The 144179-nt window shown below is 32.2% G+C and overlaps 10 protein-coding genes and 1 long non-coding RNA gene across 16 annotated transcripts; 6 read left to right on the forward strand and 5 right to left on the reverse strand.

The window, feature by feature from the left end:
* Positions 1 to 8054: 8054 nt before the first annotated feature.
* LOC130973938 (ABC transporter G family member 26-like) lies at positions 8055 to 13535 on the forward strand. The gene is made up of 8 exons (XM_057898638.1): positions 8055 to 8255; positions 8807 to 9111; positions 9467 to 9622; positions 10201 to 10384; positions 11383 to 11661; positions 11738 to 12019; positions 12121 to 12513; positions 13269 to 13535. The coding sequence occupies exons 1-8, from the start codon at positions 8055 to 8057 to the stop codon at positions 13533 to 13535; spliced, it is 2067 nt and encodes a 688-aa protein (XP_057754621.1).
* A 3817-nt stretch (positions 13536 to 17352) lies between these two features.
* LOC130964918 (uncharacterized) lies at positions 17353 to 30250 on the forward strand. The gene is made up of 2 exons (XM_057889911.1): positions 17353 to 19396; positions 29637 to 30250. The coding sequence occupies exons 1-2, from the start codon at positions 17555 to 17557 to the stop codon at positions 29745 to 29747; spliced, it is 1953 nt and encodes a 650-aa protein (XP_057745894.1). The 5' UTR covers positions 17353 to 17554; the 3' UTR covers positions 29748 to 30250.
* Positions 30251 to 47821: 17571 nt separating this feature from the next.
* Positions 47822 to 50697, forward strand: LOC130961547 (E3 ubiquitin-protein ligase At4g11680-like). Its single transcript, XM_057887486.1, has 3 exons — positions 47822 to 48522; positions 49622 to 50018; positions 50248 to 50697. The coding sequence occupies exons 1-3, from the start codon at positions 48107 to 48109 to the stop codon at positions 50392 to 50394; spliced, it is 960 nt and encodes a 319-aa protein (XP_057743469.1). The 5' UTR covers positions 47822 to 48106; the 3' UTR covers positions 50395 to 50697.
* Positions 50698 to 55325: 4628 nt separating this feature from the next.
* LOC130938086 (SKP1-like protein 11) lies at positions 55326 to 58033 on the reverse strand. Its single transcript, XM_057867128.1, has 3 exons — positions 57774 to 58033; positions 56372 to 56670; positions 55326 to 55608 (listed from the first exon to the last, which is right to left on the reverse strand). The coding sequence occupies exons 2-3, from the start codon at positions 56666 to 56668 to the stop codon at positions 55435 to 55437; spliced, it is 471 nt and encodes a 156-aa protein (XP_057723111.1). The 5' UTR covers positions 56669 to 56670; positions 57774 to 58033; the 3' UTR covers positions 55326 to 55434.
* Positions 58034 to 59558: 1525 nt separating this feature from the next.
* Positions 59559 to 61283, reverse strand: LOC130955065 (uncharacterized). Its single transcript, XM_057881873.1, has 2 exons — positions 60997 to 61283; positions 59559 to 59738 (listed from the first exon to the last, which is right to left on the reverse strand). The coding sequence occupies exons 1-2, from the start codon at positions 61267 to 61269 to the stop codon at positions 59565 to 59567; spliced, it is 447 nt and encodes a 148-aa protein (XP_057737856.1). The 5' UTR covers positions 61270 to 61283; the 3' UTR covers positions 59559 to 59564.
* A 1952-nt stretch (positions 61284 to 63235) lies between these two features.
* LOC130961423 (uncharacterized) lies at positions 63236 to 67346 on the forward strand. Its single transcript, XR_009079538.1, has 5 exons — positions 63236 to 63592; positions 65764 to 65846; positions 65928 to 66035; positions 66615 to 67004; positions 67101 to 67346. It is a non-coding gene; the product is annotated as an uncharacterized LOC130961423 (long non-coding RNA).
* Positions 67347 to 84906: 17560 nt separating this feature from the next.
* LOC130973946 (chaperone protein ClpC1, chloroplastic-like) lies at positions 84907 to 99801 on the forward strand. Its single transcript, XM_057898644.1, has 9 exons — positions 84907 to 85171; positions 86939 to 87054; positions 87886 to 88092; positions 95291 to 95476; positions 95796 to 96005; positions 96243 to 96460; positions 97376 to 97451; positions 97565 to 97898; positions 98824 to 99801. The coding sequence occupies exons 1-9, from the start codon at positions 84907 to 84909 to the stop codon at positions 99699 to 99701; spliced, it is 2490 nt and encodes an 829-aa protein (XP_057754627.1). The 3' UTR covers positions 99702 to 99801.
* Positions 99802 to 100391: 590 nt separating this feature from the next.
* LOC130967749 (uncharacterized) lies at positions 100392 to 107164 on the reverse strand. 5 transcript variants are annotated; one of them, XM_057892755.1, is made up of 11 exons: positions 106876 to 107164; positions 105988 to 106080; positions 105331 to 105446; positions 103928 to 104658; positions 102717 to 103807; positions 102421 to 102633; positions 101833 to 101906; positions 101600 to 101692; positions 101450 to 101523; positions 101233 to 101365; positions 100392 to 100745 (listed from the first exon to the last, which is right to left on the reverse strand). In XM_057892755.1, the coding sequence occupies exons 1-11, from the start codon at positions 106958 to 106960 to the stop codon at positions 100662 to 100664; spliced, it is 2787 nt and encodes a 928-aa protein (XP_057748738.1). In that variant the 5' UTR covers positions 106961 to 107164; the 3' UTR covers positions 100392 to 100661. The 5 variants fall into 5 exon arrangements, with proteins under 5 accessions (XP_057748738.1, XP_057748731.1, XP_057748752.1 ...); XM_057892748.1 differs by having other exon boundaries at positions 101833 to 101909; positions 106876 to 107163; XM_057892769.1 differs by having other exon boundaries at positions 101833 to 101909; positions 105738 to 106080; positions 106876 to 107163.
* Positions 107165 to 113240: 6076 nt separating this feature from the next.
* LOC130960719 (protein YELLOW LEAF 1, choloroplastic-like) lies at positions 113241 to 117075 on the reverse strand. The gene is made up of 5 exons (XM_057886169.1): positions 116881 to 117075; positions 116558 to 116638; positions 115176 to 115348; positions 114408 to 114477; positions 113241 to 114089 (listed from the first exon to the last, which is right to left on the reverse strand). Exons 2-5 carry the CDS (start codon positions 116607 to 116609, stop codon positions 113890 to 113892), a joined length of 495 nt encoding a protein of 164 aa, XP_057742152.1. The 5' UTR covers positions 116610 to 116638; positions 116881 to 117075; the 3' UTR covers positions 113241 to 113889.
* Positions 117076 to 120739: 3664 nt separating this feature from the next.
* LOC130940420 (heat shock cognate protein 80-like) lies at positions 120740 to 123740 on the reverse strand. Its single transcript, XM_057868553.1, has 3 exons — positions 123499 to 123740; positions 122887 to 123028; positions 120740 to 122774 (listed from the first exon to the last, which is right to left on the reverse strand). Exons 1-3 carry the CDS (start codon positions 123619 to 123621, stop codon positions 120934 to 120936), a joined length of 2106 nt encoding a protein of 701 aa, XP_057724536.1. The 5' UTR covers positions 123622 to 123740; the 3' UTR covers positions 120740 to 120933.
* A 2466-nt stretch (positions 123741 to 126206) lies between these two features.
* LOC130940975 (peptidyl-prolyl cis-trans isomerase FKBP16-1, chloroplastic) lies at positions 126207 to 129208 on the forward strand. 2 transcript variants are annotated; one of them, XM_057869307.1, is made up of 8 exons: positions 126207 to 126358; positions 126549 to 126743; positions 126853 to 126887; positions 127166 to 127259; positions 127891 to 127951; positions 128360 to 128405; positions 128578 to 128648; positions 128842 to 129208. In XM_057869307.1, the coding sequence occupies exons 1-8, from the start codon at positions 126321 to 126323 to the stop codon at positions 128947 to 128949; spliced, it is 648 nt and encodes a 215-aa protein (XP_057725290.1). In that variant the 5' UTR covers positions 126207 to 126320; the 3' UTR covers positions 128950 to 129208. The 2 variants fall into 2 exon arrangements, with proteins under 2 accessions (XP_057725290.1, XP_057725282.1); XM_057869299.1 differs by having other exon boundaries at positions 126227 to 126358; positions 126520 to 126743.
* The last annotated feature ends 14971 nt before the right edge of the window (positions 129209 to 144179 follow it).

The raw sequence follows: 144179 nt of genomic DNA on the forward strand, positions 1-144179 counted from the left end.
ATTGACTTCTTGTGGCCAAGAATCTTCCACCATTTATTATGGTCACAAATCACTATTCTCATAAAGCAACAGAAATGTCAAATTTAATTAATGGCCCCCAACATTGGATCATTTGTTACATTATTTATTTTTTCACATGAAGTAATATTTTAGTTTTTAATGTTAGGATTAAATTTTAATTTTGTTTTTAATATTTAAAATATATTTTTTAAGCATATTATTTTACTTTATTTTAGTTGTGTGGTTAAAAATAATTTTTTTTCTTAAAAAATATTTTTTTATTATAATTTTCTTTAAATAGCGAAAAAATTTGTAATTATAATGATCATAGAGATGGTTGTAGTGATTTGAGAGTAAAAATGATGGGTGTGACGTCGTACAATTGGATTGTGGGTCTGCTTGATGGGGTTTCGATTTCTATTGAATTGGATCAGAACAATGTCTCCACTTCCTAATGCGTCACGGTGTAGAACTTACAACTGTTGCATTAACTTAGCCTGTGGTCTCGTGAGATATAATTTTTGCCCAACACATTTTCGTCAGCGAGAGCTTACACTTTTTAATGCTTTCTTCGCGCGTGGGATTTTTCCTCACCTATTGCTCGAGGATGTCACTTCGATTGCCGTGGCCAGAACATTACATATATTTTAAGTGTGATTTGAAAGCCAGCAAAAAGATTAATTTTGTCAATGACTTTTCACGCTTCTCCTACTATTATCATATTTTCTTTCTCTTTTTACATTATTATTTTTATCTCCCCTTCATTTTTCATAACCACCATTGTTATTCCCTCCTTTTTCTCCTCTATGACTGTTGCGTCCATCTCTGGATCGTTCACGAATTTCACACTATTGTTATGAGGGAGTTGCCATTACCTACTTTTTGCATCCGTCTTTATCACAAATACTGATAAGTTATCACCCTTTCGTGCTTATTTTATCTCCTTTTTTTGTCATCACTGCTATATCTCTTTATACTGTTATGGCCTCTTATTCTGACATTTGTTAGGTAGTTTTTAGGGAGTGTCATAGGTCCTTTTTGGTGGTTTAGACTGGGCGATTTAGTGTAAAACGACTTAGTTTAATGTTAGGATATTCCTTCCTCCTTACAATTAACGTAAGTGGTGCCCCGCTGTAGGTATGTTGATGCGACCTCCCGCGAATTGTTACATGTGGTGTACATCCGACATGATGGGTACCTCCTATATAGGGTGGCCACAGAGGACTTGCAAGAGTTCCGTGACTCGGAAGCGATATGCGGAGGTGGTCCCGATGAAGCTAACTACGAGCTCCTAGTCCCGGACCCCAGGAAACGTGTCTGTCATCTCAATTTCAATGCCCCCGTGTCCCAAATTGGATGTGGCCTATGTTTACCGTTCTTGGTGTTCAGTTTTTCTTTTCTCCCTTTATACTGGCTCTTTAAATTAGTGTGACATTGTTCCCTCGCAATTTTACTCGAACAACTGGGCTGCCATCCGGTACTTCGAGATGGTCTGTGAGTACTTGGAGTTTCCGGCTACCGTCAAAGTCTTTCTCTTCTTCTTCCCACTCACGAATCCTTTCTAAGAGGGCAAACATAAAAAGGGATACATCTCTTTTCGGGCTATGCAAAACCGGAAGATCTTCGACCTCTTTGAAGATTCCTTTTACGATTTTAAAGAAATTTTTTTCAAAGTAAGGCCAGCTCGAGGTCGCCATCCTTTTTGGCTTACCATCGAGGGAGAAAAGTCACATTCCGACCTACTAGAATTTTGGCACCGTCTCCAACTATCTAATCAAAGTGACCTTAATATTCGTAGATAAAGGTTTAGCATCAAGCATATCGAGTGAATTTGAAGAAATCAAATCCTCGATGAGTTTCTAAAATATAAATTAGATAGACTTCTCCTTTTTGATTGTGTAGTTTGCAGTCTCGTTATAAAATCAGCAAACTGCATCACCATAAACTCATTAATTTATGATTGGATTGTAGTTCCACTATCATATGGCCAATAACTTTACTGTAGATGGTTGGAGGGAGGCCAATCTTCAGCTAAGATATAGCTAGTACGATTTTCTATAATTAAATAGTAGGTTCCTCTCCTTTATCCTCATTTGTCAGATAGACCCTCTTGCTTAGATCCAGTCTTAGAAGTTTTTACTAGTTGTCCATATCTCGTTCGAAGAGATTGTGTCACGTAATAAACGTATTGTTGTACTGCCAGATCGTTGGTTTGCTTAGTGGACCTCCAATTATCATTAAGTTGAGTTAGAATAGAAATAGTTTTTGATAATAATTTGAATCAGATATGATTAATAAATAAATATTATTAGCTAGTATTCAAACTTAAAACATTTTTAATGGCCACATTATTTAAGGGTATAAATGCCTTAAAAAAGCGAATATTCTTTAATAGAAAATAAATAAGAAAATTTCAAAAGTACATATCTTCTTTACATTCCATGAATTTGACACTTAGTGTCGTAATATAGTTGGCCAATCAAAAGAGAGGATATATAAAATAGAAAGTTTCACATTTAACGTGATGTTAGTATGTTACTGCTGCTGCATTTCTATACCACAAATGAGAGACTTAATAACCTGATTGTTGTTTTTGCGTTTTGTTTTTAATTAGGTGAATTCTAGTGTCACGATGCTTGTCATGACAAGTGGCAAAATGTGCTTAACATTAAGTTTTAGTTCGACTAATTAAACGTCGCTAAGTTGTCTTAGTATTATGTAGGATGTAGATGGATCGGATTAAACATGTATTGGTATAAGTTGAATGAATCCAAAACCATACAGACAAATGTATGTTTATACTGATCTAATGATGTTTGTGTATACAAACGGAGGCGAAAGGAGTTATTTCATCCATAAACGTGTTTGGTCAAGTTTCCTTAGGAGAGAGTAACAAGGTTCATCTTTTTGAAATTCTTGAATCCAAAAGTACCTTTCACACAAAAAGGCTGCCCACCTGCAAAGAAATTCTTGAATCCTGCAACGTCTCATTGTGCCCTTGCGTGATAGTATTTAGATGAGAAAAATATTAGAAAATTATTAAAATTTATCATCAATTAATTATTAATATTTAAGAGTCCAGAATAAAGTATGTTATTAGATTATTAAACTAAAAGAATTACACTAAATGAATTAAGTTAATGACTAAGTAATTGTCAAAAATAATAAATTCTGATCATCTCTTAATATTTCTCTTTTTAGGAAATCCAAGCTAAATACGTAGATTTAAGGGTTAGGTACAATTTTAATCCTTAAGGTATATGCAAAAAAAAAATTTCGTTCCCAACTTTTTTTTTTGTATACAAAATTGTCTCTAAGGTTCAGCTAGGTTTTAAAACCATCATTCGGACTAAAATACCCTTCTTCTTCTTCACCAATATACTTAGTTTTATTCTTCTTTCTCTTCTCTGTCACAGCAGATCTCTTATTTTTCTTCTTCATCATCATAGAATCAGGAACAACAACAATGAAGCAGAAACAAGAAAAAAGAGAACAACAATTTATTTCAACTAACAGCAACAGCAGAAGAGAAGAAGAAAATAGAAAACATCACCATCTCTCTCAACTCCGAAGAACAACAACAAAGAAGCAGAATAAACAGAAGAAATAGAATTAGAAAAAACATAAAATTAATCATTTTCTTTTCCCATTTTCCTTTTTTATTCAGGATCAGAAGAAATAGAAGCAGAATAATAATAAAAACAAAATCAAATCAGAATCAATTTTAATTTATTATTAAATAAACAAATAAACAATGTAATTAACCAAAAAAACAGGAGCAGCGGTAACTAGCGACGAACAGCGGCGGACGAGGAGCAGCGGCGGGCGAGGAGCAACGATGACTGGCGAGAAACAGCGGCATTGGCATCATTCCCAAATTCCATCAACGTCTCTCTCAAAGCAACAGCGCGGATGCGAAGGAGCGACGACATGCGAGGAGGAGGAGGAGCAGCGGTGGCAGCTGGCGTGATGACGGCGACACTCCTCCTCTACCTTCAGCTTGCACATTCCTCCTTCTCTCTCTCCGCGGTCAGTGACGGTGGCAGATCTAGCAATGATAGAGCAGCTTAGAACAGCGATGACGACGCGGCTCAACGGCGACGACGAGCCTAGTACGACGATGGCGACCTCCCTTCCTCACCTTCCTTTCACTTTTCTTCTTCCCTCCCCCTGCGTGATTCCCTCCCCCCTTTAACCCGTTTTCTTTCTTTTTTTATTTTTTTTATTTTATAACTTTTTTTAGTTAGGAGTAGTTTAGTAATAAAAATTAAAATTTTGATAAAAAGAGCGGTTTTAAAATCATGTTAAATTTTAGAGACGATTTCATATGCAAAAAAAGGTAGGGTTGGGGATGAAAAAAATTTTTGACCTATATTTTAGAGACAAAAATCGTACTTAACCATAGATCTAATAAGATGAAAAATGATTGATGAAGTGTTAAGTGAGGTCTTGAAAAATCACAATAGAACCTATAATCAAAGAATTGAAGAAAACTAAAGAAAGGTGCTCTTTGGGCCTGCCGCTTTCTCAATCAAAAATGAAAACTGTCAAGATTAGCCTGTAAAGCTTCTGCATAATTTCCTTCAGATTGCGCCGACATCCGTTACGGTCGTCGAGGAACTTTGCCCTTTTCGATGGGGTCAAGCGCCAGTCGCTCTCCTCCGCTCGTTCCGTACTTGACTTACGAGCTCGTGTAGTACCTGAGCTATATCCCCCCGAGCCAAGTGGAGCATGCATGAAGGAGTCAGTCTTCTATTCTTTTCCTTGGCGCAGCTGGGCCATCCTGGACTTGAACCCAATCCCTATAGAGCCAATCAGGTGGGTATGGACGAAGACAACGACGAATTCTATTGATGATGAGCGGGCAAAAGCCCCCAGATACCCCTGTTTGTGAGCCAGGTTCCGAACCAAGCTAGATAGTCTCCTATCACTAGGCTCACCAACCGACATGGACTAGCCTTCCAGAAGTCCCCACAGCTGATTCACACGGGATTCTCAAAACTCGTTAGCCCTAGGGATAGGGACCTGATCACAAGTCTCCACACCTGGTCGCCAAAGAGCTGGAATTCTTGTTCCACAAGTTGGTTTGAACGGAACAAGCGAGAAATCCTCTTTCCTTAGAGACCTGAAGGTCGCATGTGAGGCAGGCACTCGATGCCAGCTTCAAATAAAGTAATAAAGTCTGGAACGGGTGGGCGCTGGCCGGTCTTTCGACCAGATCCCCCTAAAAACCGTACGTCGGACTCTCTAGACTCCTTTGGTCTCTCTCGACCGGTGAATTGCTTGCTCAATTTGAGAAAGTATTACAGTAGTAACTGGTGGATCCATATCTCGCTAAAACCCTCTCTCTATTTCTACTATCCTCGTTCTTAACTAAATGACGAATCGACTTGCATGTGAGATGGCTGAGTGGACTAAAGCGTCGGATTGCTAATCCGTTGTACGAATTTTTGTACCGAGGGTTCGAATCCCTCAACACCTTCTAAACGGGTAGAAAAATTCTACATAAAATAGGTTCAGTTGCACGATTAAAAAGCATAATGTGAAATGAAATTTGGTGATGTGACTTTGAGATCTCCAAATCATTCGTAAGGTTTCAATGTCATTGGCAAATTAAAATTTGTCAGAAGATCGAATCGCCATAATATTCGTAGATAAAGGTTTAGCATCAAGCATATCGAGCGAATTTGAAGAAATCAAATCCTTGATGAGTTTCTGAAATATGAGTTAGATGCTCAGTATAAACTTCTCCTTTTTGATTGTGTAGTTCGTAGTCTCGTTATAAAATCAACAAACTACGTCACCGTGAACTCATTAATTTATTATTGGATTATAGTTCCACTATCATATGGCCAAAGCTGGAGGGCGGCCAATCTTCAGCCAAGATATAGCTCGTCCAATTTTTTGTAATTGGATAATATTTCTGTTTTCTTTAGAAAGAATCACGTGATTTATTTTGTTAGTTGTTATTGACTCTACTTATGTTACCATGCTATAATTTGATTTGATTAGTATATAATATTTATTTTAATCAATTTAAGTTGGTCGAGCGGTTAACTCACTCGTCCGATTAAGTAAATGTCGAGTGTGATGGATTAGTTCCATTGGTCAACAACTGATCTTAAATGGAATTTAGATTCATCATGGATTATCTAGGCCAACCAAAAAAAAAGTATATAATATTTGTTTTATAATCAATTTTAGCATTTTATTACTATCCGATATTTTTGCGTAATTCCTTAAGTGTTAGTCCGAACTATGAAGTGCGAATCAATTTCAAATGAGCAATGTTAGGGAATCAAAAGGGTATTAGCCAAAAACCAGCCAAATACCTTTGGGTGAATCCAAAAACTCTACAAGTTAATATATATAGATGTTTCTTCTGTTAAGTATCAGAATGTTTCTTTTTCATACTAAATGGATGTTCTTTTATATATTTTTCGAATTTTTTTGTATTGCAAATGTGAATGTCTCTATTTCTTTAAAAATTTTATTTTTTTTAAATTTTATAGATATTTAATTATTTTTACTAAAATATAATTAGATGTTTCTTTTGTTAAGTATGAAGATGTTTTTTTTCATATTAAATGAATATTTTTTTTAAATCCTGTAATTATGTAGTTTGCAGTCTCTTTAATCATCAAAACGGCACCTAATATCCCAAAACGCAGAGAGCAACATCCTCGTATAAACAATGAAATCAGCTTTCTCCTAAACATTGCAAACAAAATTATCAACCGTCTAGCTACAGAGATCTCAGATCTGATTAATCTTTAAGCTCAATAATTTTCACAACCGATGAATCACCAACCTTCTGACAAACAACAACTCGGTCATGCGGCTTTATAATGCTGAAAGCCTTGCCATGGTCTAAAGCAACTTTTAAAATTGATTCATTTGCTCCACTTTTAGATTCAGCCTACAGATAGATTACACAATCAAAATTAGTTCACAACTCTAAAGCGCAATAACGAATCGTCCACCATGAATTCCATGAATTTTTACAATTAAATAACTTATGGGATGTTAATGATCGGCCAGCATAGGGAAAAGGCCTCGGGGTTTGAAGGAGGTGGTTGAGGAAGGAAGAGGAGAAGGTTTTGTCGGTGACAAAGTCGAAGGTGGATTTTGTGTTGAAACAGGTGTCTTGAATGCGCTTGTTGAGGGCGTCGCGGGGAGCATGGAAGTCGCCGGCGCTTCCAACAGCATTGGTGAGAGAGAGGGGTTTGTGTGTGTGATTGTTGGAGGTGGGTAGATTAATATAAGAGAGAACAGGAATGTTTTTATAGTTTTTAATTAGGTTTACCTAATTAATTTTAAATTTTTTAAATTTTAAATTTAAAAATTTAAAAATTCATTATTAATATGAATTAATATGATTTTGTTTAGTTTTTTGCCAATAACCTTTTGGTTCATATACTTTTCCATTCCAAATAGGATATAGTTATTACGCCAAGAGATTTTGTACCTCCTATGATAAATTTGTCATTATACCACAATGTCTGTTTAATTTCTTTCTAGAACCCCTTTTTCCCCCTAATGTTTCTCCTATTCAAAAAATAGGTGTTCTTTTGTCTCTTATGTTAAGTTGCAATTCACATTCTTTAAAACCATACACATTTGGAAGGAAGTGTTGGTATTATATGAAAAGTAGCAAACCAATGAATGACACACTATGAATGGAATGTTGTAATGCCGAAAGAAGTGAACTTTATAAATGCATAGTTTCTTAACCAAACAAAATTTTATTCATTTTCTTGACATGTTCAAGCGTTCTTTTATTCATACCATCATATTGGCTTAAAGGGTATGTTAATGTGAGGTTCACACCAACAACATGCCATGAAAAGTATGTGGCATACCAACCAAAATTTTGCTACCATATAATAACCTGTGAAATAGGCAAGCTCTTGGTCTGATGCAGTTGACTCATCAAAAATAAAAAAAGAAATTTTATCATTATTATTATTATTTTTTTAATTTCTATTTTTTGGGGTACTAGCTAGCTATTAGAGACTTAGCTTCAAAACTAGCTTTCAATGAGTTCCCAGGTAATGGAAACTAGAAGAGAGGATGCTGAAATTGAAGACATTTCAATAATGTCACCTCCATTAGTGGGTTCTATGAAAATTGAAGGGTGCAACAATAAAGAGTTTATGTCTCATTCATACTTTCACAACAACTGCTCTGAGATTGATATTCAAATTGATGATTCCAGTTTCAATCAAATTGGCCCTCTCCCCATTTATCTCAAGGTACTTGAGATTAATTAATGTCTTCATTTATTTTATATATATATATATATATATATATATATATGTAGTTCCAAGAATTTGGAATTTCAAGCTAACGAGTTATAGCTCAAATGACATAGTCTCCTCATACTCATTTAGAAATTCGCAGGTTGTGGGGTTAATGGCGTTTATTCATTAAACTATAGAGGCATGATCAAATTCACATTTCTTCTTCATTTCAAATATGAAATTACACCAATTTGAAATCGATTGGAATTGAATTTCTAAGTACGGATAGTTAACTAATACTTAATAAAAAAAAGACTTAAATCTTATAAGGTTTTAAATTCGATTTCTATTTACATATTATTTTAGTAGAATGATTACTGTCGAATCTATTTAAACTTTAGAGTATAACTTTTTTTTTTACTTAAAAATCTAATTATATATTGTCATATTAACAAAATAAATAACCATATCTTATATCGTTATTTAGTTGGTCATTTAACTTAATCAATCTGATTAAATAAAATACAAATACTTAATCAATCTGAATTGACATTAATTTGCAGTTTGAAGATGTAGAGTTTAAAGTGAGAAACAATACACGAGCAGCTTCGAAAAACCCTGTGAAGAGAATAGTATCAAAGGTAAGTAGAGAAAATAAGAATAATAATGGGGAAGGTGATGATAAATACAAGAAGATTTTGAAGGGTATAACAGGAAGCATTGGACCTGGTGAAATTCTAGCACTAATGGGTCCTTCTGGGAGTGGCAAAACAACCTTGTTGAGAGTCATAGGAGCAAGATTACTTGACAATGTAAAAGGAAAAATCACCTACAACGATGTTCGTTATACGCCAGCTGTCAAGAGGAGGTTAAGTGGTTATAACTTATAACAACCTTCCTACACATATATAAAAAGATTTTAAAATAAATCACCATTTGTATTCATAAAAGATAAAAACACTGACACACTAGATCTAAACTAAACTTATGTGGGTACATATGTCAACGTTTTTATTTTTTATAGATACAAATGGTCATTTATTCAAAGATTTTAATATTAGATCGTATATTTAAAGATTGTTTAGATAAATAAAGAATATTTTTGGCTCGTCTAAATAATCTTTGAAGTATATCGAATTTTTTTAATATTTTTAGATATATTTTAAAACATAAATATGTACTAATAGTGCTATTGTTGTGCCTTTTTCTCCGTTGACTTATAGGATTGGATTTGTGACACAAGAGGATATTCTTTTTCCACAATTAACTGTTGAAGAAACATTAGTTTTCTCCGCATTATTAAGGCTACCAACTAATATGAGCAAGCAGCAAAAATATGCAAAAGTGGACACCACTATCAAGCAGCTAGGCCTTGAAAGGTTTGTTTTTTAATCATATCTTTGCACACATATGAAGTGTGGAACACAAGAAATGTCTGTGTTTGCTGGTATAATTACTTGTGAAAAAATAAAAGTTCAAACAAAATTAGAAAATATGTAGGTTTTGAAATGTATATTAATTCATAGAAATATCAAATATAATCTTAAGAATTTAGATTTTCAATAATATAAAAATATTTTACAAATCCGATGTTTTTTCAAAATAAAAATAACCTACTTTCACAAAATGATCTATTATTTGTCTAAATTTATCAAACGATTCGAAATTTTAAAAATATTTTACAAATTTTTGTTCTTTTATTATTAATCAATTATGTTATGTGTATATCTAAAATTATCTACTGAATTAGTCATTCGTATAGTCAAACACACAATAAAAATAAATTAAATAATACACGTATTAATATACAAATACTTATAGATTAATTTAGTGACTAATATTTAGTGTGCAGATTCATTTTTTATTGTCAATTATATTAGTGAAATAAGCTTTAGTGAAAACTTTAACCAAAGGTTAACTATTTGTTCCTAATAATTCATGACTTGTGCAAGTATAGATGTCGCAACACAAAAATAGGAGGGGGATATCTGAAAGGCATATCAGGAGGGGAAAGGAAGAGAACAAGCATAGGTTATGAAATTCTTGTTGATCCTTCATTGCTACTGCTTGATGAACCAACTTCAGGCCTTGATTCCACCTCAGCAAACAAACTTCTTGTCACTCTTCAGGGGCTTGCCAAGGTATTTAATTAACGTTGTTGAATCTATGGGATTAATTAAAATGGGAACATATATTAGAATTTAATTTTGATAATTTGCGTAAAATATTGGTTTGATTATTTTGTTAGTCTTTATCATTTCACAAAATTTAAAATTAGATTTTTATATATTTTTTTTAATTAGGTTCATATATTACTTTTAATTTTGTAATTAGGTTCTTTCTAGTATAAAAATTATTAGAATTAACTGAATATTTCTTCACAAATTGAAAGTATCTATAATTAAAAACCTAATTAGACCTTTGACCACATATTTTTCGTTGAAATATTCGGTTAATTTTAATATTTGAAAAAATGATAAATAGGTCCTTCACCTTTTGATCTGCATACATTTAAGTCATCGAGAATTTCAAAATATATTTAAGTCACTGACTTATTCAAAACTTAGACATATGGATCCCTCATATTTACTTAGGTCTCTCAACCCAACGGAAAAATCATACGTCACTCCCGTTATACTAACCTAGTTGATACGGGTGTACACGTGAGATAGTTTTTAAAATGGAACAAATTAGACCTAGAGATCAATGTGTCCAAATTTTGAAGAAGTCATGGATTTAAATGTATTTTTAAAGTTTCAGGGTCTTAAATGTTCACGGACCAAAAAGTCAAAGATAGATTTGTCATTTGCTCTTAATATTTTTGATATGAAAAAGACCTAATTACAAAATCAAAAGTATTGTAGGGACTCAATTGAAAAAAAAATATAAAGACCTAATTAAAAATTTGGTGAAACTATAAAAACTAATAGAATAACTAAACCTAAAATATTTTATACAATCGTCTAATCATATAAGTTTTTCTATGACTATTCGCACGATTAACGTAAAAAGTAGTTATTCTATTTCGCTTAGGTAATTGGATGTACGGCAAAAGTGCTTTACAATATCGGCGTCAAAATTAAATTCTATATACTATATGATAAAACAATAAAAAGAATGTATGTAATTTTGTGTATAGGCAGGAAGGACCATAATTACAACAATACATCAGCCATCAAGCAGAATCTTTCACATGTTTGACAAACTTCTTCTGATATCAGAAGGCTATCCGGTTTACTATGGTAAGGCCAGAGAATCAATGGACTACTTCTCTTCCTTGAGGTTCATGCCGGAGATACCGATGAATCCGGCCGAGTTCTTGCTCGACTTGGCTACCGGACAAGTCAACGATATAAGTTTTCCAGCCGAAGTTTTGCAAGATCAACTAACTAATGACCCTTCTAGAGCAGTTATTAATGTAAGAATTATTCACTACAACCACATTTGTTATTTATTCATTTAGTTAGTTGTTAACTTTTTGTTGATGATGTTAGTATCTAAAAGTAAAGTATAAAGCTTTGTTGGAGCCAAAGGAAAAGGAAAACCATGGAGCAGCAACAACAGCAGAGCATCTTCAACAAGCAATTCAAGTTAAGAAGGAGTGGACATTGAGTTGGTTGGACCAATTTGTGATTCTTTCTAGGAGAACATTCAGAGCAAGATGCAAGGACTATTTTGATAAGTTAAGGCTAGTTCAAGCACTTGGCATTGCACTCTTGTTGGGATTACTTTGGTGGAAATCCTCAACCAACACTGAGGCTCAACTCAGAGATCAGGTCAGTAACTTCCATTCTATTCCTTTTTTTTTATATGACAGAACCTTGAATAGAGCTCAGATTCACGACATTTGAATATTGATGATATTGTACTTGTGCAGGTTGGTTTAATGTTCTATATATGTATATTCTGGACATCTACATGCATTTTTGGAGCAGTGTACGTGTTTCCATTCGAAAAGATATACTTGATAAAAGAAAGGAAAGCAGACATGTATAGATTAAGCGTATACTACGCATGCAGCACGCTGTGTGACATGGTGGCGCATGTTTTCTATCCCACTTTCTTCATGATCATTGTCTATTTCATGGCCGGCTTCAAGAGGACCGTCGCCTGCTTCTTCTTGACTCTCTTCTCCGTTCTGTTAATCGCCGTCACCAGTCAGGGCGCTGGAGAATTGTTTGGAGCTGCAGTTATGAGTATTAAAAGAGCAGGCATGGCTGCTTCTTTGGTGCTTATGTTGTTCCTTCTTACTGGTGGCTACTATGTCCAGGTATGCTGCCAACTGTTACAAAAATATTACGTCTACATCAAATTAGTTGCTATGTATTTGTGTATAAATATGGTGAAAACTCAGGTGAAGTCAACTTCACGTGAAATTGATACATGAGAGTCGTTGATGAAAATTTAGTCAAATCATCGCTCTTAGGTATCAATTTCACGTGAAGTCGACTTCCTGAGTTTTCACCGTATAAATATATATAGTATTTAACTTACTTTAGTTGTGTATTTTGTATTTCAACATATATTTTATACAAATGACTGAATTTAGTTACTGATTATTAGATTAGATGGCTGCAAATGTTCTGTTTTTTCATCCATAAGTTGTTATAAAGTGCAAATAATGGAGAAATTATTTCACTATCAAGTAGCAGTTGGATAACATAACTCGCTTTAAACAAGACAAAGTATGCACTAATTTTGCAAAATGATAACTAGACAAAGTTATTTGTCTTTTTATTTATGTTATTATTCATGTGTAAAATAGTAATCAATGTAAGATTAGCTAACATTACAATTTTTTTAATCTTATAATCAATGATTTTAAATTCTTCCTTGGAGTAAAAACATGAAAGAGACTAATCATTTTCCCAAATCTAAACATGTACAGAATCAGTTATGTCCCCTATAGAATTTATTATCTTTAGAAAATTAAAGTATATACAAGTCACTTCTTTGTGAGTGAACTATATAACTATGACTTTTTCATAACTTATATTGAAGGTTTTCAACTTTTCTTTGTTGCAGCACATACCAAAGTTCATGCAGTGGTTGAAGTATTTATCCTACTTATTCTACGGATTCAGGCTTCTTCTAAAAGTGCAGTATTCCGGAGACCAATTATATGACTGTGAAAGTGAGGGAGGGTGCAGACCCTTGCAAAGTTCACCAACATTTAGCACTGTTAACTTGAAAGGTGGCTTGAAAGAAGTTTGGGTTGTGCTAGCCATGGCTATGTGCTTCAGGTTCTTGGCTTACATTTGCCTCCGCAGAAGAATTGATGCCTACAAATAATTTAATCGAATTTATTTCTTATGATGAATATATGCTGATCTAGATTTATATATATATATATATATATCTATCATGGTAAATTTATTGGATTATTTGAGAAGAAGAAACTCGTTTGAAGCATGTAATTGTCACTCAATAACTGTTATATATTGCTGACAAGCCAGGCAATGATGCAAAAGAAATTACTTATTCATTCTTTATTATCAACCAAATAAAAAAAATTACATTTAAATAAAATAATTTTATAGGTACATTTAATTATATAATATCACGATGATAAAAATTATTATTTTTTATATTTATTATATAAATAATAATTCAAAAAATATATATAATTAAAAGATTCTATAAAATATTTTATATGGTCATGTATCAAAATGAAGTTCTTATTATGTACATGAAATGGAAAATGAAGTTCGTATAATGGGGAATTAAGTAATTAACACATTTTCTATTATATGGCAAAGTTTTTGAATCCATCTTCGTATTATATCTTTCTACTGGTTAATTTCTAGACTATACTAGTTTTCTTAATAAAAAAAGCAATTTCATTTCACCAATCTTAGCCCAGATTAGTTTTTTTCTTTTTTTGGAAAAACATATTGTCGATTAATGGATTCCTAATGAAATCCCAAAATAAAAGCCACTTGGCAATAATGTTATCCTCAATTCCTCATGACTGAAGTAGTTGACCAGGTTTCTCTCCCATTCCACTCCACCAAATGAAAGAAAAGGTGGTCACGCACGTGCACCTTTTTTCCGCCAAGGAAGGAACAAAGAAATAGCATAGCATACTAGTTTTTTCTAAGCTTTTTCATAATTACTTAATTGCATAATTAGTCTCATTCATTAGTCGAGCAAAGATCAAATTCAGTTCTGTCCATTTGTACGAAGGGCAAAAATAATTTCTGTCAAAAACAAAGATATTTTGGATTTTTTATTTTAGAATAATCTGATTTTTATTTAAAATTTTATTAAATAATAATGATAATTATTTTTGTGAAAATTTTATTTATAATTTATAACATTTTAAATTTTATAATTTTTTTAATAACAAGATCAATTATCATTATTACTATTATTATTTTTTTTTTTGAAACAAATAAGCTCAACACCAAGGTAGAGTAAGAAACAGAATAAAAAAGACTAACACAAACAGAAATTCATTGGCAGCTTACAAAACAAAACAACCCCATGTTATCTTCGCGATAGCCATCAATAATACAAGAAATCTTTATACTTCCACTCCTGGTAGCTAAGAAATGACATGTCAATAATGTCGTCTACGCCTTTTTCTTTATTCTGAAATATCCTCCTATTCCTTTCCAGCCAAACGTTCCAGACAATCGCAAAATAGCAAATGAACCAATTTTTAGACTCCTCATTTCTACTGGTTGCGCCTATCCAATATTAAAAATGTTCCTTCACAGTACCAGGAAAGGACCACTCCCTGCCAAGATGAACTAACCATGCACACCAAACCTGTCAAGTAAATTCACATCCAAAGAATAACTGATGTATATTCTCAACATCCTTTTTATATAGAACACACATATTATCCTCCTGAGTAATTATCCCAAGTCGACACAATCTCTCTTTCGTATGCACCCTGCCAATCAAGACAAACCAAGCAAACAGCTCCACTTTTGGAGGAACTAATCACTTCCAAATAGTCTTGATGAAGCTATAACTTGTTATGTCATCCGATAGTGTTTTCTCCTGTAACACCTGGACAAATGAGTTAGTAGTAAAAACACCTTGTCTATCAAACTTCCACACAAGCCTATCATCTCTATCCGCCGCTAGTTTAACTGGCCTCAAAGCATCATGCAACTGATTTACAATTTCCAACTCCCATTGGAACAGCTCACGCCTCCAATAGAAGTTCCAAATCCACTATATCTCATCCAAAAACTCACAATCCCCAATGACTGATCCTTTTTGGATTGAAACCGAGAAGAGCATTGAAAACCTATCCTTCAGAGCACCACAACATAGCCAAACGTCCTCCCAGAATCGGATTCTTCTACCATCACAACCTCCATGGTGAGTCCAGTGATCATCTTATCTCTTACATGTTGCTCATTGATCTGTAGTTGACAGATATCCTTTCATGAACCTCCTCTAATAGGTAATGTCTAAGTGGATAGTAGCTCATTAGGATTCAGATTATAACAAGAGCACAATGGACATTCCTCTTTTAAAATCCTCCACCACTATTTAAACAAGAGTGCTATATTTTGGATCATACATCTCCAACACCTAAATCACCTAGCTTCATTTTTATTCTTATTATTTTTATTTTTATTATTTTTATTGTGTAATCATATTTTATTATTATTATTATCTCATCTACCATACATTATTATCATCACCAATATCAATACGATTAATGTTAATATTTTCTTCTCTACATTATTATCATCACCAATATCAATACGATTAATGTTTTTTTCTTACAATATTATTTTCAGCAAAAAAATTTTTTCACTTAATTACGAGTGGAATTTTTTTTAAAAATAAATTTATTAATAATTCTCACAAATTACAAATAAAATTTTGTATAAAATTAATTTAGTTACTTTAATGAATTTTTTTTATCAGAAGAATCGCATTGGCTTCAAATAAAAAAGAGTTGAAAATTGAAGTATATTTTTTTTAGAAATTATTTTGTCTTTCGTAAAAATAGATAATAATTGATATCTACTCTTTCTTAATCAATATAATATTAGTTATAAATAATATAATATTTCTCGTGCAACGTGTGAATAAATTATTGAGCATAGAGATTAGGCACCGACCAATAGAAGGAAAACTCTCTTCTTTTATTCTGCAATTTTCCTTTTGCCTGTTTTTGTTTTGAATAACAATAACCCCGCCATGTTCATAACAGGTCCACACGTTACACGTAAAAGAAAGGCAGAAAGCAACCATTAATTAACTAAAATAAAATAATAAACCTATTCACCACCTTGAAAAAAAAAAAAAAAGAAAGAAAGACAACTTTGTTCAGAGCTTTTAAGATTCTAACGTCAAAAATTTATTTTTTTTTTATAAAATATACATTTTACTTTTAGTATTTTTAAAATTATTTAAATTTTTGGTGTAAAATTAAATCAAACTAAATGTTAAAGAATAATTTTAAAAAAGTATTCAAAATTTTGAAGTAAAATTAAATCAAATTAATCACTTATATTAAATATATAACAAAATATAAAATAAATAAATAACTAATAAATAATTAAATTCATCTTAAAAAATTATTTATTCGTTATTTAAATTAGCCTTTAAATTTTTTTTAATTAAATTTATCCATTTTAAATTAAACATGTTGATTTTTTGTCAATTTTTTTATTGACATCGTCAAATTTTGCTAACGTATTAGATTAGTTATCAATATGATAAATTTATAAAATTAGATTAAATCAAAACTTAATTAAAAAAGAATATTGAGATATTAAAATATCTCAATTTAAGATTGTTTGATATAATTTTATAAACTTATCATATTAGTCGTCAATTAAAACTAACATATGTGTGTTGTGGTATTATTTAATGTCTAAATTCGACGTAATTAGTAATAAAATGAACAGAAATACTAACATAACTAATTAAAAATTTTTAAAAAATAAATTTAAGTAAAAAAAATTTTGGAAGACCAATTAAAAAATGGTAATCTTTCAACATTGTTCCGATACTTTACTTATAAAATAACACATTTATTTTTGTTTTTAAAACAGAGGGTTTTGTACATTTAAACTCAACAAACAAATTTATAATAATTAAATCACCAGAGATTCAGAGTTCAGATTGAAAGAAAAAAGAATATGGAACAACCGAACAACCACCAAACCGAAACCATTGATTCTTCATCATCTGGGTTGTCATTGACAGTTGAAAGTTGATTAAGAGTTAAAAGTTAACACCCCTCCTGTTTTCTGACAAAGAAAAGAAATAAAAGAAAAAGAAAAGAAAGCACACTTTACATTTCACTTGTCTCTCTCTGCTGAAGCATCAGCATGGAACTCGTTCCATACTCCGAACCAAACACTTCCACTCCACCCTGGCAAGAAATGTTCCGATCCGCCTCCACCAGAAAACCCACTTCCACCCCTCAACCCCACGCGCCTCCCCAACACCCTCCCCAAAACCCCTGCCAACCACTACCAGACTCCAAACCAACTTTTTCCGGCGATCCCCAGGTCCGCCTCGCACTCTACATAGCCATGGCGCACGCTTTTCTTGCCTTCGCTATCTTCATCCTCTACGCCGTCTCGAAGCTTCTAGAAGCATACCTAAGACCCCTCCAATGGGCCGTACTATGCTCAATTCCACTAAGAGGAATTCAAGAAACCCTCGTTTCCTTCTGGTCCGAGCCGTTAAAACTCGGACTAACGGAAACCGTTCTCGCCGTTCCAGTTTCCGTTTTCAGAGTCTTCGTCGGTACACTTGTCGAGGTTCGAGAGGCTTCCTTCAGGTTCGTTTCTAGAAAGCCAAAATCCGTTAATGTTACCGCCAAGAAGCGTAGCGGTTTCTCCAATATGCTCCGTTTGCTTGTTTCCTTTGGGATTTTTATAATTGCTTATGAGAGGCTTGGTGGATTTGGGGCATTGTCGTTGTTAGGTTTAGGGTTTGTGTTCAGTTCAAAGAACGTGGATTCGACTATGTCGACTCTGAGTTCTTTTAGGAGTAACAGCTTTAGGAGGAGTGCGATTAGTGCTTTTTTCACCAGAGGGATACTGAAGAAGTTGAAGACTACTGTTGCTGTTGGGTTAATTGTTGGTATGAGTGTTGGGTTCTTGGTTGGTGTCATATTTTTCTCTTATAAGATCGGCGTTGAAGGGAAAGACGCGGTCATTTCGCTGAAAATGCATGTGGAGGAGAGCAATTATGCTGAGAGAATTGGTGTTAAGAAGTGGATGGATGAGAATGATGTTGCTGGGATGATGGATAGTTACACGACAAAGTTTTATGAGACGGTTTCAGATCAGATTGATGGTCTGGCTGTGCAGTATAATATGACTGAGTTAGTTACCGGGATTAAGCATTTCGTGGTGACTAGCTCTGGGAACTCATCTGCACAGACAAAGGCCTTGATGAAGCCCTCGCCGTACACAGAGAAGTTCTTGAGTTTGAAAAACCGGGTTAGGAACCGGGAGTGGAGCCAGATTTATGCAGAATTGGATAGCCTTTTCCGTGAACTTGTGATCACCCGCGAGGATTTAGTTGTTAAGGCCAAAGGGTTTGCCTTTAAAGGGATTGATGTGTCGCAGCGTATTTTTGCAAGTAGCAGAACTGTGTTTGGTAGCGGTGCGAAGTTCATGTTCTCCATTGCGAATTCCATAATCTCTGGAGCTGCAGAGGTTTTCAATTTTGTGTCTCAGTCGATGGTGTTTATTTGGGTTTTGTACTATCTCATCACGTCAGAGTCTGGTGGAGTAACAGAACAAGTGATGTGTATGCTTCCGATTTCAAGCTCCACCAGGGTCAGATGTGTGGAGGTTTTGGATAAAGCCATTTCAGGAGTCCTTTTGGCCACAGCCGAGATAGCATTTTTCCAAGGATGTGTTACATGGTTATTGTTTCGGCTATACAAGATTCATTTCTTGTACATGTCGACTGTGATTGCCTTCATTAGTCCTTTGTTGCCCATATTTCCATCATGGCTTGCGACTATACCAGCAGCTATGCAACTGGTGCTGGAAGGCAGATACATTGTGGCCATTGTTTTGTCTTGTATTCACCTTTTCCTAATGGATTATGGTTCATCCGAAATTCTGGAAGATGTGCCTGGAAATAGTGCATATCTCACTGGACTTAGCATCATTGGGGGAGTGACATTGTTCCCATCACCACTAGAGGTAAATATTTAAACACCATGATTTCATTTTCCGATAATTATGTAACCAGTTCGAGCTTCTTAGGCTGTCACGCTAAAGGTTTCAATCGGCTGATATTGTTTCAGAATTTAACAATTATCAAGTATTAGTAATTTAGGCATTTTACAGTAACTTACTTCACTTGGAAGCTTGAAGACTAGTCTAACTGCATAACTTGATATTGTCATGTTTATTTTTTTGAGCTTTGGAATTGGCTACTGTGATGTGGACTTCTGTAGACTATGCCTTTGTTAGCAACTTTAAGATATAATGTGCCAAGCATTTAGGGTCCAATGAACAGCTCATGTAACCATGATTGAGAAAAATGTGGTTGCTTTTTATAATTTTGGCATAATAAACATGTTACGGTAGGTAACCGGAGATTAGTTCAATGGATGGCGTTCGGCGGCCCAAGTGTGTAATAGAGGAGGACTCCAGGTAGGTTCGCAACTCGGGAGGCTCCGTCCGACTTGTGCTCGCGTGTGAATGGGGGGTGGTACCTGCAAAGACACTCCGATGCCTAAGTTAGCAAAGATGTAAGCAGGTCTTAGAGAGTATTGGACTTTTCTGATACCTGAGAGGTGTCAGTGTATTTATAGTGGTGAGCCAATAACCACCGTTGGAGTAGTGCCGCATCTTTAGGATGGTAACCGTCCCATTATCTTAGGGAGGTTAAGATACGGCTTTATGAAGTGGTTAGAGAGATTTTAGGGGCGGTTACTCATTTGAATGAGTATTTATCTGCCAGCTAATCTCACAACCGACTTCTTCGTACCAAGTCGGGGTTGACACCGACCTTTTGAGTGGAGGTGGGTGCTTTGCTAGGTTTAATCTATTGGATTAGGCCTTTTGATTGGACCTGGGCCCTTAGCATTGGGCCAGGGTATGAACAGTGCCCCTACTTGAGTCCAAATTTTCTTTAAAGTTTGGGTTCAAGTATTCAACTCGGGTTCGTAGTCGACTTGTTTGAGAGAATACGGATCTTGGAAACCGACGTGATTTTCGCGACCTTTGATTTCTGACAGTTACGTCAATTCAAGCGTCGTGTCCGTTGAGGGATCATATAGGGATAGAGGGCTTTGGTAACGGTGCAGTCGCATTAATGGCTGCCTCGCTTTTACCAAATGCCCCTTAGCCTTTTTTTATAAATACTTTCCCTCTCTTTCCATTTTCCGTTTCTGCAATCTTTCAAACTTCTTGTTATCCTGTTCGTGTTGCATCCTTGCGTTCAAAGATTTCTGCTCTTCTCCAACCCCCATTTTCGGATAAAGGTTAGTTTTGCTTTTTTCATGCCATGCTTTATGTTTGCATGTTTTGTTTTGCGAGTAGATAGGTTGACCTGTAGATTCTAGTTTCGAATCTCTCCTCTTTAGTGGCCGTATTTTTTTATTTTCTTTTTCTTTTTCCTTTTTGTAGGTTTTCTGCCACCTTCTTCTTTTAAAAAAAAATGGCTTCTGTAGACATTCTTTCTCAGTGGGTTGACGATACGGTCCTTGGGGAGGAACCGTTGGTTGACGCTGAGTTCATCACCCACCTTCGTACTCATCATAGGCTCTGTACTTCGGACGAGGACGAGCCCAAATATGAACTGATAATCCCGGGTCCTGAAGACCGGGTCTGTTTTGGGAGAGAAGATGAGGAGGCCCCTCATTTTTTCTTTATGTATGAATGCATGATCACCCGTTTGGGTGTTTTTCTTCCTTTCTCTGATTTCGAGATATCCGTTTTGCACCACTGTAAGGTTGTCCCTACTCAACTCCACCCCAATTCATGGGGTTTTTTGAAGATTTACCAGTTTATAAGCCACGCTTTGGACTTTCCGACTTCCTTGAGAATCTTCTTTTATCTTTTCCATATGACTAAGCCCTTTAGTGGGCTAAACAACAAACAACAATGGGTATCTTTCCGAGCCATTCAAGGTCGGAGGATTTTCACCCTTTTTGACGAATCTTTCCACGACTTCAAAAATTTCTTCTTCAAGGTTCAGGCCGTAGAGGGTCACCACCCCTTTTTTCTGGACGAGCATTCCTCCCCTCGCTTTCCCCTTTATTGGCTGCCGGCCACCCCTTGCGAAAAGATTGGTCTAGATGACCTAGACGAGGTGGAGGCGGCCATTGTAGGATTTTTCCGAGAAGCGTGGGGGAAGTCTCCATATTTGGATACCAGAAAAATTCTTCAGGGAACACCGACTTTCGTTCAATCTCAAATAGGTAGTGCATGCATTCTTTATTTCCGAGTAGTTTTTCGCCGATTTATGTTTTACCGACTTGTAACTTTTGTTTTCTTTTGTAGATATGGCAAAAAAGAATGCTCAGGAGGCCTACCAAAGGGTCCGGGAGGCCAAGGCGAAGTCCCGGGCTAGGTCCGGGGCGGTCACCTCTCCTCCCCCTCTACCTCCTCCTCCTAAAAACACTGGCACTCCTACTCAACCTATTGTAATCTCTTCCTCGAGTTTGCCCCGACCACCCCCTCTGCCCAAATTCTCTCCGAACCCGAGAAGAAGAAGCGCAAGACTTCAGAGTCTGGCTCTTCTTCCTTCGATGGTGGGGTTAAGGCGGATGCTATGGCATTCGTCCGAAAGAACATCTATCCTTTTATACATATGGATGATGTTTCTGTTCGAAATCACCTTACCACCATGGCCGAGGAGAGTTTTAGGACGGCGGGTGTTTGTGGCAAACTTTTGGACATTTTTGAGAAGGCTCCCCTTAGCTCCTTGGGTGCAACCTCGAGGGTTGAGGAGTTGGAGGGGAGACTTCGTATTTTTGAAAAACATGAGAAGGAGCTAAAGGAGGAGAGGGATAAGTTGAGGAAGGAGAGGGATCACCTGAAGGAGGAGGAGGGTAAGCTACGGGCCCAATGTACTTTGGAGGCTAATCTGAGGAAGACGGCGCAAGATAGCTACCACAGCTTGTTTCAAGATATTGTGGCCGTGAGGAAGGACTTGCTGAACTCTCGGAACGCATATGCCGAGTTGGAGGACTCTATCGCCGACGGTGCCGAGGAGTCTTGGAGAATTTTCTTGGAACAGGTCAGAGTTATCGCTCCCGACTTGGACCTTTCTCCTTTACATCCCGACAAGGTAGTTATTGATGGCGCCATTGTTTATCCTCCTGTCCCCGAGGTCGTTTCCGAGTCAGACCTAAAGACTCGGGGACAGAGGATTATTGAGTCTCCTCCTCGACCTACGGATGCCTCGGGTTCTTCCTCCGTTCCTCCTCCCGGTCCTGGTGGCGCTCCTCCTAGCGGTGGTGATTCCTCTACTCCTTTGAAGAAATGATTCTTATTTTTAATGGCTATATGGGGGCCCGGCCTGTGGGTCCCCCCTTTTTTAAACTCCTATTTATTTGCTGGTGGTGTTGAACAATTTGCTTCTTGGCCTTTTGAGGCCGTAAACAAAATGATCCGTGCCCTTTTTTGGATAAGGGTTTTTAACAAAATAAACGCCCTTTTTTAGATAAGGGTTTAAGTTACCTTATGCGTGTACATGCTTTTCTGTTTTGAAATATGTTTGATCTTTTCGAAAAACCTTCTGCTAGCTTGCATTATTTTTTCGAGCCTTTTTCGTAGAAAGGCTTGTATGCAAGCTTTAAACTTTTCAGGTTGTCATATCTCTTTTGTTATCCTTTGTACTCGACTTTGCTTTAGTGAGTTTTTATGACTTAGGTTATTTTTGCGATGCGTTTTTCTTCTACTCGGTGTTATACTCCGATCTGTGGATCAAAGTTTTCCAAGTTTTCCTACTCGGGATCTCTTTCTGACTTATGAGTCGGGTTGGTTCCCGAGTTTTTACGACCGACTTGTATAACCTCTTTACACCGACTTGTACCTCGTCGTTTTATCCTGACGACCATCTAGGTCGGTTCATGGGATTTTCACGCTTTGTCGAGCTTAAGTCGGCGCGTTTCGTAAAAAGACTTAGAAAAATAAAGGAGGATATAAGAGATATTATAAATGAAAAAAGATCTTTATTAATCGGGAAGGTACCTTTTTGCTACTAAGGGTCTTGACAGTATATTTTCCCTTAGCCTCTACTATGATGCCTCGTTAAAAACTCCTCTCCAGAAAAAACCCTTTTTTGGGAAAAAATCATGAAGCTGGGAAAAGAGTACATCAGGGAGTAGAGTTCGCTTCTAACTGTAGTACCTTTTCATATTACAAGCATGCCACGACCTTGGTAGCTCATTGCCGTCCAGGTCGGTTACTTTATAATAACCTTTTCCTAACACTTCCTTGATTTTGTATGGCCCTTTCCAATTTGTGGCGAGCTTTCCATCTCCCGATTTGTTGACTCCAATGTCGTTTCTGATTAGGACCAAGTCATCTAAGGCAAATGTTCTTCGAATGACTTTCTTGTTGTATCTGGTAGTCATCCTTTGCTTTAATGCCGCTTCTCTTATCTGGGCGTTCTCTCGGACTTCAGGGAGCAAGTCGAGCTCCTCTTTGTGCCCCTGTACATTTCCGACCTCATCATGGAGAATTACCCTTGGGCTTTGCTCACTGATTTCTATAGGAATCATGGCTTCTACGCCGTAGACTAGCCGGAAGGGTGTTTCTCCTGTGGCGGATTGTAGGGTCGTCCTATAAGCCCATAGCACTTGGGGGAGCTCGTCAGCCCAAGCTCCCTTTGCTTCCTGTAATCTCTTCTTTAGTCCTGCCAGTATGACTTTGTTGGCTGCCTCGGCTTGCCCGTTGGCTTGTGGGTGTTCTACCGAGGTGAATTGATGTTTGATTTTCATACTGGCTACAAAACTTCTGAAGGAGGCGTCGGTGAACTGGGTCCCATTATCTGTGGTGATGGAATAAGGTATTCCATACCTTGTGATAATGTTTTTGTAGAGGAACCTGCGACTTCTTTGAGCGGTGATAGTAGCTAGTGGTTCTGCTTCTATCCACTTTGTGAAGTAATCTATTCCCACGATCAAGTATTTGACTTGCCCTGGTGCTTGGGGAAAAGGACCTAACAAATCCATTCCCCATTTTGCGAAAGGCCAAGGGGAAGTTATACTGATAAGCTCTTCTGGGGGAGCCACGTGGAAATTTGCATGCATCTGACATGGTTGGCATTTTTTCACAAAGTCGGTTGCATCTTTCTGCAAGGTCGGCCAATAGAATCCTGCTCGGATCACTTTTCTGGCCAGTGACCTTGCTCCGAGGTGATTTCCGCAGATTCCACTATGTACTTCCTCCAACACCTCGGTGGTTCTTGAGGTCGGTACACACTTCAGCAATGGTGTTGATATCCCTCTTCTGTAAAGGACATTTCTCACCAATGTATAATGTTGTGCTTCCCTTCGGATCTTTTTAGCCTCTTTCTCCTCTTTGGGGAGGATGTCGAATTTTAGGTATTCGACTAGGGGATTCATCCATCCGAGATTTAGGCCGACTACCTCAAGTACCTTTTGTTGATCCTCTGTTTTTGATACCGAGGGCTCTTGGAGGGTTTCCTGGATCAGGCTTCTATTGTTCCCTCCGGGTTTGGTACTTGCTAACTTGGATAGGGCGTCAGCTCTGCTATTTAGATCCCGAGTTATGTGCTTGACCTCGGTTTCCGCAAAGCGCCCGAGGTGTTCCAAGGTTTTTTCCAAGTATTTCTTCATATTGGGGTCTTTTGCCTGATACTCTCCACTTATTTGGGAAGTCACCACTTGTGAGTCGCTGTAGATCATCACCTTTGTAGCGCCAACTTCTTCTGCTAACTTTAATCCGGCAATCAAGGCTTCATATTCTGCCTGATTGTTTGAAGCCGGAAATTCAAATTTTAAGGAGACCTCTATCTGGGTCCCTTTTTCATCTACTAATATTATGCCTGCGCCGCTCCCTGTCTTGTTGGAGGATCCGTCTACATAGAGTTCCCATGTGGTCGGTTTTTCCTCTTGTTCACCTGCGTATTCCGCGATGAAGTCGGCGAGGCATTGGGCTTTAATTGCAGTCCGAGTTTCGTATCTCAAATCGAACTCGGAGAGTTCTATCGCCCATTGAACCATTCTCCCTGCAACATCCGTCTTTTGGAGGATTTGCTTCATGGGTTGGTTTGTACGGACTCTTATTGTATGAGCCTGAAAGTAAGGTCGTAGCCTTCGCGAGGCTATCACTAAGGAATAAGCAAACTTTTCTAGTTTGTGGTACCTTAGCTCAGGGCCTTGTAGAACCTTACTGGTAAAGTAGACCGGGTGTTGACCGACCTCGTCTTCTGTGATCAGGGCTGATGAGACAGCCCTGTTTGCGACGGATAGGTATAGGACGAGGTCTTTTCCCGGTATTGGTCGGGTCAAGATAGGAGGTTGGCTTAAGAAATTTTTGAACTCTTGGAACGCCTCCTCACATTCCGGAGTCCATTCAAACTGGCATCCCTTCCTTAACAGGGAGAATAATGGAAGGGATTTTAGTGCTGATCCTGCCATAAATCTGGAGAGGGCTGCAAGTCGGCCATTGAGCTGTTGAACCTCTCTTAAACAAGTCGGGCTATTCATTTCTAGGATGGCTCTGCACTTGTCAGGATTGGCCTCAATCCCTCTTTGTGTTAGCATGAAGCCTAGAAATTTCCCTGCTTCTACTGCAAAGGCGCATTTTGCGGGATTTAATCTCATCCCATGCAACCTTATAGTGTCGAAAACTTGTGAGAGGTCGGTTAAGAGGTCGACTTCTTGCTTGGTTTTTACTAACATGTCGTCGACGTATACCTCCATTAGACTCCCTAGGTGGGGGGAAAACACTTTGTTCATCAGCCTTTGGTACGTAGCTCTTGCATTCTTCAATCCGAATGGCATGACCACGTAGCAGTAGTTGGCTTTTGGTGTGATGAACGATGTTTTCTCTTGGTCGGGTTCATGCATCGGGATTTGGTTATATCCCGAGTAGGCGTCCATGAATGATAGGTATTGGTACCCTGAGCTGGAGTCTACCAGGGTATCAATACTTGGTAAGGGATAAGGGTCCTTAGGACAGGCCTTATTCAGGTCGGTATAGTCGACGCACATCCTCCATTTACCGTTTTGTTTTTTGACTAGCACTACATTGGCTAGCCATGTTGGGTATTTGACCTCTCTGATAAAGCCGGCTTCCAGGAGCGCCTGTACTTGCTCTTCTACTATGGAGGCCCTCTCTGGGCCGAGCTTGCGTCTTCTTTGCTGTACAGGTCGGGACCCTGGGTAAACCGAGAGCCTGTGAGACATGAGCTCGGGATCAATCCCGGGCATATCGGAAGCCTTCCAGGCGAAGAGGTCGGAATTAGCTTTTAGGAGTTCACCCAACCTTTGTTTCAGGGTTTCCCCTAGGTTGGCTCCTATGTAAGTCGTTTTTCCTTCCTCTTTACCGACTTGTATCTCCTCGGTTTTTCCACCCGGCTGGGGTCGTAGCTCTTCTCTTGTCCTTGTGCCGCCCAGCTCTATGGTGTGGACTTCTTTGCCCTTTCCTCTCAGATTTAGGCTTTCGTTATAGCACTTCCTTGCCAATTTTTGATCTCCTCTCACCGTTGCTATTCCCCCTGGAGTCGGGAATTTCATGCAGAGGTGAGGAGTTGATACCACTGCTCCGAGTCGATTAAGGGTAGTCCTGCCAATTAAGGCATTGTAGGCTGACCCTTCATCGATGACTATGAAATCTATGTTCAAAGTCCTCGATTTTTCCCCTTTTCCGAAAGTTGTGTGAAGGGGCAAAAATCCCAGTGGTTTTATTGGCGTATCCCCCAACCCGTATAGAGTGTCGGGGTAAGCTCTCAACTCTTTTTCATCTAACCCTAGCTTGTCGAAGGCGGGCTTGAAAAGGATGTCCGCCGAGCTTCCTTGATCTACTAGGGTTCTGTGGAGATGGGCATTAGCTAGGATCATAGTTATCACCACGGGATCATCATGCCCGGGGATTATCCCTTGCCCATCTTCTTTTGTAAATGAGATAGTGGGGAAGTCGGGGGTTTCTTCCTCGACTTGGTAGACTCTTTTGAGATGTCTTTTGCGAGAAGATTTGGTTATTCCTCCTCCCGCAAATCCTCCTGAGATCATGTGGACGTGCCTCTCAGGGGTCTGGGGTGGAGGATCTCTCCTGTCCATATCATCTCGCTTTCTCTTTCCATGGGTGTCCGACCTCTCCATGAGATATCTATCAAGCCGACCTTCTCTAGCCAGCTTTTCTATCACATTTTTGAGGTCGTAACAGTCGTTGGTGGAGTGACCATATATCTTATGGTACTCGCAATACTCGCTGCGACTTCCCCCTTTTTTATTTTTAATGGGTCTTGGGGGTGGCAGCCTTTCAGTGTTGCAAATCTCTCTGTATACGTCCACTATAGAGGTCTTTAGAGGAGTATAAGAGTGATATTTCCTGGGCCTCTCGAGACTGGGTTCTTCCTTCTTCCTGACTTCCCTTTCCCTCTCCTTAGAGGAGGAAGTAGGTCCCGGTCGTGAACTCAGGTCTCTAAGTTTTGCGTTCTCTTCCATGTTGATGTACTTCTCGGCCCTTTCTTGTACATCACTTAGAGAAACGGGGTGTCTTTTAGATATGGACTGTGAGAAAGGGCCTTCTCTGAGTCCGTTGACTAACCCCATTATCACTGCCTCTGTGGGCATGTCTTGGATCTCTAAACATGCCTTATTGAACCTTTCCATATAGGCTCGTAAAGACTCTCCGACCTCCTGTTTTATTTCCAGGAGGCTCGGTGCATGTTTTACCTTATCTTTTTGGATTGAGAACCTCATCAAGAATTTCCTCGAGAGGTCTTCAAAACTAGTGATGGATCTTGGGGGAAGGCTATCGAACCACTTCATCGCTGCTTTCGATAAAGTGGTTGGGAAAGCCTTGCATCTCGTAGCGTCGGAGGCGTCAGCCAGATACATCCGACTTTTAAAATTGCTAAGATGATGCTTTGGATCCGTAGTTCCATCATAGAGGTCCATGTCAGGGCTTTTGAAGTTCCTTGGAACCTTTGCCCTCATTATGTCCTCGCTGAAAGGATCTTCTCCGCCTGGGAGTTGATCTTCTCCTTCATCGCGGGAGTTCTTGAGAGAGGATTCTAGCTGCAAGAGTTTTCTTTCTAACTCTTTTCGCCGTTCCATCTCTTCTTTAAGGTACCTTTCGGTTTCCTTTTGCCTCTCCCGTTCCTGTTCCAATTGCTCCAGGCGGCTATGGACCAATCCCATTAGTTCAGCTACGTGAGCTGGTCCGCCTTTTTCTGATTCACGCCCATCTGAGGAATTTACCTTCGGATTCTTTACTCCGGAGGTACCCTCTCTGTGTTGATCATTGTCTTGATGTAGGGCTGTGTCTTCATTGTCATTGCCCATGTCTAGATTCTCTTGCTCAGAATCCGTCTCAACATGGCCTTCTTCATGGGATCTTTCTGCCATCGAGGGATGATCTCGCGGGTCCCCGGCAACGGCGCCAATGTTACGGTAGGTAACCGGAGATTAGTCCAATGGATGGCGTTCGGCGGCCCAAGTGTGTAATAGAGGAGGACTCCAGGTAGGTTCGCAACTCGGGAGGCTCCGTCCGACTTGTGCTCGCGTGTGAATGGGGGGTGGTACCTGCAAAGACACTCCGATGCCTAAGTTAGCAAAGATGTAAGCAGGTCTTAGAGAGTATTGGACTTTTCTGATACCTGAGGGGTGTCAGTGTATTTATAGTGGTGAGCCAATAACCACCGTTGGAGTAGTGCCGCATCTTTAGGATGGTAACCGTCCCATTATCTTAGGGAGGTTAAGATACGGCTTTATGAAGTGGTTAGAGAGATTTTAGGGGCGGTTACTCATTTGAATGAGTATTTATCTGCCAACTAATCTCACAACCGACTTCTTCGTACCAAGTCGGGGTTGACACCGACCTTTTGAGTGGAGGTGGGTGCTTTGCTAGGTTTAATCTATTGGATTAGGCCTTTTGATTGGACCTGGGCCCTTAGCATTGGGCCAGGGTATGAACAAAACACATTTGATTTTTCGCTTTTTAAACCTTATTTAGGAATTTAGGAGGATATGTAGGAAGACGATTAGGAGGGTATATCATTACTCTTTTTTTCTTTCAATTTTGTTTTTTGGGGAGGGAATGGGATGTATTGATTTACTAATAATTCCCGGTAAAAATTCTGAATTCCCAAGAGATTCTAACTCCTGAAAGTTCTGACGGTATCATTCTGATCATGTTTGGTTTAATCTGTATATCAACTTGTATAGATAGACTTTTCTTGTATTCCATGACATTGTTAAATTGATTGAAGGAGTGTGTTATTCTGCAGGGAGCTATTATGGGGCCATTGATAACTACAGTCATGATTGCTCTGAAGGATTTGTATGCTGAATTTGTTCTTGAAGAACCTAAAGACAGAGCCAAGCAGAAAGAAAGCTAAGCCTCTCCTCTTGTCTATGATTGTGTATTCTTTGCAAGTAAAGTTTGGTGCAGCTGTGTTAATATTTGCAGTTCTGTTAGGGTTTGTTCCCGTGTTTCGATTTCGGAGAGGTAAGAGTTTAAATTCAAGCTTGTCACTTCCTTTTTTTACCCTCCAAAAGCAGATCTCGCAAACATGCCCTTAGTGGAGTTCACTTTTTGGTTTGTGATTTTGCTCATAGTGTATCTTTAGAAATGATCAATTGATAACAAATTAGAAGAGAAAAATAATTAGGGCTTTCTTTTACAGTTTCATTTATCCATTTTAGTGGTCATCAAAGGTATTTTCAGTTTGGTGGCAGTGTTTCATATTTGTACATTTAGATCTGTATTTTATTGCCTACCGGGAAAAAAAAGAAAGAAAAAGAGAGAGAGGGAGGGGGGGGGGATTTATCTGTATTTTATTCATGTAACAATTTTGCATACTCATTGTATCCGGAGAAAATAGAATCAGAGAGATACTCATGTAAGCTTGTTTTAGAAATATTATATTAGTTATCTTCATTTGCCTTTTTTTTTCCTTCTGCTAGTGAGATGAGATTAATAGCAAATATTGCTTTTTATTAAGTGGTTTAGCTAATAACTGCTATTTTGCTTTGCAGTTAGAACAGGGAATCATGATAAAAGAGGTTAAACTACGCTTTTTATTCTTTGTTAAAAGTTTTAAAATATTCTGAAGGATTGGAGGATAAAATTGAATTAAATGAAATGATAGGAGGTAATCCTGAAAACTTTGACACTCATTATAGATAAAGAACATTTTATTCTAAAAATGTAGTGGCAGCTGAGACTCATGAGCCAAAGTTGGAGATTGTGGTATGGAAAACTTCAAATTGGAGTTGTATAAATGACATGTTATGGTATCTAAGCAAATGGGACTAAAATAAAAGAGTTGGTAAAGTAAAAAAAATGAAAATCTAATCGCCTTTAAATCTAAGTAGTTTCATGATAGAAGTTGCAAATTTAGTGGTAATTAGTTTCTCACTTTGTGGCTTTACCTTTTTTTAAGACTTTGGAATATCTTTTTCTAAGTCAATGCATCATATCCCATTTATTATTAGACCAGGTCTAAATTCAATATAATTGGGGTTCATATCACATTTGAATATTTGATAGTAAGTGAGGTGTGATTCAATGTGTATCAAGTTTTTCTAAAATAAAAAATTAATAAAATAATAAAATAATATTTTAATCATTCTTAAATCAAGATAATAAAATTTATAAATAATAAATGTTATAAATTTAAAAATGATTAAAATATTATTTTATTATTTTACCATTATTTTCACTCAACAATTTTTTTTTTCCTGTTCGAGATATAGCACTTTCTATTCGGTATAAGTGTAAAATTTCCAATATGTAATATTTTTTTTCCCAATGACATAATGACACAAGTAGAACAACTCTGAAATCCAAGCGCAATATAGAAGGCATTTATGGCTGCATTGAGCCATTGACCAGGCACCGAGAGTTTTACTAACTTCTACTATGAGCATATAGAGTAAGCATATTATAAAAAAAAATATTTTATAAAATTATTACAAAAATTAATTATTTTACGTTTTTAATATATTAAATACATTAAATTTATTAAAAAAAAATTATTATTATATTTTTAAAATATACTCTTAAGACAAATTAATTAGATCCTTCTTTCTTAAGTCTTGATTTCTTTTAATATTTTTGGCACGGAGGTCGTAACTCATAACTAGTACATTTATTTTTTCTTTTTGACTAGTACATGTCTTCTTTAGGATGTACTTGGTTAGTATACGCTTTAAGATATAGATATTAAGGTATAAACAGTAGATTAATAGTTAAATTCGTTTTTAAAAGATTGTCCATTCTTTAAATTAGTCATCAAATAATTTTTTTAATTATATTAGTCCTTGAAATATAAAACGTAAGTCAAATTAGTCTTTCCATTAATTAGATAATGACGTGGTAGATTAATGCCATGTGTCACAAGATGATTAGTTAACGTGTTAGGTCAATGACACTTGGCACGCCACATGTCACTTGACATGTAAAAAAGTTATTTATAATCAAAATAGTCTTTAAAAGTCTAGATGAAAGTCATTTTCATCCCTAAAATTTTAAAAATTAATCAAATTAGTCATTATATAAACTTTTTTTATTTTTTTTCATAATATTAAATTTAAAATATTTTTTGATAGTACTAATTTTAATATTATTTTTTATACCTTAATAAATAAAACTCTCTTTACATAAAATAATAAAAATAATTAAATTATTATAAAGTTATTTTGTCTTTTATATTTTAAAATTTTATATTTTTAAATTGTAATTGTTTTACAGTACAGTTTTTTATTTAAACAAGTTTATTAAATTATTGTTGATTATATATTTAAAAATTTAATATTTTAAATCTCACTAAACAATATAGTAGTTATTTTAAAATTTAAATCTTTTAAATTTTTTAAAATTATAATTTTTATTATTGTTTAATTGATATAGTAGAACTCAATAATTAGAAAAATAATTTGTGGGATTACTTATTGAATCTTAATATTTTAATATATTTTTTTAAAAATAACTACTATATTTATTTAGCAAGATCTAAAAGATTAAAATATTTAAAATAACCACTATATTTATTTAGCGAAATCTAAAGAGTAGCTGCTCACTGATTTCTTGCAATCAAAAGGAATCTTGCATAAATAATAGCGAGAAGTTGTGGGTGCAGGTTCTGAAGCATAAATATCTCAAGAATCAGTGTTGTATGAGCGAAAATAGTAGAAATTTTTCATGAGCTACCTGGAAGAACAATGTTAATACCTATGATCATCTCAAGGAAGGGCTACATTGAAATGTTGGGGATGTCCACAGATCAGTTTGGTATGATGAGCGGACTCCTTTTGGTAAGTTTTGCAACCTTATTCCTTATGTGCATATTTTTGAATCAGATTTCATAGTGGCTAACTTGTGAAAAGAGGTATCATAGGAGGTTGATAGTCTTACCACGCCTATTTCGCATGAGATTAAGCAGTTTATTCGTGGTATGAGATATCCTAGTTCAACTGAGTTGGAGCCACAATGAGAATGGTGGCCTACAGCAACAAAAAAGTACAGTGTAAGAGAGTGTTATAGATGAATATTAGAGAAAACCTTGAATTGAAATGCCAATAGCAACTGAAACTGGTTGTGGAATACTAACATTTTAGAGAAGTTCAAATTCACTATGTAGCTTGGCTTACATTATGCTCTACCGACTGAGATTTTTCAATTCAAGCGGCATTTATCTTCTTCATATATGTGTAAGAGATGTAATAAGGCATAGGAAACAATGGAGCATTGCCTTAGAGACTGTGAACGATCAAAGACAATTTGGCATATGTTGGATCCTAGTATCCTGAACTCAACGGCTGGTAGTGCTCTTAAAGAATGGGTTCGGAAGACTTTGGCTGACAATGAGGCGTCTTTTGGTGCAGAATTTTGGTGGATATGGAGACATAGGTGCAATGACATATTCAATGCTAACAACCCTTGGACAGACCACAAGGTTGTTGCCTTGGCCAGAAATATCGCAAAGGACTTACAGGTTTGCAGGAATCGAAACAATGTCTTTAGGTCTCTCCAAAATCGCCTGTGTTAGGAACCACCGGTAGGCAACAATTTTAAAGTTAATTGTGATGCAAACTTATATCTGAATTCAAATTTAGCGGGATTCGGATGTATTATTAGAGATTCTAAGGGAGGTTAGATCTTAGGTTGCTCTGGAAGCATTTCTCTTTGGTCTATCATCAGATGTGAATTATTTGCTGCTTGGAGGGAATTGGTTTTAACTTGGGATTGCGATTTGAGGGATATTATATGGGAAACAGATTGCCTTGATATTTTGCCCATCATGCATGATCTTATGAGTGGGTATTCATATGAAGTAACAGATTTAGTTCATAAGATTCACGAGTTTTTATCTCGTTCTTGACTTGTTTATGTTGAGTGGGTATCTCGAAAAGTAAATAGAGTTATAGATTGGATGGCTAGATATGGTGTCAAGAGTAACTCTAATCATGTTATTTGGTCTGAGTTTTGTTTTGATTTTTAGCAAATTATCCACTCGAATATCAGATAATGTTTGCTTTGTTTCTGTGCATGTTTAGACACCAAAAAAAAAAAAAAATCTTGCACTAGTTTTCTTGTGTTAAAGGCCAAATCAGAACTCCGTTGTTTAAAGAAACATCAGCACCTGCTGAATGTAGCTAGAGATCTTTTTTTCGGTCCAAGGCACCAATTGATTTTTAAGAAGAATGCATTCTAACTGCCACCTCTTTTATTAACCGGCTACCAAGCCCAGCTCTGCAATTCTAACCTCCCTATGAAAGATTGTTCCTGAAGTAGTCAGACTAGCACACTCTAAGAGATTTTGGTTGTTTGGCTCACGCATCAACTTTAGCATCTCAAAGACACAAGTTCTCCCCAAGATCAGTGAAGTCAATTTTTGTTGGCTATCCTTCTGGGTACAAAGGTTATAGGTTGCATGATCTAGAAAAGAAAAAGGTTCTTCATCTCAAGAGACGTCACCTTTATTGAAACAGAATTTTCCTTTTCCCAATTAGCTTCCAACACCTTCTCATTCATTGACAACTTTCTGGATGTTATTTTGTCTAACATGATCCAAGACATATTTCCTTCAATACCAACAATGTAATTGAAATCCCTGAATGAAGAACTTCAAGCTATGGAAGGTACCAGAACTTGGTCATTAATTAAACTACCATAAGGGAAATACACAATTGAGTGGCACTAGGTTTATAAAGTGAAGTGAAAAGCTGTGGGTCTGTGGAAAGATACAAAGCCCTTAGTCACTAAAGGCTATAATCAACAAGCTGGCATTGATTACAAAGACACTTGTTCCCTAGTTGCAAAGCTGATAATACTCAGACTTCTCCTCTCCCTGGATGGGGATTTATTTGAGGAAGTGTACATGAACCTACCCTTTGGGTACAAAACCTAAGATTCAAATCTTGTTTGCAAATTAAACAACTCAATCTATGGTTTAAAGCAAGCCTCGCGACAATGGTTTTGTAAGTTCTATTCGGCTAATCCAAGCAAGATTACTCTTTGTTCACTTATGGTGCTGATGACAAAGTAGCCTACCTACTGGTTTATGTGGATGACATAATTTTGGCTAGTCCATCTAAAGAGATGTTATGCAAGGTGCAACACATTCTTGAATCCCTCTTCAAGCTCGAATTGGCAAGATCACCTGAAAGAATTGTTTTAAACCAACATAAATACACCCTAAGCATTTTAGAGGACACTAATTTTGATGATGCAAAGGCTAGCTCGCTTCCCAGAGACTAATTTGAGGCTGAGTGCTTCTGGATGACCCAGTGATCTATAGAAGCATCATTACGAGGTTTATGTACCTCACTATCTCCAGTTCTTGTCACAATCACATTCCACACATCTCCATGTTCTCCATCATTTCTTGCGATACTTGAAGGGAACAGCAGGGCAAGGCCTGCTATTTTTGGCAAAGTTGGATATAAGACCGAAGAAGCAACAAACAGTTTCAAGATCCTCAGCTGAACTCACTTAGCTCAAGGACAATTGTTATATGACTCAGTCCGCTATCCACATTCTATAAGATGACTAAACATATTGAGATTGACTGTCATTTTGTTTGAGAACGAGTCATAGCAGGTCTCATCAAGCTCATTCACGTCCCAACACATCACCAGCAACCTGATGTGTTTACCAAACCTGTATCTCTACCTCAATTCACCAACTTGAGTAAGGATATTATGACACATGCTTAATTTAATTAATTAGTTAGATGTTAATGTAATCAAGTTAGCTACTTTTATTTTTTTGTTTTTACTACTTGTGTATATATATATATATATTCCCGGATTCCCCTGCATTGAGAAATCAGTAATGAGAATCATTCTCTTTCTCACATTTCTTCATTTCGTTCCCAAGTCATAAGACATTCTATTAATTATATATTATATGCATTTTAATATCTTATTGTCTTGATGACTATACCAAATGAACAATCTTGATGTTAGATATTATATTATAGGGGAATACTAGGGTGAGTTCTGTGCTGATATAATAATTGAAAAGAAGGGTGAAGTACAAGTGTTTTGTTGTATTTTAAATATTTTTGTACTCGAACTTTTTCTTCCTATTTAGGTCGAAATTTAGAACAAATATTTAAAATAAAAAAATACATGGACATGAAACAAATATCTCCTTAGATTTTTTCACAATAGAAGATGTTGGGTTAAAGCAATGAGATTTCATGGAGAAACTCTACGTTCTTTACTTTAATTTGGGTCATTTCCCTTGCTCGTTGATTTCCACGCTTGATGTTTTGTTCGTAATAGCCTTAAACATCTATGCAAATAAGTGCAAACATATGTAAACACTTAAATGGCTAAACAACTAAGGTATAGCTAAGTTACTAAAAAAGAGAATTAAATAATATTTAATAAATTTTACATAATTTATTTTTTATTTTAAATATTTTATTTTTTACTTTAAAAAGGAAGTTAAGCAATTTAGACACTATGAAAAAAACACCATAAAATTCACCAACAACTAAATACATCATACACCAGACCAAAAACAAAAAAAAGAAAAAAAAAAAGAGAAAAACACAGCACAAGACACCACTCCAATAAATCTATCCATTAAATCATCTCATACTATGGAAAGAATTTCAAATATTTTTGGAATATCAATTTTTTTAATAATTTTATCCATTCATCTCAATTATAAAAATATAAATAATATATTAATTGAAATTAACGACTAAAATTACTGAAACATCAATCTTCCAAAAACATTTCAAAAATTTTTCATACTATATGCATAATAAAAGAAAATAAATTAACGTCGAAGGTCGCTTTACGCTTTTAAGAATCTTCAATATTTTGATGTTGGAACTTAATTTGAATACAACTTCTAAACATGCATAAAAAGGCTATATAGTATTGTAATTAATAAAGGATTAAACAAAGCTTGGTGCTGAGTTTAATATATCAAGATATAATATCACACTCATGAACTTTATAAATGAGCTTTAGATCTAACGTCGAAATACAAACAGCATCACTTTCGTTCTCCATTAATAAATTAAAACAGTCCCGTCACATATCTAAAAATTTTTGACAATTAAATTTAATTAAATTGGTCTAATTCTCTACTAATAGGAATATTTTGTATTACACATTCTTTAATATAAATATCTTCTCTTTTTTTTACGTTCTTTTTTATTATTTTTTTTATCGTCATTCTTTTATTGTTATTGTTGTTGTATTTTTTTTCTTCTCTTTTCTAATAATTTTACAGCATTATATATATATTTTTGTTTAATTTTTCTTCTTTTCTTTTTATTTTTATTTTTGCTAAGAAGATAAAATAAGAAAAATTATGAGAAGGTAAAAGAAGAAAACAGAGACGAAAGAATTTTAAGTTATACAAAATTTATAAAAAAATAGTACCAAAATTTTTTAACTGTAAAAAAAAATAGTACCGAAATTTTTTAATCGTGACACAGGTTCTTGTTAAGAGGGTGAAATAAGAATTATGAGAATATTACTTCTTAATTTTGACACCGAATTTTTTTAATCATAACACGTGTTATTGTTAAGAGGGTAAAACAAGAATGAAGAGAATGTACAACAAGAAGATGATGATGAAAAAGAAGAGAAGGAAGAAGCAGAATTTTAAATTGTGCATATTTTATCAAAAAATAGGACAAAAATTTTTTAACCGTGACGCAGAAAATTTCTTAAGTTTGACATCGAAATATCTAATAGTGACATAGAAATGTCTTAACTGTGTCATTTTCAACTAAATGATATAATTTTTTTATCATTGTAACTAAATGATATAATTTTCTAATCATTTTTGTGCCATTTATAATAAATTAATGTATTTTTTATTCTAAAACATATTTGAATGTATTTTGTTAATTGAGCGAGTTAAGATTTTAGATTTGTAATTTTTGATTGTGTGGTATCAAACTAATATATAAGAGATTTAGTTATTTATGTGTCATTTTTAACAATTTGATGTGTCTTTTGAATATAAAATATATTTAAATATATTTTGTTAGTTGAGTGAGTCGGTTTTAAACTTGTGGTCTTTTGAATATTTTTATGTCATCCACCAAAAATTTCGGTGTCATTTACCAAAAATTCTCGTGTCATTCATAAAAAATGATGATGATGATGATAAAGAGGAGAATGAGTTTTGAGTTATGTAAAATTTATCAAAGAATAGTACCGAAATTTTTTAACCGTGACACAAGAAATTTTTTAATTTTGATACTAAATTTTTTTAACCGTGACATAGATTCTTATTATGAGGGTGAAACTAGAATTATGAGAATGTGAGGAGAATTTTGAATTGTGTAGAATTTAACTAAGAAAAATAAGATGATGACGACAACGACGATGATGATGATGGTGGTAATGACAATGAAAGAGGAGGAGAAAAAAAATCAAATGAGGAAAAAAAGAGGAGGAGGTGGTGATGGTGATGACGACAACGACAACGATAACAAAAGAAAAAGATGAGGAAAAAGGAGCAGAAGAAGAAAAAGAAGAAACATGAGTGTAAATTGAAGAAGAAGAAGTGTGTTCTATGAACTGCAACCAATTGGAGATGAAACTGGTTTACTGAGTGGCATTCTTGGTTTACTAGGTGCTGACTATAAAAAAATTTCTATCTGTGAGAAAAGTTGGAAAAAGATTACCATTAAAGACAAAGTTTATAGCGATTGTATAAAGGTAAAAGTTTATAGTGTCGTTAAATTAAATCTGTTTTGTTTAATATTTATTAACAAATTGAACTTATTTTTGCAGTAAATTTTTTATTTTGATGAAGATAGTGGAAGAACTATCAAGAAAACTGTTTTTAAAAGTATAAGGAAGTCCTGGAAGAATACAAGGCTCAGGTTGTATGATGATTATTACGATCCAAAATCAACAATTGAACAAAATATTGAGAAACGCCCGCCGAAAATTGTTAGAGATCATTGGAGATGGTTCCTTAGATATCACAGTAAACTTGAGACATAAGTCATATATTTTTTATTTGTAACATAATAATACTATTTATCTTGCATTGATTCTGATAAAATCAGTTTCTAATCACTCTTATATCTGATGGCATAATAGGAGAAGTGCAGAAAAAATACTGTGAATCGATCGAAATAAGTATACACTCACACTGGCGGTTCGAAAAGCTTGGCAAGGCAACGGAAAGAAAAGGTAATTTATGTTTGAATTCACTCTTTGAACTATATCTTTGTCTTCATTTTCCTTAATTGTGTGGAATACAGGTGATGGCATAAACTATATTGTTATAGCCAGAACTATAAGAGAGAAAAGTCAGTAGAAGAGAGTTATGGACCATAGTGCACAAAAGAAAAGATGGATCCTATATTCATGAAGAAGTTAGGACAATTAGTGTAAGTACTACATTGACATTCATTGTTGTATCCCGTTGGTTTCGATTATAAATTTGGTTTGAAATTCTATTATCGTATGCTCTAGCTCCCAATGGCTTATGCTTGCTAATTTATGTCTGTAAAAAATAATTGTGGACATTGAGCAACAGGATGAGTCTTCTAGAGTATTGTCTCAAAATGATTCGCTTGTTTAAAGTTGTCTCAAAATGATTCGCTTGTTCAAACTCTCAGAAAAGAGAATCCGAGTAGAGTGCGTAGCGTGAGTTTCGGACGACTTCTAATCAACTCTGCGGTCGGAATTCGTATCCGTCGAGAAATGGAGTTCAAATAGAGGAGACCTAAAGAGGGCTGCTTGAACTACAGGTAGAGTTGGAAGCCGAGAAGTTGAAAAGGAATGCGGTAGAGGATGAAGTATAGCAATAGAGAAGAAAAAGAGGCAGTCAATGGAGAGTGCTCTAAGATATCTAATTCAACGGCACGGTGAGGAACTGCCACAAGATATTGCTGCAAGGTTGAATTCCTTAGAAGGACAGAACAAAAAATAGATATTAAGATTGAAATTATTTTGGTTTGAAGCAGACATTTTTTTAAATTTGACGATGCAACTCTTAACAAGCGATTTACTTTATTGATATTTTTATAAATATATTAATTTGTTTCGCAGTTATTTTTTTATTTTTGCCATCAACTTAGATTTTTAGATGAAAAATAATAAGATTTTTAATATTAAAAAAATCCAAAAATTGGAAAAAAATATATCTTTAATATTTAATATAAAAACAGTAGCGATTTTTAAATCCAAATACAATATTTTGCAACACTTTGTACTGAAATTACTGGCGGTTTTAAAACGGCCAAAAACAAATTCAAAAATTATGCAACAACAATTGCGGCATATTGAGAACTGCCACAAAAAATAGAAAAAAATTATTCAAATTGCGGCGGTTTTACACCCGCTAGTAAACATGGTGTCAATTCTGACAGAAGCATATCGTGGCGGTTTTGAACCACCACCAAATTATCTGCCGCAAAATATTACTCCTAAAAAAATTTCTGACCAAACACTTTAGTACTCAATTAAAATTAATTACTCGATTGGTTTTTAACAATTAATTCCGTCAGTTACTCAGGTCCTTGATTCCGTCAACTCTAACGGAAGACAAAATGGTCCCTAACAACTCTAACAGAGAAAATGATCCCTGACAACTCTAACAAGTGACAAAATAATATCTGACTCCTTTGTTCGAAAACAACACTACTGTTCTTTCCCAATTTTCATTATATCTTATATAACCTTAACATTCATACTCTCATTCTTCACATTCACAATCTTCTTTTTCCATCTTTTCTTTCCTCCTTTTCAACTCCAAGATCAAGCCATGGCATAACTGCCACACGTGTCGTACCTACCTCAACATGTCATGGACCACATACTTCCTAACTCTTTGGTAGCGTTTGTTTTCAGGGGCAGGACACGGAGACATGGACAACACTTGTTTAAAAAGTGTTTGGAAGCAGAGACATGGAGAGTGGACATATTGTCTCCGGGACGGTTTTTTATAATTTTGTGTCCACTCTTTCACGAAGGACAATGATGGACACGGAATTTGGAAGAGTGGACACGGACAATTTTATAAATTTTGTTTTCCTTTTTTTCCATTATTACCCCTTCTTATTTTTTCTATTGCGTTGTTCAGAGATACTTTAAATGCAAAAACTAATTGTTTTTTCATGTAAAAATGGATTTTTTTAAAATTAATTTTTTATTTAAAATTAATTTGGCTTATTAACTTAAACAAAATTTTTTATTAATCAAACTCAAATTTATTTTTTTTGTTAATCTTAACCATATGTATTCCTACATATTAATAATAAATTTTAAAATAAAATAATTATATTTATAAATTTTATTTTAATATAAATACTAATATATTTTTTTATTAAAATTTTTTATCTCTTCAAATATTTTTTTCAAGTTCCGTCTGTACTCCTACGTACTCTCATTTTTTATTAAATTAATTTGTATTGATGTAGAAAATTTGGAATCACAGGGCTATTTTAGTCATTTCATATAATATTTTAGTCTTGTCCATGTGTATCCAAACGTAATACTAGACATTACATTAGTGTCTTGTCCATGGTATCCAAACACAATACACAAAAGATAATTTTTAGTGTCTCCGTCCTATTGTCTCCGTTTCAGTGTTATGTCCTGTCCTGTCTCTAAAAACAAACGTAGCCTTTGTGACTGGTACACCCACCTCCTCCGCACTTCACCCATCAGAAGCATCTACTTTCACGTCCTCGATAACAGCATCACCTCCAACCACGACAACGTCCACCACATCCTTAAGACCAAGTTCTACAACTACGCCAAGGGCACGCCTTTCTCCATTCTCTGACAAACAATATAGATTGTTGGACATTAGGACATCATATGCAAATTCTCATATGAAATAGACCACGAGTGCTTCATTCCTTCTTTTCTGGAGTCCAAGTTAGCAGACAACTTCGACCTCGCATCCAAGCTATCAGTACAATGAGTAATGTCGTCATTGCCGCTCATATGAAAACTGAAGCAATTACTGAACATTGGTTCAGAGAAGAAGCTAAAGGAAACGATTGGAGTAGTAGACAATGTGGTCATGGAGATGATAGGACAGAGGAGGAGAGAGATGGCAACGATGATGACGAGTCTTAACAAATCAGACTTGCTGTCTAGACTCATAGGATCCATCGAAGATGACAAGTACTTGAAAGACATAGTCATTAATTTTTTGAGTATGAATTGGTTGAGAACAAGTTGAAGATTTTTTTTCTTGTGAAAATTGAAGTTGCAGAGTGTACATTATGTAACTTGAAGTCACAGTGTTAGTTTGTTAGTGTTATGCAAGATATGATGGAAATTGGAAGAGAACAGTGTCGTTTCCGAACAAAGGAGGTCATAGACCATTTTATCCTCTGTTAGAGCTAACGGAGCAAAGGACCTAAGTGACTGATGGAGTTAATTTTTAGGAACCAATCAAATAATTAATTTTAGTTGAAAACTAAGTGTTTGATTCAAAATTATTTGAGTATCAAAATGAGTAAATACTCTAAAAAAAATCAAGTAAAGTACTGCTTAATGGGAATTGGAAAGCATAAAAAACAAAGAGAAAAATGAAAAATAAAACGCGGGCAACATGAATAGTAATGCAAGAAAATGTTGTTCGTCGTCCCTTCATAATTTCTTAACTAGTACTAGAATAGTCGCCAAAAAGAATTCAATTTAGTAAAACTTATTAACCATTAACCTTTCTTCTAAATGAAAAATTTTATTTCTCTAAATTTCGTTAAAATTTTTGTTATTGGTTGTAGTAGTGCTTTTCTTATAGCTAGCTTGATGACCTGAAAAGAACAAGGCAACTTGCATGAAACTTCCATGGAGAGCATTATCATATTTTTCTAGCTTACTCAACTTTTTGCTTAAGCCAAAAATCTCCTTAATTTTCTAGGAATAAATATATTAAATAGTTTAAGCAAAATAATTAGATGCATGAAAATTTCGAATTGAGAATTGCGATAATATTTATTTTATATATGAATTTAATTATGATGTATTATTAATATAAATTAATTTTATACATATCTCTAGTTAAATAATGACATATTAGTATAAATAATTATTTGTATATTTGATTTCTTAAATAATAATTATCCCAAAAAATAAATATTATTATTAAATATATTTTTTATATTGTTTGCGGATTAAAATTAAACTGTGTATAATCCGAAAGAGTCTCTGATCTTCTTTCAATTGCAATAAATATCAGGGTAAATAACACGTTATTAGTTTACATGCCCCCACCCGCCAATTAAAAACAAGCCTAAACTTTAGTTGTTTAATAATTGTTAGTTTTTTTTTTTCCCTAGGAAATACAGCCACCTTATATGCAACATGTTGCCAATTTTTGTTGGTTACATAAAGTTGGAAGTCTAGATATTCAAGTAACATACGTACCAAAACCAAACCACCTTTGTTGTAAGGTCATGTCTCCTAGTTTGAATTATATATATTAATTTCATAGGTATTAGTAAAATTTATTCATAAAAGATCATTTATTTTTTAAATTAATTTTTAAAAAATTAGATTAATTATATTAGTTTTTAAAAGATAAAATATAAATTAAATTGATTCTTTCATTAGTTAAATGATATTATATGTTACTACATAACATTATGATGTGGTAAATTAATATTATATATTACAAGATAATTAGTTGACATATCAAATTAATAATACCTGGCATGTCACGTGTGTCATGTGTTATAATTCATTTGACATGTCATAAATTTATTTAAAATCAAATTAGTCTCTAAAAATGCACATATAAATCATTTTCATTCCTAATATTTTAAAAATTAATCAAATTAGTTTTTATATAAATCTCTCTTATTTTTTAAATAATATTATGTTTTTAATATTTTTAATACTACTAATTTTAATATATTTTTTAGATCTTAATAAACAAATTTTTTTTTCATGAAATAATAAAAATAATTAAATTATTACAAAGTTATTTTGCCATTATTATTTTTAAATTTTAAAATTTTTAGTGAAATTCTTTATTTAAATAATTTTATCTAATTATTATTTATATACTTAAAAAATTTAATTTTTTAAAATTTTACTAGATAAATATAATAGTTATTTTAAAATTTAATTTTTTATATTTTTTAATTTATAATTTTTGTTATTGTTTAATTTATGTGATAGAATTCAATAATTGAAAAATCGATTTGTGGAATTACTCGTTGACTCTTAACATCTTAATATAGTTTTTTTTTAAAATATTATTATTACTTAGTTAACGTCATTTCTCTATATATTTTCAATTATCATTTTTAATTTCTTTTAAAAAAATTTAATTAGTTAAAAAGAATTTTAAACTAAAAAAAATATAAAAAGATGAAAATGAACAACTAGTGATAGATTAAAATAAATTTTAGTTGAGATCCAAAAGATTAAAATTTTAAAATAACTGCTACATATTTAATGAGATCCAAATTATTAAAACTTTTAGTATATAATTAAAAATAGTTTGATAAAACTATTTATATAAAAAAATTTCAAAAAAAAACTAAAATTAAAAATGTAGAATCTAAAAATATAAATGAAAAAATAACTTTGTAATAATATAATTTTTTTATTATTTTATTTAAAAAAAATTGTTTATTAATGTAATGAAATCACTCATTCCAAACGTTTAAGTTGATAAGAGAAAGTAACATTAATAGTTATATATATCTTTAATACTCCCCCTCAAATAGGAGCTTCTTTTTGGTTTGTTTGATTTTTTGTATAGGCTTTTCTTTTTTCTTTATTTGGCCGTGCTATTTTTTTCACTTTTAGAGTTCACCAGTAATCAAACTTTTAACCTTTCGGATATAAAACTCTGATACCATGTAATGAAATCATTTGTCCTAAAAGTTTAAGCTGATAGAAGAAGACAACATTAATAGTTATATTTCTAACAATTAAGGTATAAAAAATAAGATTAAAATAAATTAGTTGGACTAAGAAATATTAAAAATTTAATATTATAAAGAAAAATTAAATATTTATATAAGGACTAATTTGATCAATTTTTTTAATTTTAGGGATGAAAATGACTTATGCGTGTATTTTGAAAGACTAATTAATTTGACTCTAAATAAATTTATGATATGTCAAACATGTGGCATATTACATATTACTAACTTGACACGTCAATCAATCATCTTGTGACACGTGACATTAATATACTACGTTATTATACCACATAATATTTAATATGACACATCATTATCTGACTAACAAAAAGACTAATTTGACTTATATTTTATTTTTTAAAAAATAATATGATTAATTTAATTTTTCGAAGACTAATTTAAAAAATAAATTATCTTTTAAAAATAAATTTGACTATTATCTTTATTTGTGTTGTTAAACATGTAAAAAGTACGTTTAGGTCTTCACACCACCAATACATGAAAATGATTCTTAGACAATGAAACATTACTATTTGGGCATAAATTTAGACCCACCCATATACATGAGATAGCCCATCCAAATTTTAGGGGTTTTTTTTATATAATAATGATAATAATAATCACCAGAAAATGAAGCGTAAACGGAAACCTTGCTAAATAAATATATGCATGTATGTCCTATTCCAATAATTGATTAAAAGAAATGATGAAACTTTGCTTTCGTTTAAGCAGGTAGGCCTACTTACAACAACATTAATTAGGGGGTGTGACCTATTCAGCTTTGATACCTGCCTTATCCCCTATCATGCAAAGATACGAACACACCATCATCAAATACGATACGATACAAGACATATCTACACACGAATTTTAAATTTTATACGTATATGATATATATATATATATATATAATATAATATAAAATATTTTTTAAATAAATTATAATAATATTTTAATATTTTATTAATATTAAAATATAAATTAATTTTTTAATTATTTTATTTTAATAAATAATAATATATATACTATTTTTAAATTTATTTTAAGAATATATCTTAAGAATAAGGTTTAATACATTAACACGTGATAGTATTTAATAAATGTGTTTAAATATGTCTGAAGAAAATTTTTTTATTTTTTATTAAGACACAGCAGACACGTATATCAGACTAATATCAATGAGTGTTGTATCTAAAATGTATCCAACACGCAAATACAGCAACCTAACAAAGTGTCTGTGCTTTATAGCTTATCCAAATTCAAATTTCATTGTTCATGGCAAATAATTAAGATTAACCTTCATGTTATTCTTTTTATATACCAAACATTTTTTAAAGGTGAAATAAATAGCATCTTTTTTAGTTTAATTTGTATGCAATATTAGTGCACAAATATTTTTTTTACAAATATCAAACGTGTATTATTGATTCACAAAATAGAAAAAAATATATATGTATTACTATATTAGAAAAATATTTAACTTAACTAGCTATATATTCATTATTTTAAAAATCTTATTACAGACATAAACATACGATTAAATGACAATTATAGTTATTTTAAAATATTAATACGTAAAAATTTATCTAATAAACACTTGGTTGTATGTTTGGAAGATTGAAATGACTCTTCTGAAAATATATACAAGTTAAAACACATAAAAAAATTACATTCAATAAAGTATAATTTTTGTTACAACAATAACACCCAAACTAGCAAAAAAGGTCGTTATTAAATAAGAACTACGTGTGTTTATTAATGACTCCTATGGTTAACATAATTTGGGAAAAATCCAATAGTCATGATCCGGTAAAAGTCGTTAGAACATAAAAACTGTGTGTCTATATATATTTTTAATTTCACGTAAAAAAAAAAAAAAGAAAAAACACAGAAACACATGAAGCTTTCAACATCCAACGCATAGTACTAACAAAAAGAACGTTGTTAGTTGTTGCAGCAAGAATAGGTGGATGTTTTTTGGTCTTCACTTCACTTAAAAAGAAAAATATCAGAAACTGTTAAATATGCAAAATTGTAACAATCATTTCTAGCCTCTAAAGGAGGGCCACATTATATTACACAAACAAACAACTTGTTCGATTTGGTGGCCAAACGTTAATCACACAAATCTCCCATCATATCAACTATACCCGCCAGAATTCAAATATTTTTTAATATAATTTTTTTATTATTTCAAATAAGTTTAGATGTGTTTGATGTTAATCACTCTTGTATGTCCCTCATCAATAAAATAATGGGTAATATATATATTTTGGTGTTTGTACATCACTATTGATTGACTCTTATATCTTTTAGATATATATAAAGATAATAAAAATTGAATTAGTTAAGATGATAAGTGATTTATAATGTAATAAAAAGATATGTGTTCGAATATTAAAAATAATTTTTTTTATGAATTATATACAACGAAGTATATTTTAGAAAAAAAATTAGACACCAATTTTTTTGTATTTTCATTATATATAGTATAAATTTGAATATATGTTTATTAGACAAATAAATATGAATGGAAATCATAATCTAATTAATGATTATAAATCACAATCATAATTATATAAATATTATTTTCCGTAAATAATTAAAAGATTAATGAAAGCCATGCCATAATCACACAAACAGGGACATTGAGCCTTATTATTATTAGATAATAATCACTTTAAGTCTTATCCACTTGAATTCTAATAGAGATAAACACAAACTCTATAAAACTTTACTTCAGTTTCAAAGAATTAAGAATCATTAATTATTTTAAATAAAAAATAAATCTTTGCGTTGGTCCTAATTTTCTGAAAGCAAGAAAGAGAAATTAAAGGGGAAAAAAGCCCTCAATAAAATAAAATAATTTTTTGCATTTTTTTTTCTTGATAGAAAATAGTTTGGCCAACGGTTAACACTACATACCTCTGAGTCTCTTGTATTCTAATCAAAGCAAAGTTTCTTCATCAGTTTCTTGGTCACCCTCTGAGACTCAAACTTCACCTTCCCTGACATACCCTTCACACCAATCCCTCTCTTATATATCTTCTCATCATTTTTTCATAAAAAACCATCTCTCTTTTCTTCAATATTCATTCTCAAACCTTGCTTGAATGTTTCCTTGAAACTCTTTAGGTTTGAATTCTTATTATTATTCTTTTCTTTTGAGACTTCAAAAAAGTTGGCTCGTAATTTTTTATTTTGTAAAACAAGACTTGGTCTCTCTCACAAACACGTTTGTTATTCAAATCTTGGTCTTTAGGACTATTTCTAAAATTTCTTTATATATAAACCAAAAAATTGTGTCATACATACTCTGTTCAAATTCATTATTATCACACAAATTTTTTTTTCCAATGATGAGTTCTATTTCTTCTGAAACACAACAAAATAGGCCTTCTTTGATGACTAGAACGGCCATGAGAATATCGAGATCGAGATGGTTCACATTCTTGAGGAGAGTATTTCACTACCAAAATGGGCCGAGTTCTACTTCGTCAGAACTCGGCTCGAACCCTTTCAATTCCAGCACCTGGATGGGGCTGGAATTGGTTGCATTGGTGGTTCAAATAACTAGCACGACTCTCACTCTTGCGATTTCCAAGAGTGAGAGACCAATTTGGCCTATGAGGATTTGGGTAGCTGGTTATGACATTGCTTGTGTCCTTAATTTGTTGCTTCTTTGTGGCCGCTACCATCAAATTCATGTCACCACTCATAGAGATGTTCTCAGCGATTTGGAGCAGCAGAGATACAATAATGGGGATGCAAGGTAACTACTTCAATTTTTAAGAACTTGAATTTTCAATAATGTTTTACTTTTAGAATTAACATTTTATAAACATGTTCAATTTATAATGATAACAACTTGATTTCATGTAGTTTTGTCGTTAGTGATTGGTAGTTTATTTAGTTTTATTTTACAAGGAATCTTTAGGGGATTAATTGGGTCAATGAGTTAAAAAGAATCTTCTTTGGGAATATGGGGAGAATCTTCTTGGTATATATAAATTATAAAAACAATACAATATCTTAGAAAATGAATTGATTATATTGACCATTTAAAAAAAAAAGGAAAAACCTTAAATTATCATAGGGCATCAACTAAGATGATTTTGTATTTTGAAGATACTTAAAAAACTATTAACTCGTCATAATTTCTAATTTAGGGTGCAAAAAGTAAAACACAGAAGGATCAAGGATGGCTTGTTAATTCACTTTGATTCTAATTTTGTTTTGGTCAACTACTTTGATTCCGTTTATTCACCGGAAAACTGGGAATAAATAAAAAAGAGAGAAAGAAAAGGAAAGACTTGGTCATAGGTGTGCGGCAAATATTAGTTAATAAATAAGAACAAACCATCCCTCATTAAAGTGAACCACTAACTTTTTTTTTTCTTTTAGCAATTTAAATAATTTAATTTCACTATACTGTCACTAAAAGAATTATCAAACTATATTACATAAGTATATCCATTATGATGATTTCTCACCTTAAATTTAAAAAGAAAAATGTTATTTCAACGACTAAAAGTAGCTTGACAATTAACAATAAAAAGTAAATTATCTAAATTGTCTGATGCACTATTACACATATATTCAAGGCAATAATATAGTATTATATTAATATAATTAAAATTTTTTTACAAATTTATTATTAAATAGTCATTTAAATATAAAAAACCTGATTAGGTGATCGTATAGTTTTTCACAGTATGAATCTATTAAAATTAAACTCAAATTTTATTTATCGATTGCATTAAAGCCAGAAATTATTTTTTCAAACTTAAACAATAATTGTATTTACTTTTCCATTTATTTTTTCACCATTTTATTTACTTTATTTATTTATATATATTGTTCATGATCAGTTTACAGAGAAGGGCACATTTGATGAACAAATGCCGGAGTTCATTGGAGCTTTTCTTTGCAATGTGGTTTGTGATGGGAAATGTTTGGGCCTTTGACTCACGTTTTGGGTCATTCCAAGAAGCCCCAAAACTCAATATTCTATGCATAATTTTGCTCTCTTGGAATGCAATATGCTACTCTTTCCCTTTCCTATTGTTCTTGTTGCTTTGTTGCATTGTCCCTTTGATTAGTACCCTCCTTGGTTACAACATGAACATGGGATCTAATGCTAAGGGTGCCTCTGAGGATCAAATCTCACAGATTCCAAGTTGGAGATACAAACAAGTTCATGATCATCATGTCTTGGATCATTGCAATCATAATGATTGTTCTCAAACATTCATCAATGAGGATCAAGTAAGTAATAATGAATTGAACATCCGACATATCTATTGTTCACATTATTTAGTATTTTAATTGTCTATCTATACTTTTCTATAATGTAAATACGTTTATCAAACTATTTTATATGTTGATAATGGATAAAAAATAAATTATTATTAATCCTATTCGCATCTATATTATTATTAATTTTGTAATATAAAGTAACAAATTAGTTATGGTTGGTGACTTCGTGTGATGACAGGAGTGTTGTATTTGCTTGAACAAGTACAAAGACAAAGAAGAAGTTAGGCAATTGCCCTGTTTTCATCTCTTCCATAAAAAATGTGTGGATCAATGGCTAAGAATTATATCATGCTGCCCTCTTTGTAAACAAGGATTACAAAGGTAGCAATAATAGCAGCAGAGGCAAATTAAACAAAATTCATCAAGAGAAGTTTTAATAATTTTATTCCATATATTATTTCTTTATTTGTTTTTTTTGGTCATATATATGTACACACTTTACACACGGGTTACTTGAGTGAGAATTTACATGTACAGAAGACGCCACCAGTAACCCCATATTGAATTGAATATTTAAAAATTGAGATTGCAAGTATAAAGCTTCTTGTCTTTTTTTTTTTTTTTAATTTCACCAGACATATATTGTACAAGCATGAAGCATCTCTTTGTATTGAATAATGAATCCTTCTTATCCATGCAACTAGTGAAAGGGATTTTTCCAAAAACATTTGGATTTTATTCATGATAAGGTTTAACTTAGATTCTTAAAGTTTTACTTAAATTTTTTACTTGAGTTCTGTATAATTTAGATTTTATATTAGAGTTTTTATATTATTAAAAAATAAAATATTATTTAATTCTTAATATTTGAGTTAAATATCAATTATAAATTTAATATTTAAACTATTTTATTTTTTTAATTTATGTTCTTTGATAAAAATTAAAATTTTTATCTATTATTATCTTTTTCTTTCTCTTGTTCTTTTGATCATTTCACTCTTAAATTATTGCAACTACAATTATTATCGTGACCTAGAAAAAGATGATAATGAAAACAAAAGTATATTTAAAAGAAATACAGTTTGATAAAAAAAAATAAAATAAAATAAGATGTTTATAACAAAAATAGAATATTTCCAAAAAAAAAAACAAAATCAATTGTTAAGTTACAACTTCAACCCTACAAAAAGAATAAAGTTGGATGAATGACTTTTGAAGTTTTGATCAATTAAAGATTGAGTTTTGACATTGTCATTACGTAATTACAGCAAAAAAACATACAAAAATACACAAAAAGAAAACATAAACACAATCACAAAAGCATTACACCCAAAATGCAAAGAAAGCACCACAACCAAAAATAAAGAAATAATAATCCCAGCCTAAAGAGGCACCAGCTGCATGATAACATGTCCAAGCACACCATCACAATAATTCCATTTTCCAGAACCACCTAAGCTTCAATAAATAGACCCACCAAAAATTCATGCTACACCAGACCTCCGTGCAAAGTACTCCCATATTGTATGATAATAATCTCTAACTCATCAACATTATTATCTCCATTAGCCCCATTCGAGCACTACTCCTCCTATATAAATGCAATGAATCTAATTTACTAATTGTTAGATTACTATGGAACCATATAGCAAAAATGATAGAGATACTATATTCTTGGTCTTGTAAAAACAAAACGCACCAACCCCTTGCCATCAACTTCTATCTCTGCCACATTATTATTCTTTCGGCCTTTGTTGTTACTAAATTTCACCAAAAATAAGAGGCGATTTTGGTCAGCAATCATATTAGATGTATTCAAAAATCAATCACCGATATAAATATATGTTAAAATATAAAATATATATATAAAAATAAATTAAATATATAGTGACTAATTTTTAGTATATATATATATATAACAATTTTAATTTGTTTGTTCAAAGAATAAAAGAGTCATAAATTAGAGAGGTAAAAATGGTTATAATTATTTACTTTGAAACAGGTTGCATTCATTTTTTAAATATAGTTTTTAAAATAAATTACATTCGTGTCTTAAACCGCTATATTCTAGATTTACATGTAATCCGTACAGAGTACATTACTTTTGAATACACATAATCATATGGAAATACTATCTTGCATTGGAATGAGCCAAGAAAACCAACAAAAAAAAAGAGAAAAGAGAAGAAGAGAAAGAAGAGCAGAAGAAGCAAAAAAGCAACTATAAGTGAGGAAGAAAATAAAAGTCTCGCGACTCACAAATTCAGCATATCTACTTTATCAGGAACAACGACATCTACTTTGTTATCAGCAATTCAGTTTGTTCATCTATCTCCTGTTCCTGGATCTCAGGTTCTGCAACGACAAACTGCTTCAACATTCAATTGCCAAAAGCGCGAGACATTGCTAGGACCACCTCCTACCCTCCGAGTATCTGTTTGACAACACCCCAGCATTTTCAGAGAGCCTAATTGCTTTATCAGCCTTCAATATTATAGTCCTAGTTAGAAATTGTCTTTTTCAGAATCCAGAAATTGAGGATCAGTCCCTTGATACGTTTCACTTATAGTCAATTTGGCATTAGTAAAAAATTTTAGATGCTTCATGAGATTATCAAAGAGATGCTCTTTCAAATACTATGCAGCACGAGAACCACCATGACCATCAAATATTCCAAATAAGCATATTGAATGACCACCAATCTTCAATGTTTTAATATCATAAAAATCCTCCATTCTCACTCTCTTCCCTCTAAAGCTTGAATACCCACAGCTAAGCCTTCCATCCTCACTTTTTCACCCTCCACTTGCAAACCGGCCATATCATATTTCTGTGGCATCATATCCACAAGGGAACCAGCACTTCTTGACACAGAACCCCGTATCCACCATCATCATTGTAAATGTCTTAAATTGACGAGTAGGCAAATAAAAAATACTAGGGACAGCTTACAAACTCCTCTTAGTGTTGTTTATTCTTAGTTGTTTGGACCAAAGACCTTACACAACTACTACAGAAAAAATTGAATGCGATACTGCGATAAAAGTGCGCACTATAGGTAATGGTTCGATTTTCGGATTTAAGATGAAAAGGATTAGATCGAATTAAGCTAAAAAATGTGGCGGCGAATGGGGATCAAAGAATCAGGAACACGTGAAAGGTTGGGGAGAAGAATCGAGTACAGATGGTATCTGCAGTTAGAATCTAGAAAGTGGAATCCTAAAAATGAAATCCTAATAAGTGATAACAGCAAAAATGATAAACATGGCGGATGAAGAAGTGCAAAATAATTATTAATTTCTAACTCTTGGCAACTTTATGTAATATGTATGATTCTAAAAATTTTTATTAATTCCTTTAATTTTAGTATTAGATTTAAGTTTTGTATTCATCATTTATTTTTAATTTAGTTATATTTGGTACTACTTCAAATTAGAGTTGTAATATATTAACCTATAAATAATAAACTTTGACTGACCTAAGAGGTTTTTGAGTTGAGAATTAAAAATAACACAAATTTACATTTAATTGGGTTGGTAGGAAGTGTAATTATACAAGATTCATTAATTGAACGTTAGTCACCAGATATATCATTCTAACAAAATCATTAATAATTCCTATTCACTTAATTCTTCACCGATTCCAAATGCAAGGTTCTCTAATTAAAACTTGATCAAACTTCATAATTTATATAATAAGTAAAAGGACAAAATTATAGTGAATTAAATTTTAGGACAATCTGATAAATTTGTAACTTATTTCGATTAAATAAGTAAATTACCCTTTAATAATTGATCATTCTTACAAAAGCAAATCAAAGATAAAATGTAGGTACTCCCTCCGTTTTAGAGTAATTTTCCTATTTCAATTTGTTAAAATTTAAAACATTATTTGTTTCCTTCACAATATTATAGGTAGTATTAGAGCTTTACTTTCTTTTTTTTTGGCACTTTGCAGAGCTTTCCTTTGTAACGTGGTTTGTGATAGGAAATGTTTGGGCCTTTGACTCACGTGTTGGGTCATTCCAAGAAGCCCAAAACTGAATGTTGTGAGCATAATGCTGCTCTCTTGGAATGCAATATGCTACTCTTTTCCTTTCCTATTGTTCTTGTTACTTTGTGGCATTGTCCCTTTGATTAGTATCTTCCTTGGTTACAACATGAACATGGAATCTAATGCTAAGCGCGTTTCTGAGGATCAAATCTTTCAGATTCCAAGTTGGAGATATAAACAAGTTCATGATCATCATGCCTTGGATCATTGCAATCATAATGATAGTTCTCAAACATTCATCAATCAGGATCAAGTAAGTAATAACGAATTTATTAATTTATCTACTCTGTACATATAAATAAGAGAGAAAGTCATTCAATTTCCTTTTGATGGTTAAGTGCTGGTCAGAATTTAACAAAAAGTGCTGGCCTTCTAGCACTCCTCTAAATAAAAAGGAAGATATTACAATGTAACTCTTTTTTTTCAAAAACTAGCATGTGAATACTAAAAATCAGTAATCAAATAAGTTATTATATATTTGTGTATAAATATATATTATTTAATTTATTTTTAATATGTATTTATATTTTAATATATATTCTATACAAATAGCTAATTTTTGTATGTACAATTAGTATGATTGATTTTTTTTATTGTCTTTCATTCAATTGAATAGCTTTTTTAAGTTTACTAATAATGAATTTATAAATTTTACAATTCAGATTTTAACTATAAGATTTTATTGGAAAGAAGAGAATAAAAAAATATTCTGGATGTGTTTATTTTTTTATATAATTATATGTTATATTTTTTCAAATTAGATTTAATAATAAGTGATAAATTTAATTTCTTTTGTTTATTTTATTTTTAATTTATTAATTTAATTTTAATACATTAATAATGTAGATAGAAAAGAGGAGTGCTGCATTTACTTGAACAAGTACAAAAGCAAAGAGGAAGTTAGGCAATTGCCCAGTTCCCATCTCTTCCATAAAAAATGTGTGGATCAATGACTAAGAAAAAAATGCACGTAATTTATTATTTTAAGCTAATATTTTTTGTTTATATTATTTTTAAATATATTTGACTAATTGTTAATAAAAAATGATCAATTTTGTTAACTATTTAATATTTTTTGGCTAAGAATAATATTACATCATTCACGTGTAGATAGTACTTGAACTAAAACTATGCATGTTACCCATATAGTTCAACGGATTTAAATTTTAAATTAAAGAAAATTAAAACTAAATTAAGTACTAATAAAATGATGACAATAAGAGGTTTAACTAAATATACAATTGAAAAGAAAACTGTACGATATCAAAAGAGTCAAAACACTTTCTAACATCCCCATATTGAATACTAGGTGTTGATCATCATATAGAAAAAATTTAAAACAAATAAAATTGAAGAGTAGACAAGATTTGTTCTAATAAAGATGTGGGTACTCCTTGCGATTTTGTTCTTCCTCTTCAGGAGTGAAGCCATGGTCTTTGATGTTGAAGATTCTGCGTATCTCATCTATTTTCTTTCCCTTTATCATATTTTTTATAGTTCCATATATCAGATCCAAGAGATTTCTAATCTCAAGATAATTTGCTGCCTAAATTTACAATAAAAAAATCAATACAAATATACCAAAATTAATTTACAATGGGCACTAATAATGTTATTTTATGTTTGTTCTACAAATGCTGCCAATAAATCTAAGAGGGTAATGTGATCAACATTAAAAAGAAAGAGCAAAATATAGTACAAGACTAGAACTTTAGAAGTATATACTATTATATATAAGAAACTTCTTTAAAAGTTAGTATATCAAGAAAACCAATCAATTAAAAATTTTAATTTTTTTAGTCAATCATGCATTTAAAATTATTTCGTTTCTTCTAAATTTTAAATTCTAAATTCTAAATCCTAATAAAAATTAACTAAAAATATAATGTTACGATTAAAAAATGTTAATATTAACTAATAAAAAATTAATCTCTATACTTATTAAAAAATCTAAAAATTTTAAAAACTAACTACGAACATAAGATGTGGAAAATTTTTTTTCCTTAAATTCTAACCGTAAAAGCTAAATTCTAAAAAATTGAGATTTTAAAAAAACAATTACTACTGACTAAAGATTAATGTCTTAAGACCAAAAGCTGTGGGGAAAAAAATATTTTTTTTCTTTTTTGTTTTTAATTAATTCTCAGTGGAAAGACAAAAAAAATGGCGATTATAAAAATTGGAGAGAGATCAAAAGCAGTTTTTTATTTTTTTTCAGTCATCTTCATCATATATAATAGTATATCTATATTCATACCATGCATGTGCAGTAGTGTATGAGAGAAAAAGAGAATGAGAGGATTAATCACCATCAACAAATCATAAAGGGTGTTAGAATCAACATTGAGAAATTGAGCATCCCAAGCCTCAAGATCTTTTTGGTTGTCGTTGTGGTGGTGAGTGTGGTGCGTACAATAATCGATGATCTTCTTGAGGGTCTTGGAGTCAACACAATCCAGTGGAATCTTGCTCTCTTCATGGTTAAACAACCCATCTTTGATCATGTTGTTTATGATCACCGAATGTTGCACCATCACTTGTTCTTCCACACTGAAAATCTCCTTTTCCGAACTGCATAGCATGATCTTCTTCGGCGGCGAACCCATCACTAACAATAATAATAATATTAATAATGTATTGCTTGAACTATTTGATTAATCAGAAAACCAAAAGTGTTTGGAGTTCAAGGACTATGTGTATGGTGTATACACTGACTCAAGAGTTTGTGTTGTATTTATACGATGTAGATAACAGCACCATACCCATAATTATCAAAACCGAACCGGTATTTGACCCGGTCATACAACTGGATCATCGGGTCACTAGTTCAAGTCCCTAATTCACCCGGTTGACCCAGTCATAATTAAATAAAAATATAAAATTATAAAAATAAAATTAACATCAAAAGTTAAAATTTAAAATGATGTCTTCACAAACATATTAATAACAATTAATTGTCAATTCTTATACATAACTAATGATGCAAAAAGAGATAATAAACTAATTACTAGTACAAAATACTTTCTAAATTTAAATAAACAAGAAAGGGCAAAAGATAACACAATCAGTAAATCAAATCCAAAAACTAAACTGAAAATGGACATCTATATCTTCATAGGACAAATTTGAAGCTTAACTGACATTTCCTTCATTTCAATTTGCATCTATATCTACATTTGTGTATTCTTCGCAAATCAACACCAAGAATAATTCATAATAATACAAACAGAAAGCATAGAGACAACAATTTAACTGAATAATTTTATTCCGAGTTGCAGAGAACGTGAACCCCATTTTCAATAAATTCAACTATAATAATTTTCAACAACGAAAGATTTAGCTCAAAAGATGATTTACAGACATCAACCTAAAATTTAGCCAAGTGATTATTTCACCAAGACAACAATAGCTTCAATCGTGATGATAATCAATAACAAATTTAACTCAGTTATGATTTTCAGTAACAAACAAATTCAAGTGAGTGATTATTACAGCAACAAACTCAACGTTCAATCAGAAACAAATTCATTCAGCAATGAATAAATTGAAGTTAAGTGATTATCTCAACAAGACAACAAATTCAACGTTTAGTGATAAGCAGGAACAAATTGCAGCAACACATTCAACTTTCAGTAACAAAATCAAACCGCAGTGATGAATTACAGCAACAAAATCGAAACAGAAAGAAAGGGGGAATTAGTTGGAACTCACCAAATCGGGTTGCGCCAAGGAAGCTGATGGCAAGGCTCCAAGCAAGAAGACGAACGCCGAGGAGAGAGTGGCGAGAAAGAGACCCCGAGGAGAGCCGTTGAGGCTTGAGGGCATTTGGGGGTGGGGGTGAGGTTGGGGATTGGCAAACGACGCCGTTTCCTTTGCAATGTGGTTTGTGATGGGAAATGTTTGGGCCTTGGGCTCATTCCAAGAAGCCCCAAAACTGAATGTTGTATGCATAATCTTACTCTCTTGGAATGCAATATGCTACTCTTTCCCTTTCCTATTGTTCTTCTTGCTTTGTTCGTTGCATTGTCCCTTTGATTAGTACATGAACATGGAATCTAATGCTAAGGATACTTCTAAAGATCAAATCTCTCAGATTTCAAGTTGGAGATATAAACAAGTTCATGATCATCATGCCTTGGATCATTGCAATCATAATGATTGTTCTCAAACATTCATCAATCAGGATCAAGTGAGTAATAATGGATTTATTAATTTATCTACTCTGTGCATATAAATAAAAAGGAAGATATTATAATGCAACTATCTTTTTTTTAAAACTAGCATGTGAATACTAAAAATCAGTAATCAAATCTGTTATTATGTATTTGTGTATAAATCTATATTATTTAACTTATTTTTAATATATATTTATATTTTAATATATATTTTATATAAATAGTTAATTTTTATATGTATAATTAGCATGATTGCTTTTATTTTATTGTCTTTCACTCAATTGAATAGCTTTTTTAAGTTTATTAATAATGAATTTATAAATGAGCAATGTTAAGGAACAGCAACTTTTGTGATTTTAATGATATGAGATTTTATCCAATGACTCACTTTTCTTTACTGGTTACATGCTGGCCAGAATTTAACAAAGTTGCTCGCCCCCTAGACTTTTTCTTTATAAATTTTACAATTCAGATTTTAACTAAAAGATTTTATTGGAAAGACGAGAATAAAAAATATTGTGGATGTGTTTATTTTTTCTATAATATATATATTATAATTTTTAAAATTAGATTTAATCATAAGTAATAAATTTAATTTCTTTTAATGTTTATTTTATTTTTAATTTATTGATTTAATTTTGATATATTAAAAATGTCAATATATTTAGACAAATATTTTACGTGATGATAATATATAAAAATACATTATTATTAATTCTGATTCCATCTATATTATTAGTAATTTTGTAATATTAAATTAAAGTAACAAATTAGTTATGGTTGGTGTGATGACAGGAGTGCTGCATTTGCTTTGCTTGAACAAGTACAAAGTCAAAGAAGAAGTTAGAATATGTGGGATCAATGGCTAAGGAAAAAATACATGCCTAAACAAAGCAAAATTTATTATTTTTAACTAATATTTTTATTTAATATTATTTTTAAATATAATTGACTAATTACTGATAAAAAATAATAAATTCTGTATTTCTGTTGGCTATTTAATATTTTTTCGGCTAAGAATAATATTACATCAGTAACATGTAAAAACTAAAAACTAGTACTTGAACAAAAACTATGCATGTTACCCATATAGGTCAATGGGTCAATGGATTTAAATTTTAAATTAAAGAAAATTAAAACTAAATTAAGTACTAATAAAATGATGACAATAAAAGATGTTTAACTAAATATACAATTGAAAAGAAAATTGTACGATATCAAAAGAGTCAAAACACTTTCTAACATCCCACATATTGAATACTAGGTGTTGATCAGCATATAGACAAAATTTAAAACAAATAAAATTAAAGAGTAGACAAGATTTGTTCTAATAAAAATGTGGGTACTCCTTGCGATTTTGTTCTTCCTCTTCAGGAGTGAAGCCATGATCTTTGATGTTGAAGATTCTGCGTATCTCGTCTATTTTCTTTCCCTTTATCATATTTTTTATAGTTCGGTAGATCAGATCCAAGAGATTTCTAATCTCAAGATAATTTGCTGCCTAAATTTACAATAAATACAAATATACCAAAATTAATTTACAATGGGCACTAATTAATGCTATTTTATGTTTGTGCTACAAATGCTGCCAATAAATCTAAGAGGGTAATGTGATCAACATTAACATTAACAATAGAAGAAAGAGCAAAATATGGTAGAAGACTAGAAATCTAAAAGTATATACTATTATATATAAGAAACTTCTTTAAAAGTTAGTATATGATGAAAACCAATCAATTAAAAAAAAATTTATTCTAGATTCTAAATTCTAATAAAAATTAATTAAATATAATCTTACGATTAAAATATTTGATAATATTAAATAATAAAAAATTAATCTCTATACTTATTAAAAAATATAAAAGTTTTAAAAATTAACTACGAACATAAGATGTGAAAAAAAAACTTTTTTTAATTTCTTGCCATAAATGCTAAATTCTAAAAAATTAAGATTTCTTTTAAAACTACTACTAACTAAAGATTAATTTTTTACCCTAATTCTAGATACCATAACATACTCACATTACACACCCGCACAACACTAAGGTAGCGTTTGGTGGAGAGACAGAGACAGAAAGACTGAGACTGAGAGACAGAGACTAAGAGACAGGAATTGAAACAAATCTCAGTATTCTGTTTGGTGCAAAATGAGAGACAGGAATTGAAACAAGAATGAAACTCTAATTTAATTTGTACAAATGGTAAAATTAGAATTAATTAATTGAAATGAAAGTATTTTAGGTATAAAATGTTATTAAAGTTTCAGTCTCCATCTCTAAAAATTTCAGTCCCCTGCGTCCCTACTTTTTGGAGGTACTGAAATACTGAAATTTTAGAGATAGAGACAGAAATTTTAGTACCAGTCTCTGAACTAACAAACACAATACTAAGTCTCAGTCTCTCAGTCTCTCAGTCTCTGTCTCAGTACCTGGAAACAAACGCTACCTAAAGGACTATATTCAACACTTGACACATTTACCAAAATTTGAATCCGGATATAACGTGTTAAGAGACATAATTTTACCAATTGAGCTAAGCAGTTTTGTTCAGAAAGACCAAAAGCTGTGGGAAAAAAAATATTTTTTTTCTTTTTTGTTTTTATTTAATTCTCAGTGGAAAGACAAAAAAATGGCGATTATAAAAATTGAAGAGAGATCAAAAGCAGTTTTTATTTTTTTTTCAGTCATCTTCGTCAATATATAACATGCATGTGCAGCAGTGTACGAGAAAAAAAAAAAGAGAATGAGAGGATTAATCACCATCAACAAATCATAAAGGCCGTTGGAATCAATATTGAGAAATTGAGCATCCCAAGCCTCAAGATCTTCTTGGTTGTCGTTGTGGTGGTGAGTGTGGTGTGTACAGTAATCAATGACCTTCTTGAGAGTCTTGGAGTCAACGCAATCCAATGGAATCTTGCTCTCTTCATGGTTGTACGACCCATCTTCAATCATGTTGTTTATGATCACCGAATGTTGCACCATCACTTGTTCTTCCACACTGAAAATCTCCTTTTCCGAACTGCATAGCATGATTTTCTTCAACGGCGAACCCATCACTAACAATAATAATGATGTATTGCTTCAACTATTTGATTAATAAGAAAACCAAAAGTGTTTGGAGTTCAAGGACTATACACTGACTCGAGGGTTTGTGTTGTATTTATAGATGTAGATAACAGCACCGACTCTTATTTTTTGGTTTAAATCTTTTATTTACAAATTATAAATATAATAATTTTGGATATTATCTTATCTTATCTTATTCAAGAGATATATAATCTTTGAAGATCTTTACAAATCTTTTACTACTATGAAATCTTTGCAGCCAAAGTAACAGATTCTGTTAATTTGTTATATTTTTAAATTTAAAAGTACCACTTTTTTTAAAGAAAAATATAGTTTTTTTCTGAAAATCGGACCGATTATCGAACCGCTTTAGTCATTAGTTTATTGGTTCAATCGGTCTAACCATGGTTCAACTGAAAAAAATCGTTCCATAATAAAATAAAATAACAATAAGAATAAAATAAATAAATAACAATAAGAATTTGTTTAAAATTCTATGTCTTTTGAAAAAAATAAAATAAAATGAAAAATTAATATTCTGAAATTGAACGTTAGACCTCATGTACTTACAGGCTAATAAGATATATTCTGGTTCCTGCCTAACAAGTGCTCCACCAACAGGTTTTATGCACCATGCACTAAGCCACTTCTCTTTAATTGACATAATTTCAATTAGTAAATCAAGAATTAAAATGCAAAAAAATAGGGCTAATATCACATATGATGTACACTTAAAAGAATAATTCAATATAGATCCTCTATCATCTTAAACCAGAGTTAGTTGGTGGTATACAGTTACCAAAGTTCTTAAACACACCAACACAAGATGTACTTCAAAATTAAGCAATTTCAAGTGGAAAAACAATTTTTATGAAGAGATAATTCAAGCTTACATTAATTATTGTATATATCCAACTATGAAATTTTCTGTTTGTTGTTTATTTACAGTCTCTGTATGAAATCAACAAGGTGGTCAGCATCCAATTCATTATAAATCAATCCATTATTTTTGGAAAAAAAAAATACACTAATAATTTTCAATATAAGTGATAAATTATAATTCCTCTTACATGGTAGACAGAGAGACGGTCCAACTGGGTCATAGTTAATCATCAAAACAGCTTTTAAAGAATAGCCTAAAAGATGCAAGAGCCATGTAAATTACTTAGTGAATAATCTGTATTATGAATCAATTATTTGATTTATTTCAATATAATAAAATAGAATAACAGCTTTAAACAATTTAAACTCACTCAAGGTTGGAAGAAGGCCACTTATCCATTGTTTGATGCAGAAAAGCTCCATCCGTTTTCCCTGGCAAGGAATATACACCAACATATCAACACAATTATGTTTAAATTTCATTGCAATTTATACGTGATAAAAACACATATCAAAATTATAGTTGATGATGATACACAGAATATTGTAATTATATTAAAACAGAATAGAGAATCGTTTATGGTTTCTATTATTTATTGGAAATTTCGCTATTAATCATTTATGATTTCACACTACAACATTTTTGGCCTAAGGTAACCCTTATTCGAAGCAACATTTAACAAAAGTTGCCTTAGATAGGCAAAGACAATATTTTTGACATGTTACTTTTGAATAAGGCTAAGATAATTAAATTTTTGGCCACCCACAAAAATTGTTGTCTTTGATATCTAAAACAACACTTAAAAAATCTTACAATATAAAATATTTAAGACAATATTTTTAAATAAAAATACAACATTTTATAAAAGTTATAAAAAAAATTGAGTAAATAACATTTATAAAAAGTTGCCTAAAATTATTCATAGCTAAAAATTTTAGAGGGAAACTTTTCATCCTATTCCCCCCAATATTTACTTTCCAATCAAATAACTTAGAAAAAAAAAAAGAAAGACCTTTAGTTTTCCTTAAATCATTTCTAGTGAGTGCTTCAGTAACTTCATCATCACTATGCCCAGCACCGACCATAAGCCCTAACTTCCCTAATCAACATAAAAGGGGACACAAACGGCAGCAGGAGGTCCCGGCGTTCAACTTCTGGTCTCGTTCGCGGTGCTGTCGGCGACGGGGCGGTGTTCCCTTTCAAAGGCGTCGGCGCGGTGCTCTCCTTCGTGGTCATCATCTCCACGGACGCTGCTCCACGGCTTCTCCTCTCCTGTCTTGGCCCCAAGTACGCGGTCACCTTTGAGAAACCCTTCTCGTTCTTCCTCTTCTTCCCCTGTCTCACCTCCTCCTCTTCGCAGCTTCACTCTCTCCGATCAATGCTTCTGCCGTCGTAGCTCACCAAGTAATTAGTTTTCTTCTTGCGCTCTCTATTTTACCTATTTGATTTTCTCTTCCGTTTAATTCAATTCTTCAATCGATTCCAACTAGTGTCTCTGTAGTGGTGCCCATTGGAAAAAAAAACTTATATGAATTAGATATTTGTACTTGCAAATTAGGAGAAGTTGTATTTGATGATAAATATGATGTAGAAGAATGGTTATTTTAATAATGATTTGGAGAAAATTGCAGAAGCATGGTTCCCATGGATTCAAAGGGTTTTGTAGGCAAAATATTATTATTGGTGTTATCTGATGATCACTACTAATTTCATTTGATTATTGCTATCTTTATATGTTGTTAATTCTTGTTTCTTTTTAATTACATGTCACAAAAAATATCAGTTATTAATTATTAGAGTGAAATTTGGGTTCTAATTTAATTCTTTGTTGTGAACTATTGATGATAATTATTCTTAGAAATTATTCTTTTTAATTTGTAGCTATGCAGGGTTTGTTTCTTTTGATGTTTATATAGAGACTATATTAATTGGAAGCAATTAAGATGCATGCTAGTTAAGTTCTATTATTCTTGATATGAAAACTCAGATGAATGACAGCGCATAATGGTAACTGATAACATCAGACATTTATTTAGTTGGTTTTATGTTTGAATTGGTTTTGTTTTGCGTAGTACGTGAGAAATGGATCAGTAACTGTTGATGAATGGTGAGTAACAGACATCAACTTTATAGAATAATGATTTAAGTTGAATTGTTTGTCCTTTAATGCAAATGGTTGTACTATAGTTGTGTAGGTTTACTATCACATGAATCTTTCCAAAGATTTGTGACCACTTGATGATAGTGGCAGAGTACATGCACCAGCAAATAGGACAAACATGCCTTCCTATGCAAAAACCAAACAGAACCCATAAGTGCATTACAAGTCTAATCTAATGTCTTGGTGTTGTGTGTGTATGTGTCTTGTATAGATAATATACTTTTTATAATGTTATCCAATTTCAAATCCACTAATTTGATTTACATATATCTTCATGACTTTATGCATTTATTCATGTAATTGCTTTTTCTATCGCTCTTTACCAATTGCTCCACTAATTCTGATTCATGTAATTGCTTTTTCTATGACAAAAACTGAAAAGTGCTAATGACCTATATTATTTTGGTTGATGGGTGCTTCTCTTTTCTATGTTCTAACTATAATAAAGCTTTTAATTTGTTTAGATTGTTAAGGAACTACACAGTTAACAACATAATTTTAATTTTACATTTTACCTAAAAGTAATATAATCTGTCACATTGAAAGTAAATTCTAACTATAGAGGAATTTTATTTATTTAATTATTATACTGCTTGGAATCTTGTGATATATACCTTCACCTGAGTTACCATTATACTTCCTGCAGAATTTATCATTTGTTTTGGTTTTAATCATGACATGAATTGGTATTTTGCATTTGTATTTGTGTTTGTATGTGAAGTAATGGAGGCAGCAATTAACTGTAGTTTTAGTGTGTTTTAGAACTATTTATAGTGTCTAATTTGAAGCACTTTCTCTGCTTTTCTGTGTCTCATGTCTTAAAAGTGGTTTTAAAAGTGGATTTTTTGTTAAAAAACTGGTTTGGTAATTGGATTTTTAAAAACTAGTTTTAAAATTGGATTTTTAGTTGAAAAAATTGGTTTTAAAACTGGATTTTCAAAAACTGGTTTTAATTTGAAAATTTTGTTAAAAAATCAGGTTTTAAAACTGATTTTTCAAAAAAAAAAAAACAAAAATTAAATACTCATATAGTTTTTTTTTGTTGAAACACATGGGTACTTCTATTAGTCAATAGAATGACTTATGTCACTCTTTTTTCAGTGGTCAAAGCCCTATAAGTACTTACTTTTGCTTAGAAATTTATGTCTTCACAAAAACATGGTCAGGGATTTAATATCTTTAGAATATACACACCTAAAAAAGCATTAGAATTCAGGTGTATAACTTTTAAAGTTAAAGTGATTAATTTATTTTTAATGTAAAGTAAAAAATTATTAATTTTTGTAATTAGCTGAGTTAACAAGTTCATATAGAATCGATTATTATTTTTCAATTGATTGTTCTATTTGCCACTTTGATTGAGTTAAATTGTTTATAAAGAATAATGTAAATTTGATACTTTACTCTTTTATAGAGAAAGATTGCTTCGGAGGAGTTTAAGGAACATTGGTGGACATTCTAGAACTTGAAGATTGCAATTTGTTGAGCCATGACTCTGTAAAGATTGCAATTCTCTACTCGTTACTTCCCCCTAATTTTAGTATGTTATAACTTTGTAATTGCTATCTTGGTCTGTAGCGTGAGAAAAAAGAGAACAAAGAGGAACCAAATCAAGCTGAAATGTTTGTTGCAACTCGGAATGGACTAAAAGGGAAAACACTTGATGTAGAAACACAGGCTGTTATTGTAAGTTCGTTACTCTATAATTTTCTTGTTTTAGATGCTATTTTATGGTTGTCATGGATGCTATTTTCTTTGCTGTTTTATGGCTATCATGATTGTTGTTATAGTATCTACTTTGTGGCTGTCATTTGGCTGATTTAGTTGCTATTTTATGGCTGATTTAGTTGCTGTTTTATGGCTATGTTATGCCTATTTTATGGCTGCCATGACAGGTATTTTATGACTATTTTATGGCTGTCATGGATTGTTATTTTAATTGCTATTTTATGGTTATTTTATGGCTATCGTGGTTGTTGTTTTAGTATCTATTTTATGGCTGTTTTATGGGTGTCATGGTTGCTATTTTATGGCTATTTTATGGTTGCTACATGACTGTTTTAATTGCTGTTCTATGCCTATTTTATGCCTGTGTTATGGCTATCATGGACTGCTAATTTATGGCTGTTTTATGGCTATCATAGTTACTATTTTATGGCTGTTTCATGGCTGCTTTATGACTGATTTAGTTGCTGTTCTATGCCTATTTTATGGCTATCATGGACTGCTATTTTATGGATGTTTTATGGCTGTTTGTGTTTATAGGATAAACTTGATGATCTCCAAGAAGCTGGAGAAACTCCTTCTAATGCATTTCAAAAAGTTTTTAGTAAAGAGAATCCAGGAAGAGTTCGATGTTTTGGAAGAACTGTTACAAAAGCTTCTCTTAAGAAAAATAAAGAAATAGATGAAATAAAAAAACAAAGTGAAGAGAAGGTAACAGCTTTAAAAACTGAATTAGATGACCATAAGCAACGACTGCAAGGATTGGAAGATATTGTGAAACTTATGCTGCAACAAACTTCTCCTGGTATGAATGTTGATGAAGCGCTTTCTCTCTTGCGATCTAAGCAATCGTCTGCAAATAGTGCACAAGATCCAAATTTAGTTCCTCGGCATTCTCCTCCATCGACTCATATTCCAAATCATGATTAGGTATATGTGTGCTAAATTGTTGTAACACTTGAGTATACATGTTATTGTATAGCTAATGTTTTTACTATAATTTTTTTCTTTTAAATTTGACTGCAGCTTTCTTATTGTTGGATGAAGTTCTCTGAAGACATAAAGGCAATTCTTGGCGCAATGGTGAAGCACCAAGTCTTTTTGGTTTCAAGTCGAAAACTTAGTTTCTTTTTGGTTTAAGTTCGTCATCAGAAAAACATGTATTTTGTTTACTTATGTTTATTACTTATTTGACTTAGTAATTTGGCAAGTATGTTAATTGGCACTTGGTAGACCTTTCTATATATATACAATCTATATTATTAGCTTATTCAAATGTGGGTGTTATATATCCTTCAAATGTCATATAAATATAATAAAGGTAAAAAATATATTGTTTTAGATATTAAAAAAGAGAACATAAGAGAAACTCAATAAGGTGTTGCTTTAGGTATTAAAAAAAGACAACTGCAAATACACTTACATAAGTGTTGCATTAGCTCTATAAAAAAGGCAATTTAAAAAAACTTGGGCAAGTGTTGCTTTAGGTATATGAAAAAGGTAACCTAAAAAAATCTGGCCAAGAGTTGCTTTAGGTATATGAAAAAACAACTAGAAAAAATTTGCACAAGTGTTGCTTTAGGTATATGAAAAGGCAACTTAAAAAATTCAGGACAAGTGTTGTTTTATGTATTAGAAAATACAACTCGTAAAAAGTGTTGCCATAACGTCTCATCTCAAGCGTTGTGTTTGGGTGCTCTAAGGCAACCCTTTTGCGGAGTTGCTTTATTTGCAGAAAAGGCAACGTTTATTGAAGGTTGCCTTAAAAAGGGTTCCCTTTAATACATAAAAACGTTGCCTTAGACCAAAGGTAACGGCCGTATAGCCAACCCCCCAAAAAGCGTTGCTTTTTGTCGAAAAGTGTTGCCTTTTATCAAAGGCAACACTTTTCCTTATTATAGGCAACATTTTTAAAGGGTTGCCTCAGCCCGAATTTGTTGTAGTGTCAACAAAAACACAAAGCAGCAGCAGCACAGCGGAGCCACAAAACACACAACAGCACACCAGAACCCACAGCAGCAAGCCAAAGCCAGAGCAAATCAATGATTTCAACAAAAACACAAAACCCTATAATCATTCAATGATTTGTTGATTTCAGAACAGAGAGTCGGAGAATAAAACGAAAAACGAACAAGTGCACACCAAAGTCACTGACCTTCGAGAGGGCGACGAGACGACGACGACGGTGACAGAACGACCGCGAGCAGGACGAATCCGATGGAGAATGGGCGCCGAGCGAGGAAGAAGACAGCAAACAAGGGGTTTGACTTGGATAACGCCGACAGTACGAAGAAAGACTCCTCGGACAGTCACGAACGGCGGCAGTGGATCACTCCATTCGGCGGCGGTGAAGGCTAGCTAGGGTTTTTCTTTTTGTTTTCTTTGAGTGAAAGGAATAATGAATGAAAGTAACGAAGACCAGCAACGCGTTCTTCTCCCCCCCACGGCCCAACCCCTCTTTTTCTCTCTCTCTCGCGCGAAACCACGTCGCATTAGACATTCCGACCGGTTTAACGGTTTTCCTGCGGTTCTGTCATGAGCGGTTTTAAATAAGAACCGAATCGCTTATGCTACCGGTTTTCGGTCGGACCGGTTCAACGGTCGGTCCGATCCGATTTTCAGAACCATGCCTTTAACCGTTCGTAACAATAATGTTTTTTTAAGAGTGAGTAAATGTTAACTGTAACATCTATCGTTAATTCGTTATATTTACATATCAATCAAAATTATATATCTAAATAAACGAATTCTAATATATATGTTTATATTTAAGGTGGTTACAGTAATTATGTAAGTATTGGTAAAATTAAATTTATACTTTTTTATATTATAATAACACTTTTTTTAGTAATATTTTTTAAAAAATATTGTTAAATAATAAAAAATAGTTTAATTTTAATGACACTTTTTAAATTACTATAAGTATTTTAGGATAGGTATATTAGAATTCTTTATGATAATTTATAGAACATAATTAGATTCGATGAAAGAGTTAGACTTCAAAAGTTAAAAGATGACATACTTTATATGTAAAACTTAACTGAACAAATTAAAGAAAATAGTGACTATTACTACTCCAATTTTCATAGCCCTAGTATTGGCGGCACTAAAAAAAATTATATAACGCGGTAGTACCAGTTCAAATCTAAGTGGTAAATGGTAAAAAGTTTATATGTATTTAATTGTTAGTTAAAAATTATTAAATAATTTAATATATTTAACTAAATTAATATTTAATCATTTTCAACGATTAATTTTACATAAAAATTGCATACAAATCTTGCCTGTTGTATAAAGTCTCAATTATTAAAGCACCCTGTGGTTTCCATTAATTATGCACTAGCCCATTATTATTATACAGGACCCATCCACATGTAATAAAGAGGGGTATTTGCTCTCATAAAATTAAAAAAAATACTATATATATATATATATATATATATATATATATATATATATATATATATATGTCCTTTATTATATTATATTTATTTTAAAATAAAATATAAATAATTTTCGTCTGTTTATGTTAAATTTTTTGTTGTTAAACTTAACATATAATAATAATTATATTATTACATTTGAGTTAGTATAATAATAAAAAATAAATAAATAAATAAACTCAAAAAATAGTGATAATTTTTATTATATTAGTTAATTAGTTAATAACTAAATTTAAATTTAGTTTTTTAATTAAATACAACTTAAATTATTAGTAATTTTTTTAAAAATTATTTAAAATAAAAAAATATTATTTATATATTAATATACTATATTAATATTTAGGGATAAGTACTTTTTTCGTCCCCAAGGTCTGGGATCGAAATCAAAATCGTTTCCGAACTTTTTTTTTTATTAAAATCATCCTCAACGTTCAAAAACGCTTTAAAACCATCCTTTCCCTAATTTTTGGACCAAAATACCCTCGTCATCATCGTTCTTCTCTTCACTACCACCACCACCACCACCAAACAGCAACAACACCCTCACCCCTCACCCCTTCACCTCTCTCCCTCTGTCCCTCATCACAACCCCACACCCCCTCACCCCCTCACCCCCCAGCACTCCCTCACCGTAACCCCCCCTCCCACCCCTCACTCCCTCATCACAACCCCACACCCCCTCACCTCCACCACTCCCTCACCGTAACCCCCTCCCCCCCACTCCTCACTCCCTCATCACAACCCCACACCCCCTCACCCCACCCCCTCACCCCCACCACTCCCTCACCGTAACCCCCTCCCCCCCCCCCCCCCACTCCCTTATCACAACCCCCACCCCTTCACCCCACTCCCTCACTGTAACCCCCACCCCCTTTCCATGCTCCTCTCTTCGGTCATCATCATCATCAACAGATTTCATCAATAACAACAAATTTCATAAAAAATTCAGAAATTCAAATTTTAGCAATAACAAATTTCATCAACAACAACAAATTTTATCAAAAATCTAGTTTACAGAAGAAGAAGAAAAAGAATAAGAAGAAATAGAAGGCAGAAAGCAAAAGCAAAAAAGCAGGGGCGGCGGGTTGGGCTGGACGCAGAGGCGGCGGGGGTTGGACGCGGGGCGGCGGGCTGGACGCAGAGGCGGCGGGGCTGGACGCAGGGCGGCGGCGGGCTAGACGCGGGGCGGCGGCGGGTTGGGGGTGATGGAGTGAGGGTTTGGGGGTGGGTGTAGGAGGAAGGAAAATTTTGGTGTAGGGGGGGGGGGGGGAGAAGAGAGAGACGAAGAAATGGGTGTTGGGCGGGGGGGGGAGAGGGACGAAGAAATGGGTGTTTGGGGGGGGGGGGGGGGGGGTTAATTTTTTTTAATATTATTTTTAATTTTTTTTAATAGTTAAGGGTAATTTGGTCCAAAAAAATAGAAAAGGACGATTTTTTTAACGTTTTGTAACATTGAGGATGATTTTAATATAAAAAAAAAGGTCGAGGACGATTTTAATTTTGACCCCAGACCTTGAAAACTAAAAAAGTACTTATCCCTAATATTTATTATTAAAATGGTCTTGATTATAGTAATTATTTTGGTTAAAAATTTTATTTATACCATAAAAATTATAATAAATAGACTTAACAGTTAAATATGAGATAATAAAAAATAAAATAATATTTTAAGAATATATATAGAAAAATAATATTGTTATGTTAAAAATAAAAAGAAAGCTGTTACAGATTATTGTTTTTATTATTTTGAATATTATACTGTGTGTGTAAAATTATCTTTTTATTATTTTAAATACTATAATAAATGATTGTGTGTATATTTTTAGTTTTTATCAATATGTATAAATAGTTTTAATTTAAAATTTTAAATATATTTAAACCAATTTGAGTTTGTCCAGTAAACAGTTTAGCCGTCGGTTTAAGTAAGTGTTGGAAGTTCGAATTCCATCTCGTATGTGTAACAACTCATTGAACAATCGCAGGCTCTTAAATAGAACTCAAATTCATAACTGATTAGTGTTTAACTTGTTGCGTATTGTGAAAAGCCAAAAAAAAAAGAAGATATATCTATACCTAAATTTTAGTACATTTTTACCTCTAAGTATAAAATTTTTCTGGGTCCGTCACTGTTATTATATATATATATATATATATATATATATATATATATATATATATATATATATAGCAATTCAACAGCTACTATCAACTATTTTTCTATTACTTTTATAAAAATAATTTTGTTTATTTTTAAATATATTATTCACTGCTCATTTGTTAGTTAATAAATTTTTTTTATCATTTTAATATTTATTCTAACTTTATTTATATCATTTTTTTAAATAAAATCACTAAAAAATTAAAGAGATTTAAAATACTAAATTATAAAAGTACATAATAAACATATATCTATCTTATTGAAAAATAATAGTTCAAAAATTAATGGTTATAATATTATTTTGATAAAAAAAGTAAATATAAAATAAAATATATATTAGTTATTTACAAAAGATAAATTATACTTAAATGTCATAGATAATTTATCTTTGTCGGTATCTTTTAAAAATATTAGGTCAAAATATAGATTTAAATTTAATAAAATCTTTATTTTTCTACAAATAATAAAAAAATAAAAAGATAAAATAGTTTATTTTTTATTTTTTTTATGATTATTTACGTAATAAATATAAATAAATAATTTTTATTGTCTTAACAATATATAATTAGATATATATTTAAATTACTTTTATATTTTGGGTTCCTCAATGATTAAATTTTAAAAATTATAAAAAAGATGTGATTTTGACATTTATAAATATTTTAAAATAAAAAATTTTAAATAGTTTAATAAGTATTTTTAAGACACTTTTAAGTCTTAGTTAATATTTATAGAATAATATTATTAATAATCATTTTCTTTCTTTTAATGTCTCAAATTGTTTTATTTTATTTTATTTTATTCTCTTTATTATTAGATTTAAGTTAGAATTTTAAAGAAAATATACGTTTTAGTGTCCATTATTGTTATTTTATGTTAGATTTTTGTTTCTAGTCCCAATCTAATTCATTAAGTTGATATACTATTATATATGCATATGTGGATCAATTTTTATCATCAAAAGTAATACTTTTATTTTTATGTTGTTGTCTAATTAAAAGTTTTTTTTATTTTTGCTGATATCGTATATAATATGAGTGTCCAGTTTTATTTAAATCATTATGCTATTATCATTTACATTCAAGTTTGCTATTGTCATTTACATTCAAGTAGTAAAAAAATAAATTTTATCATCTCACCACTTTAAGTACTTATACATGTTATAGTAATGATATCATGATATATAAAATATGATAAATATTTTCAGTCAATTATTTTTCTATTAATTAGCTATCATGTTTTTTTATTATTTGTTATTAGTAAAATAATGTAAAATAAATAGTAAGAACTTTTTTAATAATTCTTAATTTTTAAAATATTCATTGATTTTTAAAAAAATTAAACAAACACTTAATTTTTCGACGTAATTCTTAATTCTTGATTCTTAATTTTTATTAGTATTTATTTTAAAAAGTTCATTATTAAATTTTTTTCTACAAAAAAAAATTATCCCCTCTTAAGTTTTGTGTTAATACAATTTAATATATGTGTAAATAGTCAAATATATTAGGTACATATATAAGTTTTTATCATTGTCTAAATTTATTATGTATTAAATAAAATAAAAGAATATGACAAATAAATTTTTGACATTTTGATACGTGGACATTTAATTCCTCGAGAATTTGATAACACATTTAAAATCAAACATGACTCACGTGATAGAGTTTTAAAATGGGACAAATTAGATCTAAGGATCGATATGTCCAAATTTTGAAGAAGTCAAGACTTAAATGCATTTTTAAATTTTTAGAATTTAAATGTCGCGGACCAAAAAATCAAAGATTAATTTGTCATTTTCTTATAAAATAAAATATTACTATTTACAGCATAAATTAAATAAAAATATCCAACACTTTTAATTAAAATAAAAAAATAGAATTTTAAAAATAAATAAATATTTATCTATTTAATATATTAACTTAATTATCTTTTTTTATGAGATGATAAATTAATGACCATAAATATTATTTGATGGAGATGAAACTTGATAGAGCATACTGATGATTATCACAAATTAAAATTAGCAATACCATGAGAATATTTCAATTAAATTGTATTGAAGAGAATTTTTTAAAATTAGAATCTAAATATATTAGGTATTAAATGAAATAAAATATTACTATTTACAATACAAATAAAATATAAAATATAAATAAATAAACTTATCATTTTTTTAGAGAATTTTTACACACGTTTATTCACTGTGTAAGATATACAGTGCAGAAAGCCAGAAACATAGACAAATCCTAATGACTAGGCAGTGGCGCAAGGTAGGAATCTATATGTGATGCATATATATGATGTTTTGAGCAATGAAATAGAGGCTGTTGAAAGGAGAAAGAGAAAAGGGCAATCCAAAGAGGACAGAAAAGGCGCTACCAAAAATAATCAATATTATTGAATGAAGGAATGTTTTAAATTATCACACTATTGAAGAGAAGAGAAATTTTTGTATGGAGGTTATGGGCGTAGTATTATCAATTTATCACACATCAGGTTGAGATTTTATACATAGATATAGGAAAGAAAGAAATATTTACATGATTTTGTACAACTTTTTCAAGTAATTGCACATGTTTTTGTTTTAGATTATAGTGGTGCGGGTAAAATGAAAAGAAAGAATTGAACACTAAACTCTTATTTTTTTTATTTATTAAGTATTAAATAAAATAAAATGTTACTATCAATATAAATTAAATAAAAAAGGTCTAATACTCAATTTATAATTAAAAAAATAATTATTACGATAGAAATTAAAATTACCAATCATATAAAGAAATTATGTCAATCTAATCTGGCAAAAAAAAAATCAGAGTTTAAATTTATTAAATATTAAATAAAATAAAATATTACTATTTACATTATAAATAAATAAAAAATATTTAACATTTTTAAAATAAAAAAATTAAAATTTTAAAAATAAATAAATAAATATTCATATACAAATGTTAGTAATTATAAAAATGGTTAGAGAACGTAACTTTTGTAACAATTTGGATATAATAAGTAATTGTAAGTTTAGACAATAACTGAACATTTTTGAATTATAGTAATAAGGATAAAATGAAAGAATAGAATTAGACACTAAACTCCCATGTTGTTTTTATATATTGTTATAAATTATCATGCAAGACTGTATCATGAATGAGTCCGTCATTCACGTCCACATTCAGTGTGTTTCCTTAGTTTTCTAAACTGAATCTATCTCCAATGCTAGATTGACAAGAATTTTGAAACAAGAACACATACATTTATAATTATCCCCGCTAATAAATTAGATTAATAATTGATCATTCCTATGAAAGCAAATCAAAGATAAAATGTATCTACTCCCTCACATTTTAGAGTAATTAATTGCCCTACTTGAATTTGTTAAAATTTAAAAAACATTATTTGTTCCACATCATTCACAATATTATAGGTAGTATTAATTAGTTTCCTCTTTCCATCTTTTTCTATACTAGTTATAGTAATGATAATGACAAATTAATTACTATAAACATTATTTGATGGAGATAAAACTTGATAAGGCATGCTGATGATTATCACAAAAATTAAAATTGGCAATACCATGAGAATTTTTTTTGTTTCCCACAGTATACCCCAATTTAACAGACTAAGAACTAATCTGTCGTGGTACTGAGTTCTATTTAAGGGTTTGCTGCTGGTCAATGAGTTGCTGCATGTACAAGATAAAATTCGAACTCCCGACACTTACTTAATTCGAACTCCCGACACTTACTTAAACGAATTTTTAATCATATTGAAGAGAATTTTTTAAAATTAGAATCTAAATTTATTAGGTATTAAATGAAATAAAATATTATTATTTAAGGCATAAATTAAATAAAAGAAATATAAATAAATAAATCTACCACTTTTTTTTAGAGGATCTTTACATACATTTATTCGCTATGTAAGATATATAGCGCAGAGACATATGCATATAGACAAATCCTAATAAGCCAAACAGTGGCGCAAGGTAGGAATCTATATGTGATGCATATGATGTTTTGAGCAATTAAGTAGAGATTGTTGAGAGGAGAAAGAGAAGAGGGCGATCCAAAGAGAATAGAAAGGCGCTACCAAAAATAACCAATATTAGGTAGAAACTCAAATGCAGTATCAATTTCACGTGAAATCGATTACACCTGAGTTTTCACTTTAATATTATTATTCGACGAAGGAATGTTTTAAATTATAACACTATTGAAGAGAAGAGAAAATTGTTTACGGAATTTATAGGCGTAGTATTATTACACATTAGGTGAAGGGTATTTATAAATTTAATTAATTATTATTATTATTAATATTAATAAACGGTTACTAATCGTTTAGTACTATTTGGTTGAAGGGACATAATTTTTTAAAGATTGTGTATGTTTAAAATATTGTATCTATTGGCTAAAGGAACACAATTCTTTAAGAATTGTGTATGTTCAAAACATTGTATCTATTAGCACTAGAAAAGACACAACCATTTGTATACGTAAATAATCATAATGCTACGTGCAATATGTATAAATAAGTCATTGTCCACTATTTTAGAAACACAAGTACTAAGTGTACATTTTAATCAACTATTAAGAGATTTTCTTTGTTCAAGAGAGTTGAGAATTTCTTACTATTGCTAATTAAGAAATTCTTAGGTTTCATTGTATCTTGGGAGAGTATTGTTATCAACCCTATAAGTGTGGGGACAAATATCTCTCTAAAAAAACGATCTAATCGTGCCTTGAAACCACTACACAAATATAAGATTTTGTCATCTTCTCATACTAATATACCCAACAATTTTAGAGAGATATTTCTTGAAGATGGCACAAAATCAAAACACTACGTTCAACGTCATAAATCAAGAGTTTGTCAAATTAGATTGCTTTGATGGAACGAACTTCAACCGTTGGAAAGGCAAGACGATGTTTCTTCTTTCAGTTATCAATCTTGCATATGTGATTGACCCAAAGACTACACCAATTGCCGATGCCACTGAAAATTCCACACCGGAAGAGAAAGATAAGATTGTTCAATTGAAGAAGAAACGTGATGAAGATACTTTTGCATGTCGATGTCATATTCTCAATACTTTATCCGACCGACTATGATCTCTACATGTCAATTCAATCACCATTAGAGATTTGAAAATCTTTGGAAGAAAAGTATAATACCAAACGACAAGGAACATATAAGTTTATTATGATGAAATATTTTGAATTTATTATGAATGATACTATGCTTGTCATGAATCAAATTCATGAATTACAAATTCTTGTAAGTAGACTTCGTGATCTACAAGTGGTGATCCCATTACAAGTTGGAGCAATTATTTCAAAATTGCCTTCATCTTGGAATGGTTATAGAAAAAAATTTTTACATCTTGGTGAGGACTTCACAATTGAAAAATTACTAAGGCATATACGTATAGAGGAGGAAACTCAAAAACGTGATGCTGTATATTTTTCTCAAAGTTCTAAAGTAAATCATATTGGTGAAAACAACACCAATACGAAGAAAAGAAAGTTTTCTATAGATTCAAAGCAAGATAAGAAGAGACAAAGAAAGTGTTATCATTGTTACAAGAAAGGACACTATATCAAAGAATGTATACTTCTGAAAAAGGAAGCACCAAAGACCAACTTAGTGGAAGAGAAGGATCTAATTGCTATGGTTGCAGAAAAAGTACAAAACATGCATATTGGCATGGTTACAGAAGTTAACATAGCAACACAAGGAAAATCACTTGAATGGTGGTTAAATTCAGGAGATACTGTTGACGTTTGTAATGATCGCAACCAATTCAAAATATATGAAAAAGTGAACAATAGAGAGGTCTTAATAGGCAATGACAACTCAGCCAAAGTTTGTGGTCAAGGAACTGTGGAATTGAATTTTACATCTGGAAAGAAATTAAGTTTAATAAATGTACTTCATATTCCAGATTTGAGAAAAAATTTAGTTTCTGTTAATCTCTTGTGTAAGAAAGGATTCAAAGTTGTAATGGAATCCAATAAAATGATCTTACTTAAAAATGATGTATTCGTTAGAAAAGGATATTATACTGAAAGCATGTTTAAACTTAGTATTAATAAAGTGAATGTTTCATTGTATGTTGTTGATTCTTGTGATTTATGGCATAGTAGATTAGCACACTTAAATTACAAAATCAATTGAATATATGCAAAAGAATAACTATATTGATCTTAGTAACAAGAATTTTAATAAGAAATGTGATATTTGCATATAATCCAAAATTACTAAGAAACCTTTTCCTAAAGTTGAAAGAAATACACATTTATTGGAGTTGATTCATAGTGATATTTGTGAACTAAATGGCAATATTACTAGAGGAGGAAAAAGATATTTTATAACTTTTATTGATGATTGTTTCTAAATTTACTTATGTGTATTTGCTTAGAAATAAAGATGAAGCTTTTGAAATGTTTAAGAAATATAAAATGGAAGTAGAAAATATGCATAATAAGAAAATAAAAGTTTTTCGTAGTGATCGAAGTGGAGAATATTTTTCTAATGAATTTAATCACTTTTGTGAATTGCATGGTATTGTGAATGAATCTTTCGCTTCATATACTTCGCAACAAAATGGTTTGGCGGAAAGGAAAAACTGTACCTTAGTGGATATGGCTAATTCAATGTTACTAAATGCAAAATTGCCTTACAGTTTGTAGGGTGAAGCATTATTGACGTCATGTCATATCCATAATAGAATACCATCAAGACATAGAAATGTTTCTCCTTATGAAATTTGGAAAGGAATGAAACCTAATTTAAATTATCTTAAAGTGTGGGGGTGTTTAGCCTTTTATCGAGTTCTTGATCAAAAGAGAACTAAATTGGGGCCAATAGCCATAAAAGACACTTTTATAAGATATGCTTAAAATTCTAAAGCATATAGAGTATTAGACTTAGTGTCTAATGTAGTTGTTGAATCAAGAGAAGTAGAATTTATTGAAAATAAATTTATTAATGATTCAACTTCTAATTTATAGTATCCCCAAAATGATACTAATATTTCACAAGAAATAAATAATCAAAATAATAAACATCTAAACGATAAAGAGTTGATTGAACCAAGAAAAAGCTTGAGAGTAAGAAAAAAAAAAGGACTTGGGTCCAGATTTTATTTCTTCTCAGGCTATCACCTTTTTGGTAGAAGGAACTAGAAATTCTGTAACAAACAAGATTCCTATTGTTATGAACATATATAGAGGGTGATCCTCAAACATTCAAAGAGGCTATAAATTCAAGGGATTCTACTTTTTAGAAAGAAGTAATAAATGATGAAATGGACTCAATATTATCTAACAATACTTGGGTCTTGGTTGATTTGCCTCCAAGATCAAAGTCTATAGGATGTAAGTGGGTATTTAGAAGAAAGTATAACACTGTTGGTTCATTACAAACCTTTAAAGCAAGGTTAGTGGCCAAGGAGTTTAGACAACAAGAAGGTCTAGACTATTTTGATACCTACGCACCTGTGGCAAGAATGATTTCTATTAGGGCTCTTATAGCATTAGCATCCATACATAAGCTTCATATACATCAAATGGATGTTAAAACGGCTTTTCTAAATGGAGATCTTAATGAAAAAATTTATATGGAGCAACCGGAAGGCTATGTGCTACCCGAAAATTAAAAAAAAAATTGCAAATTAATTAAGTCTTTGTATGGACTAAAACAAGCGCCTAAACAATGGCATGCGAAGTTTGATTCAGTGGTGTTATCAAATGGCTTTTCACATAATAGTGCGGATAAATGTATTTACTCAAAATTTACTAAAGATTATGGAGTAATAATTTGTTTATATGTTGATGATATGTTAATCATTGGAACAAATTTAGAAGGAATTCGTATAATGAAGGAGTATCTAACTTCTAAATTCAAGATAAAGGATTTGAATGAAGTTGATACAATATTAGGCATAAAGGTGCATAAGAATGAAGTTGGCTTTACTTTAAGTCAATCTCATTATATAAAAAAGGTATTAAAAAAGTTTGACCATCTCACAATTAAAGAATCCAATACGCCGTATGATCCTAATCTTAAATTAGAAGGAAATATGGGAAGACCTATAGCACAATTAGAATATGCTAGTGCTATAAGAAGTTTAATATATACAATGCAAATTATCAAGGTTTACAGGAAGAGCACTGCTAGGGAGACAATGAGATATGTATACAATGTATACAATGGGCTGTTTATTAGGCCCAATTAATATTAATAGAAAGAATTAATCAATTAATAACCCTAATCCTATTTTAGCTGTTTAGTTTAACATACCACCTAATTTCTTATATTCACAGTTTTTCCCCAAATCAATCAACCCCTTTGTTTTGCCGTTTTCCCTCCTCCCCCACCCAAACCCTTGCTATTTCTGAACATTGCAGTAACGTGACAAAATCCAAACCCTCTCAATCCTTGCTCGCACACAATTCCTGTTGCAACCAAGGAAGGTCACCCATCAACCCATCAACCCTCACAATTTGTATCAATAACGGCGCTGTCTAAGTCTTGTTAATCCTTGGATGGTTACTTTAACAGTGTCTTGGATGGTCACTTTAATAGTATTTTGGATGTTCACTTTAAACATCTAACTCTTATATAAATAAGCATCCATGGTGAACAATTCATCGAACCATTCTCACCTTATTAGGCTGTTGACCGTCGGCAACAAAATGTTCGGGAGCTTCTTCCGGTGGTTTAAATGGAACCATTCTCACCTTATGATGCGGTGCCGCTGGAAGGAGCCACACGCTGGGAGAAGGGCGTTCACCAATGAGGACCTCGACGTCTCTGGGAGCGACTTCCGGTGAACACGAGCCAGTGAGAAAAAGAGATAGTAACGTCGGTGAGAGGGGTTGCGTTGTTGGTTGTGTCGGCGGCGCCGTTCATAGAGAATAGGTCATGGTTTGTGTTTTGGTTTTACTGAATCCTAATTTTTTGAACCATTCAAATTAACAAATCTTCATAATTAATGATTATAATTCAGTATTAATTTCAATTAAACTCCAGTACCCAAAATCTAATTTTAATTTCAATTAAACCCCATTGTATGCATTGTATAATAAGAGCATTGGTTACTCATACTTTTCCTTACAGGAAAGCCTAGCAATCAACATTGAAAAGCTATAACAAGAGTTCTTGGTTATCCAAAGAAAACCATAAACTTGGGATTACATTATAGTGATTATCCCGCAGTTTTAGAAGGTTATTCCGACGCAAGTTGGATTACAAATCTTAGTGACAACGAATTCACTTCAAGATGGATTTTTACCATAGGTGGTGGAGCAATAAGTTGGGCCTCAAAGAAACAAACATGTATTACACATTCTACTATGGAGGCTGAGCTTGTAGCTTTATCAGCCGCAGGTAAAGAAGCGGAATGGTTAAAAAATTTGTTATATGATATAAAGCTGTGGCCACAGCAGACGACAGCCATTTCAATCTTCTGTGATAGTGAATCAACTATGTCTCGAGCATATAATAAGGTTTATAATGGAAAGTCTAGACATATAAGTTTGAGACATGAATTTGTGAGGCAACTAATAGATGATGGTGTAATTACCATCACTTATGTAAGATCTCAAAGAAATTTAGCAGACCCTTTGACTAAAAGTTTGTCAAGGGATAAAATCAAAGAGACTACTGCTAAAATGGGATTAAAACCTATTATTGATAAATGATGGGAATTCAACCTTATTCTAGTAGACCACTAGTTTCAAGGTTTAATGGGTAATAACAAGTTATTTAGCAATTGAAGCACTAAGGTATATGATTTAGTATTATTTATAATAAATTAGGAGGGTGAGTTTAAACTCTTAATGGAATGATAATATTATCTATCAAAAAATTTCACCTATATGAATATAAGAGTGGTGCCGCTCTAATCGAGAATTTTAAAGGTTTTATTCTCGTAAATATTCATGAAATTAGGATGAGCACAAGGCTATATAAGTGCTTAAAATTGTAAACTCTTAAACTTGGAGGGTATAAGTAATGTGTGTGATTTTCGGTACTAGCATATAGAATATAGGTTTAATCGATTAGACACCTATTACTTTATTAGAACGAACTTTAAAATTTACACTAAAAGAATGTTTAATCTTAGTGACACATTCTTTATACATATACTTGTATGACATTTAAATTTTGTAAATAGTGGGGGATTGAAGAGTATTTACAAATTTGATTAATTAATATTAATAAACAGTTAATAACCGTTTAGTACCATTTGGTTGAAGGGACATAACCTGATTGTGTTTATTGGCTAAAGGGACACAACTCTTTAAGAATTGTGTATGTTCAAAATATTGTATCTATTGGCACACAATAGAAAAGACACAACCATTTGTATACATAACTATCATAATTACTACGTGCAATATGTATAAATAAGTCCATGTCCACTATTTCAAAAACATAATTAAGTACTAAGTGTACATTTTAATCAACTATTAAGAGATTTTCTTTGTTCAAGAAATTTGAGAATTTTTTACTATTGCTAATTAAGAAATTCTTAGATTTTATTGTATCTTGGAAAAGTATTGTCATCAATCCTATAACAACTAAGTGTGGGAACAAATATCTCTCTAAAAAAAAGATCTAATCGTGCCTTAAAACTACTACACAAATATAAGATTTTCATCTTCTCATATTAATATACCCATCATCAGGTTGTGATTTTATACATAGATGCAGGAAAGAAAGAAATATTTACATGACTTTTGTACAACTTTTTCGAGTAATTGCACATGTTGTTTTAGATTATAGTGGCAGGGATAAAATGAAAAGAAAGAATTGGATACTAAACTCTTATTTTTTTAATGAGTAAAGTATTGTTTTTGTTCCCAACGTTTGGGGTAAATTTCAAAATTGTCCCTAACGTTTCAATCGTCCTATTTATGTCCCTAACGTTTTAAAATTGACTCAATGTTGTCCTGCCGTTAGGTATCCGTTAATAAAATTAACGGCGGGACAAAATTGAGACGATTTTGAAACGTTAGGGACGTAAATAGGACTAAAACGTCGGGGACAAAAACGATATATAGAAATAAATTTTAATTTTATTCTTCAATAATATCAATTTTTTACTGTACATAGTATTCAATTATTTTTAATCATATTTACACTTAATCACCTTATTTTCATTCTAAATAAATTTATTTTTTTTATAATTTTACGCTTAAAGTAATATAATTTTTTATAAATAAATAAATTTTACTTTCATTCTAAATAAATAATGTAATTTTACTTTCATTACTTAATCACATTATTTATATTTTTTTATAGTTTTACACTTTCATTCTAATCACATTACATTATTTATTTAGAATAAAAGTGTAAAATTTATTTATTTATAAAAAAATGCATTACTTTAAGTGTAAAATTAAAAAAAATTATTTAGAATGAAAATAAGGTGATTAAGTGTAAATATGATTAAAAATAATTGAATACTATGTACAGTAAAAAATTAATATTATTGAAGAATAAAATTAAAATTTATTTCTATGTATCGTTTTTGTCCCCAACGTTTTAGTCCTATTTACGTCCCTAACGTTTCAAAATCGTCTCAATTTTTTTCCGCCGTTAATTTTATTAACGGATCCCTAACGGCAGGACAACATTGAGTCAATTTTAAAACGTTAGGGACGTAAATAGGACAATTGAAACGTTAGGGACAATTTTGAGATTTACCCCAAACGTTGGGGACAAAAACAATACTTTACTCTTTTTTTTAATTTATTAAGTATTAAATAAAATAAAATGTTACTATCAATATAAATTAAATAAAAAAAGGTCTAATACTCAATTTATAGTTTAAAAAATAATTATTACGATAGAAATTAAAATTACCAATCATATAAAAAAAATTATGTCAATTTAATCATGACAAAAGAATAAAAAAAAATCATAGTTTAAATTTATTAGATATTAAATAAAATAAAATATTACTATTTACATTATAAATAAATAAAAAATATTCAACACTTTTAGCATAAAAAAAATTAAAATCTTAAAAATAAATAAATAAATATTCATATACAAATGTTAGTAATTATAAAAACGGTTAGAGAACGTAACTTTTGTAACAATTTTGGATATAATAACTACTTAGTAAGTTTAGACAATAACTGAACATTTTTGAATTATACTAATAAGGATAAAATAAAAAAATATAATTAAACACTAAATTCCCATCTTCTTTTTATATATTGTTATAGATTATCATGCAAGAGTGTATGATGAATGAGTCCGTCATTCACGTCCACATTTAGTGTGTTTCCTGAATCTATCTCCAATGCTAGATTGACAAGAATTTTGAAACAAGAACACATACATTTATAATTATCCCCGCTAATAAATTAGATTAATAATTGATCATTCCTATGAAAGCAAATCAAAGATAAAATGTATGTACTCCCTCAAATTTTAGAGTAATTAATTGCCCTACTTGAATTTGTTAAAATTTAAAAAACATTATTTGTTCCATCGTTCACAATATTATAGGTAGTATTAATTAGTTTCCTTTTTCCATCTTTTACTATACTAGTTATAGTAATGACAATGATGTAATTTTAATAGAAAATTAGATTTTATTATTTTCGGTAATCTTAAAAATATAAGATAAAAAATATTAAAAATAATAAACAAGAGACAAAAGAAAAAAAATTTAAAAAACACTAATTTCATTTCCTTCACAAAATTCTAAAATATTCTCAAAATAAAATAAAATTTAATTTTAATATATTAATAATATAAAATATTTTAATATTTTACATATTGATACAATTATATCTATTTTATATTAATGTAATATTATATAGTTAAAACACGGATAAAATTATTTTATATTCAGTGTGTATCAAAATTAAATTTAGCAAAATAATTCCCCTTTCCCATCCTCCAAAAAAAACATTGATATAGTTTGTTACGAAACATGACTATTTACCGTTGACAATAATTATGATGATACAATTGGTCATCATTTATTTCCATGTCCAAAGTGAAAAGAATATTGAGCAAAATTGTATAAGACATCATTGTAATCATCGATGGCTTCTCAAAACAATTTCCTTAACTTTAGCTTTAAGTTCGTTACTTAAAGACATTAAATCATTTGTTACCTTAGCCCCAAATTAACTAACTTATTATTTGCACAAAAAAGGAAAACATGTTGGAGAGTTTCTCAGACGCGGCACACAAAGTAGTAATGGCGGCGCAACAAGAAGCAAAGCATTTAGGACACAAGTATATTGGGACAGAGCACATACTTCTTGGCTTGCTTCTTGAAGAAACTGGGATGGCTGCAAAAGTTCTAGATTCTTCCGGAGTCGATCTTGGCGCGGCGAGGGAGCAGACGGAGAATTTGAGTGGAAGGGGTGGTGGTTGTAGTGGCTTGATATGTACGGAGCTAAGGTTCACTGCTGATGCTAAGAGTGTTCTTGAGCTCTCTATCAAACAAGCCAGGCACAAGGGTAATATTTTTTTTGTCTTTTCTGTTTGTCATACTTCAATTATGTCTTCAATTTCTTTATGGTGAAATAAATAGATGTCATATAAGTAATTAAATAGGATAAATTACTATTTTTATTTATAAATATTTAATTAAAATTATTTATGAAAAATAAAATTAGCATTATATCCATAAAAGATGTATTAGGTTTGATAAAAATACTTAAGTTTTAATTATCTTTCACTTTGGTAAAAAATTATTCAAATTTTTTAAATTATTCATATATTTTCTCTAATCTTTAAATCTTTTTCTTTTTCATCTCTGTCCGCAACTGTTTTTATATAATAGTTAAAAACAGTTAAATGAGTTAAATGATAATTTAGTTGGTGATTGCTATAGTGCTTACAAATATTTGCCTAACTTCTTAAAAGGGTTAAAAATTAATATTTAATTTAAAAAATATAAAAATAAAAAATTATTAAATATTCAAAACTTATCATATTAAGTAATTTAGACAAAAATTAGGCACCATACCATAGACATCATAGAATTCACCAATTTAGTTAAACTTATAAATCATCTAACAATTCTTAAATATCAACTATACTTCACATAAAGATGTATACGAATTTTTTACCAAATAATAACCACAAATTATAACACTAGTTAAATATATCAATTTCTTCCTTTACATATAGGAATGACAATGGATCTCCATAGGACGAGAATCCCTTTTTTATTTAATAAAATGCCCTTCATTTTTATCTCATCTCCATCATGGTCCCCATTTATTTCTTCCTGCAAGGAAGGTAGATACTGGCCGTTGCGGATTTTCATAGATATTATTTTTAGTTTTTTTTTAAAAAAAATAACACAACTATAATAAAATTCTATACAATTCAATTAAATATATCAAATTAAACACAATTCAAATACAAATTTAACATAATAATATACACATAATAAAATTTTCAATATGTAAATTAAAATAAAATGAATTAAAATTACTTACACAACTTATATATAAGAGTATTTAAGTAATTTTTTTTGCGAGAATTTTACGAATCCCTGTAGAACGAGTACTTCAATCCTCGCTCCCGTCCTTATTTATTCGTGGGGACAGGTCCCTGTCCCTATAAAGATTTTGTAAATTTTTGTTAATCTTTTTGTTGCGGATAATCTCTACAAGTATCTACGAATACAGATTTTTTTGTCATCCCTAATCATGTATCATCTATTCAATTATAAATGTGAATTAAGTTTTATATTATTTATAAAATTTAATTATATTTTCTATAAAATTTGATTATAAATGTAAATATTTAATCATTTTATATTCTACTATGTTTGGTAGTTGATTTTTTGTAGGTTAAATTACACAGTTAGTCCCTACACTTTCAGTAAAATTGTAAATTGATTCCTATACTTTAAGAGTCTGTAATTATGTTCTTAAAAAGAATTAAAATTTATAATTTAGTCTCCATCGTTCAAAAAGTGTTTGATTTAACAGAATATTATCAGCATATTCTCTATTTTAACATAATATTCTCAGTATATTCTAAGAATATTTTGTTAAATCAACACTTTTTGACTGGCAGAGATTAAATTATAAATTTTAATTCTTTTTAGAGATCTAATTACAAATTTTTAAAGTATAAGAACTAATTTATAATTTCACTGAAAATATAGGAACTAACGGTGTAATTTAACCTTTTTTGTATCCATATATCAAGAATATAATCTATTATATTCCTCTACTAATTAATTCTCCACTACCACGTTCATTCAGGTCACCATCAAGTTGACACAATACATTTGCTTTTAGCATTGCTTCTGGGATCAGATCGCATGGTGACTCGTTTAATCGAGAATCAAGGTGCCGACGTGAATAAAATTCGAGCTCAGGCAAGCCATATTGCATCATATGCATACCACACTTAATTAAATTATAGTGTTACTTACAATTTATCATCTAGAATAAATGTTCAATTAGTCCTCCTAAAATTTTATTTTTGAATCAAATTAGTCTTTAAAATATAAAGTTAATTTCTATAAACGCTCTCGCTTTGAGTTGTGGATGGATAATACGACGTTGTTTTGGTGGTATTCACTAAAAAAAAGTCTGTCACGTTAGTATTTAACTGTTCACGCTAGCACTCTCTTAACGAATTTTTTTTAGGAACTAACATTACTGAGAAAAAATTTGGATACCAATTTAGTGTAAAAAATTTTTTGAAAACCAGCTTGGTGATTCATGTGTATGCACTTTAGCATGAATTTATCAAAATTTAGGATGTTAAAGTGTCATAGTTAAAAATTAGGGAAATAACTTGCATATGATCAAAAGTTTCGGAAGAACTAGTTTGGTCCGCTTAAGTAAGTTGGGAGTTTCGAATTTCGCCTTATGCATGCAGTAATTTATTGGCTAGTAATTAATAGATTCTTAAATAGAGTTATGATCCGTAGTTAATTATTCTTTAATCTGTTGGAATAAGAAATACCGTGGGAGAAAAAAAAGACTTCGAACAACTTATCGCATTATTTTGCTTTTTGAGTAAAACAACAACTATTAGAAAATTTCAAAAAAAAAATTGATTTGCACATTTTAAAAAATGTTTAGGCGAGTCAATTTGTACGTTTTAAAAACTTATGGGATAAAATGAACATCATCTAAGTTGAAAAATGAAGAGTGCAAATGGTGAAACTGAAATTTGACTTTATGATTTATTTGAGCAGGTAATTAGACTAGTGGAAGGCCAAGTTAAAGAAATATTTGTTGGCCCTCCAACTATTGATGAAGGTTCTCCAAAGAATAATAATGAGATGGCATCTTCTGTTGTGGCTCAACACAAAGATCTCAATCAAAGAATCAACCTTGATAAGAATTCTAAAACGCCCATCCTTGACATGTATGGAACTGATCTCACAAAATTGGCACGAGAGGTAAAATATATAATTATATACACATACACACACAGATATGACATGATTATGTATTTGTTTGGATGAGTTTTTATTTTTTTGATTTTTTTTTGTTTTTAAAACTTTTAAAAAAGATAAAAATAATTTTATGTTTGAATATCTCGTATAAAAATATTTTTTTATTTATTAATTATATTTAGATATAATAATATAAAAATATTTTATTTATTTATTACGTAAAAAATATTTTTTTAAGATTTTTTTTAAAAGATATAAATTGTGATATTTTAAAAAAAATTTTAATTTTTTATTTTTATTACTAAAAATTTGTTAAGTACATTAAAAAATTAATAAATATATTTTTTATTAAAAAATATCTTTTTTTATTAGTTTAATGATACGCAAACAAACCCTATATGACCGATTGTTAAAATTCATCACAAATTAAAATTTATTCTGTTGAAGATTCTCAAAATTCTTTAACCTCAAGACTATTAATATTAAATCATTAAAAAAAATACTTGAATATAAAAGTGTACCTAAATTTATAAGTATGATAGAAAAAATTTAATTTTTTTATTTTTTTCAACTAAAGTCTTTTATATTCCTAATAGGACTGAACCATAACTCTGACCTTTAATAAAAAAAGAATTATGGAGATGACTTTGGTATGTTGGGGATTAAAACCTTAAAATCACTATTTATATTTAAGTATAACACCCATTAAACCCTAAAACCTAAATAAAATAATATCTCTTATTTTATTCTAAATCAAAAAGTAATAATGATTTATTCAATTCAGTATTTATGATAATAAATAAAATTACCATTATATATGTCATATATTATGAAATAGTTTAATTTATGAGTATAATTAATATATGTATTGTCCGTAAATAGATTAGAAAATAACAATTTTTTAATAACAATCTCCCCCTTGAACTATACAAATATATTTTTCTAATAAGATAATCACATCTTATAAACTTGATGCACACATCTAAATATTATTTCATGATTATTTTAACAATTTGGTCCGTCTTATATATTAGTTATGGACTTATCGTTGCTTTTATCACATTAGTGTCGCAACGAAACTACGATGATTACCATACTGATATACTCTACGACATAGATCAAATTTGAATGAGAAAATTTAGAAATTACATGCAAAAATGATCTCATACATACCTATTTTCAACTGGTCCAATTTTAATAACTTTTAGGAGATCACGAGTCAAAGTAAAAACGAAACTAAATATTTTATTTCTATAGAAATATCTATCTTTGTAAATTTGTCTACACTATATGAGCATCCAGATACACATTTTTACTCAAACAATATATCATAAAATGATATGAGACCCATATGAATAGTATCTACATGAAAGATTTTGGTGTTTGCTTTTTACTAGTCAAATATACATGCATTTATGGAGTTTGTGCTAACTTGTTCACAAGACATGTAAACACTCTGAACTCTCTTGTTTAACAAAAAAATAAATATTGGACTACTTAATACATTGTCATAAAATAACTCAAGTGATCTTTTAAATTTATTTTCGTAATTTGTGACAAGTATTTGTAGTCACAAAAATGGATGCCTTCAAAAAGTATTTTATATTCAAGTGTTTTAGTAGAAAGAGTAATAAGTGTCTTCTCAACACCTTTCCAAAAAACTCTTTCAATGAACATATGAACATACCTGCAATTGATCAAAATTGTCTTGACATCCAACAAAGTCAAAGTTTGAATAGCAAATGATCTCTAACTTTAATTTATGACTTTATATGTGTAAACATGTAATGTTTTGTTATAACAAAATTTGTTTCTCAACTATATAGTGATCATTTTTTACTGACTCAAATATCTGCTAAAGATACTAATAAAGTACACAATAACAGTAAGTGTACAAATTTATTATCCATCAAACTACTGTATGCTAAAGCTTTATGTACTTTTGAGCTTTATAATTTTTTTGAGGTACCTAATATGATTATACTTGTCTTCTTTAGAGTTAAGTATATAACCTTATTTACAATTCTAAATATCGCTGACATACAAGAATAATGAAAATATACTTACTCCTAATGAATTGATATAAGTCATCAACCATATTTATCATAAAAGCATATGAAAAATGAAATAATAATTTAATGAAATAAAAGTTATAATAACAAAAAGTTCCTCTCTTTGCTTTAAAATTGCAAAAAAAATATTTAAAAATATACTAAAATTGACAAATATAACTTTAAAGCAAAATATATTCACACAAACTACATATCATATGAATAAAATTTATATAATAGTGGACCATTATAAATACTTAACATAACATTAATATTTAGTCTTTAGACAAAAATATTAATTTGCAAGCGATATTTTAATATATTAATCAAACATTGATAATAAATCATGTCAAACAATAAGTCTATTTTTGAACAAACTTGTTATTCACATGGAGTCAAATGAGTATTACATATTTATTACCACAAATACGCATGTAATTTGGCCAAGTACAAAACTTCTTTTAGGACGATTTGTACTCGCATAAACTATGCATACATAAATTCATTTAGTGCGGTTTATCAAATATTCTCAACAAAATTCTGTCAAACAATAAATCTATCTTTGGATCGACTCATTGTTCACATGAAAACTTGAGAATTATACCTATTTATTACTGCATATATTTTCTATCAATTGGCCAAACATCAATATTTCTTTGGGCCGATTAGTGGTTGCACAATTAAATAGACAATAAATATAAGGTTTAATATTTATTATTTGGCCAAATAAACAATAAACTTTCTTTGGGCCGATTATTATACGCATAAATAATAAGCATTGATTTAAGTTTAACTAGTTACACAAACATATATTTACCATCAATATATGTATGCAATCGGCTAAATATAGACCTTCTTTTAAGCTTATCAATATTCGCATGAATTACATATCATCATATTCTTAACGTTTCGAAATAAATCAGTTTTCATAAAAAATGCTACTTTGATAGCGTAATGTTCAACTAATTTATTCTAAAATTAAATTTTATAAAATAACTTAGTATAATAATTTAAATTATTACTAATTTTCTTATGTAACAAATTTAAAATACTTTCATAGCACCAAAAAAAAAAGAATAAAACAATAAGACACAATATATAATAATCTCATAATATTATGAATTTTTATTAATTAATGGTTAATTTATTTGTTTAACACAAAAATTAAATCCACAACAAAATGGTTCAAATAACAAAGAAGTCATAATAATTTTTTTTATATACCAAAATAAATCGTGAAATAATATTCATGCTATTATCTTCAATAAATAAATAAATAATTACATTTTTTCGCAAATTAAATCCAAACAAGAAAAAAGAATAAATAAAATTCTATTTGCCCAAATAATATTCACGATAAAAATTTCTAACAAAATAAATATGGATAACACCAAGTTAATGTTCATACCATATCATATATCTTTATCTAATATTCATGTCATGGACAACGATATAGACAAAAAGGAGAAATCCTTATTATTATTATTCAGTACATGTTAGTTGAATGATTTTCGTTAATTATGAATCGAATCTTTTTTTTTTACTTATTATTATTATTCAGTACAAATATTTGTTGAAAATTTTTAAAGTTGCTTAACTTAAATCATTAACAAAAATACTTGAATACAAAAACGTACCTGAATTCATAAGTATGATTGAAAAAGTTTAGTTCTTCGATCTTTCTCAACTAAAGCGTTCTGTATTTTTAATAGGGTTGAATCACGACTCCTTTAATAGAAAAAGTAAGGTTGCGAAAACCGGACCAATTAATAAACTGGTAGAGTGACTGATTCAATAGTTTAAAGATTCAATCGGAGTTCAGCCGATTTAACTAAATATATAATAAAATTATTAAAAATTTAATATATAATTTTAAATATTTAAATTTAATAAAATTTAGGTTAATAAAATTTAAAACTATAGTTAAAAATTAACAAATTACTTTAGCCATCATATTTTATAACTAACAAAAATTAAAATAGACAAAACTGACAAATAAAAATTTAGAAAAATAAGCATATTCACCTCAAAATTTTCAAAAATTTCATAATCTACCACATCACATCAACTTAGAATCAGAAATAACAAGAAGCAGAATCACCGAATCAGAAAAATCAGCATGAACTCAAACAATTCAAAACTAGAATGATAGTATAAAGTCATAAGCAAAATCACCAAATCAGAAAAATAAGCATAAACTCAAACAATTCAAAATCAGAATGATAGCATAAAGTCATAAACAACTCAAAACCAGAAAAAATTTCAACATAAACAATGTAGTGAAGCAATGCATCATAGCACCATTAACTGAGAATCAAACAAATCAGCAACAAACAAGTGAAGCAACTCAGAAATCAGAATAAACAAAATTAACAAACATAATAGAGGGAACAAATAAAAAACTAAAGTGAAAATGGGAAGAAATAAGTGAAAATAAACAAGACCACGAAGATGTTGAGGGACGACGAAGATTGAAGAACTCACGGGCGACGACGAAGAGCCCACGGTGGCACAGGTACGTTTGCACTTCGAACAGAGAGGTGCTCGACATAGACATAGGAGAGATGTCTCGGAGACAGAGGCGTCTTTTACGATGAGAAAGAGGCGACCGACGACGGAGACGACAGAGAAGACTAGCGGCGTTTGAGACTAAGAGTGAGATAGATTGGGGCATTTTGCCATTTTGGTGAGACTGAGAGTGAGAGAGAAGAGAAAAGAGAGAAGAGAGAAGCGGAGAAGCTCGGGAAGCCATGCACATCAACCACAGCTCCACCGCCTCCTTCCTCCATCGCTGTCGTGCTCCGACAAGTGTTCCACTCATTCATCCGCTGCTCTCTAAAGAACCTTTGAATTAGGGATTTTGGTATGTTGGTGACACTAAGAGTGAAAGAAGGGAGAGGGGATTGGGGGTATTTGGGCTACGCGTTTTACTTTTTTTTTAATTAAATCAAAACGATGCCGTTTGGTATTGGAGGGGAGAACCGGTCTTCAAAAAAATTTTGCCTGTTCATTCGGTTCACCAGTTAATCATCGGTTCGGCCGTTTTTTATCGGTTTTTTGTAGGTCGGTTTAAGCATTAACTGGACTGACTAATTGACCGGTTTCCAGTTAATCCGGTCAAATCAGACGGTCCAGTCCGATTTTCAGAACCTTGAGAAAAAGAGTTATGGAGGTGGCTTTGGTACGTTGGGGACCAAAACCCAAAAGTCACTATTTATATTTGAGTGCGATACCCATTAAACTCTAAAACCCAAATAAAATAATATCTCTTATTTTATTCTCATTTAATTTCAAATAAAAAAGTAATAATGACTTATTTAATTCTACATTTATGACAATAAATGAGACTACTATTATATAAGTCATACAATATAAACAGTTATGCAACACATCCAAGCCTTTTTGGAATCCAACTACAACCAAGTTGGTCAAAGTCCAACAAAAATCAGTTTCATTAGTGGAGCGTGAATAACTATGTGAAACGATTCTCGCGTTGCTCTCTTTCTCCTTCTTCTCCTTCTTATTCGTGTTTCTTCTCCTTCTTCTTTGCATTCCTCCTCCTTTTTCTTTGGATTCCTTCTTCTTCTTCGCGTGTTTCCTTCTCATCATCGTTCTTTTATTGTTGTCGCAACATTTTTTCTTTTCCTCCTCTTCTTTCTAGTAATTTTGTATCATTATACGTTTCTTTTCTTTTCTGTCTGATTTTTTCTTGTTTTTATTCTTGTTAAGAGAGTAAATGAGAAGATAAAATAAGAAGAAAAAAATGAAAAAAAAAGAAGAAGAAAAAGAAGGAGGAGGAGTTTTGAATTATCACTAAGTAATTTTGGTTCATTCTGGATTTAAATAAGATCAACTTTTGGTCTGTGCTTGTTTGTATGTCATCATCATTAAGTAATTTCGGTACATTCTCGATTTAAATAAGGTGCACTTTTGGTCTGAACTTGTTTTGAATTGAGTTTGTTTGTGTGTTATCATCATTAAGTAATTGTGGTGCATTTTGGGGTTAAATAAGGTGTACTTGTAGTTTGAACTGAGTTTGTGTGTCGTCATCATTAAGGAATTTCGGTGCGTTCTGGATTTGAACTATTATACATATAAAAAGAAGACAACGATAATGACAACAATAATAATAAAAGAGAAAAATGAGAAAAAAAGGAGAAAAAAAAAAGAAGAAACAACAGCAACAACTTATTCTTCAAATGTGTTAAAAGTCATCCCAATTTTTAGGACAAACTTGCACAAAAAATACCGAAAACTTATAAGCACGACACCAAAAATAATTCTATATTATACCAAATTATGTTTCAAAATGCATCGAAACTACCATTAAACGTAACATAAATAGATTCATCGAAAAAACAATTCAAAACACCGATATTCTATTCAAATTTAAACTTTCAACCATGAACACTGATTTTTACAAAGAAAAATGAAATTATTCAACTCGTAGACAAGACAACTACACCAGCATCAACTACTAACGTACGACGTTATCGAGGTTTGAACTAACCCTCATCCACTTGATTCATTTGAAAACAATAATCCAATTCTCCCTAGTTTAACTGACAGTGTGAACTTACATCATTCATTGTCTTCGAAAATAAAATGCCTATTCAAGCCAGATTTCATAGCTTGATTAAAAAAAATTGATCCAAATCTTCAAATCAGATCAAAGAGCATTGATCGTGAACGAAGAGAACATAGAGAATGAAGAGAATATAGAGAAAGAAGAGAACGCAGAGAATGAAGAGAACATAGAGAACGCAGAGAATGTAAAAAACATAGAGAAAATTTGAAAAAAAATTCACATAGAAAAAACAGTTATATATAGTTGCATGTTAAGTCAAAAGGTTGTTAGAGATAGTGGCGTGTGGAGATGAATTAGGTTATAGCAATTTGATTTGGTTAAATGACTTGGATGTAGAATTTTATTGTAATATAAAATAGCTTAATTTGCTATTATCATTAATATATGTATTATCCATAAATAGATTAGAAAATAATAATTTTCTAACATATTCAACAGGATAAATTAACAATATTTACACTAGATTTTTGCATTGATTAAAGAGATTGAAAGAAAAAGGGAAAAAAAAAACAGAGTAGTTGTATATATTAAGTGAAAGGTAGTTTAATTTAATTTGTTATAGGGGAAACTTCATCCTTTTGTGGGAAGGAAAGAGCAATTGGAACGTGTGATTAAGATAATTTGTAGATTAACGAAGAACAACCCTTGTCTTGTTGGAGAACCTGGAGTAGGCAAAACAGCAATCATAGAGGGCCTTGCTCACAGGATTTTGAGTGGCTCTGTTCCTCAAAAACTCAGAGGAAAGAAGGTCATACTCATGCTTTTTACACCTAACAAATTTTAATTTTGACAAAATAGATTTTAACATTTGTTTTTGACAGAATAAATTCCTAAATATCAGTTAAAATTTGGCAAAATGACCTAAACTCTAGAGAGATGGGATAATGATTAGCCTATTTTGTCAAACAGAAATTGATATTAGAGGTTCATTATGTAAAAAACAAATATTAAATCTATTTTATCATAACAAAAATTTTTTAAATGTCAAAATAACTATTTACCCTTAATTAGTGCTTTCAGTTACTTAAGAAAAAGAGAATTCAACTTAGCATATTTTTCATGAGCAGGTAATCAAATTGGACGTTGCTAATTTTTTGTATGTTATACAAAGTCAAGGAGATTTTGAGAATATCATTAAGCGTATAATTAAGGAAGTTGGGCAAAGTGGGGATGTGCTACTTTTTGTGAAAGAGGTTCAAAACATTTTTGAAACATCATCTTCAGCCCAAAATTTAGCATACCATTTGGGACATGCCCTTGAAAGAGGTGTTATTCAGGTACTCTTCTATTTTCCCTCATATGCCTGCTAAACAATTTATACGTGTATCTAGTTACGTATCATCAGTAAAAATAATTATTTTTTTATTGACCGCGTAAATAGTCATATAAAATGACAAAATGATTAAACAATTATGTAAAATATTAGTTCATCAAAATTAAATTCTTATTTTAAATAGGATTTCATTTTGCTCTGGTAAACATCATTTAATAAAGTTTAATTTGTATGTATATAGTGCATTTTTGCTACAACAGTGAATGAGCATAGGAAGCACATAGAGAATGATGCAACGATGAATAGACTATTTCAACAAATTAAAGTGTTTGAGCCATCTATTGAGGAAACCATACAGATTCTAAAAGGTCTTCGTGGAATATATGAATCTCATCATAAACTCCAATACACGGATGAAGCTCTTGCTGCTGCTGCAAACTTGTCTCAACAATATATAAGGTAATTTTTTAAATTGTAGATTATTATTATTATTATTAGAGTAAACACCAAAATTAGTCCCAACGAATTAATTTTAGATAAGATATTTTGGTTTTCAATAAATTTTTATCTTTTAGAAATTTTCAAAATTTATTCATTTTATACAAATTAGACATTTCGTTACTTTCAATTAAATTTTTAATATTGGATAAATAAATCTCTAAAATTTTTATCATTATAATTTAAATTAATCACTTCCAAAAAAAAAAGGACCAATATGTCAGTAATTCTCAAAGAATTGTAGAGAATAAAAATTTATTAGAATAAAGTATCTAATCTTAAATTATTTTATAACTAATTTAAGCGTTTAAAATTAAAAAAATGATATTATATCATCATAGCTTTAATTTGTATTTGTCATATAGTATATTTCCTTCTGTAGATATTCTTAATTATTATTAGAAGATACATAGAAAATTTTGTATGAAAATAATTAAATTTGAAATAAATAGATTAAAAATTTAAAAATTAAAATTAATTAATTTAAAAATAGATATATATAAATAATTCGAAAGAACTATTTTAAAATTTTTAAAATTTTTCGTGAGTATTTTGAGATCTTTTAAATTTTTCGAAATTTTATTTGTACTTTTTATTTTAGGGACTTATTTGTCCATATTGCACACGTAGACACTTAATGACCACTTGTACATGTGTACACTTAATGATCACGTATGCGAGTTAACATTCCACCTTAGCAGTTACCGTTAGTAACTAACAGAGGAGAACAATATTATTTGAGAACAATATTATTTAACAGAAATAAACGTTGCAAACTATTTTATAAATTTTAAATTCTACAGGATTAAAGTGTGCAATTTTAAAATTTTCGTGGACTGATTTGAGTTTATTATTTGTTATAACAATATATGTCAGTGATCGGTTTCTTCCGGACAAGGCAATTGACTTGATTGATGAAGCTGGATCTCATGTCCAACTTTGTCACGCAAAGGTAAATTAAAATGCATGTTGGTACTAAATAAATACATACATATATAATTCCTAGCTAGATGCATTCCTATTGAGTTGAGAATTAATTAAGTTGAATCCTTTGAACAAAGACAGGAAAAGAATAGGCAAAAAGTAGTGACAAAATATGACATCCAACATGTAGTGTCATGTTGGAGTGGAGTCCCATTGAAGGAAGTATCAATGGAGGAAGGAGAAAATCTTCTCAACTTGGAACACACTCTTCACAAATATGTTGTTGGTCAGAATGAAGCAATAAACTCCGTTTGCCGCGCCATTCGCCGCGCCAGAGTTGGCCTTAGAAACTCGAAAAGGCCCATAGCCAGCTTCATCTTCACTGGCCCTTCTGGTGTTGGTAAGACTGAAATAGCAAAAGCACTTGCTGCTCATTGTTTTGGCTCTCAAGATGCCTTGCTTAGGTTTGATATGAGTAAGTACTTCAATTTCATTTCATTCATGTATACATGCCTCATATATTACTACCTTAAACCTTGTGTCATTTACCAACTACTAAAAATATATTTGGTTTGCGTTTTTATTTTCTGTTTGGTGTAATTATTCTGTTAGTCTTTATTATTTTATCAAAATTTTAGTTAGATCTTTACAATTTAAAAGTTTATAATAGATTTTTATATTAGATAAAAATTTGTAATTAAATTCTTATTAGTTGTTATTTGAAAAAAAACAATAATCTTAAAATATTGCTTTTAAAATATTCTATAATTCAACCCATGTTAAACATAAAAAATATTTAAAAAATTATTCTTTTAGTTAAAAAAGACTTAATTAAAAGTTAGAATATAATATAAAGATTTTTAATTATAAATTTTTTAACTATAAAAACCTATTTGAAATTTTGATAAAATTGTAAAAACTAATAGAATAATTAAATATTTTAGATTTTATTTTTAATCCTTTTGTTTGGTGACTCATGTAAAATTGTTTTCATGTAAAAATAAAAGTTAAAAATTATTAACCGATTTAATATATTTGACTAAATTATTATCTAACCATTCTACTATTATTTTCGCATAAAGACAAGTTTACCTGAGTAGCCACCTTTCTGTTTTTAAGCTTGTGAAAAAAAAAAAATTTTTTTTCCATAAAATCTTAAAAACATAACATTCTATAACTTGAAACAGAAAATAAAAACAGATATATTTTGTAGGGGTACTCTATTATACAGATTAAAGTGGTAAAGAAAGAAAAAATATATTTTTTATAGTTATTTTTATTATTTTATTACTATTCAAAGTATGGGTACTACCTTTTCCAATCTCTCTTTCATCCCATAAAAAGAAAGATCTGTAAACTTACATCTTTACCATATATAATTCACCTATTTTGTAACATAGGTGAATACATAGACAGAGCCACCGCATCGAGATTGATCGGAGCACCCCCCGGCTACATCGGTTTCGACGAAGGTGGGCAACTAACCGAAGCCGTTAGGAACCGGTCGCATGCCGTGGTGCTCTTCGACGAAATCGAAAAAGCTCATTCAGATGTTTTCAACTTACTGCTTCAAATTCTTGAAGATGGAAGGCTTACAGATGGAAAGGGTCAAACAGTTGACTTCAAGAGCACACTCATCATAATGACTTGCAACATTGGTAACAACATCATTGTTGAATCTCATAAACAATTGTGTGATTCTACTAATAACAACAATGATGATGATGATGATTCCTTTGAGCATAGAAAGAGCCTAGTGATTGAGGAGGTGAAGCAACATTTTAGACCAGAGTTTCTAAATAGAGTTGATGAGATTATTGTGTTCAAAACATTAACAAGATTTGAAGTTGAACAAATTGCAAATCTAATGCTTGGAGATGTGAGTCAAAGGTTGAAGGGCAATAAAGACATTCACCTTTCTGTGACTTGTAGGTTTAGGGACCGTGTTGTGGAACATGGGTATGACCCTATTTATGGGGCAAGACCCTTAAGAAGGACAATTTCAAGATTGTTGGAGGACACATTGGCAGAGAAGATGTTAATGAAGGAAATAAGAGAAGGAGATTCGGTTGTTGTGGACACTAATATTGAAGGAAATGTTGTTGTTCTTAACCAGAATAGTGCTTTGAGGGAATGTCTAACTTGTATTGATCATTCAAATGGGAACAACAATAATAATAATAGTGTTGGTGATGAGAAAAGAGAGAAAATGGTTGGGATCTCATGCAATTTGATGGGCAAGGTGTTTGACTTGTTGGGACATCGAAAAAGTCCATAGCTTAGAAGTAATTGAATTGATTTAAATTGATGAGAAAAGAGAGAAAATGGTTGGGTTCTCATGCAAACTCTGAGCGTGTTTGGAATCGCAGAATGTTATAATGAAGTAATTGAATTGATTCAAATTGATGGTGTGTTACAAATACAATTTCAATATTTAGAATAAATTATGAAAATTGATTATTGAATTGATTTATCTTTCTGTATCTCTTTCTCTATCTCTCCCACCAAACCCTCCCCCTCACCCTCCATCACATATATATCTTTCTCTATTATCTGAGGCCAAGAACATCATATATATATATTGCAAATCTATTAGCAAAGTGAACATGTATTTTCAATTTTTCTAGAAGTCGTGTATCACAGTCAATTTGAACAAATTATAAATCAAGTCTGAGAGTGTTTACTGTTAATCATAAGTGGTTACTTCATTCAACATAATTTTTGATTGTGACTTCATTCAATATAATTATTACATTTAACTAGGAAAAAAAATGAGATACTGGATACTAGAGTCTAATAAACGCCAACGCGAAAGTAATGTACTCGATGTAGTAAAAAAAAAAAATTAAATTTGGAAGGAATCTAGTTTTCTGAAATATGACACTACAATTAATCAAAACGCTCTTCACGTGTACTTGTATATTTTCACATTTTTTAAGCACTTGCTGGTATGGGGAAGATCCAATAATGTGGATTAGCAGAGTATAAATTAAGAGGACCAAATCCCTTTTCTTTCTCCTTTCAGATTCCCTCAAGTCTCCTTTGGCTTTCTCCGAAAACTGGTTCAAAATGATATAACACGGTGCTTAAAAATATAAGCACAGTAACAATAAACTAAAATTCAGGGACAACGCATCTTTGCACATCTATCAAAAACTGCTTACTAAGCAATATATAAACATTAAAGTCCTCGTAACTATTAGCCTACGACACTAGCCACTGGCGAATCGATACCCGCTCATTTTGTCGGTCGATCCCATGTCGTTTCCAAGGTGATAGTGTTACCATAATAAACCTGCTTTGAGGTCTCATCCCAATATGCCTGGAATGCAAGTAAAAATTTCAATGAGAAAGATCAGAACAATGCACATGATACATATCACTAAAATTAAAATATCACAAGTCACTAGCCAATACCATGGCTCAAATTGACTATTGAGAAATATCGATCCTTTTAGTTTCAAAAGATTGCCATGCATATATAAGTAAAACAAATATACAAGGAGAAAAAGGAGACAAACGCAAGTTAGATCAGTTAAAGCAGAAGAAATATAATACGTGTATTCAGAAATGCTTGATCCAGTCTCCTCATGACATTTCACCCTCAAAGTGCATGCTTACAAGGTGCAAAGTGTTAGAGACTTGGGTATTATGGGGTGCCCAAAGTCGCACATTGGATAGTATGGGATGGAGAGTGGTTCTTCCCCCTAAATAGCTAGCTTTTAGGGTGTTGTTTCCCACACTTTCCTTAGGTACTTAACACAGCCAACAGAAGACAGCAGATGGGAGATGAGATGCTAAATACACACCTGCCAATTAGATGGTAGACCCTTGGAGAGTTCAGTCATATCAGGCTGCTGTTGGCGGGGCTCAACTGCGTCGTGCGGCGCCTCAAGAGATTCACGTGCTTTTTGTGCCCTTTTGCGCTTGACCCGCTCCCGCCTACATTGCAGAATTGCATTATTGTATGTTTAGAAAGTTGCACAAGTCATGGATAAGAAATTGGAGGGTTTTGGAGTTACATACCAATCACCACCAAGAGGTTGAAAGTTAGCATTATCTTTGGCCTCTCCACTAGCAATTTGCTTTGCATGCCACTCCTAAAACCAAAGGAATTAGAGGAACAAAAGATTGAATGATGCAAATCTCATAAAAGGATAAGTTCCATGTACAAACCTCTATTTCCCTTTGGCGCTTCCTTTCGAACACCTCATACACACTTTCAGGCTCTTCCTCTTCTTCAAGCAACTCCTCTTTAGCCGCCTTCCACTAATATTTACAATGTACATATAAATAATACAGAAAATGCAATGCAATATAAATTGAAATGAGTTTAAAATAGAACTGGAAAACCCGATGGCATTTAAGCACCACACGCAACACACACACAGTAGCAAAAGTAGCTCTACCTTGTTCACCAAACTTGAAACCTTTTTATTAGACTTTAAGGAAGATCCAACTGCAACTGCCCGCTTTTTACGCACTACTGAAGAAAAGATTGAGTCAGGTAAAGAAATAGGAATCATGCAATGCAGGACAGCTTAATATATTGTAGCCTCACATAGTCATAAAAATTTTTTAACAATGACAATTACAAAATCAGGTGTATTAACAAATAAAAGGAGTAGGATTTAAGATCACATACTGACATGAGATGTATAGTCATATAGACTCATTCAAAATTCCATAATAAATGGATGCCATAACACAGTGAAAGGAATGCTAGGGAACATAGCATTATACTAAAATATACCCATCACAAGGAGGGGTGGAGGGGGGATGAAGATTCACCCAACATTGCTAAGAAATTGTAACTGGTTGTGATTACCTCTGATAAGCATAATAGCATACGACCATATAGGCCTAGGATTATATCTATATGAACATGACCCTAGATTGCATTAAGGGTAATGAATCAGGCCAGCTCAATCTTAACAACAAAATTTAAAGCAGAATAATCAAGTAGTAAAATGGCAGCATTTGCTCAGAATCTTTACCTTTGGTTTGGGTTTTAGCAACTGCCGATGAGGCAGCACTTACTGCAGCAGCTTCAGCAATAGTTGATGGCAATGAGGCACTCTCATCAACCGAAACAGTTGCAGGTGCCGCCATGCTAGATGAGGTCGATGGAACATCACCAGATGCCCTGTCTACCCCACCAACACAAGAATCACTAGAATTGTTAACAGGTATGTTAGTTGATCCAGCTCCTGGAAAATTCAGAAAACCAGAGTGAACAAAAAAAAAGGTTGTAACTTGTACAAGTAGATTCATGTTAAAAATAGAAACATACCCTCTTGAAGCTCATAATAAGAAACTGGATCAGATGGATTGACCACAACTTGAGGATTTTCGCTATACAAGTTTGGAACTGCACTATAGTAGAGCTGTCCAGGTGGCATAGCAATTTGTCCATATATATTACTTGTTGGGACTTCAGGAGCTGTCTGTCCATAATACTCGGAGCCAGCAACAGGTGTGTAAGAAAGTGACTGCCCTGTCTGTCCATAAGATAAACTATATTGTGTGTAAGAAAGAGGCTGCCCTGTCTCGGCGTAAGATGGGAGAGCATGATATGGAGGTGGTTGTGGATCACCAGGTGGAGGAGGGGGCGCCTGTTCATCATCAGGTGGCAGCGGAGGAGGAGGGGCCTGCTCATTATCAGGCGGTGGTGGAGGGATCCACTCATCGTCTGGAGGTGGGGGGACAACAAACTGATGTTCTGGCAACAAAGAATGGCTGTCGCCTAGTGGATTCAACTGAACCTCATGCTCTGTTTGTCCAAGATCCTTTGCAACTGATGCATCTGCATCAGTTACATTGCCTGAGGAATTCATATCTTCAACTTCCATGTCCACATCCATGTCATCATCATCTTCAAAATTATACCCATGTCCAAGAGTTGATTGCTCAGGATTTGTATTTGTTTGAACTTCTGTATGAACATCTATACCAGTTTCCAAATGATTATCAGAAACATTAGATGAAGAAAAATGCTGAGAATTTGTAGGAATTTCATCATAGGTATCTTTCAAAACTACAGGTGAAGCATCAGCCTGAGGTCCATTCGAAACTTCAGAAGTAAGAGTGCTGTCTTTGTTGTTATTGTTATATAATTCAGAATCATGTCCCAAGCCATTCTGCTGCTCACCCACTGCTTCAGAGTCAGGGACATCTTTATCCTCAGCTTCAACTTCTGCTGATTCCGCAGTTTGGAAATTGTTTATCACACTTTCAAGTAGTTTTATCTGATTGTCAGAATGCACCCAGAATGGAAGCAAAGATGCTCCATATGAAGCAAGGGACCTAATATCAGAAAGTCTAATCTCAATCTCTAACATATACTTTGACAAGGTGTCCTGATCTTGCAAATTGCCCTTTGACCTGTAAAATATGTCGACAGTAATTAAATTTGGGAAGAAACAATGATTAAAGATTACAAAAACTTAACCAAACTACTAAAACAAAAAAAATGCTGCAGAAAAGCTAAAGCTATATACTTACTCTTTTAGTGACTTCATCCTCCCTAATAAAATCTCACACTGTTTTTCAAGATGAGAAGGCAAATCAATTTGTGACTGCTGCTCTTCAGCACTGTAATTTGGAACATATGAAGGATCACCTCCATAAGGAAAACTCATACTACCATTATTCCCAATCAATTCCCTTCCATGAGTTACATTTGTATGTTCACCACTACATCCATTCATTTGGGATCCATGCCCATACAACTCATTATGAGAAGTCACTATGGTTTCTGCTGAACTATCAAGTGTGAAAGTAGCTGAAGTGTCCTGCATCACAGAAGAGGGAAAACTGGAATTATCGATACCAACAGCACCGCTGACTGTTTTATCATCAACAGAAGGAAGCATTGAATCGCTCGATAACTGAGCTGCTTGCGCCAAAACCTGGGGCACTTCCCATGAAGTTTCCCCAGTTTCAACATTCCAATAATAATAGCGTTGGCTTTCCTCATGCATCACCATCTTCCATCCAAAATTAATATCAGTACCAAGTTGTTCATCAAAGCTTCTTGAAGCGGACATTTGGTCATTGGAAACAATTTCCTTTGGAAAATTACCAGCAGCACCATTACTTGCATTTTCTTTGCTGCCTTCAGGATCAATTGAACTAGAATTTTCCATTCTAATCTGCTGTCCATCATTCTGAGATACATGATCAACAGAGACACTGATGTTGTCTTTGGATCTTTCCTCAATAGAATCCTTAGCCTGATAAATATAAAGAACCTCTGTATAAGTAGTAACCAAAATACATAGCATATTTACTATATATTATGTACCCTACAAATATATTCCGGACTATGTTCTCTAAGTCCGAGAGGAGTTACTATACATCAACTTCTGGAAGTAAGAAGCCACCCATCAAAAAGTCATTACCATATAAATTATTATATTACATCATAAAATAAGGGCTTCAAAGCAAAGAACCGTAGAAAATTAAAGGCCGATAGCAAAATAATTTCACAACTATGCTATAATTAACGAATAATAGAGATGCTCAGATGCAGAACCCAGTCCATTATCAAATAAGGAAGGGAAGAATTGAAAGAATATATTAGCATTGATCATGGACCAATATAGCCACATCCCTTCTCATCATATATAAATGGTTAGAGCGAATGAACTCTGATTACATCCTGCTTTATTCCAAATCTATACATATACAATCAAAGCGCAGATAGAAAAGAAGTGTTGAAAAGAAGGGTTGTGTTACACCATGATTACCAACATAAACTTCATGAGTCTAAATCACATGGATAAAAAACACGATAGTGATGTCACTGGAGACTTTTCGATTCATTTAGCTAACCCAACCTAATAGGCCATGGTATTAGCAAAATCAACATTTTGGATGAGAGTAGTCAATAGGTAGCAGATTACCTCCTCATTAGACACTGGACTCTGCACCTTAGCATCACCAGGCACTTTACTTGATCCATCATCCATTTCATCATCACTATATTGCCCAAGCAGCAGCAATGGATTCTGTGGTTGACCTGAGACAAAACGCCAGCTTATCAGATACTACAAACACTGGATTATCAATAGTATAGCGATGACAATGAAGACAAGAAAATTTGAAAAAATATGCCAGAAATTTTCAAAAACTATAAAGGCGGTGCTGCAAATGACAATAAATACAAAAATATTCTTCAAGAAGAAAATAAATTAACAAGCAATTATCTTGTACATCTGATTCACCTGTTAGATATGGGAAAATATCAGTCAGTCATTAAGCAAGCAAAGCCAGAAACATTCGAACCGATAAAACTTTTTACCGTCTGAACCTCGAAAATTCCTTGATGCTGACAAAAGGGGGGAACAATTGGGAGTCATTCATATTTCAATGTGGCAGCACCGACCGCATCTGAAATGAATGTTCCCAAGATCACAGCAGCCCTACAGTCTGAGAACAGTTTCTTGGGGCAAACAACATAATATGTCTTGTATACATAGATCCATATTTCCACCAATTTAATGTTGAGCACTCATGTCGTCTAAATATAGTCCTTTTTGAAGAAAACTGACAGAACCCACCTGAAGAAGAGGGTGAATTGGGTAACCCATCACGATGTTGTGAATCAGTATCCCCTCCAGCATCACCTTGTACATTGGAGCCACCCAACTCTCCTGGAATAGTAACTATTCAGAACACGGTACCATAAGAGAAATGCATAAAAATCACTCCGTAATTTGATTCCTTAAGTATTCCCTACCAACCTTAATTTCTTTAAGGTGAAATGGCTGACATAAAAATACAAATAATATACGAGATACATTATATTCATTGTTCAAAATAATAATAATAATAATAATAATAATCTCAAATGTAATGCTTCAAATTGCAAAATATATCTTATGTACACCGGAAGTCGTTTTGATAATCAAGTGTACTGTGCCAAATCATACAGAGACATACATTAACCCTACAACAATGTTCTACAACAAGTATCTAGCAAACCCTAGAATGTAGAAATCACAAATGACATAGGATGAAATACGAGTCATAATAATAATATGCAAATCATTTGATTTGATAAAACAAGTGCACTAAACTTCATCTACAATTTTAAACTTCACACCAAGTTATATCTTATCATAGCATACAAAAAGATATATAAACGAAGCTCATTAACTTCAATTTGAACAAAAATAGCTGTTGATCATTAAACCTCGTATACAATACAATTACAATAATCCATCAAATAACATATATATGTGCGAATTAAAAAATAATATTTTATAAAATTCAGCAAGAAGAAGATTTATATTTGCAAACATCAGCAGAAACAAAAATCAAGTATAGTCCGTTTGCCAGGTATATGGGAATTGAACAAAACTAGGATTTCTAAAATCGAAGAAATCGGAACAAATAAACTGAAAAGAAATTTAAGCGTGAAGGAGCGAGCGATGGTGATCGAATACCAGAGGGTTCCGCAAAGAGGTCAAGTTTGACTCTGCGACCAGCGTTGCTGAGAGCGGCAAGGCGACGCTCTTTCCTCTTCCCCATTCGTAGGTTTCGTATTCGAATTCCTTATTGTGCTTCTGTTTCTGTAGTGTGTGCAATTTGGTACTCCCAAAGAAGGGAGCTTCGGATTTTCGGGTTAGGGTTTGTGGCCTTTGAGACTTCGAATCGAATCTTTCAGAATGTAAGGAAAAGTAAAATTAAACAGAGTCGATGGGATAAATAAAATGAAAATAAGATCAAGGTAAATAACAAGCTCTTCAAAATTGGCTGAAATGTTTAGATTTAATTTAGAATTTAATTTGATTTATTTATCCGCGTAAAACACACACTATTGTTAGGTTGTTCTTTTAAATAAGGAAAAGTATAGGGTACCAACATAGTATCGGTCAACTTCTGCCAACTCTTATTTATATTTGTGTTTTATGGAAGTGTATTCGTAAATGTGTCTAATAAAAATATCTTTTTTTATAACTGTGTTTAATAACTATCTTTTTTCTGGATGTGTCTCTTTATATATGTATTTAAAATATATTAATTATTAGACACATCCACGAACACACTTCCATGAAATACAATTATAAATAAGAGTTGGCAGAAGTTGACAGATATGTTGTTGGTAACGTAGCGGAACCGTTTAAATAATTATTTATGTAATTAAAATAAAAATAATTATTTTTATTAATATAATTTTATATTAATTATGAATTATGTATTATTATATTAATAAAAATAATTAATTTTTAATTTTATTACTTAAAAATTTATCTAAATATATAAATATAATTGGTAAACTCTTTATATTGTTAGCATTAAAATTAAATTCTATTTTATTTTCATAAAATTCTTTAGAATAGACCTACAAATTAAATGCAGAATATCAACTCAGGGCTTCTTGCTCTCTTGCTAATTGTCAGAAACATTATTTTCTTATTAAGTAATGGTTTTGAGTCATAATTCATTTTATTATTAAACTTCTAATAGTTAAATGAATAAAAATTTAAATATATAAACATGTTACTTTTTGAAAATATAAAAGAATAAAAAACATTTTTTTATTTATTGTTGAGTTTTAAAAAATAATATATTTTTTTGTAAAAAAATAATACATTTATTTGATGATAATATACATTAATAATTTGAGGTAAAAGATCAATAGTGTGTATAATTTATTTGGTTATTGTGCAGAAAAATAAATAATTCCGAATTTTTTTGGCAACACCCTCTTCATTTTCCTAACCCATAACTACTTTTCAAACTCATAACCATTGTATCTAAATACTCTCTTTTCTCTTTTGAACCAAAACTTTATCTATGAGTTAAGTTTTAAAGTGGTCCTTAAAATTAATAGTTACTCAAATTTATTCTAAAAGTTATATTTTAGGACTCATAGTAATTCTTAAGACATTTTTCGTAATAAAAAAAGTTGAGATAGACTGATTCCTGCCATGCTGGCATTGTAATTCCTTCATTTTTTGAAATTTAGTCTCTTTACTTTTTAAAATCTTAAACCCCAAATTATCTTCACTAACTTCTCTTCCTTACTCTCTGTTATGGCAATCATCACTGCTTCAACTGCTTATTATAACGAGAGTTGGATACACGAATGTGTGCAAAAAAACTTGAAAAATTAAAATTGTGTGAAAAAATTTCTCTAACAGCCTCTCATTTACCACAAGTCAATGGCTTTCTACCAAATTCATCCAAGTTCAAGCCATATAAATAATATTGATGAAAAAATCATATACATCAAGCAGTGGCAACTGCTCTACTATAGAGATAAATTCAGGATAGAGGAGAGGATGTTACCATAGACCTTTCTTTGGAGTTCGAGAAGCAGCGCATCAGGAACGCCTACATTGCCTTGCAAGCATGGAAGCAAGATTGTTTCCTATCCTCTCAACTTCACAGCAAACTGAGTAGAATATGATACGTGCAGCTACATTAGGATCTACTATGCACCAACGGTTGAAGTTTATTCCATCAAAACGGTCTAACTTGACAAACTCTTGATTCATGATCTTAACGTGATGTTTTGATCTTGTGCCATCTTCAATAAATATCTCTCTAAAATGATTGGATTTATGAAGATGGGAAGATAATAAAACTTTAACTGTGTTTTGGTTTCGAGGCACGATTAGATTGTTTTTTTTAGAGAGATATTTGTTTTCACACTTAGTTGTTGTAGGGTTGATGACAACACTCTCCCAAATACAATAAAACCTAGGAATTTCTTAATTAGAAATAGTAAAAAATTCTTGAACAAAAAAAATCTCTTAATAGTTAAGTAAAATATACACTCAGTACTTATGTGTTTAAAACAGTGCATAATGACTTATTTATACATATTGCATACAGCAATTATGTATCTTTTCTATTGTCAATAGATACAATGTTTTGAATATGCACAAATGTGGAGTTCAAAGGAGAAAGTGAATACAAGCCAAGAAAACTCAAGGGCAATAATTGAAGACTATAGATGGATAAAGTGGGAAGCGAGTATATTGGCTTCTTATGGAGTACAGGTGATGGAAGAACACAACAAAAAAGATTTAATTCAACGTATTACATTTGAGAAATTATTTGGTTCTTTATGTATATGATTTAGTTCTATGTGTATTGTGTACTTGTTTATTAGTTTTATGTTTATGGTTTAATCTGTTCTTTGTAGTTGATTTTGGTCTTTATGGTAATGACAAAGGGGATTAAATTTAATCACTTGATATTAGAACTCTGTATTCTCTAAAAGGGTCAAATTTTTCACTACTAATCTAAAAAAAATAGTTTTAAACATGACCAAACACCTCATCAACTCGAGTAAACAAGCAAAGAATTGACAATTCAGAATGAATTTTTTTTTAGAAAGTCTCAAGATCGAGTTGAAGTACTTCTAAAGTATATTGATTCCATGGGAGAAGAATCGATCTAATCTGACCAAGAGGATGATAGAGCTCTTGAAAACTAAGGATGAGGGATCTAATGTCTAAACCATTGTTTCTATTACTGCTATTTAAAAACTGTTTCTACTGTGTACGTTATGATTTTTTGATACACTTTTTTTTGTTTGGATGATTGTAATCTGACTAGTAACTGTAAACTGCTCAGTTTATATGGCTAACAAAATATTTTGTGCAAACCATTTTTTTTACTTTCTTGATGACAAAAGGGAAAATAAAAATAAAACATGAATTGAATGAATGTTGAATGAATATTATTGATAAATTAGGTTATCTAGTTGGTTGGTGCTAATATATGAATTTGAGGATTGATAGTTTATTGAGTTCTAATCGAATACATTATTAGGCTGAATAAATATTTGATGAATCAATTGTATAGGTGGACCAGGCTGTTTTGTGAATGATAGGTTAATTTGTGATGTTTAGCATTGTCATTGATTATAGTTTCTGCATATACATTGTTGTTTCAATGTTGATTACAGGTTGGAAAAAAACACACATGAAGGGAGAGCTAACCGAATGAAAAAAATGGGGAGATCAATAGAAATTGGATCATTAAAGGAAAGTATCGTTAACTCTACTCATCTCTTTTAATTACAATTTATTTTCATTTATAATATTTATCATCAAGACAAAAATTGTTGAATTAAAAAAAAAACAATACATTTATGTTATGATGACAAACATTAGTGAATTGGGCTTTTAGCCCAATAATGTGTGTAATTTGTTTGGTTATTGTGCAGAAAAATAAATAACCCAAAATTTTTTTGGCAACACACCCTTCTCTTTTCTGGCCTGTAACCACTGTACCTAAACATTCTCTTTTCTCTTCTTACCCAAAACTCATGTGATTATCCACGAATTAAGGATAAAAAGATGTTTCACAAATCAAATGGTAAGATCAGAGGGTTTCAAGCAAAGTGAAAAAGGTGGATTATCAAATTTATGCACAAAAAGGAAAAAAAAGGAAAAAGTCAAAAGTTAAAACTAAAAAGTAAAATTAAATCCGATTTAGAAGAAAATTAAAGAAGATGAGTTATCATCTTTATGCAACCACTCTAACTTGTTGAAGCTATCATCTTCCTGCTACACATTTTAAGGCAAGAAGAAGAAGACGGAGGTTATTTTTTTTTTGCTATAAATTAAAGGTTACAATTGAAATTTTGAGCCAAAGAATATATCAATGGTTCATATCTTTGAAGTCAAGAAAAAAAAAAAAAGAAGAAATAGAAACTACAAGCCAACTTCACCAGTCATGAAACTCTGCTGTTATTCCATCTCTTCTCTGTGTCTCTATTTTGGTTTTTGAGGAAGAAAAACAAAGTCAAAGGTGTTCTACTAAACTCAAGTTTTGGAAGATTTACTCTTATATAAAAGAGTAAACAACTAAAAATTGAAGCAAAGAGAGTGAATACACTATGAGTATTCATATCTTTCAAGTTATACCTTTTTCTCCTTCATAAATTTACATTAAAATTTTTGTTCTTCAGTTTTATCTTTCTTTGTTTTCAATCGATAGAAAAAGACAAATTTGTAAGGTATCAATAAAAACCATTAAAAGAAAATGTAAAGAGAATAATGTCGGAGAAAAAGTGAGAAATTATGTCAATCTTTTTGTAATTATTTCTGTTTTGTATTCATGAGTTTGAGAGGTTTTTCTTGCTAAGTTGGGTAAGCACTTAGTGTTGAGAGTCTAAGTGAACCTAGTCAAATCAAGCTTGGGTAAAAGTTCGGTTTGTCCTTGATAGGATTAGGTTGAATTCTTGAGAATTTGTGTTTGTAAATCTTTAAAAAAGATAGTGAAAATTCCACCACAATTATGGTGGAGACTGGATGTAGGCCATATTGCACATGGTGGTTGAACTAGGATATATGACTGTGTTATTTTCTCTTCTCTGCTCTTTCTGATTTGCTCGTTATGAGACAAAATAAAATTGTCTCCTACTTAGGACTTGTTTGGATGAGCTTTTAAGAAAATATCTTTTTTCGAGTTATCTTTTTTTAAAAGATCTTATGTAAAAGTAAAAGTGATTTTATATGAGATTGACATAAACAATTACAAAAAGATTGACATAATTACAGCTTCTCAAAAAAAGATATATTTTTATTTTTTTAGTGCTTTTACTTTTACTATTAAAAATTTGTCAAACACGTTAAAAAATAAAAAAAATTTATCAAGATAATGACACCCAAACAAGTATTTAATCAACTGTACAGAAGTCACATCAACATAGAATGTTAATTTATCTTCTTTGTTCTATTTCTGATTCTCTTGATGAGAGATAAAATGAATTTGTCTCCTATATAATCATTATTGCAACTCCGCAGTAACAATGTATTAAATTCTGGTTTGAAGTTTAAAAGTGTATAAATTTAAAAGAGACCATAGATTTAACCCTCTTCTCTAGACTATTAAAAATCATCATTTATAAATTAAAAAAAATAAGTTAACACTTCTAATCATTTTTCTTTTTCATTTTTACAGCGAATTTTTTTCTTTTTTTTTTTCTTTTTGCATAGTGAATAAAAACAAGTTGTAGTAACGGATTAAACTTCTCACAAGATGCGAGAAATATGTTTTTCACATTAAATTGACAGTTTTTTTTTTTTTTATCTGCAAAATGATAAGATAATATTTTAACAAAATTTAGTTGTTACCCCGTGGAAAAAAGGTTAAAAATTTAGATTGAGTCTATATATAGCAATAGTGGCTCTTCATTTTTTCATTGTAAGTTTTTCTTCTTCTTTAAGCGTAAATCCTCTTATTCATCTCTCTAAGAACCTTATAATGTCACCCTATACTTTATTAATTTAGCTCCTCACTTAGAGAGATTGAAGAAGAGAGTTTACATTTCACATAACTAACTACCTTTTATTCAATTTATCTAATTATGCAATGCCATATCACTAAAAATAACACTTTTTATGTTAACTGCATAAATAGTTATTTAAAAAAATGGATGTGATTGCACAATTGTGTAAAACGCTTTACGCTTTACACTGTTAGTGCATCGAAATTAAACTCATCATATACACATAAAAGTGTAAAAGTCCAACCACTTTTTTTATTCATTACCGTGTCACAGAATAGACTATGCCAAAACATACACACATTTAAAGTCACAAGTATTTTATATAGACAAGGACTGGTATTTAGTGGGTTAATATAATTTACAATAAATATAACCAATATGCAATAATTGTTTTTGATCTATTGACAAAATCAAACTTATGTCAATCTTAAAGCTATATGATTAATTCAAGCAATTGTTTACTAATCAGAAAGCAGACGACTTAAACATGAATACAAGAGACGACATGGAATAAGAAGAAAATAGGAGTAATAATGAAGCCGAATTCTCAACCAACTATGAAATTTTGGAGGGAAACGAAGGCAAGGACGAGGCAGGCAACACAAAAGTTCAAGTTGCAGTGTCGAGAAATATTTGTTAATTATATTGCATGCTTAGCTTGTAATTGGATTCAAAGTGCTGCCTTCACATTCGGTTTGAGTTGGGTTTCAACCAAGAATTAGAGTGGCTTTTTACAGTAGCCCTAGGAAAAAAACCACCAACCCTTATTGGTAGCAGTGAGAAACTAAATCAAAAAATGTAGTAGAAATTTTTGCAAATAAGTTGACGTGTTAATTTGCACATGAAGACGACTCCAATCCATAAAAAATCTCCACCCAACTTTTATCTACAATCCAAGCATACCATCTAAAAAGCCAAACTTCTACCCCGTTCCTATTTGCATGCTAGCAATTGGGAAATTTTTACTGGCGCTGAAAACATAACCACTAGAGACCTTACCATTGTGAAGTTTTAAGGAGAGTTTAATTTGTAATAATAATACAAAATTTTGGTAGCATACATCATATCATCATAATGAAGCATATAATTGAAGCTCAATACACCAGCTAACCAATATAACCTACAGTCACTATGAGGAGGGAAATTCCAAGAAATTCAGTACCAAAACCTTCAAGCAAAGCATGCATTGGTCTGATTCTAATCCTCACCTCCTCCTACTACTCTTGTATGCGTCACCTTCACTTTCCTTATCCTTTAAGAATCCAAGAAAAGCAAGAAACCCGAAAAAGAAAAATCCACCAGACCAGTTGCCTCCACCACCACCACCTCCACCGCCGCCATCATCATCGTCGCCAGGTGGAAATCCAGTTCCTCCATCATCAAGTTGTGGTGACTTCTCCTTCGCTGAAATTGAGTTATATCAGAAGCCATTTAGAATAAGTTTTTGATGTAGTATAGTAATGCATTTAGTTGCAATTTTTTTTTTAATGAGCAACTCCAATGAAGAAGTTAAATTTATTCAGCTGTGAGAATTTTTTTTTATCATAGTTAATTATTCAAACATTTGATTCAGGAGTATCTCGTAGCCTTTTCTTGTAAAATGCTTTTCAGGTCAATGATTACTGGTAAAGAACAGCTAATATATGCTAATAGCAATGCAAAATAGCAAATAAAAGGACACAAACTAAGTTCTAGCAAATCTATGTTTGGAATAAACAGTACCAGGAACGTGAGTCATTGTTGGAGCTTGGCGAGTAACAGTTTGAGTTTGCTCTGCACCACATCTTGCATTCTGCATATATAGGAGGATATTCAGGAAATCAGTGGAAATATATTTTTCTTCCCATTATGACATCAAGTGTGCATTCAAATTGGATGCCTCAGCACAATGCATAGAAGTTAATAAACATATTTAAACCCCAAGTGATTTGTGTATTTCTCTTTTGTTAGAAGTCCACCAAATTAGGTATGTCATAGCAATGAGCAAACAATAGAATTCTAAGTGTCCTGTCGGTGAGTGACACACTATCAATAATGAACATGGATCCAGTTATCTATGATGTTTAACACTAGCCACACTTCCTCAAACCAGAAAGCTTACAAACCAAAAGCAACAAACAAGATATGAATTTTCAGCCATTCATTTCATTTTAACCATTTGTCAGAGATGACTATTAAAACACAATCCTTATCTAATAAAGCTGTCTCCCAAATGTAATGCAATTATATGCATTATAGGTGAGTAGAAAACAAATATAATTTACATGGTGGTTATACTCCAATTTCAAACACATAAACGAGTGGAATATTAGAATTAGAAAATATCATGATTTCCAGGTAAAGAGGGAGCACCAAGAAGATAAACAATTGAGCTTTTTCTTGAGCTTTTTCTCACTATGCAGGGATGGCTAAAGCTCCAATGATGATAAATCAAAATAATTTAAAAAATAAATAAAAAGGAAGAGGACATAGAGAGAGTAAACAACATACCAAAGCTGCAGCACATATAAAAGTTGCAGTCCGAGCAGAACATGCTCTCGTACCAAATGGAAACTGTGTATAAGTAGGCTTCAATGATCTTGAACTATAAGTCGTCCGCGGTCGTCCTGGAAAGTTATCTGAAGAAACAATATTCCTCTTGTTGTGCTGACCACCTGTTCTCACTGTTAAACAATATAATAAACAAAATCACCATTTTATTATCATCACAATAGTTAAAATTCTGAATTATACATTTGATAAATTCTGTTAATAATACAAAACTTATTTTGTCAGCCAGCTTAGCAGGAAATTTATTCGCAGTGAACGCTAAAGTGCCATGTTGAGATCGTATGCAGAATTGTAAAGGAAAATACAAAGTTGTACAATGCGGAATTGTAATGCGGATAGTAAGATTCTATCAAATTACATGATGTTCATAATATACATGTCGCATAACATAAATAAGCAGATAAGTCACCATTAACACAATTGAACTTTAATTAAGTATGCAAAAGACGTTTTCTACACTCAAATGCTACGTAATAAAAAATAAAGGACAGAATTTTTGCAGAACCAAGTACCCCAGCAACAGTACCCTCCTCCCTAAATTTCTATCTCTCTCACACACACACACAAACAGAGAGACATAGAGAAACAAAAGAAAAAGGACGAAAATAGAAAGCTGTGCTCTCTTCACCAGCGGCAGCTACGTACATTGGACAGTTTAAACTTTGGCCTCAAAATGAACCAATTAGTAAAGCAATCAACAAATTACATGCATTTATCTGTAGAATTTAATGGTTGACACATTACACGCATGTGGATTCATTAGAAATTTGTGAGACGTAAACACTACATCAAACCTTGGATTAGATGAAAATCAATAATCATCCATCAAATAAATTATCAAGCACTTCACATCACCACATATGAACACTTCTAATATTAAGTTATCATGCCTTTAACAGCCCTTCCTATGACTAATGACTTATACAAGCTTCAATTCTCAATTCATGTGCTACACATTTGGCTCTCATCCTTCAATGACTACAAGTAAAATAGGAACATCCATCAACAAAGGGATCGCCCAATCCCCATTCCAAGGATATCATGTCTTAGCTATTGAAAACAACAAAATCAGATGGTTCTATTGAGCATCTAAATATGGAGAAAGGCCACTCATTCACAACCAATAATAAAGAATTCCTCAAAAAGGAAAGGAAGGCTACAACTCACATGTTTCACTAATTCTTATTGTTCCAAGAATTTCGGTTCATGAAAGCAACTCTAATTTTTCCAAAATCATATTTCCTAATTCTTACATGAATATACAACTTGTCATCTTAATTCGAATCGCAAGAGGGGAAAAACAGTTAGAAACTATAATTTACCCGGTGGTAATATGGGCAAAGGTGAAGATGAAACTGCACAAGTGCTCAACATTGATATCCAGATAGAAGCCGCGAAAAGAGCTGAAAATTAATAATTTCGAATCAGAAATAAATAAATAAAGAAAAAAGAAGAAAACGAAAAGGTAATAATATCATCTACTTGCTAATTAATCGACAATTACGAAGCAATGCAAAATAACAATCAATTAGGCATTCACTTTTCAAATTTCAGTTTCAAGACGAAGAGATATCATGGTGGTAGGAATTAAGACACTATGGAGCTTAGGGTTTTAAGATGAAGGGGAGGAATATAAAAATGGTACCTTGGATAAGCGAAGTTGGAATTTGCAGAGTTGTTGGAAGGAGTTGGGGAAGTTGCGTTGAATGGCGGTGGATGTGGGATTGGATTTGTTGAAACTCTTTCAAGACGGTGAACCCAAAAGCCCAAAGAAATGGACGAAGGAGGAAGGAGGAAGGAGGAAGAAAGAAAGAAGATGATAGAGCACAAGCAACTTGGTTTCAACACACCACCAATTGAATCCACAACTACTTCCGATTTTTTTTTTAATACGAAATGTGAAATTAGGTAATAACTTTTGAATATTTTTTAAGTGTATTTAACATATTAAAAAATTTGAATTTTCAATAAATTTTTTATTATTATTTTATTAATAATAATTTTAACATATATGATATGTCCTAAATGTACATGTTACCTAAACTTTTAATTGATAAAAAAAAGTATTCAACAAAAATTTTAGTATTCAAATTGCATTATTACCCAAAAAAAATTGTACATTTTGATCTCTCTTTATAATATAATAATTATTAAATTTTAGTCTCTTCATCTAAATTTAGTGTTGAAATATAAAAAATCCAAATAAACTTTCAAACAAAAGTATATGTATGAATAAAAAATAAAGAATTATTATAAATAAATAAATAAAAAAATATAAAATAAAAAAATATAAATAAAAAGTTTTAATATTAGTATTCACTAATATTATTATTTCAATATATATATATATATATATATATATATATATATATATATAAATAAGGTGTGAAGTGCCAAAATAATTTTGATTAGAGGAATATTTAATAATCTATATTGCAACACTTCTTTTTAAATGTCTATTACGAATATACTTTATTAAAATTTTACAAAAAAATTTTAATAAAAAAATTAATAAAAAAAGAATACACTATTATTTGTAACGAGAATTGTCTTATTAAAAATTTGTCAAAAAAAATTTAATAAAAACAAAAATCTGACCAAAAAAAAGAGTACAACTTTTCTTTCTTATCGACATTATTTAATATCTCAAAATCGGCGCATTATAATCTAATGTACTAATCTTTTAAAAGAGAATTTTGGAAGTGACTTTGTAAATAAATCTGCCATATTATTGCTTGAGCAGATCTATTGAACATCAATTGTTCCTTAATTTTTGAATGTCATAAATGAAGAAGAATTTGAGAGAAATATGCTTTATTCTAACACCTTTGATGTGTCCACCCTAAATTTAAGCAATGAATGTTGTATTATCTTCAAACAGAATAGTTGGAGCTATTTTTCTACCAGGCAGTCCACATGATGATAGAATATATTGGATTAAACTCTTAAATAAAAAATATTCGTGACTTACTTCATATAACGCTAGTATTTTAGTATAATTAGAGGATGTTGCTGCTATTCTCTGTTTCATGGACCTCCATGATATAGCTATATCACCATATGTGAATACGTATCCTATTTGAGATCTTTCTTTGTATAGATCAGACAAGTATCCTACATCTGCATAGTCAACTAATTGTGACTTGGATTCATATAGATAAAATAGTTTCATATTAATTGTTCCATAAAAATATCAAAAAATTTGTTTGATTTAATTACAATGTCTTCTAGTTGGAGAAAAATACCTTGTTAGTAAATTCACGGCAAATGATATGTCAGGTCGTGTATTAACAAACTCTAATATTAAATTTTTTCATCAATGATTAAATGACCAATATTTCATTCAAAATACTCAAAGAAATTAGATATTTCATAATGAGTAGTATAATTTTCAACAACATCTTTTGAAACAATTGTCTCTTTTTCATTGTTACGTTTGGCAACAAGAAGACAAGAAATTAGCTCATAATATTTTTTAATTTTTTTTTCAATACTACTATTGCAGGAGCACATTTGAGGCATAGAAGGTCGAAAAAATTTTCTCTAATATGTCATTACCAGTTATCTTTTTTCCACATAATATTATTCGTGAGGTAATTTGAAACATTGTTCAATTGTATTTATTTTATTGATTTAAAATCCTGTAGACGCAAGTGTGTCCACTCATATCGGAGTTGAGAAAATATCACTGTCTTTTGATCATTAATTATACCTTTTTTTAAGGTTCTTTCACATATCTGCAGGATCTTTCAGACTATGTTTAGTTGGAAGGAAAAAAATAGAGAAAAAGGAAATAGAAAAGAAAGAAAGAAAAATAAAGAAATTGAATGAATTTTTATTCTTTTTAGATGTTTTTGGATGAAAAGAAAATAAAAAAGAAAGAAATGTTATAAAAAGATAATCTAATTTTTTTCCATCTCTTTTTCTTTCTCTCTAATTTTTTTCCTCAACTAAATAATGGAAATAATCATTTTCCTTCTCATTTCTTTTTCTCCCTTTTCTTTTTTTCCATTTTTCCTTCAAACAAACATAGACTAAGTGAGATATTCATTTTTCAATCATTCATTGTGATAAAGGATGATCATAACTTTGGCTTTATCTTTTTGGGATGCTTCATTTTCAATTTTAATGGTATCTCCAATATCCATTGAATTAAAATGAATTTCGCCATTTAATATATATGATAAGTAGTTATTTTTAGATATATCAAAAGCATTAAATTCAAGATAAGAAAATTTTGATATAATAAAAATTTATTACATATATCTTCCTAAATTTTGATCAAAGTCTCGTGCTGATAATATATAAAATAAATAAATAAATAAATAAATATAAAATAAAAAATATAAATAAAGAACTCTAATATTAATATTCACTAATATTATTATCTCAATATAATAGAAATCATTTATATATTGTTTGATATTCATTTTCATATGTTGGAAGGTATATATACGTGTAATGTTAACTTTTCCAAGCTTTAAAAAAATTACATCGTTTATCATTACAGATGTGAACCAAATAATTTTGATCGGAGAAATGTTTGATAGTCATCCATATTGCAATAAGAATAATGATTTTTATATTTATGTAAACCATGACATAAAACCTTATTACATAAAAAAAATTATTAATTTTTTTATGTTTATATTCTCGTTATAAATATTTTGAAACAAATATTTTAAGTTAATAACTACTCCAGTATTATTTAGATTTTAAAGGATAAGCTACTTTTTCTTTTATATATATATATAAGTCTAATCATTCACATATTTAACACATGAAATAAATTTTCTACATATTTTATTTTAATACAGAATACTATTTTTTGAATTAATTCCTTAATAATTAATTTATTGTATTGTTTTAATTCTTATGAGAATATAAAATTTAAGAAAATATGTAAAATGGAATTATGATAATGATAAGAAAGAAAAAGGAGAGACCAAAAAATCGCACAACATTTATATATATATTGAAAATGTATGCAAGCCTACCCAATCCTTTTATTTGTTCCTAGCTTCATTAACGCAAGTGCAAGCGCTCCGATTGTGATCCTCGGAGTGGTGATAGAGACAGAAGAAGATCGAGAATTCATGCAAAAAATTGCATCAAAAGGCAAAGAAAAACTCTTAAGATGAGTTGTAGTAGCAAGGGCCAAAGATAGAAAGATTACATTAGATAGTAGATACAAGGAATAGCGCAGGAAGGAATAAAGAGGCGAATACAGCAAATTCCAAGCAAAGCAATTTGACAAGAAGCTCGCGCGTAAGGACTTGATTCATTTTCCAGGCAATTTAGAGCGGTTTCAGTGCAGAAATGTTTAATAAAGTTTAATGTGAAAACTGAAAAGTAAAAGATGCCGTGTACGATGTACACCTAGCACCACTGCTAGTATATCTATATCTGGTCTAACAAATTTACTTCCACAGCACTCGATAGATCCCCAAAATAGGTCCCAAAACTTAAAATACGCAGGAATCTAATACCAAAATTTACCACGGTAAAGTGATAAAAAGCTTAGCTCAAACATTAATTCAGCAAATTGTACCTAACTTGCATAAATAACTGCCGAACATTCCAAAATAGAAACGTAAAAACATAGTAAAAAAAACAAAAAGGTAATGGAAAAAAGAAAAAGATTGTCCAACTTCACTAATTAGCTACTAAAATTAAAAGTGGAGAAAGGTTAAAAGTTTTAGTCAACTTCTTCCATCTTGCTTCCTTCAGCATCAGCATCAGCATCAGCTTCCTCCAATGGAGGCATGTCAGCATCTACATCACCAGCATCCTCATCAATGCTCAGACCAAGCTTCAACATTCTGTGGATCCTGTTACCGAAGGTGTTGGGATCATCAAGGCTGAACCCAGATGTGAGGAGTGCAGTTTCAAAGAGCAAGAGAACAAGATCCTTGACAGATTTGTCGTTCTTGTCTGCATCTGCACGCTTCCTCAGCTCTTCCATGATGGGGTTCTCTGGGTTAATTTCCATTGTCTTCTTGCTTGACATGTACCCTGCCATGCTGTTGTCCCTCAAGGCCTGAGCCTTCATGATCCTTTCCATGTTAGCAGTCCAGCCATATTCACCGGTCACAAGACAGCAAGGTGAGTCAACAACACGGTCGGAAACAACCACCTTCTCCACCTTGTCACCCAAGACATCCTTGATGACCTTGCAAAGACCATCGAATTTCTCCTTCAGCTCTTCCTTCTTTTTCTTCTCATCCTCGCTCTCGTCAAGTTTGAGACCCTCCTTGGTGGCAGACACCAACTTCTTGCCCTCGAATTCCTTGAGCTGACCAACTGCATACTCATCAATGGCATCAACCATGAAGAGAACCTCATAACCCTTCTTCTTCAGCTTCTCAAGGAATGGGGAGTTTTCAACAGCTTTTTTGCTTTCACCAGTGATGTAGTAGATATCGTTCTGGCCTTCCTTCATCCTGGTCACATAGTCCTTGAGGCTAGTCATCTCATCACCACTCTTGGTGGAATGGTACCTGAGAAGTTCAGCAATCTTTCCCTTGTTCTGAGAATCCTCGTGGATACCCAGCTTCAGGTTCTTGGAGAAAGATTCATAGAACTTGTTGTAGTCCTCCTTGTTCTCAGCAATTTCAAAGAATAGCTCAATGCACTTCTTGACCAAGTTTTTGCGGATGACCTTGAGGATCTTGTTCTGCTGAAGCATTTCTCTTGAAATGTTAAGTGGAAGATCTTCCGAGTCTACAATACCCTTGACAAAGCCAAGGTATTCAGGAATCAACTCCTCACAGTTATCCATGATGAAGACTCGGCGAACATAGAGCTTGATGTTGTTTGGCTTTTTCCTCGTGTCAAAGAGATCAAAGGGTGCCCTCTTGGGAACAAAGAGGATAGCCTTAAACTCCAATTGACCCTCAACAGAGAAGTGCTTCACAGCCAAATGCTCTTCCCAGTCATTGGTCAAACTCTTGTAGAAAGCAGCATATTCCTCCTTTGAGATCTCCTCTGGCTTCCTCATCCAAATAGGCTTCTGCTTGTTCACCAAGGACCATTCATGAGAAACCTCCTTTATCTTCTTTTTCTTCTTCTCTTCCTTCTCCTTCTCTTCATCAACTTCCTCCACTTTACCCTCCTCTTCCTTCTTCTCTTCCTCATCCTCATCATCAGAAATTTCCTTCTCGGTTGTCTTCTCAATCCAGAGAGAAATTGGGTAGCTGATGAACTCAGAGTGCTTCTTAATTAAGTCCTTCAATCTGCGTTCCTCAAGGTACTCTAGCTGGTCTTCCTTCAGGAAGAGAGTGATCTTAGTACCTCTGCCAAGAGGCTCTCCGGCTGTATCCCTGGTGACAGTGAATGATCCACCAGCTTGTGACTCCCACACATACTGCTCATCATCATTGTGCTTGGTGGTGACAATAACCTTCTCAGCAACAAGGTATGCGGAGTAGAACCCGACTCCAAACTGACCAATCATGCTAACATCAGCACCAGCAGCCAAAGCCTCCATGAACTCCTTGGTACCAGACCTCGCAATGGTACCGAGGTTGTTAACCAAATCTGAAATAATATAAAAATCACAGCATCGATTAGAATCATTTTATGATGAATCAAACACTGATAATAAAGTAGGTTTAACTAAGAATTTAAATAACCAATGTTAACTACTTACCAGCCTTGGTCATGCCAATACCACTGTCAACGATGGTAAGTGTGTTATTGGTCTTGTCAGGGATAATGTGGATGAACAACTCAGGCTGAGCATCGAGCTTGCTCTTATCTGTCAAACTCTCGAATCGAATCTTGTCCAATGCCTATATTACAGAAATGCACAGACAGTAAATTTGTGTGCGAAAACAACCACGTGATGAAATCTAGTATTATCACAGAAGCAAAACTGCACAAAAATTACAAGGGATATTCCAAACACCAAATGCAGTACAAACATGCTTGCAACTCGATATGATTTGAGTTTAAATAAAAATAATTCAATGCAGAAGGTATGCAGCAAAAATATAAACGAATATAAACGTATAAATAAGCAGAAAAAAACATAAACGAACATCAATGACAAATTCATTGAGCATCAAAAAATAATAACTAAAAACAATAGGTATAATCAGCTAAAAAATAAGCAGATCTTAAGAACGCTATAAAAAGAAAACGAGCACTAGTCGAATTGAACCAACAAAAAGTAACATAAGAGATACACAAGCAAAAGCGCAGATCGAGAAAAATAAAAAAGAAAAGGAAATGGAAAATGAGAGAGAAAGCGGATACATACATCAGAGGCGTTACTGATGAGTTCACGAAGGAAGATCTCCTTGTTGGAGTAGAAGGTGTTGATGATAAGGCTGAGAAGCTGGTTAATCTCAGCCTGGAAAGCAAACGTCTCAGTCTCCGCCATGGCCGATCTAAGCACAGAGAAAGCGCGAAATGAGAGAGTGAAGAAAGAAAGAGAGAGTTTAGGGTTTTCGGTGAGAGAGTGAGTGTTGATTGGAGGCGTCTGAAGAGCGAGGGGAGGGTTTATGTTTTATATGACGAAAAAGGGTGGTTTCTAGATCCTTCTATGAGGCAAGAATAATGGTTAGTTGTGGGGTTCAAATTGAATATTCAAATTTCGGTAATTTCCCCTCTTGCCTTGTCATGTTGTTGGCCACGCATTTGGCTTTCATTCGTTGGGATTTGGGGAACTCTTAGTTGTTGTGTATAAAAATTAAAAACTATAAATTTTGTGACGGATCTATTTTAGTGTTTTGTGTTATAATACATTAAAATTTAAAAATTAAGCGTTAAATTAATTTTTTTGTATCCAATATATATTAAAATATAAAATAATATATATAGAAATATGTACATATGTATGATAATTAATTTAATAATTTAATTTTTCATATATATAATATTTATATTTTATAATTTAAATAATTTTTTTAATAATTTTACTATATTTTTTAATATTTTTATCTAATTAAGTTGGTCTAAATCTAAAAAAAAATCGTTTATATACATAAGTGTGAATTGCACTTTATTTTTTCGTCACGTAAAAAATAGTACAGAAATTTATTAAATGTGACACAAAAAATTTTTAAATTTAACATTGAATTTCTTAATTTTAACACTAAAATTTTTCAAAAAATTTTGAAAATTGATGATGATATTAATGATGCGAAAGAAGAGAAATGAGAAATAGAATAAAACATAGAAAAAAGAGAAAAAAATGCAGGATGTGTATATATATGTAGATCAGATCTTAGATATATTATTTCAATTCGATTAAATTTTGTTAAATAAAAAACTTAGATACGTAGTATTTATGGTTTTTCAATTAATACATATATTTGCTTCAACTCATAAAACAAAATGGACTACTTTTTGACAAACTAGCAAAATTTATATAAATTTTATTTTACACACAATTTGCGAAAACTAATTTAACCTAAATATCAAATATCTTATATATTTAATTTAAAAAATAATTTATAGTATTGTTTTTTATGTTAGTTTGTAATGGTAATATGTGATAATTTTAATTTGTTATAATGTTTAATTATAATGATAATTTGTAGTTTTAATTTATTATTATTTTAATATTTATAGTAGTTTTGTGATTTTTTATAGTTTTCACTTTTTAATTTCATTTGGATACTCATAATTCGTAATTACTGGTTCGGATCGAATTAAAAAAATGTTAAACTGAATCCAAGCTGATTCAACTACATTTCAATTAGTTTAGATAGTTTTTTTTTTTATTAAAATCTGAATCAACTCCACGAAAATAATAACAATAATAAGGATTTATTTATTTTGTGTTCTAAAGATACATTAAATAATATTTAAAAATTTGTTTAGTATTTTTTATATATAATTTATTTTTTATTTTTTATTTTATAATAGTCAGTATATAAAATTATGAGTTGCATACTTACATAGTATAATTTGTAAAAAAAATTTTAACTTAACTTCCATAATTTTACATATATAACATCTATAATTTTATACAAATAATATCTATAATTTCTCTATTTTCATAACATCCATATATTTTATATATATAATATTCATAATTAACATATTTTTACAATTAATATTATCTAATTTTAAAATATATATTTTTTAAATTATTTCACATGTGCATTAAAAGATTATAATTTAAAATTATTTTAATATTTTTTACTTAATATTCATATGTATGTTTATCTATTAATTTTAGTCTAATCAATTAATAATTATATTTAATAATTTATTTTATATTTTTCTATATTTTATTTTTATTTTATAATATATAATCCGTATATAAAATATAAGTTATATAGTAAAAATTATTATAATATTTATAATTTGACATCTATAATTTTATATACATAATATTTATAATTTTAAATATATAATATTCATAATTCATGAATTAAAATTAATTTATTATTATTTATTATTTATTATTTTATTTTGCAGATTATAAACTAATAATTTTTTATGTTTTTAATTTATAATAAATTAAGACTAATCGAATTTAAAATTTTGAATTTTTTATAAAGCATATTATGGTGATTTACAAATTTGTTGAGAATAATGATATAAAGATTTAAGATTTTCATTTAAAATAAAAATTGTATAATTATGAATATAATAAACTATAATAACGATATAGACATTTTTTATATTTGAGTTTTTACAAAATTTGAATTGATATTTGGTATAATTAAATAAAAAATATTTATAAAAAATTAATTATATCAATTAATTAAAAAAATAATTTATATTTTTTATAAATAAAAATATTATTAAATATATATATATATATATATATTTTTATCTATTGTTTGTAATTTTTGATTACGTAGGATTACCGATTACTAATTAGCAAATAAATATTTACGGCTAAAGTGGGATTGTTGGGTCGAGTCTCATAAATAGAAAGCTAGCGTGATGTTGACCCGGCAAAATAATTAAATAATAAAATAAAAAGAAGAAAGAAAAGCAAACGTGATAAGCTTTGTCCTTTTTAATTTCGTTACAGATAATGTTTTCCTCAGCTTCAAGCTCCTCTGCTGCTGAATTGTGTCAACAACAACAAACTATTCTCAACTTCCAAACTCAGCATGCATGGCACTTTTAACATTTCTCATGCTTTCACCTCCAAGGTAATAATATTTTCCGATTTCTTCAATTTTATTATTACATAATTAAATGCGTGTTCAAAGAACATTCACAACCGCTATTTTTTTATTTTTTATATAATTTTTAAAATTTGCAAATGAAAATGTGCATGAAAAGTAGGGCATACAAGACTTTATGCATTTAGTTGCTTCAAACCTTGAAAAAAAAATCCAGGTGCATGGAGAATGCAAATCTCAAATGTGCTGTACCTAAAGGCTTAGAAAATAATAGTCTCAGAGCAATAACAGAGAGAAGATTTTCCAGAAGGCTAGTTCTGCATTTTCTGGGTATTAACCATGTGATTTATAAAGCTTCTCTTGCTTTTGCTGCGCCAATTATGCCAGAAATGAAGGAACCTGAAGTTATAAGGTTTGTGTCTCTCTTCATATTGATTCTTAATTTCTTGTTTGTGTGAATTGACAAAAATTGTTAATGTATTGTGATATGTGATTTATTGTTCTTTATGTGAAGCATCTAGGACTTTGAAGCTGCCTAGTGGAGTCATAATTCAAGGTAAATCAAAGCATACACTATATAGATAATCCAATTGTGCAAATTTAATGGAAATTATTATTAGTGTAAATCTGTACCAAGATCTATACCACTATCTTAGTGGACATAAAAGGAGACACAAATATCTGCTATAGCATTGTCCTACATATGAAAGATATTGTTGATGAAGAAACACTTTGAGGTTTCACTGTAATGAGTTTGATTCAGATTGAAATGAACTTAGCTATCAATATAACTTTTTCTGCATAAACAGATTTTCTTATATGTTTCCAAAATAGATATAGTTGAAGGAGGAGGACCAGAGGCACATGATGGAGACTTGGTTGAATTCAATTATGTATGCAGGCGTTCGAATGGGTACTTCGTCTACAGGTAATTTCTTACCATGAAAAAATTTGTGTTAAAATGATTTCACAGAAAAGTTCGGCATTAGACTGATTGTTATGAGTTATATAACTTATGACCCCATATTTGTTTCACATCTTACAAGTAAAGTAACCCCCTAAAATAGTATTTAAAAGAATCTGTCATTGACAAAAAGAAACCTGAAAGAACAAAGGTCCCTCGAACCCCTCGAAAGCGAATGATCCAATCATGATTAAATTCAAGGCAGCTGTTAAGAAGTAAATGGTCATGATTTCGACCATTGTGTTCATAATCTTTGTTACAAGCCAACTAATATTAAGCCGCGTAATTAGTTGGTTAGCACATTAGAGTTTGTTAGGAGTATACGTAAGAATATTGAGTAATTGTATTGAGTATGGAAAAAGTAATGAATTGGTGAATTCCTTAGAATTCTTTGGAGATTGATAACTCGTCTCGAATAGAGTTGCAACAATCTTTGGGGCCACGAGGGCTTTCATTCTTTTGTGGTCCATTTTGCGACCGCCAAATCTTGTGTAACTTTTGGTGGTTTATGCCACATTTTACCATTTTCTTGTACTTAAGCCAGCATATATATCTGACCTATTACTCTCTTGCTGTATATGATGATTGATAATAGTACGGTGGACCAATTTAGTGGAGAAAGTAAACCTGTCACACTTCCTTTGGATGAGAACCAGGTTAGTTTCTTTCATTCAATAGTGAAGCCTAGTGAACTAATTCTTGAATGTGTTTAGTATTCATTTCACTTGCGGTTATAATTTTTTTTTCTATATTCGAGGTTAGGAGTTCTAGGCAGTGTTTGATTTGAGAGAAGGACAAATATATAATAAGGACAAATAAATATTCGAGGTGCATGAAACTTAAAACACATTTCTACTATTGATTAAAATCCTTTTAACATTTTGTTTTTTCTTTGTTGAAACAATCAATTCAATAGTGGAAATGTGAACACAACCTTGTCATATTTATTTCAAACCTGAGTGGATTCGAATCCTGGCTTTCAAATCATCAAATGCATGCTTTCGATTCTTTGTGTAAACAGATTAACTGAAATATATGATATTGCAAGTTGCATGTTTGAACAGATGATTGTGGGTTTAAAGGAGGTTCTTATTGGCATGAGATCTAATGGTATGTTTTAAGATCTTATCATTATTCATGAATGTTCTTACATGACATTTTTTTTCCGCATCTATAGCTTTTTTAACTATCTAAAAAGTACTTAGGGAAATTGTTGGTATCTTTGTTTGTGTAATTGGGTCATGGAAATTTTTTATTCATTTTTTTTAAATTTCATTTCTAGGGAAGAGAAGGGCATTAATACCACCTTCCATGGGATATGTGAATGAGAACTTGAAACCAATACCAGAAGAGGTTAGTTGCATACTACATAATATAGGAAAGTTTTCAAGTGTACCGTCGTATCGGTATTTCAGTGATTACGGTTAAAAATCAGTGAAACACCGGTACGACGGTACACTTGAAAATTTTCCAATAATATATACAACATAACATATCTTTATTTGAATATAGTGAATTTGTAAATATTGTTTTTTGGTAATTGCAGTTTGGCCCTCGACGCAGCCTTTTCTCTCATGCACAAGAGCCCTTGGTATTTGAAGTTCAGCTCTTGAAAATTTTGAGTCCACCATCATCAACATCTGCATTCAACTAAATGATTTCTTTTTCCTTCTCTTGTTTCAAACTGCTTTCATTGCTTTTACGATAAGCAATGGAGTCTTGATTCTTTAAAATGAAAACCTTGGTGGGAGAAGATTGAAAGTTTTATAAGGACATGGAAAGGAAGTTTTGTAGGGCAGTGTATGGATTGGATTATACAAAATCCAAACAAGATATCCATATTAAAAATAATTTTGTGGTTCAAGAACCAATTTAGAACTGGCTTGTATAAAGTAAACCAGTTTTTAATTATACAGAGTTTTTGTTATAAATTCAATTTTAAAATTTTTCCATTTATATATGAATTTAATTTTAATGCATTGTGAGTGTAAAGTAGTTTTATACATGCATCTAATTACATAATTCCACATCAACAAAAATAACTACATTTTATATTGACCGCCTGAATGATCATCTAAAAGAACAAATGTAATTACATGATTGTGTAAAATATTTTATACAATTAGTATGTCAAAATTAAACTTATATATATATGTCTTATTTGTGTGCACAAATAGTGTGACAAAATGCTATCTATCAAAATTCATGTTTATCTAGCAAATGTATGAAGTAAGACTTGTACATATTTCCATTTTCTGCTTGAAAATAGAAGTTAAGATGTTTGTCAAAGATAAAAAATTATTCCTAAGGCGGTTTAAAATCTTCAAAGCTTGAACGAAACAAAATGTGAATAAAAACTATGATATTGTTGGTGGGTTCTAATTAAGCGAGGCTCACAAGTTTAAAACAAAAAAGAAAAGAAAGAAGTGGCTAAAAAAGCCACGGGAGGGGAATAAATTTTGAGACTCATTTTACTTATTTTTGAAAGAGAGAGAGAGAGAAACGAAGCAGCGCTTCGACAGAGAGAAGAAGAAAATTTGAGAAAAAGGGACAAGCTATTTTTGAATCCACTATACATATCAAATAATATATAAAAGGGTAAAGTACTAAATTGGTCTTCTAAGTTTGGACGTAATTCTGTTTTAGTCCTTAAGTGTTCTATTTGAATCCAAAAAAATTTCATTTAGCATCAATTTAGTCCCACAGTGAGGTCAAAATTAAATAATTAACAAAATGTTCTACATAACAACAATTTAAAAACAAAATTCATAATCTGGAGAACAAGTACAAGCTCCAGAGGCACAAAATCAACTATTGATGCATTAATACATTTATTTATCATTTTCTTTAGTTTTATAGAAAATATTTTATTTATATTATAAAAAATGATAAATAAATGTATTGATGTATCAATAGTTGATTTTATGCCTCTAGTGCTGGTACTTGTTTTTCAAATTATCGATTTTGTTCTTGTACTATTGTTATGTAGGACATTTTGTTAATTATTTAATTTTGATCTCACTGTAGGACTAAATTGATGTTAAATGAAACTTTTTTGGATTCAAATAGAACACTTTAAACCTTAAGGAACAAAACAGAATTACGCCCAAATCTAGGGGACCAATTTAGTACTTTACCCTATATAAAATTATGCAAACTTTATGAGTAAGACACTATTTTTTAATTTGGATAAGAGATTACGAATACAAAGAAAAGTAAAGTACAGAATATAAAATTGAAAATTTTAAATTCTCCCAAGTCCTAACATAACACATAAGGGACCTTTCGAAATACTAGCTAAATTCTGCTTTGCCTTCGAGTCAAGTGTTTGTTTTAATTTGTAACTAAGGCGACGAATAATGTACTCAACAAAGTAAATTACTTATTTTTTACAATAACAAAATGAAAATGGAACATATATAGGTCTTTGGTGATATTTCTTTTTGTTCATTATACATAAACAAATAAATCTAAGTATCTCCATTCAATTCAATTCAAATAAATGATAAAACCCAGAATCATCATATCTCATAACATAAAAAAGAAATTAGTAATTTTGGCAAAAATTACACGGTGCACTTAAGAAAGTAGATTCATGGAGAACTCAGAGACGGAGAAAAATTCATTGGAAGAGTCCCAACAGTAGCAAAGACAGAACATAGCCACTTAAAGGATTGTTTGGATAAATTTTTAAGAAAAGATCTTTTGTTGAGTTATCTTTTTTTAAAAGATCCTATAAAAAAAAAAATTTTTGTTTGGGTATAATAATATAAAAATACTTTTTTGTTTATTTATTACATGAAAAACATCTTTTTTTTTAAAGAAAAAAGATCTTTTAAAAAAAATATAAATTACAGCTTCTCAAAAAAGATGTTTTTCTGATTTTTCTAGTATTTTTACTTTTAATATTAAAAATTTGCCAAACACACTAAAAAATAAAAAAAAATTCATTGAAAAAGATACTTTTTTATCAAAATAATAATGACCAAACAAATATAAAGTATGGCAAAAATATCTGTACACAAAAAGATAAATTCGATAGAAAATATATGTTAAAAAAGAAGAAAAGAAAGCATCAATAAAAAAGATGGAAGAAAAGAGTTATTTAGAATGTGGTGTATAACTCTAAGGTGATGGCTAAGGAGTTATTTTTTCTGTTAACTATTAAATATAAATTAAAAATTAATATTTTACAAAAATAAAATAATAAATTATATAAATTATATCTTTGTAACTATGTGAATTTGGGCTACATACATTATAGAAATGATATGTATTATGTATTATTTTCTTAGATACGGTTAAATGTAAAAAAAAAAATTTGAAACAAAATAAATAAAATCAATTTTAATAATTTGAATTAGATTTATTTTAAAATTATCTCAAATTATCTCCAACGATAGCTTTCCATTTTTTTCTTTTCCTTTGATTTTGCATTTTTTTATACTTTAAAATTACAATTTTTTTTTGCTTTTATTGATTTGGATTTAGAATCAAGCATTATTTAATTAAGTTAACAAGTATAACTCTAAATATAAATATTAAAATCTAAAACTTGATGATTTGAATGGCCTTCATTTTATTGAGTTTAAAAAATTTACAATTTTAAAATTATATTTAATTTAAATATGGTTTATCAATATAAAATAAGTTTCTATTTTTCTTAAAAAAGGATTTTTGTTTAGTTATTCATTTTTTCAATTTAATTTTTTTTAAAAAAATAAAGTGACAAATTTAAGTCATAATATTTTGAATATTAAATTTGAGATAATTTTAAAAGTCTATTTTATGTTGAAAAGTTATATTTAACTTAAATGTAATTTAAAATTCTATTTTTCTAAAAAAATATTAGATTTTTCTGTGCTAATATTTTTTATTAATATTATTTTTATATTATTAGAATTTATAGTTTAGAGTTTAAGTTTTAAAATTGAGTAATTAATAGTTAAAGTGTTAGTCACATTTACTAAAAACTAATAAAATTTATTGGTCACTTAGCACCAATCTTTTTTAAATCCAATTAAATAAATTTAATTCAAACCATCAAAATTATTTTGCGAATAAATTAATTTTATTTATTTTGTTTCAATTTTCTTTCTACATTTAACCCTTCTAAAAAAATATTACATAATTACATATCATTTTTATAATGTAATTCAAATTTACGTAATTAAGAATGCATAATTTATATAATTTATTATTTTATTTTTGTAAAATATTAATTTTTAATTTATATTTAATAGTTAACCAAAAAAATTACTCTTTAGTCTATCACTTTAGAGTTATACACCATATTTTAAAAATTCTTAAATTTACATATATTACAGCTTCTTAATATGCCACCTATTAATAATATTGTTCCGGGGCTTACCTAGAACCGGACGGTGGTTGGACTTGTTTGAGGCCCAAGCGCTGGAGGAGTGTGGTCTCCGACTTGGTTTACATCTGGGAGCCGCCTCTGAGTTGTGTGTTCCAAGAGATGGGGGTGGTACCTGCAAAGACACTCCGATGCCTAAGTCAGCATGGGGTTAAGCAGGTTTAGAATGTATTGGAACTTAGAGATACCTGAGGGGTGTCAGTGTATTTATAGGGTGAGCCAATAACCACCGTTGGAGTAGTGCCGTATTTTTAGGGCGTTAACCGTCCTATTATCTTAGGGAGGTTAAGATATAGCCTGATGAAGTGGTTAGAGAGATTTTAGGGGCAGTTATTCATTTGAATGAATGCTTATCTGCCAGCTACTCTCCGTTCCGACCTCTTTAGGGCGAGTCGTAGTCAACACCGACTTCTTAGTACGAAGGTCGGTGCTCAGCAAGGCTCAATCCTCTGGACTAGGCCTTTCGCTTGGACCTGGGCTTTTATTATTGGGCCAGGGTATGAACAGTGCCCCTACTTGAGCCCAAGATCTCTTTAAGACTTGGGTTCGAGTATTTTACTCGGGTTCGTAGCCGACTTTCTTGGAGGAGACGCGGGTTTTTAAACTGACGTGATTTTCGCGACTTTTTGTTTCTGACAGTTACGTCTATTCAAGCGTCGTGTCCGCTAGGGATGCACTTAGGGATTGATGGCTTTGGTAACGGTGCACTCTTATTAATGACTGCCCCGTTTTTACCATTATGCCCTTAGAGTATTTATAAATACTTTTCCCTCTCTTTCATTATCTTCTTTCTGCGATTTTTCTAAAAAAATTTTCCTCGTTCGTTCTTCATTTGCTCGTGCTGCATTCTTGTGCTTCGGAGACTTCTGCTTCTTCCAACCTTCATTTTCAAAGAGCGGTTAGTTTCTTTTCCTCTTTCATATTTTTCGTATGCCTTTATTTTGTAGATAAGTAGGTTTGCAGGCTTTTGCTTGGTTCCTTTTTCTCCCCTCTAGAGACCTTTGTTTTTGATTTTTTCTTTTCTTTTTCCCTTTGTAGGTTTTCTCGTCTTCTTTAGGAAAAGAAAATGGCCTCCGTAGATTGGGTTGATGTTACTGTCCTAGGGGAGGAGCCGTTGGTTGATGTTGAATTTATTACTCATCTTCGTACCCACCACCGACTCTGTACCTCGGATGAGGACGAGCCTAAGTATGAATTGCTTATCCCAATCTCAGAGGACCGAGTTTGCCATGGGAGGGCCAACGAAACGGCCCCTCATTTCTTCTTTATGTATGAGTGCATGATCAGCCGTCTGGGCGTTTTTCTACCTTTTTCGGATTTTGAGATGTCTGTTTTGCAGCATTGTCGGGTTGCCCCTACCCAGCTTCATCCCAACTCTTGGGGTTTTTTGAAAATTTATCAATTTATTAGCCATGCTTTGGAGTTCCCGACTTCTCTGAAAATCTTTTTTCATCTTTTCCATATGACCAAGCCCTTCAGTGGGCTAAACAATAAACAACAATGGGTTTCCTTCCGAGCCATACAAGGTCGGAGAATCTTCACTCTTTTTGACGAATCCTTCCACGACTTTAAAAATTACTTTTTCAAAGTGCAAGCTGTAGAGGGTCACCACCCCTTTTTCCTGGATGATAATTCCTCTCCTCGCTTTCCTTTATACTGGCTGGAGGCCTCTCCTTGTGAGAAATATGGTCTGCATGACCTGGATGAAGTAGAGGCTGCCATTGTAGGGTTCCTCCGAGAAGTGTGGGGGAAGGCCCCATACTTGGATACTAAAAAGTTTCTCCAAGGGTCTCCGACCTTTATCCAAGCACAGCTAGGTAGCTTTCTCTTGTTTGTTAGATTCTCGACTTATTAACTGATCATTCCGACTTGTTTGATTCCTTAGCTATTGTTTTCTTTTTCAGAAATGGCAAAGACGAATGCTCAGGAATCTTACTAGAGAGTCCAGGAGGCCAAAGCCAAGTCTCGCGCCCGGACTGGTGGTGCTAGGGTTATCTCTCCTCCTCCTCCTCCTCGGAACGTTGGGGCTCTTTCCAAACCCATTGTGATTTCTTCTTCAGCTCCCTCTCAGCCGCCCCCGTCGTCCGACCTTCTCCTGATCCAAAGAAGCGCAATACCTTAGAGTCTGGCTCTTCTGGTGAGGTTAAGGCGGATGCTCTTGCGTTCGTCCGAAAGAATATCTATCCCCATGCTCGTATAAGCATGGATGATATGTCCGTTCGGAGCCACCTTACCACTATGATTGAGGAGAGTCTCAAGGCGGCGGGGGTCTGTGGCAAACTCTTGGATATTTTTGAGAAGGCTCCTCTCAGCTCTTTAGGGATGACCTCGAGGGTCGAGGAGCTGGAAGGAAGGCTTCGTTCATACCAAGAGCATGAGGGAGAGTTGAAGAAGGAAATCGCCAAGCTGAAGGAGGAGAAAGATACCATCCGGGAGAAAGGGAAGGTTTTGCAGGCCCAATGCAACATGGAGATGGATTTGAGGAAAACAGCGCAGGCCAGCTATCAAAGTTTATTCAATGATCTTGTGTCTGTGAAGAATGATCTACTGAATTCTCGGAAGGCATATGATGAGTTGGAGGACTCTATTGCTGATGGCGCCGAGGAGTCTTGGAGGATCTTCCTGGAGCAAGTCAGAGTTATTGCTCCCGACTTGGATCTTTCTCCTTTACATCCTGACAAAGTTGTTATTGATGGAGCCATAGTTGATCCTCCTGTCCCTGTGATCGTTTCTGAATCAAAGTTAAAGACTCGAGGGCAGAGGATCATTGAGTCTCCTCCTCATGGAAAGGATGCTCCGAGTTCTTCAGTAGTTCCTCCTATTTCCTCTTCATCTCCCATGGATGCCTATGGTGGCGCTCCTCCTGACTCCGATGGTGGTGGTGATCCGTCTACTCTTCTTCCTAAAAAATAATTTTGTGGCTATTTGGGGGTCTGGCCTGTGGGCCCCCTGTTTTTAAACTCTTTATTTATTTTTGGTTGGTGGTGTTGGTTGAACAATTTCCTTTGGCCTTCCCAGGCCGTAAACAAAATAAAAAATACCCTTTTGATAAGGATTTTTAAGTTAACAAAATGAATACCCTTTTTTGGATAAGGGTTTAGATTACCTTGTGCGTGTATGCTTTTTGATTTTTTCGAAGTCCCCTTGATTTTTTCCTGAAAACCTTTCCCTTTGGCTTATTTGTTTTTCTGAGCCTTTTGTTTAAGGACTTTTAGGACAGTCTTTAAACTTTTCCCTAGGTTTTTCAATCTCTTTTTATTATCCCTTATACTCAACTTTGCTTTAGTGAGTTTTTATGACTTAGGTTATTTTTGCGATGCGTTTTTCTCCTACTCGGTCCTTCACTCCGATTTGCAGGTCGAAGTATTTCCGAGCTTTTTTTCTCGGGCTCTCATTTCGACTTATGAGTCGGATTGTTCCCGAGTTTTTTTTTTTACGATCAACTCATATAACCTCTTTACACCGACTTGTACCTCGTCGTTTTATCCTGACGACTATTTAGATCGGTTCATGGGATTTTCATGTTTTGTCGAGCTTAAGTCGGCGCGTTTTGTAGAAAGACTTAAAAAATAAAAGGGAGTTTATAAGAGATAAATGGAAAAAGATCTTTTATTGATTGGGGAGGTACCTTCTTGCTACTAAGGGTTTTTAATAGCCTATTTTCCCTTAGCCTCTACTATGATGCCTCGTTAAAAACCCTTCTCCAGAAAAAACCCTTTGATTTTGGGAAAAAACCATGAAGATGGGAAAAGAGTACATCAGGGAGTAGAGTTCGCTTTTAACTGTAGTACCTTTTCAGATTACAAGCATGCCACGACCTTGGGAACTCAGTGCCGTTCAGGTCGGTTACTTTATAATAACCTTTTCCTAAAACTTTATTGACTTTGTATGGTCCCTTCCAATTAGCAGCAAGTTTTCCTTCTCCTGATTTGTTGACTCCAATGTCGTTTCTGATTAGTACCAAGTCATCCGGGGCAAATGTTCTTCGAATGACTTTTTTGTTGTATCTTGTAGTCATCCTCTGCTTCAATGCTGCTTCTCTTATCTGGGCATCTTCTCGGACTTCGGGGAGCAAGTCGAGCTCCTCTTTGTGCCCCTGTATGTTTCCTATCTCGTCGTGGAGAATTACCCTTGGGCTTTGCTCATTGATTTTTATTGGTATCATTGCTTCTACGCCATAGACTAGTCGAAAATGCGTCTCTCCAGTGGCGGATTGGGGCGTAGTCCTGTAAGCCCATAGTACTTGGGGGAGCTCTTCAGCCCAAGCTCCTTTTGCTTCTTGTAATCTTTTCTTTAGCCCTGCCAGTATGACCTTGTTGGCTGCCTCGGCTTGCCCATTGGCTTGTGGGTGCTCCACCAAGGTGAACTGATGTTTGATTTTCATACTGGCTACTAAGCTTCTGAAGGTAGTATCGGTGAATTGGGTTCCGTTATCTGTAGTGATGGAATAAGGTATCCCATATCTTGTGATGATATTTTTGTAGAGAGGAACCTCCGACTTCTTTGAGCGGTGATGGTGGCCAGTGGTTCTGCTTCTATCCACTTTGTGAAGTAATCTATTCCCACGATCAGGTATTTGACTTGTCCTGGCGCTTGGGGAAAAGGACCTAACAAGTCCATTTCTCACTTTGCAAAGGGCCATGGAGAAGTGATACTGATGAGCTCTTCTGGTGGAGCTACGTGGAAATTTGCATGCATTTGACATGGTTGACACTTTTTCACAAATTCTGAGGCATCTTTCTGCAAGGTCGGCCAGTAGAATCCAGCTCGGATTACTTTCCTGGCTAGTGACCTTGCTCTGAGATGGTTTTCGTAGATCACACTGTGTACTTCCTCCAATACCTCGGCAGTTCTCGAGGTCGGTACACACTTTAACAATGGTGTCGATATCCCCCTTCTGTAGAGGGTATTTCTCACCAAGGTGTAGTGTTGTGCTTCCCTTCGGATATTTTTGGCTTCTTTCTCCTCTTTAGGGAGGATGTCGAATTTCATGTATTCGACTAAGGGGTTCATCCATCCGAGGTTTAAACCGACTACCTCAAGTACTTCTTGTTTGTCTTCTGTTTTTACTACTGAGGGTTCCTGGAGGGTTTCTTGGATCAGGTTTCTGTTGTTCCCTCCTGGTTTGGTACTTGCTAACTTGGACAGGGCGTCTGCTCTGCTGTTTAGATCCTGAGTTATGTGTTTAACCTCGGTTTCTGCAAAGCGCCCAAGGTGCTCCAGAGTTTTCTCCAAGTACCTCTTCATATTTGGGTCCTTTGCCTGATACTCTCCGCTTATTTGGGAGGTCACCACTTGTGAGTCACTGTATATCATCACCTTTGTAGCACCGACTTCTTCTGCCATCTTCAATCCAGCAATCAAGGCTTCATATTCTGCCTGATTATTTGAAGCTGGGAATTCAAATTTTAGGGAAACCTCTATCTGGGTTCATCTTTCATCTACCAATATTATGCCTGCACCGCTTCCTATTTTGTTGGAGGATTCATCTACATAGAGTTCCCATGTAGTTGGTTTTTCCTCCTGATCCCTTGCGTATTCTGCAACGAAGTCGACGAGGCATTGGGCTTTAATAGCCGTCCGAGTTTCATATCTTAAGTCGAACTCGGAGAGCTCTATTGCCCATTTAACCATTCTCCCTGCAACATCCGTCTTTTGGAGGATTTGCTTCATGGGTTGGTTTGTACGGACTCTTATTGTGTGAGCTTGAAAGTAAGGTCGTAGCCTTCGTGAGGCTATTACTAAGGAGTAAGCAAACTTCTCTAGTTTGTGGTACCTTAGCTCAGGGCCTTGTAGAACTTTACTGATGAAATAGACTGGATGTTGTCCGACCTCATCTTCTCTTATCAGGGCTGATGAGTCAGCCTTGTCTGCTACGGATAAGTACAGGATGAGGTCTGGCCGGCGAAATTGTGAACTATACTTTTTCACAACTCTCATAATCCCTGGTAATGGCTCCAAAAACTTGGTGCGCTCAATACCATGGCATTACACAACTTCGCACAACTAACCAGCAAGTGCACTGGGTCGTCCAAGTAATAAAACCTTACGTGAGTAAGGGTCGATCCCACGGAGATTGTTAGTATTGAAGCAAGCTATGGTCATCTTGTAAATCTTAGTCAGGCAAACTCAAATGTATATGATGATGATGAACGAAAATAACATAAAAGATAAAGATAGTGATACTTATGTATATCATTGGTGTAAGAGCTTCAGACAAGTGTATGAAGATGCCTTCCCTTCTGTCTCTCTGCTTTCCTACAGCCTTCATCCAATCCTTTCTTACTCCTTTCCATGGCAAGCTCGTGTAGGGTCTCACTGTTGTCAGCAGCTACCTCCCATCCTCTCAGTGAAAGCGATTGCATATGTCCTGTCACGGCATAGCGGAATTCATCTGTCGGTTCTCAATCAGGCGCGGAATAGAATCCAGTGATTCTTTTGCGTTATCACTAACGCCCCCGCCCTCAGGGTTTGAAGCACGTCACAGTCATTCAGTCATTGAATCCTACTCAGAACACCACAGACAAGGTTAGACCTTCCGGATTCTCTTGAATGCTGCCATCAGGTCCTGCCTATACCACGAAGACTCCGAAGAATCCAAGAGATATTCACTAAGCCTCGAATGCTTGTAGAACAAGAATGGTTGTCAGTCACCTTGTTCATAGGTGAAGAACAAGTGATATCTTGGTAAAAGAATAAGCGGAATTGAATGGAAGAACAATAGTAATTGCATTAATACTCGAGGTACAGCAGAGCTCCACACCCTTAATCTATGGTGTGTAGAAACTCCACCGTTGAAAATACATAAGAACAGGGTCTAGGCATGGCCGAATGGCCAGCCTCCCAAAGATCTAAGATAGCATAAAAGTCTTGATAGCTACCAAAGTCTCGATAAAAAGCTCCTTAATACAATAGTAAAAGGTCCTACTTATAGAAAACTAGTACATAGATGAGTAAATGACATAAAAATCCACTTCCGGGCCCACTTGGTGTGTGCTTGGGCTGAGCAATCAAGGAAATTCGTGTAGAGACCTTTTCTGGAGTTAAACGCCAGCTCCCATGCCAGTTTGGGCGTTTAACTCCAACTTTTATTCCTGTTCCGGCGTTTAACGCTGGAATTCCTGAGGCCGGATTGCTTTGCGGGTTTGGGCCATCAAATCTTGGACAAAGTATGGACTATTATATATTGCTGGAAAGCCCTGGATGTCTACTTTCCAACGCCGTTGAGAGCGCGCCAATTGGGCTTCTGTAGCTCCAGAAAATCCACTTCGAGTGCAGGGAGGTCAGAATCCAACAGCATCTGCAGTCCTTTTTGGTCTCTGAATCAGATTTTTGCTCAGGTCCCTCAATTTCAGCCAGAAAATACCTGAAATCACAGAAAAACACACAAACTCATAGTAAAGTCCAGAAAAGTGAATTTTAAATAAAAACTAATAAAAATGTACTAAAATCTAACTAAAAGATATCAAAAACATACTAAAAACAATGCCAAAAAGTATACAAATTATCCGCTCATCACAACACCAAACTTAAATTGTTGCTTGTCCTCAAGCAACTGAAAATCAAATAAGATCAAAAGAAGAGAATATGCAATGAATTCCAAAAACATCTGTGAAGATCAGTATTAACTAGATGAGCGGGGCTTTTAACCTTCTGTCTCTGAACAGTTTTGGCATCTCAATCTATCCCTTGAAATTCAGAATGGTTGGCTTCTTTAGGAACTCAGAGTCCAGATAGTGTTAATGATTCTCCTAGTAAAGTATGATGATTCTTGAACATAGCTATTTATTGAGTCTTGGCTGTGGCCCAAAGCACTCTGTCTTCCAGTATTACCACCGGATACATACATGCCACAGACACATAATTGGGTGAACCTTTTCAGATTGTGACTCAGCTTTGCTAAAGTCCCCAATTAGAGGTGTCCAGGGTTCTTAAGCACACTCTTATTTGCCTTGGATCACAACTTTATTTCTTTTCTTTTTCTTTTTTTTTTTTCGATTTTTTTTTTTTTTTTTTTTTTTGAATAGCTTTTTCTTGCTTCAAGAATCTTTTTATTGATTTTTCAGATCCTCAGTAACATGTCTCCTTTTTCATCATTCTTTCAAGAGCCAACATTCATGAACCACAAATTCAAGATATATGCACTGTTTACACATACATTCAGAGAACAAAATATTGCCACCACATCAAAATAATTAACTATTATAAAATTCAAAATTCATGCAATTCTTCCTTTTTCAATTAAGCACATTTTTATTCAAGAAAGGTGATGGATTCATAGGACATTCATAACTTTAAGGCATAGACACTAAGACACTAATGATCATAAGACACAAACATGGATAACATAAAGCATAAAATTCGAAAATCAAAGGAATAAAGAACAAGGAAATCAAGGAATGGGTCCACCTTAGTGATGGCGGCTCTTCCTTGCTTTTGAAGGTCCTATGGAGTGCTTGAGCTCCTCAATGTCTCTTCCTTGTCTTTGTTGCTCCTCCCTCATGATTCTTTGATCTTCTCTAATTTCATGGAGGAGAATGGAGTGTTCTTGATGCTCCACCCTTAGTGTCCCATGTTGGAACTTAATTCTCCTAGGGAGGTGTTTAGTTGCTCCCAATAGTTTTGTGGAGGAAAGTTCATCCCTTGAGGAATCTCAGGGATTTCTTGATGAGAGGGGTCTCTTGTGTATTCCATCCTTTCTTGGTGATGGGCTTGTCCTCATCAATGGGGATATCTCCTTCTATGTCAACTCCAACTGAATAACAGAGGTGACAAATGAGGTGAGGAAAGGCTAATCTTGCCAAAGTGGAGGTCTTGTCCGCCACTTTATAGAGTTCTTGGGCTATAACCTCATGAACTTCTATTTCTTCTCCAATCATGATGCTATGGATCATGATGGCCCGGTCTATGGTAACTTCGGACCGGTTGCTAGTGGGAATGATTGAGCGTTGTATGAACTCTAACCATCCTCTAGCCACGGGTTTGAGGTCATGCCTTCTCAATTGAACCGGCTTTCCTCTTGAGTCTTGCCTCCATTGTGCGCCCTCTTCACATGACTGTGAGGACTTGGTCCAACCTTTGATCAAAGTTGACCCTTCTAGTGAAAGGATGCTCATCTCCTTGCATCATAGGCAAGTTGAACGCCACCCTCACACTCTCCGGACTAAAATCCAAGTATTTCCCCCGAACCATAGTAAGATAATTCTTTGGATTCGGGTTCACACTTTGGTCATGGTTCTTTGTGATCCATGCATTGGCATAGAACTCTTGAACCATCAAGATTCCGACTTGTTGAATGGGGTTGGTAAGTACTTCCCAACCTCTTCTTCGGATCTCATGGCGGATCTCCGGATATTCACCCTTTTTGAGTGAAAAGGGGACCTCGGGGATCACCTTCTTCAAGGCCACAACTTCATAGAAGTGGTCTTGATGCACCTTTGAGAGGAATCTATCCATCTCCCATGACTCGGAGGTGGAAGCTTTTGCTTTCCCTTTCCTCTTTTTAGAGGTTTCTCCGGCCTTTGGTGCCATAATGGTTATGAAAAGCAACGCTTTTACCACACCAACTTAAAATGTTTGCTCGTCCTCGAGCAAAAGAAGAAAGAAGAGAGTAGAAGAAGAAGAAATGAAGAAGAGGGGAGATGGTGGTGTATACGGCCAAAGAGGGAGAGAAAGGTGGTTTTAGGTTGTGTGAAAATGAAGAGTGGAGAAGGGTATTTATAGGAGAGAGGGGGGTAAAAGGTTCGGCCATTTGAGGGTGGGTTTGGGAGGGAAAGTGGTTTGAATTTGAAGGGTGAGGTTGGTGGGGTTTTATGAAGGATGGATGTGAGTGGTGAAGAGAAAGATGGGATTTGATAGGTGAGGGGTTTTGGGGAAAAAAGTGTTGAGGTGATTGGTGAATGGGGGAAGAAGAGAGAGAGTGATGGTAGGGTCCTGTGGGGTCCACAGATCCTGTAGTGTCAAGGAAAAGTCATCCCTGCACCAAAAGTTGCTCAAAATCACGTTTTGAGCCATTTCTGGCGTTAAACGCCGGGCTAGTGCCCATTCCTGGCGTTTAACGCCAGGTTGTTGCCCTTTACTGGCGTTTAACGCCAGTCTGGTGCCCTTTTCTGGCGTTAAACGCCCAGAAAGGTGCCAGACTGGGCGTTAAACGCCCAACTGCTAGGCTTACTGGCGTTTAAACGCCAGCAGCTTCTTCCTCCAGGGTGTGCTTTTCTTCCTGTTTTTCATTCTGTTTTGCTTTTTCAATGGATTTTGTGACTTCTTATGATCATCAACCTACAAAAAAGATAAAATAACAAAAGAAAATAGTTAACTATAAAACATTGGGTTGCCTCCAACAAGCGCTTCTTTAGTGTCATTAGCTTGACAGAGGACTCCCATGGAGCCTCAGAAACTCAGAACCGTGTTGAAACCTCCCAACACCAAACTTAGAGTTTGAATGTGGGGTTTCAACACCAAACTTAGAGTTTGGTTGTGGCCTCCCAACACCAAACTTAGAGTTTGACTGTGGGGGCTCTGTTGGCTCTGTTTTGAGAGAAGCTCTTCATGCTTCTTCTCCATGATGATAGAGGGATATCCTTGGGCCTTAAACACCATGGATTCTTCATTCACTTGAATGATCAACTCTCCTCTATCAACATCAATCACAGCCTTTGCTGTGGCTAGGAATGGTCTGCCAAGGATGATGGATTCATCCATGCACTTCCCAGTCTCTAGGACTATGAAATCAGTAGGAATGTAATGGTCTTCAATCTTCACCAAAACATTCTCTATAAGTCCATGAGCTTGTTTTCTTGAATTGTCTGCCATCTCTAATGAGATTCTTGCAGCTTGCACCTCAAGGATCCCTAATTTCTCCTTTACAGAGAGGGGCATGAGGTTTACACTTGCCCCTAAGTCACACAAGGCCTTCTTGAAGGTCATGGTGCCTATGGTACAAGGTATAGAAAACTTCCCAGGATCCTGCCTCTTTTGAGGCAGTTTCTGCCTAGACAAGTCATCCAGTTCTTTGGTGAGCAAGGGAGGTTCATCCTCCCAAGTCTCATTTCCAAATAACTTGTCATTTAGTTTCATGATTGCTCCAAGGTATTTAGCAACTTGCTCTTCAGTAACATACTATCCTCTCAGAGGAAGAATACTCATCAGAGCTCATGAATGGCAGAAGTAAGTCCAATGGAATCTCTATGGTCTCATTTTGAGCCTCAGATTCCCATGGTTCCTCATTGGGGAACTCACTGGAGGCCAGTGCACGCCCATTGAGGTCTTCCTCAGTGGCGTTCACTGCCTCTCCTTCCTCCCAGAATTCGGCCATGTCTATGGCTTTGCACTCTCCTTTTGGATTTTCTTCTGTATTACTTGGGAGAGTGCTAGGAGGGAGTTAGGGAGTTCAGTAACTTTCTTGCTCAGCTGACCCACTTGTCCTTCCAAATTTCTGATGGAGGACCTTGTTTCATTCATGAAACTTTGAGTGGTCTTTATTAGATCAGAGACCATTGTTGCCAAGT

This window comes from Arachis stenosperma, chromosome 1 (assembly GCF_014773155.1).
Source record: "Arachis stenosperma cultivar V10309 chromosome 1, arast.V10309.gnm1.PFL2, whole genome shotgun sequence".
In the NCBI taxonomy this organism is placed as follows: Eukaryota; Viridiplantae; Streptophyta; class Magnoliopsida; order Fabales; family Fabaceae; genus Arachis; species Arachis stenosperma.

What these genes read in the sequence shown, in the direction of transcription:
- LOC130973938 (XM_057898638.1), top strand. Translation starts at nt 8,055, where the DNA reads ATGGAAACTAGAAGAGAGGATGCTGAAATTGAAGACATTTCAATAATG. An exon ending in CTCTTCAGGGGCTTGCCAAG is followed by an intron (nt 10,385 to 11,382) that starts GTATTTAATTAA and finishes TTTTGTGTATAG; the next exon opens with GCAGGAAGGACCATAATTAC. An exon ending in AGGCTCAACTCAGAGATCAG is followed by an intron (nt 12,020 to 12,120) that starts GTCAGTAACTTC and finishes GTACTTGTGCAG; the next exon opens with GTTGGTTTAATGTTCTATAT.
- LOC130964918 (XM_057889911.1), top strand. Translation starts at nt 17,555, where the DNA reads ATGGAACTCGTTCCATACTCCGAACCAAACACTTCCACTCCACCCTGG. An exon ending in TGTTCCCATCACCACTAGAG is followed by an intron (nt 19,397 to 29,636) that starts GTAAATATTTAA and finishes GTTATTCTGCAG; the next exon opens with GGAGCTATTATGGGGCCATT.
- LOC130961547 (XM_057887486.1), top strand. Translation starts at nt 48,107, where the DNA reads ATGATGAGTTCTATTTCTTCTGAAACACAACAAAATAGGCCTTCTTTG. An exon ending in TACAATAATGGGGATGCAAG is followed by an intron (nt 48,523 to 49,621) that starts GTAACTACTTCA and finishes GTTCATGATCAG; the next exon opens with TTTACAGAGAAGGGCACATT. An exon ending in CATTCATCAATGAGGATCAA is followed by an intron (nt 50,019 to 50,247) that starts GTAAGTAATAAT and finishes GTGTGATGACAG; the next exon opens with GAGTGTTGTATTTGCTTGAA.
- LOC130938086 (XM_057867128.1), bottom strand. Translation starts at nt 56,668, where the DNA reads ATGGGTTCGCCGCCGAAGAAGATCATGCTATGCAGTTCGGAAAAGGAG. An exon ending in CCCTTTATGATTTGTTGATG is followed by an intron (nt 55,609 to 56,371) that starts GTGATTAATCCT and finishes TTGTAAATTTAG; the next exon opens with GCAGCAAATTATCTTGAGAT.
- LOC130955065 (XM_057881873.1), bottom strand. Translation starts at nt 61,269, where the DNA reads ATGCTATGCAGTTCGGAAAAGGAGATTTTCAGTGTGGAAGAACAAGTG. An exon ending in GCCTTTATGATTTGTTGATG is followed by an intron (nt 59,739 to 60,996) that starts GTGATTAATCCT and finishes TTGTAAATTTAG; the next exon opens with GCAGCAAATTATCTTGAGAT.
- LOC130973946 (XM_057898644.1), top strand. Translation starts at nt 84,907, where the DNA reads ATGGCGGCGCAACAAGAAGCAAAGCATTTAGGACACAAGTATATTGGG. An exon ending in CAAACAAGCCAGGCACAAGG is followed by an intron (nt 85,172 to 86,938) that starts GTAATATTTTTT and finishes ACGTTCATTCAG; the next exon opens with GTCACCATCAAGTTGACACA. An exon ending in TTGAAAGAGGTGTTATTCAG is followed by an intron (nt 96,006 to 96,242) that starts GTACTCTTCTAT and finishes GTATGTATATAG; the next exon opens with TGCATTTTTGCTACAACAGT.
- LOC130967749 (XM_057892748.1), bottom strand. Translation starts at nt 106,960, where the DNA reads ATGGGGAAGAGGAAAGAGCGTCGCCTTGCCGCTCTCAGCAACGCTGGT. An exon ending in CCTCTTTGCGGAACCCTCTG is followed by an intron (nt 106,081 to 106,875) that starts GTATTCGATCAC and finishes TTACTATTCCAG; the next exon opens with GAGAGTTGGGTGGCTCCAAT. An exon ending in CAATTCACCCTCTTCTTCAG is followed by an intron (nt 105,447 to 105,987) that starts GTGGGTTCTGTC and finishes GTTTTGTCTCAG; the next exon opens with GTCAACCACAGAATCCATTG.
- LOC130960719 (XM_057886169.1), bottom strand. Translation starts at nt 116,609, where the DNA reads ATGTTGAGCACTTGTGCAGTTTCATCTTCACCTTTGCCCATATTACCA. An exon ending in TTTGCCCATATTACCACCGG is followed by an intron (nt 115,349 to 116,557) that starts GTAAATTATAGT and finishes ATTGTTTAACAG; the next exon opens with TGAGAACAGGTGGTCAGCAC. An exon ending in AACAATGACTCACGTTCCTG is followed by an intron (nt 114,090 to 114,407) that starts GTACTGTTTATT and finishes ACTCAATTTCAG; the next exon opens with CGAAGGAGAAGTCACCACAA.
- LOC130940420 (XM_057868553.1), bottom strand. Translation starts at nt 123,621, where the DNA reads ATGGCGGAGACTGAGACGTTTGCTTTCCAGGCTGAGATTAACCAGCTT. An exon ending in TCATCAGTAACGCCTCTGAT is followed by an intron (nt 123,029 to 123,498) that starts GTATGTATCCGC and finishes TCTGTAATATAG; the next exon opens with GCATTGGACAAGATTCGATT. An exon ending in TATTGGCATGACCAAGGCTG is followed by an intron (nt 122,775 to 122,886) that starts GTAAGTAGTTAA and finishes ATATTATTTCAG; the next exon opens with ATTTGGTTAACAACCTCGGT.
- LOC130940975 (XM_057869299.1), top strand. Translation starts at nt 126,317, where the DNA reads ATGCATGGCACTTTTAACATTTCTCATGCTTTCACCTCCAAG. An exon ending in TAGTGGAGTCATAATTCAAG is followed by an intron (nt 126,888 to 127,165) that starts GTAAATCAAAGC and finishes TTTCCAAAATAG; the next exon opens with ATATAGTTGAAGGAGGAGGA. An exon ending in TGAAACCAATACCAGAAGAG is followed by an intron (nt 128,649 to 128,841) that starts GTTAGTTGCATA and finishes TGGTAATTGCAG; the next exon opens with TTTGGCCCTCGACGCAGCCT.